The 144179-nt window shown below is 43.5% G+C and overlaps 2 protein-coding genes and 1 pseudogene across 3 annotated transcripts in view; all 3 read left to right on the forward strand.

Moving 5' to 3' along the window:
* Positions 1-2540: 2540 nt before the first annotated feature.
* Positions 2541-117151, forward strand: SUSD6 (sushi domain containing 6). Its single transcript, XM_024218817.2, has 6 exons — positions 2541-2816; positions 47309-47483; positions 106161-106358; positions 108889-109027; positions 110842-111263; positions 112779-117151. The coding sequence occupies exons 2-6, from the start codon at positions 47363-47365 to the stop codon at positions 112802-112804; spliced, it is 906 nt and encodes a 301-aa protein (XP_024074585.2). The 5' UTR covers positions 2541-2816; positions 47309-47362; the 3' UTR covers positions 112805-117151.
* LOC112119945 lies at positions 36229-36296 on the forward strand (annotated as a pseudogene).
* A 25480-nt stretch (positions 117152-142631) lies between the features above and the next one.
* Positions 142632-144179, forward strand: part of SRSF5 (serine and arginine rich splicing factor 5) — a 5167-nt gene continuing 3619 nt past the window's right edge. Inside the window, exons 1-2 of one of the 2 annotated variants that reach the window (XM_024218804.2) lie at positions 142632-142720; positions 143470-143621. In XM_024218804.2, the coding sequence (XP_024074572.1) occupies positions 143496-143621 (126 nt within the window). In that variant the 5' untranslated portion in view covers positions 142632-142720; positions 143470-143495. Of the gene's footprint in view, positions 142776-143469; positions 143622-144179 lie in introns of both variants that reach the window. The other variant, XM_024218803.2, reaches the window with a different exon arrangement.

Raw genomic sequence — 144179 nt, forward strand, 5'->3', positions numbered from 1 at the left:
CCCCAAAACTTCATTCAATTGATGGGAATGTCTCAAGTTCTACAGTAGAACCTCAGCGTTATGAACACCTCGGGAATGGAGGTTGTTGGTAACTGAGCAAAACATTATGATTGTTCTTTCAAAAGTTTACAAATGAACATTGACTTAATAGGGCTTTGAAACTTTACTATGAAGAAAAATGCTGCTTTTCCTTTATATTTTTAGTAGTTTATGTTTAACAGAGTATTGTGCTGCATTTGCTTTATTTAATTTATTTATTTTGGGTTTCTGCTGCTGCCTGATTACGTACTTCCAGTTCCAAATGAGGTGTGTGGTTTACTGGTCAGTTCGTAACTTTGAGGTTCTACTGTATTTTGAGGGCTTAAGTAGCATTGAAGTAATATGTTGGCTTGTGCTGATCCTCAATATAGGGGTGAATTTCATCCTAGATGTATTGTATGAAGTAGATAAATTGCCTTCGCAGTTTAAAAACAAAGAAAAACCCTGAATGAACGGTTTATCACACAAATTGATCACAAATTGGCTGATCATGAACTTTCAGTGGACACATGACATGTCCTGATTGATTCAGTAGGGAAAAGCTCCTTCATTGGACTGACGGATAAGTATTTCTTTATAAGGCATGTACAAGGCTATGGAGAAACCCCACCTGGAATAGTGTGTCCAGTTTTGGGTACCTTTAAGGGGGTGTAAATTATGAAGAAGTTTTGGAAAAGAGCTACTAAATTGATCAGTTATGTAGGTCATATACCAAGTGTGGCTGAGGAAGTCTAGCTCGTACATTACAGAGAAGGTACAGTTTACAAGGGTGGCTAACGCAGTGTGACCAAACCTATACAGGGATTACAAAGACAAGAGTCAGGATCTATTTGAACTAAGCAGCAACAGGGAAATAACCTAAATTTTGTAAGTACATAGACATGTTCTTATTTACAAAGGTGATCACTGTTTGAATTTCTCTGTTCCCAGAATCCACATAACTAGAATTCATGAATAAAAACAGATAGTTACTCTGACAAGACAAGAATCTTGGTTTAAATTCGCTTGGATTTTTGAAGGGGTAGTAAAAAGAACAGGAGTACTTGTGTCACCTTAGAGACTAACAAATTTATTTGAGCATAAGCTTTCGTGGGCTACAGCCCACTTCATCGGATGCATAGACTGGAACATACAGCAAGAAGATATTTATACATACAGAGAACATGAAAAGGTGGAAGTAGCCATACCAACTGTAAGAGGCCAATCAATTGAAATGAAGTGGGCTGTAGCCCACAAAAGCTTATGCTCAAATAAATTTGTTAGTCTCTAAGGTGACACAAGTACTCCTGTTCTTTTTGCGGATACAGACTAACACGGCTACTGCTCTGAAACCTGAAGGGGTAGTATTATTTCTTTTGATGTAGTGTAGGTCCAGATATAACCTTTTGATTAAAATATTTTTTACCAAATCTTATAAGTATAAATGTTTTTGTATAATTTAGGAAGTAAAAAGTCAAGAAAAAATATTTGTCTTGGTTAGCATTTTAAAATAATACTCTGAAGTGTTTTGAAACTGAAATCCTTCAAGGCTGGGTTACAGCAGGAAGAAGTGAAACTGACTAGAACCAGAAAGTAACTGACCAGTTGTAGTTAGGCTTAAACTAAATGCAACCCCCCCTCCCCAACAGCATCCTCCATTTCCACATGTTTAAAATAGGGTTGATGATGCTTTACAGTAGTGGTGTAAGGCTGAATTCATAGGGTATGTCTATTCTGCATGCTATGCCTGGGCTCTAACTCAGGTTTGAGCCCACACCCCACTTCCGTTCACACACAAATTAGTCTGACTGGGCTCAGCAAGCACTCAGCCCTAGGGCCTTGGTGCTTGCTAGGGGGAGGATGGGTAACCAGGATAACAACCTAAGTCCCTCTGTGACTTGGGTCCAAGCTTTGTCATTTTGCAGCATGGATGCAGCTCAAGCCGTGGACCTGTCAAAGGGACTGTGTAGCGCAGCATGGATATGTTTTCACGGCTGTGAAAGTAAACCCAGGTGCAGCCATTGTAAACCTGGCTTTACGATGCAGTGTGGAGTCTCAAGTGCAGGCTTGGAAACATCCAGTCCACAAGCCCGAGTCCCACAGAGCTGGGTTTGCAATGCAGTGTGGCCATACCCGGCCACTGGGGACAGTAGTAGCCTGCTCCTACACTTGGGTAACCCCTGTGCCGCTCCTGTGTGAAGGCGCTGTGCTAAGTGGAGGTTGGGCAATGGCTATTGAGCGGGTATCACCCCTCTGAAGCTGGGGTGCGGAACTGCTGCGCGGGGGGGGGGCGGATTCCCACGTGTCCGCCCGCCCACAGGCGCTGCAGGCCCGGCCCACGCAGTTCCCTGTTCAGCCTTGGCCCTGCCTCTCCGCCGTGTGCCGCTGGGGGTGGGGGGACGGGCCAGGCTCTGCCCCTTTAAGGTTCAGCCCCGCCCCCCTTCTCTCTTCTCCCCGGCCGGCGCTCGCGGGGAGCTAGCGCGAGAGCGCAGGCGGAGACACGCGGGCGGCTGCTGCCGGTGGGGAGAGGGCGGGGGCAGTAGGAGCCTCACGCTCTCGGCGGCTCGCGAGACGCTGGTGCAGACGGGACGTTCCTCTGCTACTTTGTATCCGTTTGCGGCCGCGAATGTTCCATTTCCCGAGCGCTGCGACAGGCTCTGCTCCCCGCCTCCCTCCCAGAGCGAGACAGCCAAGGGCACGCGGGCCTTGCCGCAGCCCAGCCTGCCAGCGCCTCGGAGGCGGGGGGGAGCGAGGGGAGCCGGCTGCCTTCGCCCGGTGACCTGCCACGGAGCTGCTGGGTGAGTTGCCTCCGAGAGGAGGGGGGTGTTCGGTGCCAACCCCGGACAGGCACGTGCGTGGAGCGGGGGTGAGCTCTGCAATCTCGGGGGCGGGCTAGCTGGCTCCCCCTTGCCCGCACGCCCCTCGGCCTTCTGAGCTCGCCGCACGAAAGCACTTTGTTAGGGATCGGGGTCCTTCTTTGGTGCCGGGACCTGTCACTAGCCACTCGGGACCACCCCGCTTCTACGCAGTCCCTGCTCTGATGTGCCAGCCTCAGCTGTCGTTGAAGAGGGAGTGCTGCTGGCTGGAAGGGCGCCTGGGGAACTGCGGCTTAAATGTGCTAGATCTGCTCCCATGGGTACCAAGGGGTGTAACTAGGAGTTGGGCCAGGTGTGGGGAGTACGTGATAGCAGGATCTCTTCCTGAGTTTATTGCGGTTGCATGACTATAACTGAGGATCACATTTGCCCCGTTGGCTGTGAGGTAGGCTCTCGGGGAAAATGGGGAAATCCCATTGCTTGAGTCTTTTAAAACTAGCCTGCACAAAGCGTCTGACAGACCAATCCTACAATGTCCCCTAGGAATGGACTAGATGACCTCATAAATCTTTTCTGTCTCTGACGTCTGTGAAAGAAAAGCTATTTCTTTTATTTTTTTACAGTGGAAACTGGTAGAGAGAGACAGAAAAAGCTCTCTGGCAAAACAAACTTTGTAGGTCTTGGTAGTGTTTAGTTCCTTTGTGTCTCCAGCAGTAGACTGCTTGGGTGATATTTCAGAAATGGTGTATTTCCTGCAAAAAGTTGAAACTCTGTCTCATTGCTGTTTCCTTCTTGAAAATTGTCACTTCTTTTAAAAATTCTTTGCCTTTTGCCCTATTTGAATTTAATATTCTTGCTAACTAGCCACTTCCTCAAAATAAATGCTTGTTTGTATTGGTACTAAATATTAACTTTAGTTCTGTTCTGCCAGTTTCTCTATGTGAGGCTAGATTAGAAATAATTTGTTAAATAGAAAAGGGTGGGAGCAACTAATGAAAAGAACAAGTGAGATCAAAAGTTCATTGCTAGAATAAAAGTGCTTGAGTCTCTCTGCTGCAACAAAACCCCTCTTCCATGAAACTTGACATCAGAATTGTTTGTTAATCATGGAATGCAGACACCATGTTGATCTTGATTCATAACAAGTCAGCCTGCTAGTTGCTAGTTAATACAGTCTGTAATTAATTTACCACGTACAACAGAAACAACTATTGCACTTTCCTTCCCTGCTAAGGGAAACTTAACTGCTGCCTTTGGTTTATCTTCCCTAAAATTTTTGTAGACAGACTTTGGAATGGAGGTCTTCAACTAGTGAGTAATAGAAGAAAATGATTAATGCATTTGTTGACTTTTGCTTAGTTCCATTATGTAATGTTTTAAAAATTAGCACAGCTGTGTAGGTTAAGCAATCTATATTTACTATGCTATATAAATAATTAACAATAATTTTAAGTTTAATTTTCTTACAAGTCAACATCTCTAAAGTTATCCTGTTCAGCCTTTCAGAATCCTTTCTAGTGTGGGGGAGACCTCTTGAATACCTTATCTTGGGCAATAAGATATCGGTACATGTATATAGCAATTTTAAGTCTCATTTCTGTAAATGGTATTCTGTCTTCTGTAGATATTCTTGATGTGCTTTGAGATCTACTGATGGAAAGTGCTATAGAGGAGCTGAGTTATTTATTAATTTAAATGATTTATCTGGTCAAACAGATCTGACAACTTCCACCTCCTTATGTGAAATTTGAGTTCAGTTAGGGTGGGCGCCCAATGGCTTTCTCTAGTATTTATCTGTATTACAGTAGTGCCTAGAGGCCAGGGCATCATCGTTCTAGGCACTATACAAACATATAAAGCAGTGTCAGAGTTTAGGCTTAACGTTTTAGGTGGTGGTTATAATGAATAGGTCACAAGTTTTTAGTTGGTTATAAATATTCCCTAAAGAATTTGTAACAACTATTGCAAGATTGTGTTTGTATATAAGAACCAGTAGGTGGAAAGAAGCTGCAACAAAAGTGAAACTGACTCATATTCAGTATCCGGAGTAAAAGAAATGGAGAAAAGTAAATAACATAAGTAAACAAATGATTGTTATAATATCTCATTATTAGTGACTCCTGGGTTTAAAAATTTTTTTTTTGAATGATAGTGTTCCTTTAAATAGGACTCAACAGATATACGTAGTTTTGAATGGGTTTATTCTTATGGGAGGCTTAATTATTGTGACTGGGTGGCTTTTATTTATAGTGTAGCTTTTATTTGGTGGTGGCATGGGGTGGGAGGTTTCAGAACATTTTCATTCTACATTTCTGACGTGTTTAGAATTCCAAAGACTGGAGAAACTGAGAGGACTTAGCACTTGTCTCATTGTACTTCCTGGTGGCTTTTTGTGTGTGTTCCCATAAATGCTATTGTGTAATAGTGCGTCTCTTGGCAGGAGTCTCTTGTCACAGTAATTCCTACGGGTGTGTGGTTTTTGTTTTGTTTTTTTGGACAGATGCAGTTTGTTCAGGAGAGTTACAGTAAGAACAATAGGGAAAAGCTCTTTATTGCCACTTAAGATTTTTTTTAACTTTTTATTTTTTATTTTTCATGCAGTGAGAATAAGCTCAAAATTTCTGGTTCAGTTCCAAGGTATCTTTACTCTCAGTTGTTCAGCCCGTTTCTCAGGCTGTGCTAAAGACATCAGACACCAGCTTACTGCTTGCATCCTGCGTCAGAACTGGGAGGATGATTACCTTGTCTCCTCTTTAGTAATAAAACCTTTAATACTTGCTTCCTTTCTCCATTGCTAAAGCAGACGTGAAATGGTTATTCTCAGCCAACTGAGGAATTGCCCAGGCAGTGTACAGAAAGGGGAGGGTTTCTCCCTTCAATCCACATCTGTAGCTGGGACTTGTAGTGTGTCTGTGTGCATCAAGAGGTGACAAAACCACTAAGCAGAAGATGATTTACATATTAAACTTCAATTCTCTAAGGTTAAGGGGCATGTAATACAAGCATAAATGTGGTTTTGTGTTAGTGGTTGATGGCTGATCCTTCAGATGACTAGTTTAGAAACAGATTTACAAACAGATTTTTGCCTTTTTTTTCTTTCTTTCCCTTGCCCGCTGTTTCTTCCACTCTCATCTATGCAGAGGTAAAAATTCTTTGTGGCATCATAATTTATGGCTATACATGAGATTAAAGGGACACTGGTAACTTAAAAATCACACTTCTGTTTTTTTTTTAAACCTGATATTGTTACAATTCACGTCAAAGATTACTGTAACTGAAAGTTTGAGTAAAAAATAACTCTGCACTTGACAGCCAGTTTGTTTCCTGTTGTTGCATTAGCCTCTTACACATCAGTAAGGGAGAGAACAACACTTTTTTTAAAAATTGGAAAGTGCAATTTCTAAATCTCCAGAAAATTGTCAGGGGGATTTTTGGGGAAGGAGGTATACCTGAACGCACTTTAAAAATGAGCTACAATTGACTACAATTATATAATACTTCCAACTGAAGAAAACCTGGTTTATGACCAGGAAAATGAGACCTTTATTTAAAAGGCCACTGCCAAAATGAACCTACCCTAGAAAAATTTTTTTTTATACAATTTTTTTTTTAAGTGAATTCAGTGTTGTTGAAAGGTACCGAGCCAGAAGTTTTCTGACCACAGAACAAGTTGCAGCACAAAGTTCCACTGTGACCCCCACCTCCCTTGCGTGTTCATCAGTGCGACTCAGCCCTGGCCTGCGGGGTCACTTCTAGGGAGAGTCTCCATGAGCCATTCAGTTCTTTGTCTCTCTGCTGAGACTGACACAGATGTTGTTTAATGTCAGTTGTGACATGTGATGGTGGCTCAGAACTGGACTAAGACTGATGCCTTATTTCATGTAGGCCATTGAACAGCCAGATAATAGTAACTATTTTGATCACTAGCAGCTTGTCTTGGATTCAGCATGGTGATCTAGAAGTGAAAGGCTCTGTCTCCCATGAGCAATCCAGTCCCAACGTTTAACTGTTTCCCCTAACACTGAGAATCTTTTCAGCTCTCCAAAAAGTAAGATACTATGCTATTAATAGCCTGTTTCTCAGCTGTGTGGTCCACCAACAAACCCAGGGTTCTGTGTGTGTTTGTAGTTGTTCATGTTGCACCATTCCTCCTTAAATCTGTCTAGTTATTTATACTATAGCCATCACTGTGGCCTCTGTGGTTCTTGTGAGAAGGCAGGTGTAGGCTTCTGGCCTGTTCCCTAAACCCAGAAAGGACTGAAGCCATTGCCACCAGGGCCGGCTTCAGGCACCAGCTTGGCAAGCAGGTGCTTGGGGCAGCCGCTCGGGAGAGGGGCGGCTCGTCCAGCTATTCGGCGGCAATTCGGCAGACGGTCCCTCACTCCCACTGGGAGCGAAGGACCTTCTGCCGAATTGCCGCCGCAGATCGCGATCGTGGCTTTTATTTTTATTTTTTTTGGCTGCTTGGGGCAGCCAAAACCCTGGAGCCGGCCCTGATTGCCACAGTTTGCTTCAGGTCTTTTTCTCAGGGCTTTAGCTTTGTTTCTTCCATATACAATTAGAACAGCACATCAGTGGTCCCTTCCCTATAACCCAGGGTCTGCTTCAGGGGCCTATCTATTCCCTGCAGGTATCTACTCTATGGGCCACTTTCCTGAGAGCAATGGCCTGCCACAGGAGCCAACTTGTTTCCTGTAGCTCTTTCCCACTACCCAAGAGTCTACTGCAGGAATTGTCCTACCCCCTCCAGCTTTCTCCCGACTGGCCTACCTGCTGGCTTTTAAATATGTTTCTAGCTGATCAGGCTCAGCTGGGAAAGTAATTGACTGCTCACAGGTGAGGTTGGGTCGAACTCCCCTTAAATGACCAGCCAGCCTGTGACAGCAGGGCATTGACATTTTTTTGTTACTTTTTTTAAAGCCTATATTTAAAGAAAAGCACACCTGTCTCAGTACAGAGAGAAGGGGAAAAAAACAATACGAGCATAATAAAGTGAAGGAAAAAGCTCTATACGGATTCCCATATCTAGCCAAATAAATGCAGTCTGGGTGCTTCGGGTAAGTCATTTAGGAGATCTTTCACACACTGCAGATCCATTTAAAAATTCATGGGTATTGTCAAGGCTGGCCGAATAAATGTTTGTTGTTAATGTCAAGTTCCACTTTTTAAACATAAAGGGTTAAATTCTAGTCTCAATCGTATTCAAATCTTGAAGTAATTCTGGATATAGATTGAATTTATACTAATATAACTGGCAGCTGTACTAGAACTTGTGGTGGGTGAGTAACTCTTAAATATCCCATGTGTTTTTGTTCATTTTTCATTGTGTCTGTTTACGAGGCTTGTAGTATTAGTTCTGATTCTATAGCAACTTCACAGGTAGAATTCCCTTTGACTTCAGTAGGAGACTTGTGCACAGAGCAGCTGAGGAATCATTCTTAAGCAGGGAACAGCTTTGTGAAGTTTACTTTTACAGGAAGTAGACTCAGCTGTGCAGCAAGAAGTGGAACCTGCTAACTTGGTCGCTGTTGATTGCATAAAAGTGAGTAAAAACAGGAAGCCGTTAGTAGTGCTGTTCATCTGCCTTTGTGCTGCACTCCTCAAACAGGATATTTTCACAAACACAAATAGTGCTGTAGTTTCAGAATTAAGCTAGCACTGCTAGTAACAAAAATTGGTTGGCAATAATACTTTAAACATGCTTTGAGTTTTACCTCTTTGCTCCATACCAGACCATGTGTCTTGATGCCCCATGTTGTCTAAAGTGTGAGTTCCAAGGAGGGCCAGATGGTAGCGGAAGCCTAGCCTGCTTAGCTGTAATTAATGGGATTTGTTGTGGCAATGCAGCAGTATTAACGAAGGGGCTCTCTCTGAAAACACATAGACTCAGAAGTTAGATGTGAAATGGCTCATGTCTCTTTGTCCTCCCCGTTTCCTCCTTGCCTGCACCTTTCACTTCACAAGTGTGAAAGATGGGCAGGCTCTGGAAGCAGAGCACGACACTAAGAACCGTATTCACTGCAGAAAGGATCAATGTGTCTCATGCCACTTCAATCATTCCCCAAGGGGGATTTCTATCCTGGAAACCAGCCCATCCAGCAGTAAATCCTCTTCCCTAATGCAAATGTGCATAAGTGGAATGTAGTGGTATTACTTGGCCATCACCTCTCTGACCATAACCTTGTACGCAAGACAAAGCTAATGGGGCACAGTGAAGTGAAATTTGCTTCTGGAAGCACTTTTACATCAGAGGACATCCACTGCAGTCTCCTCTGTTCAGTCTGAGTTCCTTGTGAAGCTCGTAGTTTACATTATCCTTGGCTGCAAACTTGGTAGAAAAAGTCCACTTTTTAAAGAGGCAGTTGGACTTGCAGTGCACCACTTTAATGTAATCCCTAATAAAGGAAGTAGAGACTAACTAGTTTGAGCTCCCCATCTTAAGTTTTATAAAATCCTAATGTGTTTGAGCATCTAAACACTTGCACTGAATCACTTTTTTCTTCCTTGCTTTTGTGTTTTTTAGTTTACAAAACTGCATTTAAACCACTGCAGGAGGACGAGGAAGTGAAATTGAATATAAATAGGAAGCGAGAGTGACCAGATTAGTTTTTGTTTTTGTGTCTCACATATTTTGGGGCTAAGGTAAATAGATGGTGAAAATTTGAACTAGAATATTCTCTCTTGCAATAAGTAACATAGATGTAGGGGATGGCTGCATTGCAGCTGGAAGGTGCGATGCCCATCATGGGTGGATGGACTTGCGCTAGTTCAGCTGGAGCTAGCGTGCTAAAAATAGTCTTGTGGATGTTGCGACGCTGATGGTGGCTTGGGTGGGCCACCCGACATTGGACCCAGCGGTTCAGGCAGGCGTGGATTTGGGTGAGTAGCCTGAGCCAATGCTGTGACAGCCACAGTGTGATTTTTAGTGCACTAGCTTGAACTGAACCAATGTGAGTATATTTGTTGGGAACCCCACCTCCCAGCTACAGTGTAGACATACACAGGACAACAACATAAAAAAAATTAAGGCTATCAGGGATGCACATTGAGGTTCCTACTCTAAGTAAGGGTTATGTCTCTTTCAACAAGATAATTTGTGCTTTGTGATGTGACTTTGAAGGGTTTTAAACTGTTTCACGCTGTCTTGCCATGAAAGCTGTTAGTTTATATGCAGTATTTTAAATGTGCAGATAAATGAAGCATCGGAGCTTTGATTTTTTTTTTCCAAAGTATAGTTTCTGAATTTTTTTCTTTGATTGGTAACTTGCATCTTTGAAAGTCTTTGAAAAATAGGTATTAAATTAAAGCCTGCACTAATGCAGTTATAGTGAGAGAGCTGTCAGAATTTCCATTACTGTGGAACCCACTTAAACAAAATACCTCTTTAAAAAAAAAGTGATTGTTGTATGTCAGATTAGACAAGCACACCAGTACCCTGAAGCTTGCTTAAATGGAAAAACTGGATAAAGAAATGTGTTAGATGTGGCTGTCCAGTAATCCAAAAGGTAAAAAGCAAAAGAAAATTGACGTGCTATGAAAGATACTTAAACTGGCTAGTTAACAATCCGTGCTGCTTCAGGGTATATTGTTTTTTTCCAAAGAAGAGAATCTGCCTCAAAATTTAACACACAGTCTTTCCACACTGTTGCATCACTTCAGGGACAACTCTTTTGTAGACAAAAATACTATTCTTTCTGCAAAGTAGATTGGGATTTTTTTCTTTAAAAGCAGAGAACACAAAGAAATGCCCAAGCACTGCTCTGACATTGGATAAATTCCACACTGATCATAGAGAGTCTATACACTGGCAGATAGAACAATCTGCCACATATAGGACCTTTTCACAAAAGGTATCCAACCAAATGAACCTCAAAGCAGCTGTTCTCTTGTGAGAGGTTGGAAAAAGTGCATAGCGCAAGAGATAAAGGAGAAGGCAAGAGCGTTCGGGAAACTCTAGGACTGCTGCTTCACGATATTGCTGGAACAGCACTGTGGAAGATCTGCGTTGCCAGAAGTTAATGCCTGTGTAATGAGTACAAGGCTACAATGGAGATTACCTCATGGGCTGTGCGCTAGTTTCACTTCAGCAGAGCCTATTAAAAATTGCACGAGCCTCTTAAGTGACCCGCAAAGGCTTTTTAACAGATTAGGGGAAGGGGCTACTTCCTTTGTGCTTGCTCTTGATGAATAAAGGAGACCCTGGTGGCCATAATCTCAGTCACATCAAGTCTGGTGTTCCCCAAATCAGTCCTCAAGCAAAACCAAGTGTCTTGTGTGCTTGAATGTTCCAAAGCATTGGGGTTAAATATGTAGTACCAAAAAAAAGTTTTTAAACCGCCTGAGTAGAAATTCTTCTTCTCCATAGCTCATCTTTCACTTTTGTCTCTTATGATATATCCGTTTCAATAGTTCCCTGTTTGCCATCAGATCTTTCAAGGTAGAGAAGACTTATATTTTGAATGCAAGGTTGTTGTTTTTTGGTTTTGTGTGTTGTGCTCTTTGGGCCTCCTTTATCCATCCTAAAGAAATAAAAAAAATAGGTTTGTGCCTTTTTCTCCTTTTGCAAGTCACTGTTAAACAAATGTCTGTTCCTCTTACTCCTTGTTTTGAAAGAGTATAGATGTTTTGGTGCTGCATGATTAAAAGGTTTCTAAGGTATTTGGATATTTTTTTTTCTTTTTTTCCCCCCTCTTCTTTTTAAAGCAATTGAAATTAATGGAAGTATAGTCCAGCAGTTTTGGGTCAAATTTTCAAGAGCACTTAAGTCCCATTGACTTTTTGGTGGGCCTTAAGTGCTCTTGAAAATTTTAGCTTTCAGTGTCTATTTTGGAGGGAGATTGCAACAGTTTTTGTATCTCAATGATATTTTACAAATCATTAGCCCATAATCTTCCATTTTAATATTTGCTATTTAAATATCTCCATGTACCTCTGGATTTACTCTTCACCCCTCCAGAAAACTTGCTGAGGGAATTTGAAATCGAGGGCTGAATTCTGTGGCACAGGCCTGCATCTAAAATGTACTTCCATAGTTCATGTCCCCCAGTTACTTTATGTAACAATTTCTGCTACTCATTCAGCAATAGGTTCCATTTTATGAAATGTACACTCTTAACCCTTATAAAAACAACAAGGAGTCCTGTGGCACCTAAAAGGCTAACAGATTTATTTGGGCATAAGCTTTCGCGGGTAAAAAACCCCACTTCTGCAGATGCATGGAGTGAAAGTTACAGATGCAGGCATAAATATATTGACACATGAAGAGAAGCATTGGCCTGCTAAACCCAGGGTTGTGAGTTCAATCCTTGAGGGGGCCACTTAGGGATCTGGGGCAAAATCAGTACTTGGTCCTGCTAGTGAAGGCAGGGGGCTGGACTCGATGACCTTTCAAGGTCCCTTCCAGTTCTAGGAGATAGGATATCTCCATTTATTTATTTAAGTGAAGAACCAGTGTGACAGGGCCAATTCAATCAGAGTGGATGTGGTCTTTTGAGGGTTTGTTATTTTGCAGGATGTTTAACCCTTTCTGGCCATGAGTCAATGTCACAGCACATTGCTGAAAAAATTGCTTATGTTCTCATTTTTACAATATAATAAAATAACTGGAATATAAATATTGTACTTCAGTTTCAGTGTATAGTATATTGAGCAGTATAAAAAAGTCATTGTCTGTTTGAAATTTTAGTTTGTACTGACTTCACTAGTGCTTTTTATGTAGCCCGTTGTAAAACGAGGAAAATACATCCACTCATCTAGATATCTCCTGGAAGACCTTTGCATACCCCCCAGGTATGTACGCCTGGTTAAGAACCACTGCTCTAACTTGAGCTTTTAGATCTCTTGTTGGATTCTCCATTGTCTTCTGGTGAGATTTTCAAAAGCACCTGTGTGATTTAGGAACACAGATCCCATGGACTGTCAGTGTGACTTGTGCTTCTAGGTCATGCTGATACTTCTGAATTTTTTTAATATAATTTTAAAAAATATTTTGGAGACAGCTATAACTAGAAGTGGTTCTCAGATAAGAGACATGTTAAGTTTAGAATTCAGTATAGTGGTATCTCCTGCTATGTGTTGGAACATGTAACTGAAAAATGCAGGTATGTGAGTAGATGAAACTTAAACAAAAGTAACTTCCTTCCCTTGTCATCTCCCTCCGCCTGCTGCGGCCAGAGTGAACAACAGAAAGTGAGAGTTCTGAACTTTTAATACCCTTTAAAAGACCACACCAACATAACTAGACCTATGTGCTATGGAAGTTTTATTGTAATTCTTGGCTTTACAGAATGGATGTGCACAAATGTGATCAGACACACTGATATTTTAACTTGCTGCAATTATTGGGGGGTTTTCCTCCCCGCCCCCAAGAGAAAATGCATAGCAGTCAACAGTGGAACCTGAAGCCTAGATATACAATGAGGAACACTTTGAATGTAATTTAACATTTAAAATTAGTCAACTAAACCATCCCTTACCTGTAAGTAAGCCCCTTTGTTTTCAGTTTAAACCAGTTTTTTTACTGAAAAATTCCAGGGTTTTACAAAAAGTATTCTTCAGTTTTTTCTGATTTTTTCACCCTACTTTTGTCATTAAAACAAGTTATTTTTTATATATTTGATTAGAAGAATACAATACATATCAAGCCCCCTCCCAGAGTGCACCCCGCAGCCCCACCCACACCCCAGCTCCCTGCTGGCCCCGCACCAACCGCACTGTAAACTGGACTTTCAGTGCAGATCAGAAATGCCGGTTTATAGAGCTTGCCGGTTGGTGAAGTGCCGGATAAAAGAGCTTTTACTGTAATCGGTTTTTGCACTGATTTTTCACCTGTTTTTGTTATAAAACTAGGCAAATATCTAGATGAGAAAAATCTAGGGAAAAATTAAATAAAATTAAAACAGAGAACAAAGGGCCCTACCTGTAAGCTACATTCCTGGCTGGGAAGGAAGGGAGAAGACTGAAGACGTGCTTAATACAAGGCATTCCAATATAGACTGAAGTGATCCGATTATTTTCCTCTCCATCTTATCTTTTAATAGCTTTGCCTTGTTTTTATCTATTTTTATCATTTCTGCAGATGAACTTGTTGAGGAAGGGGTGTAGGTTGTGCAATCAACCCCTTTCTGCCTCTTTTCCCCCACCTTCATATGTTCCAAGGCCAGAAGGGACCATTGGGATCATCTAGTCTGACGTCCTGTGTGATACATGCCAGAGAACTTCACCACAATAACGCCTAGAGCAGACCTTTTTTAGGAAAACATCTAGTCTTGATTTCATCACTACAACCCTTGGCAAATTGTTCCAATGGTTAATTACTCTGTGTTTAAAAATTAATGCCTTATTTCCAGTCTGAATATATCTAGCTTCAACTTCCAGCCATTGTATCATGTTATACCTTTCTCTGCTAGATTGAAGAGCCCATTATTAAATATTTGTCCCCCATGTAGATACTTAGACTGTAATCAAGTCACCCTTTAACTTTCACTTTAAGCCAAATAGATTGCGCTCTTTGAGTCTATCACTATAAGGCTGGTTTTCTAAGTCTTTGATCAGTCTCATGGCTCTTCCCTGAACCTTCTCCAATTGTGGTCACTAGAACTGGACAGTGTTCAGCAGCAGTTGCACCAGTGCCATATATAGAGGTAAAATCTTTCTACTCCTACTCGAGATTCCCCTGTTTATGCATTCCAAGATAGCATTAGCTCCGTTGGCCACAGCGTCACACTGGGAACTCATGTTCAGCTATTATCCACCACTTCCTCCAAGTTTTTATCCTGGGAAGCAGTGACTCAGAAAGAGTCCCCCATCCCATAAGTATAACCTTTGTTCCTAAAATATACATTTACTTTTAGCCTTATTAAAAAGTGAATTGTTTGCTTGCGCGCAGTTTACTAAATGACTCATATCTCTGAATCTGTCGTCTTCGTTATTTACCATTCCCCCAATCTTTGTGTCATCTGCAATCTTTATTGGTGGTGATTGTATATTTTTTCCCCAAGGTCATTAATAATTTTAAATAGCATAAAGCCGAGAATCTGTGGTACCCGACTGGAAACGCACCTAGTGACATGCTCAATGACAGTTACATGTTTACAGTTACATTTGAGACCTATCAGTTAGCCTGCCTTTAATCCATTTAATATGTGCCATGTTAATTTTATATTCTAGTTTTTTAATCAAAACATTGTGTGGTACCGAGTCAAATGTCTTATGGAAATCCAAGTATATTATGTCAACTCTGTTACCTTTATCAACCAAACTTGTAATCTCATCAAAAAAGATATGAAGTTGGTTTGACAGGATCTATTCTCCTTAAACCCATGTTGGTTTGCATTACTTTCATTACCCTCATTTAATTCTTTATTAATTGAGTCCTGTATCAGCCGCTCCAGTATCTTGGCCGTGATCGATACCAGGCTGACAGGCCTCTAGTTATCCAGGTCATCCCATTTACCCTGTTGTTTTTTTGTTTTTGTTTTTAAATTGGTACGACACTAGCTTTCTTCCAGTCTTTTGGAACTTCCCCAGAATTCCAAGACTTATTGATGATCAATATTAACATCCGATGATGTGGCTGCCACTGCAGAGGTGGTAGGGGTGAGTGGGGAATTCAAGGGCAGTGCTAAACAGGATGGGTAGCTTCCCTCTCACCCCTTTGGCTCAGCTGACACTAAGGGCTGGTCCACACTACCCGCCCAATTCGGCGGGTAGAGAGCAATCTTCTGGGATCGATTTATTGCGTCTCATCTGGACGTGATAGATCGATCCCAGAAGCGCTCCCCCGTCGACTGCGGAACTCCTGCTCGCCGAGAGGAGGAAGCACTGTCGACGGGGGAGCCTGCCTGCGCCGCGTGGACCCGCAGTAAGTAAATTTAGTTCGATCTAGGAAACGTCGACTTTAGCTACGCTATTCTCGTAGCTGAAGTTGCGTTTCCTAGATCGATCCCCCGCCCCAGTGTGGACCTGCCCTTAGAAACCTTTGAAAAACACTGGTAATAATGAATTGAGGAGTACTGCATTTAGTGTGGGTTAAATGATTGGCTAGCTTAATGGCCTAGGTGAAGGCAGTTGTCCCCAGCCTATCATTAAACCCCAGAAAATTCCCAGCCCCAGGGTAACCTGAAAATAAAAACTAGTAGATGGATGTGCGTGTGTGGATTCTTTTTTATTCTCAACTGGTATGTGCATGGCACTTGTAGAGAAGGCATATCTTGTACTTCAGCTATTTATATTGAGTAATTTTTAGCATTCCATTTATCTTTTTTTTGTAATTAGAAGCAATTATTCTAAAATGTTACCGCCTTATAGCTATTTCTCTTCCTCTGGGTGTGTTAATTATGAAGGACAATGGTGTTGAAAACTGGATTTTTCATGTGTGAAAGAGTACATCTCCAGCTCTCCCACCTAAAGTTTTAATCTTTGATCGAAGAGATTCTGAACAATTCCACAACAACTAATTATCTTTCAAATGGAGGATCATGATTTCTAGTAATGGGGAGCAGTTGAACTCTTCAGAAACAAAAAATCCTGTGGGTAATAAGTAAAGAGAAGAGAATACAGGTAAATATGGTACATAAGCAGAAGCATCTCTGAGACTATTCTGTTTGAAGTTTCCTGTAAGGCTCTTTAACCTATGTCTTCAGTAAGTGTTTTATGTCCCAGTCGTCTGCTGTAATTATCAGTTTAAAGCAGGAAAATTTACATTACTTTTAGGTCTCTGTTTTGTGATGTGAAGAAATTGGAGAACCCTATTCTAAATCTGTATAGATGTTTATTTTCATGGCAGCATTCTCTTTCCAAAATGAAATACTGAGCCATGCAGCACATGAGAGGGAATACCAGTGACTATTTTGGGAAGACTTTTAAAACTAATATAAATTAGTCAAAAGAAATTGCCTGTTTGATGCCCAGGTGAGATTTCACCTGCCTGTTTCCATATGCAAAGACTGACTGGCTGGTTAGGTTCTTGGTGTGAGCCCAAAAACCCATAAAAATTCACGTAAATCCCAAGCCAGTCCCTGGTTTGAGGGGGAGGATGTGTGCATATGTAAAGCTGTTTGTTTACTGTATCATGGCCATTGCAGATGTGTATACCCAGTGTAATGGAACTAGTGTAATTTTTACTGATTTTAAGATATTAGATAAATTATTCAATGGTTCTGAACAACTTTTATTATAAAAGGATGTTTTCCCATCGCAAGCAACTTTATGTGAATGAAAGTATTGTGTGCCAGGACTTCTCCTTTCATTAACTGAAACTGTGAGCCTGACACTTCTTTGTGTGCTGCAACTTTCCCTTTTTTGCTGTAACAACCAACTAGATTTACCTATAACATGCGCATGCATGCGCGCGCTCTCTCTCTCTTACAACATACACTTGCTGTTCTGGGAAGTGGATGGGTCTAGGCAACTAGTAATGAGATATAGTGTTGTAGGTTAGAATCCAGCACACATTGATAGTGGCAAAGGTATTGCTCTTCGTGACCTTTTACAAAATGTGTTTGTGAGAAGGTGGGAAGTTGGACTGTAGTGGCAACTAGACACTTGTCCACTTGACTGATCTGTCAAAACTGGTATGTATTTGTCCATCTTGGAGCGTGAGTAAGAAGGCCAAGGGTTGAAGGAGTTATGCAGACTGACCTGTTTCTTCGGGTGAAGTTTGAGGCAAGTGTGTGGGGAAGCCTGCATTGCCTGCTGTACCTGTTCTGTGACGCTTACATTAGCACTAAATTCACTGAACCTCCCATGTGCCTGTGGCCCCCTTCCCCACCCTGCATTCTGTAGGAAGACCCATTGATTTCAATGGAGTTACTCTAGATTTACACCTGTGACTGAGATCAGAATTTGACCCTGAGTTTCCAGTTCATGGAGAGCTGGTGCTGTGATAGATACGTCCTAAATAGAAGATATGCTGATATCCAGTCTTTCAGATGTGTTGGAAATTTGCAACTGTCCCAACTTCCAGAGGAATCTGATACTGATAAAATTATTTTGAATGTTAATTTTATAGTGTTAGTGAAAGATGAGATTGACAGCTTTGGAGAGTGAGGTCATCTGTTGGTCTTCAAAAAATGTAGTGTGTGGGCACCACAAAGGTAAGCATCATTCCGTGCTGCGCTTATTTCATAATTGCTTTCTGTGGCATTCCTTGCACTTTCCTATGGCGCATCTAGTGATGGTTGGAGAATACTGGACTAGATGGACTTCTGGTTTGATCCAGTATTGTAATTCATCTTCACTCACGCATGTATACACACGCTCCACCAATGTGCTTCACCCTGATTTGGAAAGATAGTCTTCAGGGTTGAGAGGGTACTTCAGTTTCCATGGCGCTGCTTTGTTGGTTGTTATGGGAGCACCCACAGTGTGATAAATACTGTCCACAGGAAACGTAAAGTTTCCAATGATAGGCCGGTAATATGAAAGCTAAGAGTGGGGAAAGAGAGAGAACATATATTTTTTTTAAATCTTTGTGTACTTACGAACTATCCACACTCCCGTCCTCCTGAGATCATTGTTAGTAAGTAGATGTCATGGCAGGAGTGGATTTTGAGGTGGTATTTGAGGGATGGGGGAGGTAGGGAGTTGCTTTACAGATCAGTTTAGGGAGGGCGTTCCATGTATGTGGGTGGCTGTGGAGGAAGGGGCAAAAATTGTTGAGGGAGAAGTAGTTAGAGGGCTGGCTAATGCCAGCATCCTTGGTAGAATGGGTAAGAGGAGCAGATAAGTAAAGGGCTGTGAGGGTTGATAAACTTCAATTCGATGCGGTGGCAAGGGGGTCACTGGTGTAGGGATTTGAAGAGGGGGTGACAGAACAGACAAAAAGCTGAACTTAGAAGCTGCATTTTGTTGGGCTGAGGCAGAACGTGCGAGGAAGGCCAGAGAAAAGGAGCTTGCAATAATTGAAGCAGGAGATGACAAAGGCCTGCGCAAGAACTTCAGCAGTGTGTGCAGAAAGTAAAGTTTATATTTTAGAAACGTGTGAAGAAAGAAAATTACAAGTAGAGCTGGTCCAAAAATGGCAACTTTTCCTGCACTGGGGCAGCGGGGGTGTGGATTCACTTGTGCAAAAGCTTTTAATGGAAACTTTTCAGGTTTTTGAAAACATCAGCCATTTCTATTAGCAAGATCTAGACACCTTCTGGATGTGTGGGGTTGGGCAGAGGGTGGGAACAAAAGTGACCCACAGTTTATATGGACCTGCATGACACAGAATGGTGCAGCTAGCAGTAATGGAAAGCTGGACTGAGATCACCTGATCTGGAAATCTTTTCCTTTGGGCAGGTCTGCACTACAAACTTGCACCGATGCAGCTGTGCCACGGTAGTGTTTCTGGTGAAGATGCTCTAAACCGACAGGAGAGAGCTCTCCCATCAACTTAATACCTCCACCTCCGGGAGAGGCGGTAGCTATGTTGCTGGGAGAAGCTCTCCTGCCGACATAGTGCTGGATACTGGGGGGGGGGGGGGGGGGGTTTAACATGGGTATAACTATGTCACTCGGGGTGTGGATTTTTCACACCCCTGAGTGAAGTAGTTATGCTGAAGTAAATGCGTAGTGTAGGACCTAGCCCTTGAAACTTAGATCAGGGCCTATGTCTTGCTGTGTTCAGTGTGTGTCAGGGCAGCTTATTTACTGTGGCATCTTTTGTAGAAGAGATTTATCAGCAAGTTGAGGGACTAGAGATTTTGGGAGGCTTAGTTAACTGGTGAGATTTGTTTAATTTGCCTAATGGTAATTTGTTTAAATTTTGTGAGGTGGTGGACGCCATACAAAATTAACTCTATAAAGGCATGGCCTGTGTGAAACATACATCAGATGGTAACAATTTTCAGTCTACTAAAAATTTTGAGTAAGATTTGAACTGGTGAACTATAGATTAAAGGTAAATTGCAAGGAAATGGATTTGTCCCTTCCCCCCCCCCCCATTTTTATTTTGTGGCTGTGACTTTTCAAGAGTCTGAATAGTGATGAGATTTTTAGGCTTGGTCTACACTAACTCCCCAAATCGAACTAAGGTACGCAACTTCAGCTACGTGAATAACGTAGCTGAAGTTCGAAGTACCTTAGTTCGATCTTACCTCGGTCCACATGCGGCAGGCAGGCTCCCCCGTCGACTCCGCGGTACTCCTCTCGTCTAGCTGGAGTACCGCAGTCGACGGCGAGCACTTCCTGGTTCGACTTATCGCGTCCAGACAAGACGCGATAAGTCGAACCCAGAACTTCGATTGCCAGCCGCCGAACTAGCAGCTGGGTATAGACGTACCCTTAATGTTTGAATTTTTAGCATAAAGAAACCTTATTGTAAATTCTGCTAGTTTTGTATTTGTTCATGGCCTTGTTAGGTGTAGACATAAACAAACAGCTGAACAACTGAGAAGCAAAAGCGTTTTTAGTTGTGGAATGTGGCCAGAATTTGGGCAGAGGTCTAGACTGGCTCTCCAGTGAAATGGCATTGGAAAACTTGTGGATAATCCTATAATAAACCATTTTGTAGCTATAAAATTCATGCTTTGAAAGGTAGGGCTAATTGGGAACTTACTTTCAAGCACCCAAGAGTAATCAGCCAGTCAGGAATTAAGTTTACCAAGTGTTTTTATTTGCTTTCGATTCTGTTGGAAGGGAATGTAAGCCTCGAAGTGGTAATAAAAGTTTATGTAATATATGTGGGTGTTTTTTGCATAGACTAGCTGAGCTATAACTAGACATAGAACTTCTCAGTTGTTTAAATATCAATCCAAAACAAATGCCACAACAGGAATGCAGTGCTGCTTCTCGGCTTTAAAAATTGTAATTCAGTGCTGCTTGTGAAGGAGACTCTAGGAATACATTAGGAAGAGGAGAGAGACCACTCCCTACCTTTTCATTAATTACAAATTCTGTTCACCCAGTGAAGGCCTCTGGAATGAACCATTTATCTGTAAAGGGTGTTCCAGGCTGTACAGGTACAGAATTTGCTATACCAGATGAAATACAGTCTGTCTGCTTTACCTAAAATACAAGTGTGCAATGATGATTTCCCTGAAACAGAAATTATAGGATAAAAGGATATCTTGTTAGGTGTGGATTCTCTGGTATTCAAGTCAAAGAACAAAGATGTGAAATAACTTCAAATCCAGGGATGAATCTCTTTGCTTTCATGAAAGCCCAGTGTGGGAATTCATTGTCCAAAAATCAGAGAACCAGCCACATCCTCTCAAACACTCGACTGTGCAGAACAGAATGGTTTCCTGTCATATGGAACATAATTGGACATTAGCAGGAGTGTGTAAATACTTGTATAGTACCTGCCATCTAAGGATTTCAGATCACTTTACAGACACTCACTACTTAAAACAATAAGGCTCAGACCCTGAGTCCCAACTTGACTCAAGTTTGGATCCTCCGGCCCTCCAGAGTCCTGGGACCGATCCCTGACTTAGCGCAATTGCAATGTAGACAGAATGCGGGTTAGGCAGGTTCAAGCATGGGCTTATGTGGCAGTGTAGACATACTGATAAAGGTCTCCCATCTAAGTACAGACCTGCTGTGACCTTATTTTGGGTTGAGGCCTGACAAGAATTCAGTGCGTGACTGTCTGGATGTGAGGGGAAAAATGTAAAGTGGCCCAAAGGATGTGTGAAGGGTATTTGTGAATTCAGGCAAGTTTAAGTGGATTAGTTGCCCCAGATCCCATACTGTGAAGTGCAGGCTTCCCATTTATTTCCTTAACAGCACTCTGCTCCCCAGAGGGGATTCGTGAGGCTCTGTGTCAGTGTGAGCCATGTGCAGGTTAAAATATGATTACAAGCGGAAAAGTGACTGAAGGAATTTATATTGTGGAGTTCCATGTTTAGGCTTACTCAGTGTCTTCCAGCTCAAATGTTCTCTGTTAAAGTCGAGCTGTGACCTTTCTAACTGTGTCAGTACCACAAACTCATTTCCTTAGGATCTGAAAACACAGCTAAATTCTACCTTTGATGCCTTCACCAGTAATAAAGAATCTGCTTGTATGTGAGAGATCTGAATTTCGTGTAAGATTTACTTTCCAGAGCACTGGTGATTTTCCTTTGTCATGGAAGCTCCTGTTTAAAGCTAACATGCAGCTGTGCATGTGAACCCAGAGTGGGAGAAGGCAAAAAGACTTCAAGTGGGGACCTCTGGACCAATTTTCAGTTTCCATTGGGCTACTGCCACCTCGATTGTATTTCTGTGAAGGGTGGCCAATTTCTCTCTCTCTTCCCCCCCCCCCCCCTTCTGTCTGGGTCAGCATATGTCTTCTCTAACCGAGCTTGCATTGGTGTGAAACAGAGCTCCCCCCAAAAAAATCTGGGGAAAAAAAACCCAACTTGGTTTTCATAAATGTGGTTTGTCATCAAAAGCTTGTTTCTTTAAAGGGTAAAGATGAATGCCTTGTAATTTCAAAATGAGAATATTGACACCTCCTTCCTCAATAAATACTTTTGTGATGAAGTTCTGATGTCAAATTTTTTTTTCCACGTTTGTTTGGGCCCCCCACCCCAAACGGTGTTTGGCTGTGATGCCCCTAATCCTACACAATTGCTGTCTTTCTTCTGTGAGGCAACCCTTCTCACTTCTTGCTGTGCACGCAAGCAGGAACAACCTTGGTAGCATCACAAAACCAAATATCTGGGCAGCACAGAGGAAGGTGGTCCAGATTAAAGCTGCACTCAGTACCCAAGAGTCCTTGTTGAGTGTACTCTTCTGTAAGCAAATGCCTGGCATTGCTAAAATAGTTCATTGGTTACTCTTGGTATGGGAACAACAGGAGGGTTGATCCTTGGACTTTGAAGCATGTGGGCTTCTTGCCCGATCTCTCTTCTGCAAGTATGAAATTAATACAGGGCTAGAAGTTTGTCCTATGTACAAATCTGTCTTGAACGAATACCAGATATGTTAACTAGTGTAAACATTAATGGGAAGAGAGAATGTTTTGATTTTTAACTGCAGCTGCTTAAACAGGGGCTCTTATATTGGGGTATGTGAGAGGCATTGGGGAGGGGGTTGCTAACAGAGGTTCACTTGGCCAGTCCTCTTCTGTTTTACTTACTCTGTCACTTTAGACACCATAGTTGTTCGGAATAGGAATTCCCTCTCTCAGCTTGTGCTGCTGTGAAATCCTACTAATCCTTTTCACCATCACCCTCCTGACTTGGAAAACCAAATTCACGACCTGAGCACTTCAGTTTCACAGAGCAAGTAGGAATTTAAGCTGGGAAGAAATAAATTGACAAATATGGCAAGAAATGCAGGGGGGATTGTTATGAAAAGTGAATGGATTTGCATGTTAATCTTGATAGTTTTTAGAAGCCTTCATAAGTATGAGGAGATCACCACTAACTGTTGGAGTCTCTTCCCTGAGCAAACTGGATTCACTGACATGCACTCACATAAAAATAAATATTTAAGACCAGAAGGGATCGTCCAGGAACTTTTATGCCTACTTCAAGCCTGTATCAAATTCAAGTTCTCTCTCAAGGATGTATCCGTGTTTTGGAATTGGATAGATTCTGCGCTGTTGGCTTCCTTTTAATTTATATCAAGTTTGTATCTGAACTCTCATTTCTAGACTTGCTGCACTGGTTTGATTCTGTGCCTTGCTGTTTTAGGAATTGCAGACCGACTGGAGAGCGGATACGTTTAGTACTTAGCGTTGCAACCATCCAGCTTGTGCCAAACTTTTATTTATTTATTTTTTGTGCTGAACAGTTCCACTGTAATTGGCTAGTAGCAAAACTAGTTGTTCAGTGCAGCAGCATTAAGAGCGCTGTGGGTAAAACAAACCTCGTGTTAGAGCTAATAAAAATTTCTAAATAAGTATTCTGATCCCCCTTACTCTGGCATCATCTCATGAAAAGGGCTCTTAGCTTTACTGCCTTGGCTAGAGGGCTGGCAACATCGGTTCTTCATCAAGCCAGATACTAATTTTGAGGTGGTAGTGCTGGGGTCAGAGGAAAGGGGATTGACATTTCCTTTCATCTTTAGAGAAGTGACCTATTTTGCTTTTAAATTTGAATTAAGTCATCCTCAGAATGTACCATATGGCATTCCTGGTGAAACTAGCAGATGTTTCTCTAACTGTGTGTATTTTATTTATTTATTTTTGCTTTGTTGAATGGCTCTTCTTTGTTTCTTTCCACGTGTCCTGTCTGCAGAGGGCTGTCAGCAACAACAGCTCTGGTATTGTAGGTTATTGGCGTGAATTTCTAAATGTGTATATTAAAATTCATGTTAAACTGGATGAAGGAGCTGCTTGAGATGTGGATCTGAAGCATCCTTTTGAGAGAGTGCAGTAACTGGATCGTAGATTCTGGGTCCAGGCTCCCAATCAAAGATGTTTTCCTTTGCGTGACTGTCTCTGTTGGCCTCTGCAAACTTGGTTTCTTAATATATATCTGAGTCTTCCACCCTCCCCCTGCTTTTTGTGTGTGGTGAATTTAATCTCTTTTCATAGCTCTGCATCACTTTATATTTTGGAGAAATGTTGTTCTGAGGGGGTGGGGATGTTTTTGCACATAAGCAATTGCTTCTTTTTGTATTCACCCTGCCAGTCTAATTGTTTGTTCATTCTGGTATGAACCCATGAGCTGCTGTTCCAGCTTAGTAAGGTAGAGCAGCCATATGATGATAGACTGCTTTAGATAGGCATTCACATAAGAGCCCAAGTACATGCTCCAGCATCATTTAGCAGTCTGCTGTGCAGGAAATAAATGACTGCGACCATAAATTGTTTGTTTGTGTTTTTTAAACGATGCAATATGTAGAGAAAGTGAGGGCAGTGCCCTGTATTAGGAAGGACTCAGCCCTTCATCTTTCTGAGGTACATAAACTGAATTTCATACAGGTTTGAGGAAACCCAGTGGTCCAGGATGTTTTGTTGTTTTTTTTTAAGCATGTGCTAGAGCTGTACATGTACAGCCCTAACGTGTGTAAATCAGAGATTATTTTTGAGCATGCACCACACCAATGACTTGTGCACAGTGCATATTGTATATGTAGCTTGGGTATGCACACCTATAATCAACATATGTCAAGGTGCTTGGTGGCTATGTACAGACACTGGGGAACCCATTGCACTTCCTGCAAATGTAGGGCTTTGGATGGTATCCTCGGCCAAATCTTCCTCTCTCTGCTACAGCTGTGCTAGTTGATTGCTGCCTCCCCCTATCTCAAGGTGGCTGCATTTCAGTGGTAATGTTTGTACATGGAGGGCGGGGGGGGGGGAAGTGTTGCTATTGTACCACTTCATACCTATTAACTTCAGTGGAACCACTCTGCTTTAACAGGCGCTTTTTAAGGTAAAATATTCATGTGCAATAAAGACTGGTTTGATTATTGACTTTAATTATGTCAAAAACCACAGATATTGCTCATTATACAAATATGTACTAGAGCAATGCAGGAGTTGCACTGAGACCCAGCAAGAACAGGACAAGCATAACGTGTTTAAAAAAGAAGAAAAGGAATGTTTACTCATAACTTACCTGATACATACTATTGTGAGGAGGTGCTTCCAAACCAGATCGGTAACTAGACTGGTGGAAAACTTTTATTTCATTTTATTTGATTGACAGTTCATGGCAGAAACTTCTTATTTTTAATCCAGCATTCACTGTTGGTGTATTTGGAAGCTGCAAGTTTCATTCTTTTTGCTACATTTAGATTGTTTGGAAGAAAAGTTATTTTCAAAATACCAGCTAGTGGGATCCTAGAACAATGTGAGACTGGTGGCCTGCAGCCATAATGGAGAAGCACAGCCTGCAGAGTGAGTGTGTGTGCGCCTTGTGTTTTTTAAATCTAAATGATTTGAGTGCCAGTCCTGGTTAGAACCAACCAAAGTTTAATCCAAAAGTATTAATGTGATTTGGGTAGTATGTCCTCTTCCATAGCATCATAATCTTCTCTAAGGAAAAAGTCTAGCCATGTTCAGTGGGAGGAGTGTGTAGAGGAGGTGAAAGAAACACTGGCAGTACTGAGATAATAACATTTATACCATTTTAGATAATAGCACTGGAATGGGTTACCTAGGGAGGTGGTGGAATCTCCTTCCTTGGAAGTTTTTAAGGTCAGGCTTGACAAAACCCTGGCTGGGATGATTTAGTTGGGGGTTGGTCCTGCTTTGAGTAGGGGGTTGGACTGGATGGCCTCCTGAGGTCCCTTCCAACCCTGATATTCTATGATTCTATGAATAGGAATCCCATCCAAAACTGGTGTTCAGAGTTCAGTCCTGAAATGCTCCACTGTGTTCTTACCTGCCCCCAAACGCCTTATCCTTCTTTTATTGTGTTAATATTGGGTCTGGAAAAGGTAGCTACTGGGTCTGAATTTGTTTAATGTGACACTCTGGAATGGGGTGAATGTGTCTGAGGTTCTAGCTGAGGCCATCTAGGTAGGCCAGGCTTCAAGTGTTGTTGCAGCATTCGGGAAGGTGTACACCACTGAATGAGTGGTGTACACACAGGAGAGATGATAATGGAGTGCTGAAAGAGGGTCTGTTTCCATCTTCCCTGCAGTGAAGAGATGTTGTGGGAGGTCACAGCTGATCACACAGGGCTCCGAGAGAGTAGTAGTTTTTCTCAAATCATGTTACAGAAGAAAGTTGTAGTATGTTCTTGCCTTACCATCCTTAGTGAACACCCCCCCCCCCCCATCCCTACGCTAGTTCTGCATGTAAAACTAACTTCCAGGGCTAATCAACTCAATACTTATTCATTTTATCTGCTGTCTGTCTTGTCTGTTTAGATTGTAAATTCGTTGGGACAGAGACTTTCTTTCTAGGTGTTTGTACAGTGCCTAGCCCTTTGAGGCTTCTAGGTGCAATCATCGTACAAAGAAGAATAATCTTGTATGCAGTTTCTTGAACCTAATTCTTGATCAAGCTACTGTAGTTTGTAGCTGGTCCCTAACCCTTACACTAGGCACTTTCCTTGCCTGCCTAATCTACTAATCTATGCCATTTTAAATGGAGATTGTGAGAGACTGAAAACACACCGGACTCTGGAAGAGAGGTGGGCTTGGATGTCTGAATTAATATCCAAGACTTGACTCTGTTTCAGACAGAGCTAAAATTAAATGCTGTCCTCTGTAGAAGAGGGGAAAGCCACACAACTGAAACATTCAAATAACAGTGTTTAAGGACATATTCTCATAGCTGTCAGGGGCCCACAGGGGTATGCTACAAACACAGGAGGAAGTGACAGTCTAATCCTTGTGTTGCCCTTCACAACAAGGGAAAAGCTGTACTGGGAATGTTTTGGGTGCAGGGAGTGCCCGGACAACTTTTTATAGACCAAGAACTTGCATCATTTCCAGTTACAGTTACAGAACTTATATTGCAGAAGTTCCCATTGCGAGCTTGGTGCTTTCAAAAGACATGAACAGAAAGCCCCTTCCCTAGAGAGCTTAAATCTAATTAGATAGAACACACAAGCAGAACTTTTGAGGTCATTCAGATATACGGTACATCTTTAAAATAAGACCAGACTTGCTTCTCATCCCTACATCCTCCACTTCCTCTGTCGAGATGCCCCAGCCAACCTGGTTAGCCGTTGGTGTGTTCAGATGTGCCTTTCTCCCACCCTGCTCACTGAAAGAGCATGTAAAGCTTGAAAATCATGTCCAGTAGAGTGTAAAGGCAGCTCCAGCCAAGATCCCACCTGTGCAAGAGGTGGTTTGTGTTGATGATCCTATCTCTGGAATTCTGTGTGTATATGGTGGGATGGTGGGGGCGGCAAAACAGTGGTCAATCAAAACCCCCTCAAATGAGTGAACTTTTTTTTTTTTTTTTTAAGTCAATCAATAATCTTTGAAGGTACTTTTTAATGTTGGAGGTGCAGGCACATAGCCATCCTGCCCCTGCTGGGTCCTAATGGTGCCTACTGTTTCTTTCCCCTGCTGGGGCAGGGACTTCCCGTGTGACCAGGTGTGTTTTGCTTTGGAAAGCTCCAGAAGATACCATATAATAGGTGAAATCGCATTCTATTGAACTTGCTTTGATCCACCGGAGTGCGCAGCCCTGCCCCCCCCGGAGCACTGCTTTACCGCGTTATATCCGAATTCGTGTTATATCGGGTCGCATTATATTGAGGTAGCGGTGTACGTCCAATTAAGTCTCCTTAAATTGTTAGCTTAAAATAAGAAGTGGATTGTGTGTGTTCTAAACTAGTAGATATAATTTTCTAGTGCTGGAATTGTGCACAGGATCTTGCAAATTGCAGAAAGCCCCATACCCTGCAAACCTTACCATGTATGATCCATGGAGCAATTATTCAATCCGGGGAAGACTTGGAAACCTTGTGGATGAGCTCAGCTTAGGAAGTGTCATGATTTTGCAGAAGGATTTGGGGGAGATGAAGGGCTCTTCCTCACATGCAAAGAGTGAAGCAGTATGTGCAGAGATGGGTATTTAAGATAAGGAGGTGAATGGGGTGGGGAAATGTAAGAGGAAGTGAAAGTAAAAATGTAGGCAGAGGTGGAACATCTGCAAAATATTGAAGGTGAGGACAAAGTGCTGAAAATTGAAGGAGAAGAAAAGCAAGTGAAGGGATTTAGAGGAAAACGGTTGGGGGCAGGGTCTCTCTCTCTCTCTCTCTCAATCAATCTGTATAAAAAGAATTGAATTAAAATGGGGGGAGGGATAGCTCAGTGGCTAGAGCATTGGCCTGCTAAACCCAGGGTTGTGAGTTCAATCCTTGAGGTGGCCACTTAGGGATCTGGGGTAAAATCAGTACTTGGTCCTGCTAGTGAAGGTAGGGGACTGGACTTGATGACCTTTCAGGGTCCCTTCTAGTTCTGTGAGATAGGTATATCTCCATATATTTATTTATTTTATCAGTGATTCTCATTTCACCAATGAAAAGCTGAGTCAAATATTTACTGAACGTTAACCTCAAACTCTGCTTTCTTTAACCTTTTCCTAAGCAGTCTCATGCTATAACTTTTGCCTTTGTGCCAAATACTTTACGTGCTTTGGGGCAGAAAGGGCAAACATGTCCAGAGTTGCCTTTCACATTATTTTTTCAGTTCTCTGAATCCATATATTTAAAGTGAAATCTCAATATATCTATACTTTTTTTTTTTTTTTTTTTTCACATTTTTTTCATGTTAGGAACTATTTGACGTTTTTGAAAACTAACCTTGTCTTGAACTGGAAGAACCTGCTGAAGTGGGATTAGAGGAAATGGTTACAAATCAGATTGTACTTCTGAAATCAGGATTGTTTGCTTGGGTTTTATTTAACTAAGCACACACTAGTCTTCAGCAAGAGTTCATCCTCTGGCACAAATCCAGGGCTTCCCATATGCATCTCTCCCATTGTACAGACTTACATAGCGAATCAGAAAAATTAGTCATAGAAGTATTGACAAGAATATTATGATACGTGTGTCATGGATGGAAAATGTGATAAGAAATGTCATTTCTCCTGAGACGCTTTCACTGGGATGGGGAGGAGGGGAATGGCAGCGGGGGAGACTTGTAGGGTTTTTCTTACACAGCCTGAAAAAGATTCTGTAGCTAAAATGGCATCTGACCTTTATTTCTCTATGTAATAGCCAGCTTGTTCAGTGTAATGCAGACAAAGAAATCTTGCTGAAAGGAGTGGGGCCTTAGTTCCTCCAAGTTAATATACTTCAGTGGCCACATGTAAGCTAATAGAGCTAATCAACCAGTGATGGTGTACACCTACCTTTTTTATTGCCAATATTATACTTCTGGTGAACCCTCTAAAACTCAACACGTGTGAAATTGCAGATTTGCATAAAAGCCTATTCGCTGCTTGTGGTGGAGGATGGAAAATCTGGGCACTGCTGCACACAGAATTAGGATTTTTCCAAGCTGTGATGTTACCAGTTTAAAGACAAACATGAAACAACTTCAGAAATGACTTCCTTAGAAGTCTGCAGTGACCTCTGTGGCTAGATTACCTAGAAATAGGGACTATGGTAATTTATCAACATGTAGTTGCTATGCACTTTTGAAACCACATCTTAACTATATTAACAGCTCTTTTGTTGTACTAGGTGATACCATTCTTACATAGATATCTGTATCAGACTAAATAGTTAGCATTAAGCTTATCAAACTTTAGAAAAGGGTCTCTTTCCAAAATATTCCTTTACATAGATCTAGTGTTAATCATCTGCCTCTTCTGAGACTTTGCTGTGGCTTGTCCAGCAGGTTTGGGGTAGAATTGTCATTCCCTAATGGCTATATTTTACCATTTATACTTGAATATGTCTGAGTAGAAGTTTACAGGCTCTTAATCTTTGAGAAGGCTTTCTTGATTCCTGTGCTGCCCTTTTCCCCAATTCTGGGTTGCTGGCGTGAGTCTGAAAGCAGGATTATTGTGTTTTTCTTTTTAGAAGGTGGGGGTTTTTTTTGTATTGCCACAGTCATCAGCTATTCCTTTATAGAATCATAAAAATGTAGGACTGGAAGGGACTTTGAGAGGTCATCAAATCCAGCCCTCTGCACGGAAGCTGAACCAAGTAAACCTTGAGCATCCCTTCCATATGTTTGTCCAATCTATTCTTAAAAATCTCCAATGATGGGGTTCCACAACCTCCCTTGAAAGCCTGTTCCAGAGTTTAGCTACCCTTATAGTTAGAAAGCTTTCCTAATATCTAGCCTAAATCTCCCTTGCTGCAGATTAAACCCATTATTACTTGCCCTTACCTTCAGTAGACAGAGAACAAATTGATCACAGACCTCTTTATAAGAGCCCTTAACATATTTAAAGACTGTTATCTGATCCCCCTCAGTCGTCTTTTCTCAAGAGTAACATGGCCAGTTTTTTAAGCTCTCCTCAAACCTTTTATCATTTTTGTTGCTCTCCTCTGGCCTTTCTCCAATTTGTCCATATCTTTCCTAAAGTGTGGCGCTTAGAACTGGATGCAGTATTCCAGCTGAGGCCTCACCAGTGCTGAGTAGAGCGGGACAGTTACCTCTTGTCTTACATCCAACACTCCTGTTAATACATACCAGAACGTTAGCCTTTTTTGCAACTGCATCACATTGTTGACTCCTGTTCAGTTTGTGATCCACTGTAGCCCCCAGATCCCTTTCAGCAGTGTTATCACATAGTCAATTATCCCCTATTTTGTAGTTGTGCATTTGCTTTTTTCCTTCCAAAGTGGTGGTGTACTTTACATTTGTCTGTATTGAATTTCATCTTGTTGAATTCAGGCCAGTTCTCCAATTTGTCACGGTCACTTTGAATTCTAATTCTGTCTTCCGAAGTGCTTGCAACTCCTCCTGGCTTGGTGTCATCTGTAAATTTTATAATCATACTCTCTACCCCATTATCCAAGTCATTAATGAAAATATTGACTCATACCAGACCCATGACTGACCCCTCCAGGATCCCACCAGATACACTTGCCCAGTTTGACAACAAACCATTAATAACTATTCTTTGAGTATGGTCTTTCAACTAGTTGTGCACCCACCTTATAGTAATTTCATCTAGACCACATTTCCCTAGTTTTCTTATGAGGCTACGTCTTCACTACCCGCCGATCCGGCGGGTAGCAATCGGTCTATCGGGGATCGACTTACCGCGTCTAGTGAAGACGCGGTAAAATCGATCCCTGATCGCTCTGCCGTCGACTCCGGAAATCCACCTCGGCAAGAGGCGGCAGCGGAGTCGGCGGCAGCGGTCGACTTTCCCGCGTCCTCACTGCCAGGTAAGCCGACCTAAAATACGCAACTTCAGCTACGGTATTCACGTAGCTGAAGTTGCGTATCTTAGGTCGGACCCTGGCTGTAGTGTAGACCCAGCCTGAGACTGTCATATGGGACTGTCAAAATCCTTACAAACAATAAGTTCTATCACATCTACAGCTTCCTCCTATTCACTAGGGCAGTAACCTTGTCACTGTCATGAAAATTTTCTGGTTCAACAGAAGCTTCCGGGGTCAAGTTTTTTGCCCCCCATTCCAGTATATAGTTAAATCAAATTAAAGGGCACAGCAGTGGCCCGACATACTGGTGTGGAACAGAGCAGCTCCGACCTACTGACACCTCCAGGGAACATCTGAAAGTCTTTTTGGATAGTAGCTGTCCTTGGGTATTTACTACAGTATTCCCCCTACTATGGTAATCTGCTAGCACCCATGTTTAGTGACTAGTGAATTCTGTCTTTCCCCGCTACTTTGTATGTCTGCAAAAAGGCAGGCTCTGTGTTTTAAGAATTTGTTTGCTACCGTAAGTCAAATCTTTCTGCTTCCAGACTAATTGTGAAGTTTGACATAAGATTGCAAGGGCAGGTGGGAACACACGCAAGAACAGATTAGCTCATCCCCAAGAACCTCAGCTCACTCTTTCCAAGAGGGAAGAGAAACAGAAGCCATATTCTCCCACCCCCACTGTCATTATGAAGGCACTGTGGGTCTTCCTTTAGCCTTTCTTTAACCCCATTCTGTTAACACTGGCGCTCTTTGTAGGTTAGACTCTCCCCCATCCCACTACCCCCAAAAAGGAAAAAAAACCTATCATGTTATTGTGATAATGCCCTAAATTCCACCCTCCATTCCAGCTGCAAGCTCCAGCACTGGAACATTGTTAGCATGCCCTGATTCTTAGCCATCTTAGTCCTTTGCTGTGTCCAGTAGTTGGTTGCATATTCTCTAGATACATTCTCGTTCCCCTCAGAAAATATCTCTTGTTTCGGTAGCATCAAACCTTTTGTTCAACTCTGGATTAAAGAATGAATAATCTGTTAATTTTAGGTGGCGTCCTGAATTAATGTTTTCTGAGCTGAGACTACCCTGCATTTTGTCAGCTGTAGTATTTGGGCTGTTTGCGCTCCCATATAAATTGACTGTAACCTGCTATGGTTAGGAGCGATGTGTTGGGGGTTTATTTATTGTATTTATTGTGGGACCAGTCACTCTGGAGCACAAAGCTGAGAAGTCACTGATTCTTTCTTTTTCCCACTCCCCCCGCCCCCCCATAATTGAGTTTTTATTATGGTATTCCCACGTTTTGGGTTTTTTTGTGATGGTATCCCATAGTGCATTTATAGAGCTCCATACATCTGGCAAGTTGATTATATGAGTGGTAAAGTGCATAGAAAGCTTCCAGATTTGGAGAATTTGTGCAGCTTGCAGCTGATTGTGCTGGCATTGGGGACCTCCAGCCTCGCTTCTTTCCTCATTGCAGATTGGAATGTCTGCACTTCAGCAAAGAGGTACAACTAAACACGCTCTTGTTGCTGAAATTAAAAAGGTACCTTTAATTTTAAAGGGCCCGCATCCCAAAGGCCTTTTAAACCAGTAATCGGATTCCTTTGGAATAATACATATTGCATTATTTATTTTTAAGATTGACTGAATTTTGCTATTCATTAAGCAACAGTAGCCAAGCTTCTTCCAGCTCTGCTAGTGTATATTTCTTCTGACCTATAATGCCCTGTTTCACTGCAGCAGGATGTGTGGGAGTGCTCTTTGTTGAGTTGCTGCTAAACTGTTGGGCCATCTGCAGCTATAATATTGACAGTGTTTAAACAGTTCTTTACTGAATATGTTAAAAAGACCATGGCTACAGCATGTCTAATTGTTCTCATCAACACAGGCATCACAAGACCATGGTTTAACAGGGTTAGCTGGTTCTCAACACTGTTTAAACATCAATTTCTTGGCGCCTGTCTATGCTGAAATACAATTGCAAGAGTCCCAGTAAGAACACTGTTGTCCCTTGACAAAGTTAAGCATTGTCCTGTTTTGTAGTGGATACAGGACTGGGACTAGGCTAAATCCTTGGACAGCCCTAATTATGCTGCATGGCAAGATGGAACCATGCTTTTATTGGGTCAAACAATAACCATATTCTAACGGGCTTCTTTGACATACATAGTTGCTTGTGAGGTAGTTTTATGAAATGAGCAGCTACACCCTAGAGAGTAGGCTGAGGCCACCAAAGTAGTCTTAATTTCATATCCAAGTGTATGCACTGTAGTTTGCAAATGTGCAGAGCTAGCATGTTAGCTGACTGGCATGTAGAGAATTGTGAATAGAATGCATTAGGTTTTTTAAATACTCTCCATACTTCCAGCTTGCCCTTCAAAATTAGGTGTATGATTCAAAAGCAATAGAAAATACCAACTGTCCTTCAGTGCCATTTCTCTTGAATTTGTCTCAATGAAGGGGTAAGTGATTGGGGGAGGTATCAGGGCAGAGGCTGCAGAAGTGTATTATCAAAGGCCATGGTATTGCTATGAAAGAAATGGTTGTTAATCAGAGGTGGAGATCCTGTTACGTGTGTGTGTGTGTGTGTGTGTGTGAGAACACACAGCTAAATATGCTTTTCTTCATCCCCTTTAGTTTACCTAGTGGGGCTGTTTGTTGTGCAATATTGCCCTAGCTGGGGGGAACCCAAATCTCTTGCATTGCTGAAAGTAAAATACAGAATAAATGACTACTTTTTCTCTTGAACAATGGGCCTTAAAGTGGGAGGGTCACAAGGAAGATATGTTGCTATCTGAAGGCCACTTCGGCTCAGGTATGAAAGTTAAACAGTAACATCTGTCTGCCAAGAATAAGCACTCTTATCAGGTAGGCGGGTGAAGTGAATCAAGGTGGTTTGGCTGTATGGTAAACAAAACTTTCCAAAATCCTGTCCACCTTGAAAGGAACTGTCATTTGAAGACTAGGTTATAACAAATGTTAAGCCCTTTGCCCTTGTTAAAAATGTTTGCCTTTACTGTTGGGTGGCGTGTTTTGAATAAGAGCTTTCCAATTGCTGCCTAAACTGCTTTAGAGCTACAGATGGTAGCGGTTCTTCCATATTTGCATGTGTGTGTGTTTTTAGTTGACTCTTAGGCGGATGAGGGTAACTTAAGCCAGTAATACTTTGAATAAAGACTCATGTGGTGTGGCTTTCTGGAGGCTCTGTGTAAGGTTGCCTTCAAATGGTAGGGATAAGAGGCTGAACTTTCTTTTTGTGTGAAAGAAGCCTATGTGCAGCCATTCCTCTCTCCAACAAAAGATAGTTTTTGCTTTGCAATTGTTCCGTTTCTCTTGAGCACCTGACCAAATAGCACTTTAGTGTCACCGCTCTGCAGTGACGTAAGTCAGTCTGCTGCTGCTTTCTCTTCCTCCCCACCTCAAATATCCGTTATGCTGGGTGTATTTTAGGACTTGAGACTGAGGGGCTAGCCATGCAAATGTGTTTGACTGATTAATTCCAGGCCAGTGGCTTTTTCAGTACATATATGAACTAGAAAACCGCCTGTCCATTATGATTCACTTTTAATTGCCTGAACTTGGAAGAAATGCCTATTGGGAACGTTGGAGGATTGAGGAGATTTTAGCAAATGGATTTAATCTGTTGTCTTCCAGTAAATCACCTAGTCTAAAGATGCAATAAGTTAGCTGTTTTGGTAAAAGAGGAGGATTTTTGTCTTTAAAAATAAAGCCCTGAGTTGCATATCAAATTCACAAATTGAAGAAAGTAATAATGGAATTGGGTAAGTGCCTTTGAAGAACTGATTCTGTGTTTTAAAAACTGGTTTTCATGATAATTGATAACTCCTTTAAGTCATGGAGCATTTCAGCAAACATTAACTTCCCATATGCAGTGGAACCTGTTTGTCATAGTGACTTTTACAGTGCCTTATGACAAACAAAACCAACAAAAAGCCCACAATCCACTCGCAGGTTCCACAAGAAAATAGAGTGGGCCATTAGACTTATAATCCTGGTCAAAATTTGGTAAATGATGCTGGTTCATATTTTTCAGTATAACTTGTTTGGGTGTTCAGATATTCATAGCTCATCAGTGTAACATAGGTGGGACAAAACCTACCTCTAGCCTGCCTTTAATACTCCACTCTTGCAATAGTGACCATAGTAATTTGTAACTCCATACTCAGTCTCTCCTAAACATGCTGCTGTTTGGAGTACAGTGTGACCAGCCAGAGATGGGAATGGAAGACCTATTAAAAACAAAATAAATTAGCCTGCTGTATACAAGTAGTGATCCTCTAATTTCAGTAGCCTTTATACAATTAATCATTGCACTGTGAGGAAGGAACCTAGTCTCTAAGGGCATGTTTACATTGCAGCTGGGAGCAAGCCTCCCAGTCCCAGTCCAGACTCTAACTAGCATGCTAATAATAGCTGTGTAGACACTGCGGCTCTGGCAAGCCAGCCAAGGCCAAGCCGCTCGATCCCCTACACTTGAACTTGGGTGTCCAGCCTGAGTCTCCACCAGAGCTGCAGCATCCACACTATTATTTTTTTTTAGCACTCTAGCTCAAGCTCCACTAGCATGAGTCTGTCTGCCCAGCTGGGAAGCTTGCTTCAGCTGCGGTGTAGTCATACCCTAAAAGGTAAGGGACTGCTTTAGGATACCTGCCTAAGAAGGGAGCAAGGCATGTGCAGATGCCTTGCTCTGGTTTCTCTTCAGATCATATAAATCTTTCGCCTTTTACTAAAGATTTCCGTGGAGAGGAACATTTATACATTTCTACCCACTTCCTCCCCTCCCCCCCGTTCTTTTTGCCTCTTTTTAACAGGGATTGCAGGCTTTGTTCACTTCCTATTGAGCTAAGACGTGTCAGCTCTACCTGGTGAAAGTTCTCTTGCTCTTCTGCTTCCTGGTTTCCTCTAATGTGAGCGGGGGAGTGCTGAGGAGGGGGAGAAGAGATTCTTGATATATAATAGACACAAACACACATTCTGTTAACACTGAGTATGAGAGCTATTGTGGTGCCATACAGTTTGCAATGGGTTTTTGCAGGTCCTGGAAAGCACACAAACAACTTTCCCCTTTTTGCCAGTATTTCAGGTACTGTATACCTGGAAAGTAACCTGGATGCTTGACAGCCAGCTTCCCAGGGAATTGGAGAGTTGGTGTTGCTGAAGAAATGTGTATTACCATACTACATTACAACTTACAGGAATGCTACCACATTCTGTTGCTGTAGAACATAGCACTATAGAAACGGGGGGAGTACCAGATGTATTGGGATGGACATGGGACAAGTTTTGCCCAAGTATGGTATGTTGGGCAGCTCTGAAACAGTTAAATGGCCTGCATACATGAGCAGTACGTTCCACTGAAAAACATGCCTTGCCATTGAACCAGCTTTTTAGTGTGTGGTGACAGGAAAGCCCCACCTTTAGCTAGCTGCTCTTAGCAATATTCAGGAAGTTTGGCCTATGCTATTCTCATATCTATTGTCTTTTGTGTTTTTGCATTAAAAGGGAAATCCAATCTTGTGTAATATTTCTGTGGAGGATCAGGACAGTCTGAGTCAACCTGGCTGTGTGCTCTTAAGCAATCTTGTGAGAAAGCAAAACAGAAATAGGAGTTTCAATAGTCCCTGCTTTCTGAACTCTCATGTCTCTCCCTGATCTTCTGAAAGATCTCTGGGACTGAATAATTCAGAGTTCTTGAGCTGCATGCAGAGTAGCCTCTTGTGGCTACGAAAAGGTGAGAGACGTACTCCAGGAATAAGCGGTGCACACTTGATGAATGCACATTTGAAAGAGGGCAGCTGGAAATGTTGCTGTTTCCTGTAATGGTGTTACTACTTGTCCTCCTTTGATGTGACCTTCTACTAAAATCCTTGCTATGCAATAATATAGTGGGGCACAGAGGAACAAACAAAAAAGCGATTGTGTCCATCTCTTCTCTGGTGTGGCCTGTTTCCTCTCATTCTGTTCTGGGTTTTCCGTCTCCATTTCCTCCCCTGTTTGGAAGGTAGGGCAGTGAGAATTTGACCCAACTTAAAGGCTATACCTAGCTTGTAGTGTAGGGGTGAGAGTCCCAGCTCACATAGATCTACTCATACTAGCTCTCATCTGAGTTTGCATGCTAAAAATAGTCGTGTAGCCAGGATAGCCTGGGCAGCGGCAGCATGGGCTGGTTGTCTGAGTTACATACCCACAGGGTTTGCGTCGATTTGTACTTGGGGCAGCTATCCTGTGCCACCGCTTGGTGCTGCCCATGCTGCTGCAGCTACAGTACTATTTGTAACGTGCTAGTGCGAGTTTGTCTCCGAAAGCTCGGACTCGCACTCCTAACTCCTAGTATAGAGGTAGCCACACTTGCGGGTCTATTTAGAGGAGAGTTTCAGGTAATTGTTTGCAACTTCACAGTGGGTCCTCCCTGAATAGTCACTGACTTTTCATCTTTCTGGAGGAGCTGTACCAGTTTAACAAATTGAGACCTGTGGTGGTTCAGCCAGGGCCTCCCTGTCTCCTGTTCAGATCTCTTCTCCAACCTGCAGCGGTGACTGGCCTGCTCTAAAGCACAGCCTCCTCTCTGCAAGATCTGTGTTGGGAGCATCTCAAGCCTCAGTCAGTCATGCATGCGCTAATCACCGTGGATTTGGAGCACAACAGGGCCCAGCACAGGGTCTTATCATTAAGGAAGGAAGGGACAGTCCCAGTCACCAAAGCCTGAAGTACCAGTACAGGTTTGCAAAACAACAGGTAGGAACCACTGGATTAACAAATATTACCAGCCAGTGCACTTCTGGTGCCCAGAGCTCCTTTTAAAATGCTTGCCTAGCTGTTCAGTGTGTGGTTTTTCTTTTTTTAAATTGCAGTATGTAGTTTACATAGAAGCCCAACAGTTGGGCATCTTTGTCTGGCTTCAAGAGAGTTGAGGAATAATTTTCCTCCTATGACTCAGACTGCTCTGCAGCTGTGGTGCACACATGGGTTTTTTTCTTCCTCTTTTAGGTACATACCTTCTTTTTATGTCTTGTGTTCATTCTGAAGCTCTTCTTCCCACTAGCTTGACAATTACATTTCATAGTGTCTGTGAAGGGATTTTCCTTTTAAACTTCTTCTACATGGCACAATTCTTTAAGCAAGTGAAAGGCGAGATTGAGCATAAAACTGCTGAGAGCTCTTTTCAGATGCAAAATGAAGTTATTGATTAAGGGCTTTTACCTTTTGAACTCCCGGGATGCTCTTGTTCCTCTTTCTGACATGTCTTTTTGGATGTTGGATGGGCAAGGAGAAAGTGAGGGAGTTCCAAGCCTGATCAAAATTAAGCTGATTGTTTGACCTGAGACTAAATGGTGTCTTCTATCCTATCAGCTGAGATCCGCTGAGACCCCTGAGCTGACTGTTCTTCATTTTTGTGTGCCTAGTGCTGGAGGTTCTCTGTGGAAGGCACTTACCTTTGGAGCTTACTCCCTGCATATCTAACAGATGCACACCTGCCTCAGCAGAATGTTATTGATTGCAGGTACAAGGGTGTTAAGAGGTTATGGTTTTTATAGTCTTAGTCACAAATGCCTTGAATGACAATGCAAAGTTCAGTTTTCCCTTTTAAATTGCTACACTGACAAAACAGCAAATTGACTATGTCCAACAAAGCCAAATGTACCAGATACTGCTATCATCACTCTTTATCACTATGTAGCTTTTATAGAGATTTGTGCATGCTAATAAACTGAAATACATTGAGTCATGAGACATGTACATGTTCTAGCAGCAGCAAAGAGAGGACAGTGCCAGGCAGCTTGTTGCAAAATACAAGCCTTCATGAAATACTGTTGTGTTTTTAGGTTTTTGTGTTTTCTATTGATATTAAAAAAAAAAAAAAAAAAAAAAAAAGTTTTTGTTAAAACATTTCCATGCAGTGTTAGAATCCTAAACCAAGCTACATGGTCTCGTGTTTGAGAACCAGAAAGTGAAACTCATTTTCTCTTTTGCAAGTCATTTAACTTGGTCAATAAAACTAGATGATGAAAAACTGGATGTTTGAAAATTGCTTTTTCTGACCATTGAAGGTGATGGAATGTGAAAGAACTGATTCCTGTGCTAAGAATTTCCCTTTTTTAAATTGGGTTTGAAATATTTGATTTTTGAACATACTGTGTGAGCCTTCCCTAAAAACTCTCTCTCCTCATATTAACTTAACTACTCTTTGAAACATTTTCTCTCACCCTTCAAAAAGTGAAGGTCTGGATGTTTTCATGTCTGGAAATCGGAACAGCAGTCCTTAAACTCACTTTGTACTTAAAACTGTTGCTTTCAGTTGTACCTTTACTATATCTATAAAGGAATGCCATCCTCTTTTCTGGGTATGACTGATAACTAGTCAGATGGCAAACTAGTTGTATGGGAAGCTTTGATAACAAAAGGATTTCCCAGTTGGGCACCCTCTTCTAGCTATAATACTGCAGTACTGTGAAAGGATATTCCAGCCAGATGCATAGCATGTGGATGCTTTTAGCCATCTAAGTTGAAACACAAGTACAAAGTTTAAAGAGTGGGGAAGAGCATATTTAAAAGTTCATCTCATAAAGCCAGCCTTCATTGCACATAGACTTTGTGGTTTCGTTTCCTGAAACTGAAATCAGCACAGCTGTATAAACTGGAAGAGCAGTCTGGGTAGGTGTATGCAAATCAGCAAGCCAATCCAAAATTGCTTCAGAATCTGTTTCCTATTAGTAAGTACCTTCTCATGCTTGTATAGGCTTTCAAGAGGTTCTCTAGCTTTTCTCATTGACTTTTCTTCATTTTCCTTCCCTGAAACCCTCTCAGTTAGATTGTGATTTTTGTTGTTGTTTTTAGGTCTTATTATTTTTGGAAAGTGCTCGGGAACATTTTGTGCATATGGCCCTCTGCAAATGTACTGTTGGATTGATTAGGCTGAAAATATGAAACCTAGCCTCTCTGATGCAGTGTGTGTGTGTGGGGGGGGGGGGGAATGCTGAAACAATAGTTTCCAAAGGGAATTTTCTTCAAAATCATCTTTTAAAAGAAATCAACTGGAGAGGACTGCAACAATATTCTGTATTGCTTCTTCTATCTCTAAATTAAGCCCCCACATGATTTCATACTTTTACTTACATTGCTGCTCAATATATTAAATAAGATGATTCTAGGAAACCTTTCTTAATTCTCCAAAAGTTGGTGGCTGTTCATTAGTGGGTATAATGATCACTTAGTGTAGTGTTCTTGTAATTGTTTTTGTAATTCTGCAGTGATTAAAGGTTTCTTTTTATGAATACAATCATCTATATCTCCGTATCTATTGCTCATAACTTTTTTTCCTTCCTCTCATCACTAATACTTGTAAGACCACTTGCAACAGGACCCTGTTGGCTGTAACTTGGCACTCAAATCCTGTGAAATTACTCTTGAAGATTAGCTGCTTGTAGTACCAGACAAAGCTTTTCCTTTCTAGTGCAATGCTTTACAAATACCTGTAACTATTTTAGTAACTCCATTCAGTGATTAGGGAGGCTGTAGGTATGTCTACAGCCACTCTGCGCTGTAGCACTGTAGTGTAGATGCTTCCAACGTGGACAGAAGTGGGTTTTCCTTCGATGTAGGTAATCCACCTCTGAGAGGCGATCGCTAGGTCAATGGAAAAATCCTTCTGTTGACCCAGCCATGACTACTCTGGGAGTTAGGTTTCAGAGTAGCAGCCGTGTTAGTCTGTATCGGCAAAAAGAACAGGAGTACTTGTGGCACCTTAGAGACTAACAAATTTATTAGAGCATAAGCTTTCGTGGGCTACAACCCACTTCCGTACCTGTGGTGCTCGGGGTGTGACATTTTTCACAGCCCTGAGCAACAATGCCAGGTTGACCTAAGTTTTAGGTATAGACCAGGCTTGTGTCTCAATGGGGACTGCCATCTGAATTGAATTAACATTGTAGTTGGTGGTAGGGTAGGAAGGAGGCTGTGCCTCATGAAGCAGTTTAGGATTGAGAAAATCCGTGTTCTGTTACAAACTAGTGAAAAATCAAGCTATTTTAAAGCTGTTTTAAGGTAACTATTGGTTTAATTCTTACTGTGGTTAATTGAACAGTTTTAAAGCAACTGTTGAATTATCTGAAGAACTTTTAAAAATAGAATTATTTTTAAAGCTTTCAGTTACATTAAATTTGCTTAAGCTATTAATTTTATTTGTTTATTTTTTGTGGTTAAATTATCTTAAGCAGCTTTGAAGCAGGTTTCCTTCCTCTTCCCCCACCCCCCCCCCCCCCCCCCCAAATCCCCAACACACTCCTAATGGGAGTTGAATTTTTTTTTCAGTCACCATCTGCCTCATGAGGATGCTGAGATGACTTGTGTTTTGCTGATAAATTCTTATTTTGGGTACTTATTTTTAAAATAGCTCGGTTCATGTTCTTTTTAACCACCACATCTCGTTACAACCTTCTGTACCACATTTCAGTTTGCTCTAGGTGTCACCTGCAATGTGGCCATAAGGCAAAAAGGGTCTTTCGGGTTGTTTTTTCCCCATAAGGACTGTTGTGCACACCCAGAATTCATACATCAGAAACACTCTCCACTTTGTGCCTTCAAGATATGATTATGTTATAAATATTCCTTTGAAGGAGGCTAACTGGTTAAATTAGAGAATTCTGATGTGTGTGACGATGTTGTTCGTTTTATCCATATGAGTCTCACATGTGGTATTGAAAAGTGGGCATTCCAGACACACCAAGTGCTTCTCCAATCAAACATTAAGATGGAATTAAGGTTTAAGACTCAGTCCATTTCCAGTGTTCCAAAAACAGTGATGTAGAATATATCCCTATTAGACAGCCCAAGCAACCAGGAAGTCTCAAACTCCTCCTTCCCTCCTGTCCTCAGAGCATCAGAACTACTTGCATCTGCTTGAGTCCTTTTATCATGACCTATGATCACATGGCAATTCAAAGAGCACTTCCCAAGAGACCCAGGAGTACTGCCTTTGTGAAGTGGTGAGACTAGCAAATGATTCAGAGAGCTGGGAAAGCACGTAAAGGGAGATGACAGTTTAGGGGGTGAGGGAGAAGAGTTGGTATCTTCCAAAGCTTTGGAGGAGAAAAGGCATAAGCCCCGAATGAACCAGCAATTATCTCAGAAAAGCTTTTGCCACATGTGGAGTGTATACGCCAGTGGAAATAGCTTAATAAATTTTTAAGAGCAGGAACCATGTTCTCCCCAGTTTCAGTGGAATTAAGTGCCTACACTGGGGCTCATTGTAGCAACCACTACTACACTATCAGAGCAGCTGACTCATTTCGATTTCAGTTCATTTAGAAGTGTGTGCATGTATGTGCAGGTGAGATTTTAGTGCTGGCCAATGGGATGCTGCTTGAGACTCCAGCATATTCAGTCATGCACTGCGAATGATCATATGATGGCTGGTATGGAACTATAACCAGGAAGTGGCAGAGATTATTTTTTTTTTTTTCCCCTTTCTGGATGCATAGCATTCCTTGCAAGGGTGTGTAGATGTTGATTTCATAACTGTGGAAGACAGATTCCTATTTTATGGTCCATTTTCTGTAACTGTTTCTCTTTCAAGAGGCATATTAAGAAGCCTATATAAAGAGTTGCTGTATTGTACATTTCAAATGTAAATGGTCTGATTAAAGAGGCACAGCCCACAGCTGTACAGATTTACCATTTGTTTGTTTGGTTTTTTTAAAGAACTGGCTAATTGTGAGCAACAATAGCATTTAGAGTTATGTATTTGCTCAACAACCCTGAAATGTTTACTGGGTGTTCAGGGTGTGAGGCTTATTTAGAGCCATTTTTTCACTTCCTGCTTATTTTTTTTCTTACAACTCTTCCTCCAACCAACATATTCATACAGTAAACATCATCCCAATAACCAAATTAGCATACAGTATTCATAAATCAGAGCAGCACCAGATTGTGATGCTTCCTGGAAGTACCCAGGGTTGAGACACACCTCACTACCACCTGCCCTTAGTGTGAGGAAGCCTTGTCTGTACCTTACAGGACTGGAGGTTGGCTCCCTGACTCCACTAGCCACATGCAACACAAGTACTCCCCTCTCAGCCTACACAGGCTCCTGCAGGCAGCAAGAGGCACACCCCAAGCCTTCCCTGCATTTATAGTGTGTCCAGCCCCGGGTCCACTAGACGCTTCCAGAATTCCCAGATTCTCTGCTCCCAGTGAAACACACCTGATCACCATATTCCCCTCAGATCACCACTTTGCACAACACTTAAGATTTGTTTGTAGTAAAAACAAGTAGTTTATTTAACAAAGCACCAAGATTCAAGTGATAGCAATAGAAATATTTGAAAACAACTAATTGTATGCAAAACAAAATCATAACTAGGACCTAGACTTAGTTAACTTCTTTAGACAGAAAATGTCTTGTTTTGCTCACCCAAACTTTTTCTTCCAGTCCTTAACAATCAGGTTGGCTGCGACACTTGGTTCATAAGACAAGAATGCCAGCAGCTTGTCCCCTAGATCAGGGGTTCTCAAACTTCATTGCACCGCAATCCCCGTCTGACAACAAAAATTACTACTCAGCCCCAGGAAGTAGGGACTGAAACCGGAGCCCTCTTGCCCAGGGCTGAAGCCCTCAGGCTTCGGCCCCAGTCTCCAGCAAGTCTAAGCCAGCCCTGGCGACCCCAATAAAATGAAGTCGTGACCCACTTTGGGGTCCTGACCCACAGTTTCAGAACTGCTGCCCTAGATGAAGGATGCAGGGTGTTTCTCTGCCTCTAGTTACAGTTCCAACATTCCACTGTTTTTATTCCGAAACAGCACACCTCCTGCTGCTTGTTTTTTCATGTGGAAAATTTCCCCTGTAGCTTTCGCAATCTTTTGATTAGCATTTTGCTCAGTTTGTAAATAAGCAGCCATTGTGAAGCACACAATACTCAATTTACATATAGCCAGACAGATAAGCGCTTTCTTCCTAAAAGCAATTTATTTATCCTCTTTTGGAGACCAGCCCCAATTCACAGGCCATAAGAACGTAGTTTTCAGTGTGTGTGTGTGTGTGTGTGTGTATATACATATCCATACATACATTTCACATTGATTATGATCACCGCTGTGACATAGGCTTTCAGCAGAGACCTTACATCCCGCCCTTTGGGGAACTAGTATATAGATACCAGATCCAGGAGATCCCAGTACAGGTCTGTCTCATCTTACGCGGGGGTTCCGTTCCGCGGTTAGCGTGTAAAGCGAAAACCGCGTATAGCCAAAACCCCATTGAGTTCAATGGTGGGCGAAATCGCCTGCACTACAGGTATAGTATTAAAACTGTTTTTCTTTTTTTTGTTTTGTTTTTGCCGACTGCGTAAAGTTGAAATCGCGCATGTTAAATGCGCATAAGATGCGACAGACCTGTAACCCTTATGCACCACTGCGCCCCCTGCCAGTTGGCACCAAGATGTCCCTGTGTCACACAGATACTTCTTCAAATTTTCAGCACTCGTATGAGACTTCTCATCAAAAAGTGATGACAATAAACTGTAGTGCCTGACGGTGGGAGAAAGGAGAAGTGCAGCATTGTGCTATGTAGCAGCCTGTCACCAGATCAGCAATAGGCAGTAACAAACACATCCAGGAGTTTTTTTTCTTTTTTCTTTTTTACCATTTTGGAAACACTTGTATAGCTCATCATGCCAGTACAATCTCATTGAGTTGGGAAAAATTGTAATGCTTCATCTTGATGTAAGCAGAAAGGATACTTGGCTCAAGATGAAGCATTGCATGCTGGAGTCTGTAGTTTAGCTCAGAACAATGGCTCATGGAAGAATGAAACTGACTATAGGCCATATGGTAGAGAGTAGCGTATATTTAGGCCTCCTTCTTTAATATAACTCTCTAAAATCCTGTACAGTAGATCTGGCTGTGTTGGGGACGAACACATTTGTTGTCTGGTTTCTGTTCTTCTTTGTTTAGTGTGTCTCAGCTTTCTGCCTCAGTAAAGATTTTCACTCTAAATGTGGTCTAATCTTCACTTTAAAAATTTTTACCGGTAACTGGCAGCAACTATCTTCTTAATCCTTCTTTTGCACTATGGAAAGAATGAGTTGAGTGAACAAAGCGTCATAAACCCATTCTTATGCTGCAAGTGTGACATGGTGGTTACACCCCCACAGGTTTATTCTCATGGTTCTTATGGCACAGACAAATATTCTCAGGCTAGCAGCCTTCCCTCCAGAGATGCTCCAAGCCGCTTTTTAATGTGGTGGTTTAAATGCTGTCTTAAGCCCATGCTTGAGTTATGTGACTGAAAGCTCAACTAATGTCCCTCCAGATTTCTCAAGTGATCCCCAAGTTTATCATTTCCCTTCATTTAACAACTTCTTTGTTGTATTTTGTCTGTGGCAGAATAAAAAACTGAAGACAGGATAAAACAAACTTCAGTTTCTGGCAGTGTTTATTTGCTGTGTTACTAACTTAGTATCATAGATCTTGGAGACAGCCAAATTTATTACCACATGCCTAATGCCAAGTTTTAAAAATCTTATACTTTTATTTTCTTTTCTTTCCTCAACCTCAAAACATAAAAAGGATTTTTCCTTTAATGAAGACTAGTCAACCTGAAAAATCCAAATTCTGAAGCTGAGCGGTTTTGCATAAGCAAAAAAACTCCTACAATGAGAACATCCACTGAACTGAAAAATCATAGCAAAAGAGTTTTTTTTCCCCCCAAATTTTAAAATTCCTCTGAGTTGAGACCAGGCAAGAATTTATCCCCAAAAGAGAATCTCTCTCTGAAAGTCTTAAGTACGTGGAAGAATAGAGGGGCTATAGTGAGTGTCCGCATAACCTTGACTATAGCATTAGCTACCTGGCAAAAAATGTAAAATATATATTATAATAGTTAAGCAGTAACTGGGATTATAACTCTGAATTCCCTTAAGGGGATTTTTTTAGAGACGCAATCTGAGTGGTGTATTAATAACTCTAAATTTACATAAACTGTAGTAAATCTTGTGATCTCTGCAGTCATGCCTATACAGCCGTTCCTTTCACATAAATGGGGCTTTGACTTGTGCTTCCTCGGTTCCCTACTGATTTTTGCCATCAGGGCAGTTCTTGTTAATCTGGTTTATGTTTTGAGTGTGGAAAAAGGTGACAAACTCTTGGCTGAATTCACAGGTATGATGATATCACATCCTTGAGTTTAATTGGCTGCACTCTGTAATCCACAGGTGTGATGTTTTGACCTCAGTGTCTATTTGACAATCCTCCTTAAGGTAGTCTTTAAGTGTGTGCGCGTGTGTGTGCTGTTGCTTGTTAGGCTAGTTGTGTGTCTCCAAGTAGCTAAGGAAGCATTTGATTTATTTATCCTAGCTGTCTAGTAGTCAGACTGCTGTTTCTTTGAGACATTCTTAAAATCAGCGGCTGTCTAGCAAAACTGGTTTATCTGAAATCTGTTTTAAGCAACATCTCCAGATGCTGCAATCAGTCTGGTTATCTTAAAAGAAAGAGAGAAAACGTAAGCACTGTTTTTGTTGCCTCATCTAAAGTATGAGTGGATTAGAGCCAAAAAAAGCTCTGGCCTAGATACTCTAGCCTTTTGACACTTCCCATGGAAATCTCTCTGCAATCTCCACCACTACCCCCACTAAAATGTGGATTAATTCACGATTGGATTCCTAAACATTAAAACAAGCAGCAACTTTTGCTTGTTTCTCTTTGATTCCCTTCCCCTCTAATTGTATAGAGATCCGTCTTCCTCACTTACATTTTTCTTCTGTTCTTGTGTTGTAGATTGGATCACTCTCAGACGACCAGAACTCTTTTAAAATATTTTGGGTGGATAAGATGTGCCATGGAATGGTAGCACCAAAGAGCAACACAGCATCACCACTTGCCTTGACTGGTCATGGATTATTTCTTCCGTTAATTATCTTCAGTTCTTTCATCTTGGAGGGACTGACCTCAGGTAAGTAAAACCTTTATAGTACCTACTTACTGTGTGTGAAGGTAGATGCATTTTAAAATACACAAGTGGCAAATTTTCACCAACATAGTGTTAGGCAAAACACAAGAGACCACTGCTCTTAGTATATAGAGATCTTCTTATAGGCTCCATTCCCCTTCTGTTTGTGATTGTGCTTTTTTCGCTATCATAGATGATCATATAACACCTGTGTGGCAGCTACAGCAACTGCTTACATGGAAAAATACTACTGGGAAGAGCCTTAATTTATTTTTAGTGCTGCAAATGTGATTTTAAAATCTGGAAACAAAATAGAGAGCCAGCACTAAATGACCAGGAAATGCTCTACAGACCGTAGTTTGGGATCTCTTGTTTGGTAACTTCTGACATGTCACTTGACCTGCTGTTAACCACTTTCCAGCTTTCTCCCATTCATCTCCTCTCTCTTCGTGTGTCTTGTTACTTCTTTATGCTCTTCTGACAGAAGAGTGTGGTGAGAGGTGCAAACATGGACAAAACTGGTTGATGGAGAAAGTGCCAAATAATGCATCACTTCCTACACTTGAGGGTAGAATTTGTATAGGAAATGCACAAATAAAACACACGCACAGACACTTATATACATACACATTATTTATATATATGTATATATACACACACACGTGCGCACACACACACACCCCACCGCTCACTGATCAATTACCATTGTATTGCATTTACATATATATTTATAAAGTGCATGTTGAAAGCTAATAACCTCTCTCTATTACTAGCCTTCTTGAGATGCTTTTTGATATGCACCACAGTGTACATCTGCAGTGGTGACCACTAGAATGAGAAATATTGGGAAGGGGGGAGAGGAGGGCGTTCTTCTTCCTGCACAGTGATCTTAAATAAGACTTATTACAAAAAAGAAAATGTGTTGACTTCTAGTAATTGCTGCTGTGTATGGCAGTAACTTACTGCTGGAAATGAAGTATAAATTCCAAATAAGTCTTAAGCCTAATTATTATCATTTATATTCTAGTAGCACCCAGTATGTACTAGAAGCCATACATCCCTGCACTGAAAAGGTTACAGTTTTAAAGACTAAAAACCTGGGTTGGGATGTGGGGGAAGGGATGCAGCATACAAGCAAAGTAGTGTAGGTAGTGGCTGGTGCTAGTCTTATTAGTGGTTCCTGTTTTTAAAAAGAGCGACTATTTAGTTTCTCTAGATTTGGGGAAAGGACACTGTGGAGTAGCGGTCGGCACAAGGAGGGGTTGAAAGTCAAATGGAGTGGAGAAGGAAGGGAACAAGGAGGGTGAATGAGGTCTTGAGTTCAGTAGCTGGAGACAGGAGGATATAAGAATTGCAAATAAAAGTTAAAATCAGCAAAATGTGAAGGTTGGAAGCTCAATTCTGGGGCAGGGACTGTCCTTCCCTCTGTCTGTCCAGTGCCTAGCACAATGGGAAGCTTCTAGGTACTAGAAATGCTAATTATACGGGGTGCCCAGTTGCTTCTGGAGGTGGATTTGGATAGAAAAGCTCATTGATGCTGGGAGCTACTGACCAATGAGGAGCTGCTCTTGGTGGTGCATCTGGCCCTTTCTGGTGGAGAGGGAGCTGCTGGGATCGAGAGAGAAACAGGAATGGTTGACCACTATCTAAGTTAAAATCTGCAGTTGGAGATGGAAAAGACCTTTTTAAAATCATAATCCAGGGGTAGGCAACATATGGCACGTGTGCCGAAGGCGTCACGCGAGCTGATTTTCAGTGGCACTCACACTGCCCAGGTCCTGGCCACCGGTCCGGGGGCTCTGCATTTTAATTTAATTTTAAATGACGCTTCTTAAACATTTTTAAAACCTTATTTACTTTACATACAACAATAGTTTAGTTATATATTATAGACTTATAAAAAGAGACCTTCTAAAAACATTACAATGTATGACTGGCACGCGAAACCTTCAATTAGAGTGAATAAATGAAGACTCGGCACACCACTTCTGAAAGGCTGCTGCCCCTTGTCATAATCCATCTCTTTTTCCAGCCCCTCTACTCTCAGTAATAACCCAGCATAGACTCTGTAGCCACCAGCCTGTGATCTGGGACTGAAACTCCACCATCCCTGAAACTCCAATTACATACTGAAACATTTGTAATCGAGACTGTAATCTGTATGTAAATACCACTGCTGTACAGGGCTGTTGAAAGGGAAAAGTCATCCACGACACTGTTCAGCTTTTAGAGTGTTATTTTTCAGAGATATCTAGTTGTGTGTTACACACAACAGCACTAGAGCATTCAACTGCCATGTCAGAAAAGCCTAGAGTTGTGCTGGATTGTTTCCCTTCTTCCACCCAGTACTCTGGATTAGTCTACAACAATTACCTTCAGTCCCAGATGGATTCATTTTTGCCCAGGTATGAAATGGGGAGAAAACAAACTGTGAAGAGGTTTTTTTTGGTCAAGATAGGTTTGTATTTCCTATGGGAGGAAAAGAATCTCGTGTTTGGGGAGTGAGTGTTTCCAAGTACAGATGCTTTGTTGCAGTAGTTCTTGGTTGAGATCTTGGTGTCAGATTTAAAAGATAGTTGCTAGGTGGAGAAGGCAATGTGGCACATAACCAAGGGGGTGCACCTGCAGCAGCTTGTCAGTTGAGAGTCACGCTAGTGAGTGAGTCAGCCAAGGAGCTGAGATCCAGAGGTATAAACCGTGAACACAGGCAAATCGGTTGGAAAATCATCTCTTCCTCCCCCGCCCCTTTTTCAAACTCCTAGTTCACGTAAATGCTCTGGAGGGACATGGGTGTGTGTCATGGCATAAGCTCTTGCTTCGTAAAGACTCCTGTGTTAAGACTGTCTTGAATGCAGAGCTACAGCCACGTGTCGCAGCTGCTACAAACGGTACAAGAATTGCCTTGGTTGTCTTGTTAGAAATGTAAAAACAATAGGCTTCTTTCTGGTCCGAGAGATAGAAGGTAAAGGCTGTGGCTAGTGCAGTATTAAATGTAATAAATTTATATAGGACTGTGTAATGTGTATAATAATGTAGAGATTTGCTTTGTATAAGTTATAACCTATATTACTTCAGCAGCCTGTAGGTTAGATATTCATATCTAGACAAGCACTCATTTTCCTTGCCATGTGGGTAGATGCAGAGGACAGACCCATTTCCAGTCAGCTGGTGTCTGGTCTCTGCTTTGTGTGTTAAATGGATTTTATTCATGTATGGATTTTAAGAAAAATCCTCAGTACTCTGTCTCAAGCAATCTCTCCTAATATCCTTGATGTGCTTCAAGGTGAAGGTGCTAAGTTGCTTAGTGACTGAGGATGTTGCAGTGTTTGGGGAAAGCAGCTTTGAACTTGCAGAGCTTTCAGTCAAGTGAAATTCAACTCCAGCAATACCCTTAATGTATAAAACAGTACAACTTGGTGCTGGCTGATTGAGCATGTTTCTCCAAATTCACTGGCTTCCAATCTATCAGAAGAGGAGGATTAAGTGGGTCTTCTGATCTTCAGAAATATCTATCGTACTTCACAGCTCCATGTCTTTGGCTTTGAGGGAAGAAGAGTGGACTCCTAAGGATACTCTTTGGAGTTATAACAGAGAGAGTCTGTCCTTTTCTGCTCTTTTTGTATCTGCGCTCATACTAGCAAGTTTTCAAAGTCTCAGTGAGAGAAGGTGGTGGAGGTTGGAGACAGAAATAGCATTCTGAAAATAGGGGCCAGAAATGTTGCAGTTGAATTCCTGTCCTACCTGATTCCATTTCCTTGTAGGATGCCTCTGGAGCGTGGCCAAGATATTCTGTGTGTGTGTCATTGACTAGTCACTAGTGAAATACGCACTGTATAACAAGCTACTTGTTTTTAAGATCACCACTTACGATGGTACGTTCAGGCTGAGACGCCTAAGAACTGAGGAGATCCCATTCCTGTACATCGCTTCTGATGCAAACATGGCAAATGTGATGTTTGCTGTGCTAAGGCCCATTCAATGCTAAGGTTACTCCATGCAGAGGCTCTTGGATACTGCTGAGTGATGTTTGCATCCCATGGAACAGCTAGCCCACTATTCCTGCTCTGTCTTGTGAGAACACATCCAAGGCACTGAGGGATTCTGCCTGCTTTATATACACTCCAGAGGAATAGCAAGCAGAGGATTGCTTTGCTTCTATAATTATGCTAGATTAAAACATGACGTTCATGCAGGTGTGGGTGAATTATTTAGTGATCGTGATAGCACTGGCTAGCCAGACAAGTGATTGGGCTGATTTTGTAGTTACCTAAAATCCAAAGAAGAGGGGATACAGCACCTTGGAAAGAGAAGGAAAATTGGCAATGGGAAAAGAAGCAGAGGAAGAGAGGGGAGTGGGTGGTCCATGGGGCGTCTAATGAAGGAGAGCACACACATTGGAAATATAATGCAGAGGATTAGAATGTATAACAATGGATCCACTGATCACGCGCACGATGGTAACAGTGCCAGTGTTTATAGTGGCTTAGTTTATGTGGAAACTGGTCCATATGGAACCAGAACTAGACCACTCAAACATACTTTTGGTGATGAATCAAGCAAGACTTTGATTTTATTAAAATGCTGTTAAACTGAACCAGCCACAAAATTTGCTGGGTCTTGCACATTCAAATTGGAAGACTTAATAAAACCATGATAGCAGTCCTTTATTAAACCTCCCTGGGTCCTTTATGGGCTTCACGTATGTGAACTGATCTGTAATTCTTGCCCCATTCTAATGAGAAATTAGGAGTGCCTAAGTGCCAAGGTTCCTAACTCTGCCATTGACTTGCTGTACAACCTTGGACAATCACGAACACTCTGTGTCTCAGTTCTAAAATCTGTTAAATGGTGAAAGACCTTCCTTTGCCTAATTTGGGGAGTGAGACCAATTTAGTTTTTTTGTGAAGCACTTTAAGATCTTCAGATGAAAAGTGCTGTAGTAGTACAAATGTTAACTTGTGAGTGACTCAGAATAAATAGTGTATCAGAACATAAAGAAATTAGTGGTCTCTAGGGTGGCATGATCCTTTTTACTCTTTTTTGTATCCAGCATGCTCAGGCTGCTGCAACAGACCTCTGGTGGGAGACCCCTGAAATTGGACTGGCAGCAGCCTGAATTCCTTCCTTAACATCAGTAAACAAGGTTGTCCCTTGCTCCTCACTTTGCCTGTTCAGGGAAGAGGAGGCAAATGATGTCGTCTCTGAGACAGACGGTCTGTACTTGCCAAGAGTATGTTATGGGGTGGGTGTGTGTGTGTGTGTGTGTGTGTGTGTATATGTATATGTATATGTATATGTATATTCTATGACAGACCTGCGGGTGTATATATAGGTGTGTGTATGTATGTATGTATGTATATATACATATAAAAATAAAACCCAAAACCCTTCAGCAGGAAAACCAGAATTTCTAAAAGTTGTGAAACTTGAACTGTATACACACAATCTGTGGCAAGACTGTGCCAATTAGGAAACCTAATTTAGATTAGTAAAGAGAACTGAAGGATAATAAGAAAATGATAAACCGTAACTATAAATTAGCCTTTAGAATTAAGTGTCGAATTCTGACTCACTCCTGAGGAACCTGCCACTGTCTTCTCAATTGGGGTCTTCCTTTTCTGGTCTCTTGAGGCTTTGGCTTTTGCTATATGACCACTATTGCCCTGTTCCAAAATAAAAAAATTCTAAATTCAGATGAAACTATTAGGAACGTTAGTGACAGTATGTCTTGTGTTGTGAACCAGTCCCCTCTGGGGTGTGAGGGGTGACCTTCACAATGAAGGCTTCACTGATTTGTAGCTGATCTTTAAGGACTGTCAGTATGCAGCTGTTTTTGGCAGAAGAAGGGAAAACAATGCCGTGAGGCTGCACAGAAGATGGGGGTATGTGAGTGCTAAGGACAAGGCGAGGCAAAAAAACCTTTATTTCCTTTAATCTAAGCAAGAAGGGCAAATTGCCAGAGGTGCCAGATTTGTAGATTAACTGTGGGTTGTTAGTGGTTGTTGCATTTCTTTACTGGGGATCAGAACTGGTCTTTCTGGTTGAACCTTTCCCTCATGCAAATTACAGAAGGTTTATTATTATGGCAAGTAGAAGACAGATTTTTGACATAATCCCTTCCCCCACCAAACTCTCATTAAAACTTGAGCCACTCTGCCTGAAATTTCTCCTGATTCTTCATATCTAGGGTCCAAAAAGGTGGTCTTATTGCCCATCCTGCTGTAGTCTTCAGGGAGAAGGAGTGGGAAGGAGGGGAACATGGAATGGGTACCTCAAATTCTTAAGTTTGACTTAATAAGATATTTAAATTCTTGCCCCCAAGGTACTTGAGTCATCAATGTGCTTAGAATTGGCTCCGCTCTAACAGCTGGCCATACCTGTGCTGGCTGAGGATCCTGCCTTTCTACGCTCATTAGCTCAATGAGAGATCAGGACCAGCTGAGCCAGCCTGTTAGGGCTCATGAAATCTAGAAACTGGTACTTTAGAGGGAGGCATGAAGACTTGCATGTCCATTTTTTGTCCAGGTTTTCTTGTGCGAAGATGGCAAATCAGAATTGCATTTTCCTTGATGTTCTTTGCAGACTAGGTTGAAGACACACACTCATCTCCCTTGTAAACTTTTTATGCAGAGTAATCCTGGCGCTTGGCCCCGACACTCTCTGTTAATTATTGAGCATTGCAGTTTGAAAACATTCTCAAGTTTTGGTTTTGTTTCATAGATTCATAGATTCTAGGACTGGAAGAGACCTCGAGAGGTCATCGAGTCCAGTCCCCTGCCCGCATGGCAGGACCAAATACTGTCTAGACCATCCCTGATAGACATTTATCTAACCTACTCTTAAATATCTCCAGAGATGGAGATTCCACAACCTCCCTAGGCAATTTATTCCAGTATTTAACCACCCTGACAGTTAGGAACTTTTTCCTAATGTCCAACCTAGACCTCCCTTGCTGCAGTTTAAGCCCATTGCTTCTTGTTCTATCCGTAGAGGCTAAGGTGAACAAGTTTTCTCCCTCCTCCTTATGACACCCTTTTAGATACCTGAAAACTGCTATCATGTCCCCTCTCAGTCTTCTCTTTTCCAAACTAAACAAACCCAATGCTTTCAGCCTTCCTTCATAGGTCATGTTCTCAAGACCGTTAATCATTCTTGTTGCTCTTCTCTGGACCCTTTCCAATTTCTCCACATCTTTCTTGAAATGTGGTGCCCAGAACTGGACACAATACTCCAGCTGAGGCCTAACCAGAGCAGAGTAGAGCGGAAGAATGACTTCTCGTGTCTTGCTCACAACAAACCTGTTAATACATCCCAGAATCATGTTTGCTTTTTTTGCAACAGCATCACACTGTTGACTCATATTTAGCTTGTGGTCCACTATAACCCCTAGATCCCTTTCTGCCGTACTCCTTCCTAGACAGTCTCTTCCCATTCTGTATGTGTGAAACTGATTTTTTCTTCCTAAGTGGAGCACTTAGCATTTGTCTTTGTTAAACTTCATCCTGTTTAACTCAGACCATTTCTCCAATTTGTCCAGATCATTTTGAATTATGACCCTGTCCTCCAAAGCAGTTGCAATCCCTCCCAGTTTGGTATCATCCGCAAACTTAATAAGCGTACTTTCTATGCCAATATCTAAGTCGTTAATGAAGATATTGAACAGAGCCGGTCCCAAAACAGACCCCTGCGGAACCCCACTCATTATGCCTTTCCAGCAGGATTGGGAACCATTAATAACAACTCTCTGAGTACGGTTATCCAGCCAGTTATGCACCCACCTTATAGTAGCCCCATCTAAATTGTATTTGCCTAGTTTATCGATAAGAATATCATGCGAGACCGTATCAAATGCCTTACTAAAGTCTAGGTATACCACATCCACAGCTTCTCCCTTATCCACAAGACTAGTTATCCTATCGAAGAAAGCTATCAGATTGGTTTGACACGATTTGTTCTTTACAAATCCATGCTGGCTGTTCCCTATCACCTTACCACCTTCCAAGTTTTTGCAGATGATTTCCTTAATTACTTGCTCCATTATCTTCCCCGGCACAGAAGTTAAACTAACTGGTCTGTAGTTTCCTGGGTTGTTTTTATTTCCCTTTTTATAGATGGGCACTATATTTGCCCTTTTTCCAGTCTTCTGGAATCTCTCCCGTCTCCCATGATTTTCCAAAGATAATAGCTAGAGGCTCAGATACCTCCTCTATTAGCTCCTTGAGTATTCTAGGATGCATTTCATCAGGCCCTAGTGACTTGCAGGCATCTAACTTTTCTAAGTGATTTTTAACTTGTTCTTTTTTAATTTTATCTTCTAAACCTACCCCCTTCCCATTAGCATTCACTATGTTAGGCATTCCTTCAGACTTCTCGGTGAAGACCGAAACAAAGAAGTCATTAAGCATCTCTGCCATTTCCAAGTTTCCTGTTACTGTTTCTCCCTCCTCACTGAGCAGTGGGCCTACCCTGTCCTTGGTCTTCCTACCACCTGAGCTGGAACAAGAGCTGTACCAGGGGAAAGAATTGTGCCCAGGCCTGGAAGGTGTCCAGTCTGAGAAAAACTTACTGAAGCATCTCTGAGGGTGAGATTATCTGTATTTAATTTGATTAGACATAGATTTGCGCATTTTATTTTCTTTTGCTTGGTGACTTACTTTGTTCTGTCTGTTACTATTTGGAACCACTTAAATCCTACTGTCTGTATTTAATAAAATCACTTTTTATTTAGTAATTTACTCAGAGTATGTATTAATACCTGGGGGAGCAAACAACTGTGCATATCTCTCTATCAGTGTTATAGAGGGTGAACAATTTATGAGTTTGCCCTGCATAAGCTTTATGCAAGGTAAAACGGATTTATTTGGGTTTAGACCCCATTGGGAGTTGGGCATCTGAGTGCTAAAGACAAGCACATTTCTGGGAGCTGTTTTCAGGTAAACTTGCAGCTTTGGGACAAGTGATTCAGACCCTGGGTCTGTGTTGGAGAGGATGGGAGTGTCTAATTCAGCAAGACAGGGTGCTGGAGTCCTGAGCTGGCAGGGAAAACAGAAGCAAGGGTAGTCTTTGCACATCAGGTGGCAGCTCCCAAGGGGGTTTCTGTGATCCAACCCGTCACACCTATGTTTCAAGTAGGATAGATTTTCCAAAATTTTGGCCTTTCTTCCCAGTTACCTGACCTATTCTTCCTCTTCCCCACTCCTCCTCCCTCCCCTGATCTCTTCAAGCCCTCTTAGGGTGGGTTAAGCACTAGCAGCACTTCTAGTTGCTAGTGATCCCCAACTGTACAGTGTGGCTGTCTCAGTTGGGGAGAAACATTTGGATCAGAAGATCAAGACTTAGCCTGTGTCTGCACTAGGAAAATTGAAACCTAATGCTAAAGGCTGTAGTGTAATCAAGGTTCAAGTATTTTTACCATAAGTATCAATCTCTCTCTCTCAAAAAAACAAGAAAAACCTGGGCGAGCTTTCAGACTTCCTTTACGATCAGCATTTCCCCTCAGGCAACTGAGCCTCTGGTTCCACATGGGGCTGGGTTGTATCTGGAGAATGAACGAATTGCAACTTCAAGCACTGAAAGGGAAGTGAGTCACACCTGTAGGTACAGCAGCATGTTAGAGCGCTGGATAGAGTAACTGTAGGGTACACTCCTTGGATCACACTGAAATCTGTTGTATCTAAGCAGAAAGAGAATACCTGGGCTGTGCAATCTCTGTTTGTTGGAACAGTTAGGTACTGTTAGAATGTTCGGAACCATTAGGGGAGGGATAGATAATAAGATGAAAAAAATATCAGAATGCCATTATACAGTACGCCCTCACCTTGAACACTGTGTGCATTTCTGGTCACCCTATCTCAAAAAAGCTATATTAGATTTGGAAAAAGTACAGAGATTGGCAACAAAAATGATTAGAGGTATGGAACACCTTCCATATGAGGTGAGATTAAAAAGACTGGTACTATTTAGCTTGGAAAAGAGACTACTAAGGAGGGATGTGATAGAGGTCTATAAAATCATGCGTGGTGTGGAGAAAGTAAATAAGGAAGTGTTATTTACTCCTCATAACACAAGAACCAGGGGTCACCCAATGAAATTAATAGGCAGCAGGTTTAAAACAAACAAAAGGAAGTATTTCTTCACACAACACACAGTCAGTCTGTGAAACTTGATACCAGGGGATGTTGTGAAGACCAAAACTGTAACAGGGTTCAGAAAAGAATTAAATCAGTTCTTAGAGGACAGGTCCTTTACCATCTTGGCTAATAGCCATTGAGGGACACGACCTCGTGCTCCAGGTGTCCCTAAGCCTCTGATTTCCAGAAGCTGGGACCGGATGACGGGATGGATCTTTCGATTAAATTGCCTTGTTCTGTTTGCTCCTTCTGAAGCATCTTGCACTGTCAGAAGACCGGATACAGGGCTAGATGGACCATTGGTCTGACCTAGTATGGCCGTTCTTATGTTCTTTGTGTGAGGGAAGGAGGAGGGTGAGTGTGTTGGAGGCACAGAGCTGAAGAAAGAGCGAGAGAATGCTTTGTCACAGAGCTAACTGTGCTGCCAGCATTTGAGGAAGTTTTCACTTGTACCCGAGTGTTTTTTCTATATATGGGAGCTGCCAACAGGAAGTGCTTCAATGCTATGTACGTGCATGACTCCCTTCTTTGCAGTCGAGATGTTCATGGAAGCAAAGGAATGCTGCATTTGTTTGTTTGTGTGGACTGTAGGACAAGGTCTGGAGGGAGTAGAAGCTGGGGAATGAAGCAGTACAGTAACCAAGGAGCCTTCTTTAATCTTTCATGCTTTGTTTCCTATACTTATCCAGGCTTCTTATTTCAGTGGGGCAAATCTTTACTCCCTACTTGAGAGCAGAATCGAGGACTAATCTCTGCAGCATTGCTGCTGCTTGTTGATGCTTGTCTTTGTATCTGATCCTGTTTTTGTTTCACCTTTTCAAGGAAAAAGGGATCACCACCCTGTTTAGGCCCCAAAATGCCTTTTTATTTTATTTTTTAAAAGGAAGATAAATGCCATTGCTGGAGGATGCTTTTGTGTCATCACAACCCAAAGATAGGGCTGGGAATGTGGTGCTGCTGGCACATATATATGAGGCCAGACACTGGAAAACCAGGGACTGCTGCTGTTTCAGTGTGAAGCTGCATTGGCAGGATCCTGTGGAAAAGGTTGCATGGTGTCTTGCACAGTTCTCATGAAGGCTATTGTTTTTCATTGGCACCAGTTTCTCTCCTCTCTGTCTTCCTCATGCCCCCTTTACCACCTGTGCTAAAGAAACAAATTAAGATTATAATACGTAGCCACAGTATTGAATCCATTACTTGGACAATTTTTGCATTTTTTCCATCAACTTCCACTGGCAAAGGTGTCACATTGCTTTAGCCATGGGTAAAAATTTTCTGGGTTACATGAAAGCAGATTATTTAAAAGAGGGTCAAAAATAGGACCAAGAATAGATAGTCTTCTGCAGCATTAGCTATAGAGATTCACAGCTATAATATGGCCGTAAAATAAAACTGAAGACACATTTGGAGTTGTAGGGAGAGGAGAGAATGGAATGAAGTTGCAGGAGGGAAACTGGAAAGATAAGATGCTAGGATGGGCAGAAGAAGGGAGGGGGAGAGGAGTATGTGGAGGCAGAACGTAAAAGAAGGTTTAGATTTAGAGTTGCAAAAAGGACCCAATGGTTTGACAAACTAATTAATGGCTCAAAGGGTGAGTAGTGAAATAAAAGGGGTGTTTAAGTATCCAAGCAGAGGGGTAGAATGGGAGGGATAAGAATAACATGATGCTCTTGGAAGAACTTTAACACTTGGTTCTTTAATGGTTAGGTAAGGTTGCATTAATATGGGGGAAGAGGGGGAGGATTACTTCGTTACAGCATCATACTTAGGAGAGCTCACTGTCTCTGCTGCAGCTGCAATTACCAACACCTCTGTTGTTAAGAGTATCGTAGGGATTTTTAAAGTCGATTTGAGGCCTGATGGTTCATAGCACGTTGTGGAATTAAGGGAGACTCCTGAGGGATGGAAGCTTTTTATCAGTAAGCAGCAGGGTATGGTGGGAATACTGATGACTGGAGCATCTGCTGTCAGCTGCCTTTGTAAGTGCCTTGAAATCATTGGTGTAGATCAGATAGGGGGAGGGTTTGAAATGCATGGCCATGAAATGAAGGGGGTGGAGAGGAATTGTGAGTAGAAGTTATTGCTACATTTGGAGGGATGCTCTCTACTTTTCCGAGAGGTTTCTAATTTTTTTTCTTGCTCGTATTAAAAGTTTTGAAAATAGCTTTCTGACCTGCTTTTTTGCGTCTCTTTTCCATTTGACCTCCGTTGTGGCTTTGTCTGCGTTGGGGAGTTTTTCAAAATAAATAAGGAAAGAATATAAAATTCCCACTGGTCCAGTGGGAACCTTTAGTGTAGACAAGTTAAAACTGTCAATGTAATGGTCTGAAAACTCCACCAGCCACTGTAACCTTGTCAAAACTAAGGCTTCTGCTAATGCTAAATTTCCTCAGCAGAGACAAGATCTGTATGGGTTTGCAGTGGAGAAGGTTCTTTCCTAATACTTTTTCCCTCACCTTATTGCAACACAAACTGTAGCTGACTACTTTCCTGGGCGCCAGCGCCACCAAAGATGTGAGCCAGGAGAATTGTGTTATCTGCTGCAGAGGGAGTTTGGTGTGTTATGCCACAAAGATGGCTGTTGCTTACTCTCTTAGCTGCTCCTAAGAGGAAACTTAACTCTAGCTCTGGGAAAACTGTCCACCAGATTGTAAACTTTAAATAGTTCGTATTTTAGGCCCAGTGTACATCAAGAAGAAAACTGCTTCTGAAAACTGCTAGTGCTGTTCAGAGGCTGTTTTTGCTGAGCCATGTGCTGACGTATTTCAGACACTTCTTCCTTCTCTATTTGGGATGGATGTGGAGAGCTTAGACCTGACATTTGACAGTCCCAATGACTAGTGCAATATTTCTTCCTCTTTCTGTTGACACTCTGGCTTCCCTACGGAAAGTAACTCGGCACTTTTTACAAAGCTGTGGAATGTATTTTTCTGTTGGCTGGTTTGGTCTCAGAGTAGCAGCCTTGGGGCATGAGACAGCAATACTGAAATCTGAAGCATATTCCAAGCATTCAAAAGTTGGCTTAATGATGAGATTTTTAAAATGTTGGGTTTTTTATTTGCCTGGTGGTTTTGGAGCCTAGCATATGTGTTTTCAAGTTTTTATAAAAAAAAAAAAGGAAAAGAAAAAAAAATAAAAAAAAAAAAAAAAAAAAAAAAAGCTGACATGATTCCAGGAGCTTGGGCTTTAAGAAAAACACTAAATAGTGCAAGACTCTCAATGAAATTGTGAGAGTTGGCAACACTGATCTCCTATCATTGTCCATGCTTCTGCTGGAGGCTGGTCCTTGCCAATACAGCTCCTTCATACTCTGGGCTAATGGCATTCTTACTGTGCTGTAGAGGTACTGACATGATAGCAAAATCCAACACTTCCCTAAGGCTTCAGCCAAGTCTTTGTGCTGGATCCCCTTTTTCTTATTTACAGATGCATCTCTAGTGCTTGCTCCTACTGTCATCTTGGGATGTTTTGAGTTTTGGAGCTGTACCAGAGGGATGGACTATCCACCTTCAAAAAGTTGGTCTCCATTCCCCACCTCTTCCAAAAGTGAAAAATGCTTAGAGTGCTGTGTATGCAAGGCTCTCTTGGCACTGGGCCGGTAATAAATAGTATCCTAATAGATGGAGCACAAGAAGAGATAGTAGTTGGTGTCTGATTTCAGAGTAGCAGCCGTGTTAGTCTGTATCCGCAAAAAGAACAGGAGTACTTGTGGCACCTTAGAGACTAACAAATTTATTTGAGCATAAGCTTTCGTGGGCTAAAACCCACTTCATCGGATGCATGCAGTGGAAAATACACTAGGAAGAGCTCGCTCTCTCTCTCTCTCACCCACCCACCCACCCACCAATGGGTGTTACCATACACACTATAATGAGAGTGCAGGAGAGAAAAACAACTTTTTGTAGTGGTAATCAAAATGGCCCATTTCCAGCAATTGACAAGAAGGTGTGAGGAACCGTAGGAGGGGAAAATGAATATGGGGAAATAGTTTTACTTTGTGTAATGATCCATCCACTCCCAGTCTTTAATCGAGCATAATTTAATGGTGTCCAGTTTGCAAATTAATTCCAATTCAGCAGTCTCTCGTTGGAGTCTTTTTGAAGTTTTTTTTTGTTGTAATATTGCGACTTTTAGGTCTGTAATCGAGTGACCAGGGAGACTGAAGTGCTCTCCAACTGGTGTTTGAATGTTATACTTCTTGACGTCTGATTTGTGTCCATTTATTCTTTTACGTAGAGACTGTCCAGTTTGGCCAATGTACCTGGCAGAGGGGCATTGCTGGCACATGATGGCATAATCACATTGGTAGATGTGCAGGTGAACGAGCCTCTGATAATGTGGCTGATGTGATTAGGTCCTACGATGTTATCCCTTGAATAGATATGTGGACAGAGTTGGCAAGAATTATAACATTCAAAAACCAGGTAAACAGCAGGTCCTCCAAGCTTCTGTGCTGGGACATGTGCTGTTCACAGTTCACTCCCTCTTCCAGATAAGTATTGAACATTTTGAAGTGGCAAAGTCTGCAGATTTTACAGAATAATTCAAGATAGTGAAGTCCAAAGCTGACTGCAAAGAGTTACAGGGGGAAATCTCACAAAACTGAATGCTGGGGCAACAAAATGGCAGATGAAATTCTACATTCATAAATGCAAAGTCATGCGCACTGGAAAAAATAATCTGTTACAGATATATAATTATGGGTTCTAAATTAGTTACCAATCAAGAAGGAGATCTGGAAGACCCTGTGGATAGTTCTCTGAAAACTTCACCTCGCTGTGCAGCAGTAGTCAAAAAGGCTGAGAATGTTAGGAACTATTTGGAAAGGGGTAGAAAAGACAGAAAATTTAATGCCACTATATAAATCCATGATGCATCCAGACCTTGGAACTGTGTCCAGTTCTGCTCACCCCATCTCTAAAAAGACATAATGAAACTGGAAAAGCTTCGTTGCCCTTTTCTGAAAATGAACAGCAAGCGAAGGGAACAGCATCCATATGAGGAGAGATTAAAAAGATTAGGGCTGGATCCTCTTAGAAAAGAAACAACGGAGAGGGCAGTATGATGTCAATAAAATCCATGGTCTGGAAAGCAGAATAGAGAAGTGTTTACCTTTCCCACAATACAAAAAGTCAAGGGTCACCCTGTTAAATTAATAGGCAGCAGGTTTACTAAAACACAAGGAAGTATTTTTTTCACACCACGCCTGTGGAACTCATTGCCCTACGATGTTGTGGTGGCCAAAAGTATAACTTTTGCTTAAAAAAAGAACTAGATGAGTTCATGGCAGAGGGTCCATCAGTGGCGGCTGTTCTGTACACTTCCCCTGAAGTTCTGGCACTGGCCACTGTCAGGGACAGGATACTGGGCTAGATGGGCCACTGATCTGGCCCATTATGGCAGTTATGTTCTTCATTATGAGCCATATCAGCTGAGAGGAAGAACTGAGTCAGTAAAATGTGAATGATAAATGAGTTCCAATTAAGAAAACCTGACTAGATGCCCAAAAAGCATCTTTTTGATTGAGGAAGAAGGCTGTGCCAGTTAAGAAACCAACCCGGTTTAGAGGGGAAGTGAAAGCAGCCATAATATACATATAAATTTTTTTTTAAATGTAAGAAAGGGGAAGTTGCTAGTAATGAATATAAATCCAGAAGGTAGGAATTTTAGAAAATTGATAGGGGAAGCAAAAAGGAGAAGGGAGAAATCTGTGCTCAGCAGAGTTAAGGACAATGAGAAGGCATTTTAAAAATACATTAGGAACAAAAAGCAATCCCGACAATGGTATTGGTCTGTTACTAGATGGAAATGGTAGAATTATCAATAATAATGCAGAAAAAGCAGAAGTGTTCAATAAATATTTTTATTCTGTATTTGGGTAAGATAGCAAACATGACACTGTCTCATCGTATGGTGATAACACTCTTTCCATTCCACTATCCTCTCTGGAGGATGTTAAACAGAAGCTACTCAAATTAGATATTTTTAAATCAGCAGGTCAAGATAACTTGCATCCAGAGTTTTGAAGGAGCTGACTGAGGAGTTTGCTGACTCATTAATGGTGACTTTCAGTAAGTCTTGGAACACTGGGGAAGACTGGAAGAAAGCTAATGTTGTGCCAGTTTTTAAAAAGAGTAAATGGGATGACGGGTAATTATAGCTCTGTCACCCTGAGATCAATCACAGGCAAGATAATGGAACAGCTGATACACGATTCATTAATGAAGAATTAAAGGAGGGTAATATAATTAATGCAAATCAACATAGTTTTATGGAAAATAGATCCTGTCAAGCTAACTTGACATCTTTTTGTGATGAGATTATAAGTGTGGTTGATAAAGGTAATAGTGTTGATGTAATATACTTGGACTTCTGTAAAGCATTTGACTTGATACCACACAACATTTTGATTAAAAAACAAAAAAAACCTAGAACAAGATAAAATTAGTATTGCACACATTAAATGAATTAAAGGCTGGCTAACTGATAGGTCTCAGAATGTAATTGTAAACAGGGAATCATTATCAAGTTTCCAGTGAGGTCCCGCAGGAATCTCTGCTTGGCCCTATGCTATTTAACACTTTTATCTGTGATCTGGAAGAAAACCTAAAATCATCATTGATAAAGTTTGCAGATAACCCAAAAATTTGGGGAGTAGTAAATAATGAAGAGGACAGGGAACTGATTCGGAGGGAACTGGGTGCAAGCAAACATGCATTTTAATGCAGCTAAATGTAAATGTGTACACCTAGGAACAAAGAAGGCAGGCCATACTTACAGGATGAGGGACTCCATCCTGGAAAGCAGTGACTCTGAAAGAGATTTGGGGTTGTGGTGGATAATCAGCTCAACATGAGCTCCCAATGTGGTGGTGTGGCCAAAAGAGCTAACGCGATCCTGGGATGCATTAATGGGAATCTCAAATAGGGGTAGAGAGGTTATTTTATCTCTCTATTTGGCATTGGCATGACTGCTGCTGGAATATTGTGTCCAGTTCTGGGGCCCACAATTCAAGAAGGATGTTGATTAATTGGAGAGGGTTCAGAGAAGAGCCATGAGAATAATTAAAGGATTGGAAAACACGCCTTATAGTGACAGATTCAAAGAGCTCAATCTGTTTAGTTTAACAAAAAGAAGGGTAAGGATGTACATGGGGAACAAATATTATTAAATATTTGTTCCCCATGTACATAGACAATCATAGATATTAATTAGTCTATGTACATGGGGAACAAATATTTAATAATATTTATTCCCCATGTACATAGACAATCATAGATATTGATTAGTCTATGTACATGGGGAACAAATATTTAATAATGGGCTTATTTAATAATGATCCTCTGGTATGTGAGGACCAGATCAGAGGCCCAAAGTGGATAAGAGTGATCTTCAAAAGGATGGGTGTGCATCAGCTGTTACGAACTTTTGACCATGATGTGGCATTACACCCCATATTCTTCATAGTAATATTATCATGATATGATTATGGCATAACTGATGTATTTTGTGTAAGATAGGTCATCAAAAAGGTTATGATTCAATGAATATGATTATCCTAGTTATATGCACATATCATTTTGGTATCTGAAGTTCGAAATATTGTCTATGCATCTATTACAAATGTGTTTACACCTGGGGAAAGCCCACTAGGCAGAATGCAATCAGTCATGATGGCTGTCTGGGAAGGGCCATTAGGGAGGACAGTGGGTCTTAAAAGATGCTAATCTCCCACCAGGGAGTCTTCCTGAGGACGATACAAACAGCCTTATGGCTTCTGTGTCCCTACAGGGGCATGTGACCAAGTCACCTGATACTGGACTCCATCTTGGAGTACCGGTGTTTTTTTTCCACTGACTGGGCGTGGGAACCAAGAGGAGAGACAGTTCCCACCATATGCAAAAGCTATTTAAGACTAAAGGAGAAGGGCTGAACCCAGGCTAGAGGGATTTCTAGCCTGTGAAAAGAATACCTGGGGTTTTAAGCTGCAAGCAAGTGCAGCTTGTCCTCAAGAATCTCTGCAAACTGCCTAAAACAATTAGGGTGAGAATTTGCTACTCATATCCAATCTCTTTAATATATTAAACTTAGATTGTGTTTTGTTTATTTGCTAGGTAATCTGCTTTGATCTGTTTGCTATCCCTTATCACTTAAAAGCTATCTTTTGAAGTTAATAAACGTGTTTTTGTTTTGTCTAAAACCAGTGTGTGGAAAATAACTGGGGGCAGAAAGCTGTTGTATATCTCTCTCCACATTGAGGGAGCGGTGAATTTTATGAGCTTATGCTGTACAGTTCCCTGTGCAGCGCAAGAGGGTATAATTGTGGGTTTACACTCCAGAGGGGGGTGCGTGCCTTAGGAACTGGGAGGTGCCTTAGCTGAGCCTTCCCGTGCAGAGCTGCTCTCTGCCTCTGTGTGTAGCTGCAGCTGGATGTGTCCCTACCTGTGTGTATGCTGGAAGGGGCTTGAGGGCCTGTCACAGCAGTACAGTGTAAAGGGAGCCCAGGCTGGTGAGTCAGGTGGGCTCAGTGGTACCCCAGTTTCAGGTGGCACCCAGCAAGGAACCAGTCACACATGGAATAAATCCCTTGGTGAGGTTTGAAGGACTGTTCACTGGCCAAAGCCCGTGTTGGAGTCGGGATGATCTCTGGTAAATTTATTAGCATATACATAGGTTCTCTTATTGTTTGTAATGTTTTCTGCAATGCTTTTACCTTAATCTATGTCCTGTGTTTAGAAGGAGCTTTGTGGCAGCCTATAACTGTGGCAATTGCACAGTTTATAGCCTTTGAAGGGTAAGCAAAAGCAGAGCAGGCCGCCTTCGGCAGTCTGTCTTTGCTGGGGAATTCACCTGGAGGTAGGCAAGAGAGATGATGGCTGGGGAGCAGAAAGCTTGAGAGCGAGTGCCCTGGCTGGACCAGGAGAGGGAAAGCGGTGCAATTCCCCTGAACTGTGATACATCTTCAACCAAAGGAGACTACACTGTGGCTGGACGTTCTTCCAGATGCTTTCTTCTGCCCAACAGCATCATCTCTGTCTTGCTCGGATTCAGCTTCATCTAGCTGTTCTTCATCCACAAGCTGATTTCCGTACATTGGGTCATCTTGGTGGTAGTGGTACCATCGTATGTGGTGAAGGATAGGCAGAGCTGTGTCATCTGCATACTGATGGCACTTGAATCCATGCCATCTTGCCAGTTCACCTAGGCTGCACATAGATGTAGAATAAGATCAGAGAGAGAATTGATCTTTATGGACTCTACTAATTCAGGGTCTAGTGGAGGAGGTGCAGTTTCCCATCACAACTTGTTGGGTGCATCCTTCCAGGAAAGACTTAAACCATTTTAGCATTTACCTCAGGACACCTGCCATCTCTTTCAGGTGAGACAGCAGTATCTCAAGATTGGCAGCACTGAATGCTACAGAGAGATCCAGGAGGAGGAGTGTAGCTGTCTGCCTTCCATCTGCTGACAGCAGGAGAGGGTCCATCAGTGCCACTAAAGTGGTTTTCATCCACTGAAGTTTTTAATTAGCTGCTCTCAAATGTAGAAGTTGCATTTCCTGACTCTCCTTAGTGAGTGTAGTTCTGATGGCAGGTCCCTGGAGAGTGAACTGCGGCTACTTATTTTGTGAAGAAACAGAGCTTCAGAGCTTCCTGCTAATATCCCATTTTACATGAATTGCATCTAATGCAGCCTCCTTTTTGTAGGGGCCAGGAGCCTCCCTCTGTACCAATGGTAATACAGAATGGCCTCCTCTCTGGCCTTGGCTACACTGGCGCTGTACAGCGCTGCAACTTGCTGCTCTCAGGGATGTGAAAACGCCGTGCCCCCCCACCCCCCGAGTGCAGCGCTGTAAAGCGCCAGTATAATCAGCGCCTGCAGCGCTGCACGCTTGCTCGCAGCGCTGCAAGCTACTCCCCTCGGAGAGGTGGAGTACATACAGCGCTGCGAGAGAGCTCTCGCAGCACTGGCAGCGCGACTACACTTGTGCTTCACAGCGCTGCCGCGGCAGCGCTGTGAATTCCCAAGTGTAGCCAAGGCTTCTCACTGTATGCTGACACACTGTCTTGCTGAAAGAGTAGGAGTTGAAGGACTCCTCAAGCAGCAAACAATGCTGCAGTGATCAAACTTACATCTAATGTTAAATGGCTCCTTTGTGTGAATCCTCTGTTTACGGCTGCTGCTCCGGCAAAAGGATCTTTTCTTTATCCGTTAGTTACAGCCAGTCTGCGACAGTGAAGTGGAAAACACTATGAACGCAGCAGTATTCCTGAACTGGATACAGTAGCTTGGACTGTAGCGTACTCTTCCAGTTAATGTGTGCGTTCACCTGTTTAAATGTGTAAAACCTTAACCTGTTTACACTTGAGTGAAGACTGAACTGAGCCATCGTGTGTGCGGTCTCACTTGTTCTGTGAAAAATTTAATTAGATTTTGAGAAATAACTAAATGGTAAGCAGCTGGAAACATGTTACAGAAAATCTTTAACTGTATTTGGTACAGTGATCACCATTACAAAGTCAGTATTTGCCATCAGTTGCCTCACAGTGGTATCAGAGGGGGGGGGAAACCTAGAACAACTACAACCAAATTCTTGTTTTTTAATCCGTACTCTTCTGTATCTGATTCTCTTATGTTGACTTTTCAAACGACTTGCCACAGTTCTGTAACTGTATTCTGCTTCCACGTTAGCAAGAGAGGGGAAGCTTTTTTGCTTTGTCTTCACAAGCATTGCCCAAACCACACTCTCTCATTCTGAGTCTATTTGAAAGAACAATTCCCATGCCCACCGCTGCCTTTTCCCTAGCTGCTCACCACACATGTATTCATCACCTTGGAAAAAGCCTCTTTCCACCCGCATTTATCAGACGCGTTGGATAGCAGCTGTCGATCCTGTTGAGTGTGACGCCAGCGAGATGGCTTTGGGGGAGGAGAGGTACAAAAAGCCCTGCTTAAATCATATGTGTTAGGGCACAGCTGGAGCTTCTGTCTCCCAGCTCCTTGCCATTTGTCCTCTGGTGCTGTGGCTGAAATGACATTAGCATTTCAAAAGGGGGATTACCACAGCCCCCAAGTTCTAAGAGGGAGGTGTTTGGGCTGTTAGCCATAAAGCAGGTTTTCTATTATCAATATTGCTGATTTACATAGGTAGCAGATGTAGAGAGTTGGTGGAGGAGGCCACATCATGTTGAAAACACTCTCTTTTGTTGAAGAAAGTTTTATTTATAGGACTAAAAATTTAAGCACTTAAACATGAAGTTGTTGTCTATTTTATTGTACTGATTTAGAATGGGTGACAATTACCTACTGGAGAAGTTCAATTAAAGGGGCCAAATCCTATTCAAGGGAGGCATCCTTAAATCATGCCAATGTGAATAATTTTGGAGAATTTCAGGTTAATCATTTTATATTTCTTTGTTTTTACACCTCAAACAATTAAAGTAGAACGGTTTGGTGTTTTCTCTTTAGAGTCTACCGTCCTGTTTATCATGCACTAGCAAAATGGTGTTTGCATCCAAACACATTGTTTCTCCTGACACACTTCAGAATTTCAGGAAAATGTTTCTGTTCAGCTTGGGTCTTGTAACAACCCTTCTTTTAAAAAAAATCACCTGACTCTTGGGGTCTAAAACTACCTGAGCACATCTTACTCTGAATTTTTAATCAGAACTCATTAAGGTCCTTGGTAGGGCACTAGACAGTTTTCCTCTTTTATGACCAAGGAGCCCAAAATGTTTTCTTAATTTCAGCCTTGTATTAGGGACTTGTGCACACTGGGCTCTCTGTCCAGAATTTCTCACAGTTGTTACTAACATTTTGACCCCATCAGTGGTAGCAATAGCCGGAAGCTCTAGTGCTTACATAGCTCTAGGGAGCTTCTGATATTCTAACCACTGTGTCGTCTAGCTCCGCTTTGATTGAGCATAGTCGGATGTCATAGTGCCTAAGATGCTGTTGGCTGCCACAAGCTGTCTGCACTAGTACTGCTACCACTGATGGGTTTGAACGGGTGGTGGCAATGAGGGGAAATTTTAGCAAAATATCCTGATGTCCATACATCTAAAAGAACTGTCTGCAGATCTTTCTCCTCTTATGCGCCCATAATGCTTTTTTCCTGCTGTGCATATGACCGTGTCCTCTTGTGCAGGCACTAAAGAGGAACTTGCAAGAATCATGGTGAGGTAAAAATGGAGCTGATTTGTAATAAGGGTTTGATACTGCAGGAGCTGCTATGGAAGCATCTTAGAACATTGATATATAACCTAGTTACTGAGAGAGACTGTGTAACTTTTATTGCAATCTATACTATACACCATAATGCTTGAATTCAGTGTGGGCTGTGGGAAGAACACACAGGGAAGTACTGTAATACAATGGCTTTCCAGATAAGAACATATAGGCACATACCAGAAAGACAATGGGCAAGCTGTTGGCTTTGAGAATGCTGTCTCCAAAAGATTGCAAAACTTGTGTTGCCGTAGTGAAGAGCCTGGAAATCAAAAGGAAACTATAGAATAAAAAAGTCTTTTGGGGGTGCAGGAGAAGGGAGGTCTCACTGGTCAGCAGCTCTCTAGGGTGACCGACTGAAGCAGACCAGACTCTTCCACAGAACCTAAGTTAATCGAGACTTCCCAAATCCAGGGAACGGTAAGCCATAGGAAAGAATGAGATACATGTAAGTCTGTGTTTGTTGCTGTTTTCTCTTAAATGATTTTGTTCTAAGTAACTAATACTCTGCTTTAAGGAGGCTGTTTGATCACTGTATTAAGCACTGTCACCACCCAAGAGGGAACAGAATTGCAGGGTCCAGACCTAAGTCAGACCTGCTGAGGTGATCACAGGAGGTACACAGAGGACTGCTACCCAGGGCCCAGTTTGAGAGTGGGAGAACTGTGGGATTCCATCCCAAGGGAAGTGATGGCCTGAAATTTAGAGGGTCAAAGGTGCATTTTGCCTGGTTACGGAGACACCCTGGTGCCTTAAGTGCTAAGTCAGAAATGTTCTCTCAAATATCTCTACTACCTCTATACAAAAATTAAGCAGAAAGCAGAGTTGCAGGAAGGGTGGCGGTATTTGCTAAAAAGGGGTAGAGTAGAACCTCAGATTATGGACACCTCAGGAATGGAGATTGTCCATAACTCTGAACAAGACATTATGGACTTCAGCCACTTGGGGGAGGGTCAGGGCTTCAAGCGGGGAGGCGGGGTAGGGAGGTTAGGGCTTTTGACCACAGGGAGCATCAGGGCTTTAGATCTGGCGGGAGTGCTGGGGCTCAGGGCTTGAGCCCCGCGACTCCGCTTCCAGTTTCAGGCTTGCGGGGGGGCTCGGGGCTTCAGTCCCATTGTTCCATTCCTGGCTTCTGCCTCGTGGAGGTTGCCAGGGCTCCCCATGGCTCCCCTCCTGGTTTCAGCCGGGGAGGGAGAGCACCAGGGCTGAAACCAGCACTCCCCTCCTAGCTAGAGCCCCTATGCCCCCCACAGGGCTGGAGCCCCAAGCCCCTGTGCTCCTGAGGGTCAGAAGCCAACAACTGCCCCGCCCAGAGCCCTGACACACACACACCCCCCCATGGCTACAGCCCTAACCCTACAGGCTGAAGCCCTGAGCCCCAGGGCTAAAGCCCCCAGGCAGTAAAGTTTGTGTTCGCGCGCAGGGGATTACTTCCAGTCCAGAGGGTGTCTGGTTGACTGGTAAGTTTGTAACTCTGGTGTTCAGAGTTCAGACCATGTCACCTCTCTTGTTGCATCTCTGCATGGGCTACTCCTTCTCTGTTGTATCAAACATAATCTACTTGTCTTCACAGTCAGAGGTTCTACTGTACATGCTTACCCAGCAGATATTGGACTATTTCTACCAATCTTGTGTAAGTGTTCTCATTTGTTTTCTACGAGTCTAATACTGTGACCAGTCACATTTATGTGACTGTAAAAATATTGTGACAGGACAGGGATGGCGCCAGCTTCACACCCACAAATTGAACTGGACTGAAGACTGGATTTTCCATGCTATAGATGGGGAAAACCCAGCTGCCTTGGCTTTGGTTCTTGCACACTCAGCTTTCTACAGAGCTGTGATGGATGGAGAGCTCTGGATGCAAAATCTGCATGTCACTAGGCTCACATTGTTTGTCCTTTTGTTGATTTGGTTTTGTGTCTTATGCAGCAAGTGTGCCAGCTGAGACTACTATGGAAATTTGGCTGCTGTCTCGCCAAGAAGCTAAGGCTGAAATAGTTTGTTTACCATTGCGCCTGAATAAGGCTTCTGGAAAACAAACAAAATTCACTGGCATTCTTTTTCCTACTTGTCTTTGGTGACAAAGATGGAATGAGAGGAAATATTAAACTCCACTAGTGAGGAGGAGTGTTGGGGAGATGCTAAAACCATAAACAAGGTGCAACAGACTTGCTTTCTTTGTTTCCCAGAATTGAAGAAACAAGAAGCAGCCATTGTGGCTTCTGAGAGATTGCCCAAAGTTGAGTTTTAAGAAATTAATTCATCTTGTTTGGTTGCCTCCTTTTCTACTTTCAGGAAATTGATATACACTTAACGTTGGCAGGGGGAGGATAAAGGCAGCAAAAAGTAGAATGAGTTTCCTATCTCTCCACACAGCTAAAACTGTCATTCAGGCCATCGTCCTCTCACATCTCAGTTACTGCGGCATTCTTTCCTCTGGCCTAGACAAATGCAGTCTTGCCCCCCTCATATCTATTCAGAATGCTGCTGCGAAGATCATTTGTCTAGCCTGTCGCTTTGACCATGTCACCTCTCTTGTTGCATCTCTGCATGGGCTACTCCTTCTCTGTTGCATCAAACATAAGCTACTTGTCTTCACAGTCAATTCCCCCTTCTACATAATATTTCTCATTCGTTATCAGTGTCTGCTCTTGCTTCTGATCAGCCCATGATTCCAGCCGCCAGGGCTCACTGGTTAAATTTTCAAATAAGCGCCATCATGCTTTCTCCCCTTTGCTACCTCTCACACTTGGGAGAAACTCCCTGTAAACAGCTGCAAAACTAATTCATAGTCCTATTTCAAATCCCTCCTTAAAATTCTCCTTTATATGCCTACGAAAAGCTTGACAACAGTTGGGCTGCTGGTGTGTTGAGACCACTACTTATCATGCTAATTGTTTCTTTGTGCTACCCCGTATCCGTCTGTCGTCTCTTGTTGTACACTTAGATTGTAAACTGCTTGGGGCAGTGACCGTTTTTATTCTGTTTGTACTTCACCTAGTACAGTCGGGTACTGGGGCTCCTAGGTGCTACAACAATACAGATAATTAAAAATAATTTAAAAAAAAACAACTAGGAGTACGTGTGACACCTTAGAGACTAACAAATTTGTTTGGGCATAAGCTTTCATGGGCTAAAACCCACTTCATCGGATGGGTTTTAGCCCACGAAAGCTTATGCCCAAATAAATTTCTTATTCTCTAAGATGCCACAAGTACTCCTTGTTGTTTTTGCTGATGCAGACTAACACAGCTACCCCTCTGAAACCTGTTAAAAATAATAGTTAACACTGGCCAAAAGAGTCAGGGGAATTGAAGGCATCTATAAAATTGCTGGGGTGAGGGGAAAGGAAAACCACTAGAGAGAAATTTAATTTTCTTCCTCCCTGCTCTTGTAAATTTAATTAAATTACTCAAATATCTGGTACCAAACTCCTTCTTTAAAAAAAAAAAAAAAAAAAATTTTTGAACAAGACAAATCAGTTTGAACAGCTATAAAGTAAGGAAGACCCTGAAAAAATAATGTAAAAAATGGGTAAGAGAAAACTTAAACTAATGCACCCAATTTAGCTGGTGCAAACTAATTATAAGATATGAAGGGAATTTAATTGTTATGCTACTAATACATTTGAAAAATCATGGGCTAGTAGGCACTGACTCAAATTGCAGGAAAGAAATTGTGGTTTTGACTTTCAAACGAGACTTCATACTAGGATCATCCTTCTAGCTTCTGTCGGTGTAAAATAGGAAGACCTATTGAGAGAAAATTGCTAACTGTTTAGAGGGTAGTGAAACCGTTAGTACTAAGCAGCAAGAGTTTATTAGAAGAAAATTGTCAGAACTAAACATATATGATAAAACTTGACAGAGTGCTTGTTTTGATAGAACCACAAAATGTAATAGCATTGGATTCCGATAAATCATTTGATATGTCTCAATTTTACGATACTTCAATTAATTTAAATTGACTTAACACGGCCACATAGATTGAAAGTTGTCTGATTAATCACACTGCCATTTACCATTATCCTTTATCTACTTCAATTTAGGAAAGGTGTCTAGTGGAATAGCTGTGATGTCTGGATTTAATTAACATCAAGTAAAATTTGCAAAAGCATCTTGTCTCATTGGAACTAAATGGGGTTTAGGCTCCTAAGTCACTCTGGCACTTTTGAAAATGTTGCCCATCATCTTTCATGGTCTAAAAGAGCGAGTAAGCATCACATAGAGGAAATGTGCAGATAATAATGGATTGGGATGAGTTGCAAATACCAGTGAAGGCAGAGAAATAATACAAAGGGACCTGAACAGTGTAGAAAAATAGACAGAAAATCAAATGACTCAAATGTAAAGAAAATGAAAGCATCTCAGAGGAAGAATAATCCAGACTTCAGAGGAGAAACTTGGAATGCCTTCGTTCTGAAAGAGATTTAAGGATTATCATGGGCTGTGAATGAGCCATGAGTTTGCAATGCAGTAAAGCAGTAGAAAAGGCCAGTGCAATTTTGGTCTAAATGTGGAGACATCACTTCATGAAACAAGGAAGTGGTGAGAGATGTACCCTATTGCTATGATTCTAATGTAGTGGTCTATCACTGTTCATGTAGTCATGGATATTCACTAGAAGCATCTGGGTTCCCTTAAATGTTTCCCTTTATTCCAAAAGATCCCAAACTTCCCCGCTCCAAAATCATAATAAAATAGAAGTGGGTGGTCCAGTTAAACAGCTCAAACCGGGGAGGGGTGTGTGTGTGGCTGGGAGAGGTAGAGGTTGGACCAAGCTGCTGGCAGCACAGGGATATAGGGACTGGAATGTCACCTGGATAGCCAGTGTTCCCTCCTGAGGATACAGCTTCTCTAGGATTATACAATTTGATCCATTTCTGGAAGCACTTGCCATTCTCTGGGCAGAATTGCAAGAGGTGCTATAAACCTGTGACTTTCTTGAGCTGCCTGCAGAAGACTTAGTCTGATCATTAACATTGTCAAGAGAGACTCTGTTTACCCCTCCCAAAGGGAAGAGAATGAAAAAGAGGATGCTGCTGCTTGTCTGGGCTGCAGGAGCTCACTTTTCAGGGACCCACATCTTGGCTACCATAACTGTGAATAGTGTAATAAGCACAAATCCTTTTTTGATGTCCATGATACATTTTTCCTTCAGTCTCTAGTACCTAGCTAGTTAACAGTTGCAGTAAGAACAGCGACATGTTTACAAATATATGGCAATGACTTTTGGAGAGCACTGCATAAGATATTGCAGCATTGGTTGTCTTTGTTCCAGTGATATGATTACAGTTCTCATGGGCACTTCCATTACCAAACCCCCTTTTAATCCTAAATCAAAATACAAAGAAGTGTAAGAGGTTATGGGAGTGAGGTGAAATGCTGTTGATTATTCTCATCCAAGACTTATCAGTGGGACAAAATATCCCCAGTATTCTGTTTAATACACTGCAAATCTTGTCTTATTGTGGCTAGTGAAGTGAAGATTTATAAAGCCATGCAACAAGAGTAACTACTAGATCGTGCTCATAGCGCACTTTTTGTACAACCATCCTGCCTGTTTCTGTCAGACACTGAAAGTCAGTTTTCACTATAACAAACCTTTGTCTGTGCAGGTATTTAGCACTGCAGTTCCCTCTGCGGTTTTACTTCTAGACAGGAACTTATTTGGGTCGAGCCTTCATTTTTCATGAGAATTTCCAGGTTACGTTCCCTTTGCCACAAGCCCTTGTTAATAGACTGCCTTTATACTACTCGCTTGAAGCTATGTTGTAGCAAGGATTAATATGTCCCAGTCCTCCTCCAGTGTGTTTGTTTGATCCCTCAGAATACAGCACTATGGGAAATGCCTTTTCTGCTTTCTGTGATGTCTAGACTGTAAATCTGTTGTTGGTGACTAGGTGCGACAGCATGCTGGGATAATAGCTATAGTTCAGAGGTCCCCAGAGTGCATGCTGACAGCCCATGTAGTGCTGGCTGGTCACATGGTGGTGACAGCTCCTCCTCATTTTAGGCTGCTAAATAGCTTTAAAATATACCTAAAAATAAATTGCCTTCACTTTTTCCCAAAATAAGCAATTCTTGTAGTAGCCACTGGTGTTATGGATGGCAAAAAGGAGAGGCTAAGGTCTGTGTGATCCATGAGAACTTCTCTTTATTGAAGTGCCTGGGAACTGAAGGCTTTTGATACCTCTGAAAATCAGGTCCTTTATGTTTGGGAGGGGTAGAAGGAATGGAAAAGAAGCGTAATTTCCAGAGCATTGATCATGGAGGAATGAGCATGGTGACTGATTTTAATTTACAATTACAGGGAGTAAAATAGAGAATAAAGAAAAATAACTTCCAAATAAAGTGGCTGCAGCAGTACCTCATGCTGCTTTCTGAAGAGGTCTAGGATCTCAGCTCTTCCTGTGTTTGGAAGCATGTCATAGAAGTGATCCATCTGAGGGACGGAGTAAAGGAGACAAAGAACCAAAATGGCAGTGGCAGCTTTGGTGTACAATAACTTGTTGGAGTGATTAGCCGTTGAGAATTTGCTTAAGCTCTGCTGCTGTTTTTTGTGCGTAGTAGGAAGGTAGCTCGTCTACTTTATATAAAACAATCCACACACACATCTGTGTTTTTGTTTAAAAAAAAAAAAAAAAGAGCCAACCGATGTACTGACCTCTTTAATAATAATAATAATAATAATTAATAATTTTAAAAAAATCCAGTATCCTAATCCCAGTGGCCTTTCCTGGTTCTCTGGAGGTCTTTGTCCTCTGTTCTCAGAGTGCCAACAAAAGGGCAAGGAGGAGGGTGATACAGAAGCGTGGGTCCAGCACTTCTCATAAAGAACAGAGGGCTTTGTTGTCTGAAGACTCACTTGTTAATTGCTTAAATGTGGACTGTTTCTCCATTCTCAGTGTGAGTGGCCTTTTTATTTGGTAGGGAGTGGGGAGAGATTATTCAATTAAACCGTTTGCTGCTCTCATTAACCCTTGTACACAAAGATTGGAGCTCTTCTTCAGTCACCCCAACCCTCTCTTGTGGCCCTAGTGGCTCTCCATTAATGGGCAATTTGATAGTTTGCAACAGATGTCTGCAGTCAAACCAGAGCGGTGACAGTAGAACAGTGGAGGACCCTCACAATAGCTCCCCATTTCAAGTTTTAGTAGCCTAGTCACGGGATGGGGTTCATGGGGATAAACCACCCGTGTTAACTTGACTACATGCCAACTTTGTTCTTTACCCGTCCTTACAGAAATACAACAGTTTGTTTGGATTTCCCTCTTTGGCTAATGGTTTGAATTCAATAATAATAATAATAATTAATAAATAATCCCTTTCTAATATCTGGTAGGTTATTTCAAAGGAAAAAATAATTTTAAATATAAGCAATCTCTTCTTGGGTGTCCAGCTTTCTTTCAAGGGAGAGGGGTTTGCATGTTACAATGAGGTGTGTAAAGGGGGGAATGGTGTCAGTCAGGTGGCTAAAACTTGGGTTTTGGACTCAGGAAACCTGTTCTGAGGTCTGCCACTAGGGTGACCAGACAGCAAATGTGAAAAATCGGGACAGGGGTTGGGGGTAATAGGAGCCTATATAAGAAAAAAAACCCAAAATCAGGACTGTCCCTATAAAATCGGGACATCTGGTCACCCTATCTGCCACTGACTTTGACCACAGGCAACTCCCCTTCAGTAAAATGGGGATAATCTACCTCACTGAGGTCCTAAGACTTTAAAATGTGAATTTGCTGAAATACCTCAAAATCCCTGGGTAGGAAGTACAAAGATTTTCAGTTGAGGTTTTGAGGAGGAGTCTTGTATTTTTGATCTCTGAGGAGAGGAGGACCAGATTATAAGAGCCTTAGATCTTTTGTAACCTTTGAAGGCTACTGAAGGTACATGTAGGGAATGTCGTCACAGCTTGAGGGTGTAGGATTGAACTTTACTTGGTAGTGACCTAATCAGTGGGCAGTTGCCCAGGACAAACTGATTGGTTTTAAATTAGGTCCTTGGTATTCCGCTAATACTTTTTCATTTCTGTGTTTATCAGAGGGTCTCAAGTTGCTTTGGAAATAGATTCACAGCCCCCCTCATTTATTCACTTTACAGATGGGGGAACTGGAATCCGGTTAAATGATGCACCTAAGGTTGTGGTGCCAAGAGGAGAACCCAGAAACCCTGATTAGAACTGAGCTCATAACTTACTTGGTTTGAACCGGGAGTGGGGTGGGGAGGATGGGACTGATTTTTTTTCCCCTCAGTTTTTCTTGTCGAAATGAAAAACCAAAAATGCTTCATTTGGGTTGAACAAAATGTTTTGAAATGACATTTTGAAACAAAACCACTTTCTTTTTAAACACGTCAAAATTGTTCGTTTTGACTTTGGGGGAAAAAACAAAAACAAAAAACCTTCACTTTTTATTTGGCCGAAACTATTCACCAAATTGGACCCAAATACATAAATAGTTTGTCACCCTGAAACTGCGTTTTTCTTCAAACTTACTATTCAATCAAAAAAATTACTGTAATCCCAACACCTAATTCTGTGTGTCCTTAAAACTTGAGATGGGATTTTTGCTGAATCCAACCACTTTTTTTTTTTTTAAATAGTCTTTACTACTACAGAGTATGGATGACGTGGCCCCTTCAAAGAGATTCTTTCTGGTTATGTCTGGGAACAGAAGGAGAGAGGCAGAATAAAAGATGGCCAGCAGCTATCTGATATGATCTCCACTGTAAAACTGACAGTAACGTTTTGTGAATGCTGGCATCAGCTGTAAGAGTTAGTAGTCAGGTACTTGTGACAAAGATGCCAGGAGAAAATTCTAGAAGACTCAGTACTGTAGAGGACATATCTAATGAAGGAGATGGACTGTCTCTTATGAGCAAGTACACTATTGCTGAAATATAGGAAGCTGTTGCCAGAAACAGGAATGAGAGGTTGTGGTAGAATTCCTGCTTTTTCTGTTGGTAATCCTGTGTTATCCCTCCCAAAGAAGACTCCACAGTCTCCTGCTATTGCCTCTTGGAAAGCCTAGTAAGCATCTATTACTACTGCTTCCCGTAAGGGCCTCCAGGTGAGACTCTCATTGTACAGGAACTGAGATTAAAAAAAAAAAAAAAAAAAAAAGTCCATAAGAATGAGTAAGAAATCCCCTTTTCTAGAGAGAAGATGCTGCCCATGTCCCTTTTAGGTCATGGTGATTTTGGTACCAGATGAATGAACTGTCTGTTGTTGACCTGCATATTTTCTGGTTTCTTATACTGGTCAGTTCATGTTTGAGACACCACATATTCCCAATGAACTTGACCCATCTCTACAGGTTTAACTAGTAACCTTTGGGCATTGGACTTTGTACCTCTATCTGCATAGCTGCCCCAATAAAACATAAGAACGGCCGTACTGGGTCAGACCAAAGGTCCATCTAGCCCAGTATCCTGCCTACCAACAGTGGCCAATGCTAGGTGCCCCAGGGGGAGTGAACCTAACAGGTAATGATCAAGTGATCTTTCTCCTGCCATCCATCTCCACCCTCTGACAGACAGAGGCTAGGGACACCATTCCTTACCCATCCTGGCTAATAGCCATTAATGACTTAATCTCCATGAATTTATCCAGTTCTCTTTTAAACGCTGTTATAGTCCTAGTCTTCACAACCTCCTCAGGCAAGGAGTTCCACAAGTTGACTGTGCTCTGTGTGAAGAAGAACTTGCTTTTATTTGTTAACCTGTTAATCTTTCAGATTGTATGTACCTATTCTCTGAGATCAGGTTTATAGGAGTGGTAAAAGGGATTAGTTACAAAGGTTGGTATGATAAATGTTCTCACGGGTTTTTTCTGGGACAGTGGCTTAACGTCAGGAGGTTAACCTCATCGGTGGTTGCCCATCATCTTTCATAGTGCTAACCCTCTTTCAGAAATAGTCTCTGGTCTCATTAGATGTGAGATACCTATCTATCATGCTATTTAAATGCTGTTCTCAAAGAAATTGTATAAGTATTCTATAATGTTTCCATGTGCATTTCCCTGGAGAGCAGTCACTCCACTATTTATAACCTGGTTCCTTTGTGTCTTGCACTTTCATAGCATGAGAAGTTGCAGTAATTGGAATGAGAATCTAAAATGTGTTGAGCAGGGCAAATTGGTCTGGAAAGCACTAGAGAAACCTTCATCCTTCTCTCAGGAAACTGATATGAGGTATGTCAGGGCATTGCTACGGAACCCATCTGATGGATGTTGCTGCCAGGAGCAAAATAGGGACTGCAGTAAGAACATAAGAATGGCCATACTGCGTCAGACCAAAGGTCCATCTAGCCCAGTAGCCTGTCTTTTGACAGTGGCCAATGCCAGGTGCTCCAGAGGGAATGAACAGAACACGTAACCATCAAGTGATCCATCCCCTGTCGCCCATTCCCAGCTTCTGGCGAACAGAGGCTAGGGACACTATCCCTGTCCCAGCCCTGGCTTATAACCATTGATGGACCTATCCTCCATGAACTTACCTAGTTCTGGACAAGCAGGGAGATGGAGATGAACCTGAAGAAATAATCTAGTGGGTCTAGACCCAAGCTTAGTAGTTCTAGGCAACATACATCACTAGCTCTACCATGGCCCAGGGTGCATTGCTGTGGCATGTGGCTGGTGGTGGCTAGGAAACGACAAGGGAACATAGTATACAGTCTCCCTTTTTTAAAAGCCTTCTCTAATGGAGACCATTTTACTGGGTGTGGTGGGGGAAGCTCTGCAGTTTCAATGCCAGTTTAGTGGATCTTGTGGTAATAAGAGAGAGTACTAGCATACACAAGCCAGGCTCCAGCAGTTGGACCCATTTTTATCACTGTCAATTGGACTTGCTTTCAGAAGACTTAACTGACATGGTGGTCAAATAGGTCCAGCTGCTGGAGCTAGTCCACATGAAGGCTCCCACTGGTGTTATCAGCAGTTCTGCTGAACTGGCATTAAAGCTGGTGGGAACTGGGGACTTCCCTTATACACATAAGGGAAATTTACACACACAATGTTTGGGGAGTATTTCCTTTGAAATTCAGGCATAGTGATGCTGACTGTTTCTTCCCCAGAGAACATCTGAAATGTTCTGTGCATGAGCAGTTTTTATAGATTGCTTTTTTTTTTTTTCCCCTTTACACATTTTTGGAAGCTAGCTGTAATTTCATTTGCATAATCAGAACTTGTAATTTCTCTCAAACTCCTGGCTGCTGTTGCTAAATGTTTCCCTTAAAAGTTTGAGTCAGAAGGAGATTATGAAATCTATTGTCTGCTTGAGTGAAAGTCAGAGTGGCTGCAGTATGGAGATGTGTTCATGTGTGTGCTGACTGGGGAGTGGGTGGGAATTACCATGTTCTAGGAAATGGCCAAGCTGGAAAAACAATCCTTTCCTTTTTTAAAATAACAACATTGTCTCTTAAAATTCTCCATTCGTCCGTCTCTCTCTCTTTTTTTCCTCCACCCTGGTTCTCAGAATACCATAGAATCAGATTTTTATGAAGGCATCTTTCATGCTCAGATGTCCTTGAAAATAATCACATGACCCTGATAGTACTGGCTACCTGCAACTCCCATTTGAAGCTGATCACAGCTGAGAGGGTTCAGCATCTCTCAAGATCAGGCTCTCAGTATTAGTTGTACATTGCCCAGAATGATGTTCTTGCTCTGTTATTTAAAACTGCACTTATATGACCGATGCAAGTCAACCAATGCACAAATAAAGACATAAACAAGGGACCCTGGCAGAGAAAGATATGATGTTAAGCATTAAACAAAATTTAGTGAAATATTACAGCTAGTGTATAAAACCAACTCTTGACCTTGTACAATGGATGCCCTGTATCATGTTAAAACTAGGTCATAGCATTGACAGGTGGTAATCCAGCCACGCTCACCTCTTCTTCTGATGAAGTTCTGATTATGCAAATGAAAGCTTTAGGTGAGTCCCAGAACTGGAAAAACCAACATAAACAGGAATAACAAAATAGAGGAATCATTTTATAGTTACGCTTCCCATTTGGGGGGGAGGGGGGTGGCACACAACACTTAGGTGGCCAAATTATTATCAGGTGTTAAATCCATTGATGCCAGTAAAATTATTAATGTTGTGATTTCAGTCTCTCAGGAATAGGACTAATGCACTGAAACACCAACCGACAGATTGTCAGAGCTTCATAGCAATTTACACTAGCTTAAGTTCTGTCCAGCGCAGGATTCATCGTGCCAGCCACACTCCAAAAGCCACAGGAAAAGAGCAGAAGCAGGCAAACAGTGGCAACTTTCACAAATTGTTAATGTATTTTGGTATCTAATTTGATTTAAAACAAATGTATGCATTTCCAAAGGTGCTAAAGAATATAAATATTTGACATGCAACACATGCTTGTATTTCTTCTTGTGTAAAAACATTAAGGTAGGGTAGATGAAAACTGAAGCTTAGGATTCTTGCGGTTCTGGTTCTTTTCTATGGATTTTGTTTTGAAAATAGTATACCATGGTGTGTGGTTTTGTTTTTGTTTGTTTTTAATAAAATCCCTCTTCCTGATGAACAAAAGGAATGACAATCCATCTCTTGTCACTGTTTTTTGAGATTTAGATGTGATTACAGACAAGTTTATCTCTTCCTGCAGGTCACGTCACCGCCAACCTTTTTATTATGTACTTTGCAACTAGGTATTTTGACTTTCTTATCTCTGGCTCAAACCAATACTTACAGTAAACATGTCCAAGAGCAAGTGGAGTTTTAAAGAACAATAAAATATTTTTTCACCATATACTTCGAGGTTACTTTTACTGCCAGCCAGGGTCTTGAAACTGGTGGTATAGCTTGGGGTTAACTACCAGCAATGTGCAAAGGTTTTGCAAAATTTGACCTTTTCACTTGTACGTTTACTTACCTCAAAAACAACTTAATGTAGAATGAGTCACTTTTTAAAATAAGAAGCAAGAAAAACAATCATGGTAATTGTCCCAGTCTTCCCACTATCCGGTAGGAATGCACACCCAAAATGCCCATATCCGTACATGTAATAGGCAGATCTATAGAGCTTTTTTTATTTGAACAAGGCAAAAATATAAAATAAGCTTCTGTGCCAGCAAGCTAATAAATTCACAGCTCATTAGTGAGTTCATGACCCAGCACGATGAACACCTTATAGGTATCCTTTTGGATCCCAAAGTGACCTCATATCCTTCTTTTATATGGCAAGGGAGGTTATTAGCAATGTTTAGATAACGAAGTCCAGATGAGTGAGCCAGTGAACAGGTTCAGAAGTGGCTTGGTAAAAGTCTGAGATGCCACCAGGAAACGATAGAAGTGGGCACAATTTGCAAGGTGGTCCATCGTTTGCGACTGGTGTCCACAGTCACATTGTGCATTCTTTCATCTTCAAAGTTATAAAACATGGCAGCATCTGCAGTGTGATGTTCTGAAACAGTTCAACGTGGACCATTGTTTCTGGGGTAGGTTGAAGCCTGCAAGTTCTTTAGTGGGTCAGCAATCAGGTGTTTATGTGGGATGTGAGCATTGTCATTTCTGTTGTGCCTCAGGATTGAATGAGGATGCTTTAAGAGCTTTAGCCTGATCCCAGAAAGGCTTACAAGATTTCAGGCATGTCTTCATAAAATTCTGGAGGTCCTCATGAATTGGTATGTTCAAGGTTGCCATGATTTGATTGAACTCATGAGGGTGGCGGAGGATGTCTCTCCCTCCCTCCCTGGATTTTGGGTGGAGGGGTGTGTGCACCGGAGTGGACAACTATTGAATGGGTGTTGATTTTAATGTTCCAGTTAGTGTTCTCATTGTGGAATTAAGCTCCATGTCCAGAGATTTGGTACGTGATCTATCCACCAGACTGATACCCAGTATTCAGTGATCAAGTATACCAGTGCTAGAGTCGCTGATCTCACATGAAGAGCTGAAATATTCCATGTTGACAACCTCTGTTCCTCCCCATCCAGATTTGAGCCCTTCAGTGCTTCTGCATATAGCCACACTGTTACATTTGAAAAAAAAAATTTCAGCAGAAAGATTAGGATTTGAATGATGCAGGTTGAATTTTGAGCAGAAATAGTGGAAGATTATTTACATTTTATTTTTGTTTCAGAAATGGTCTTATTTTTCATGTTAAAAATACATTAGTCATGAACCTTAAATTCTTAGAGTAGTTTAGAGGCTTGCGCCATTATGCAATATTTTGTCCTCTGGGAGAACTGTGGCACAAGACACTGGAGCACAATGTCAATTGTATGTCACATTCCTTTTGTATTGCCCAGGACAGCTTGGCATACTGTAGTTGTTCCTGTGAGGATTGCCCTCAATACTAGTAGAGATGAAGTATTTACTGGTTACTGCTAGAAGACATAACTCCGGTAATAATAATGACAAGATGCCAAGTAGAACGAGTGACCAAGCGTGTGTGAGATTAACTGCTTAAGGATCATTTCGGACAAGACTGAGGTAATGTTGGTAGGATGGGAGATGTTACTAAAAGTCTGCCATATTATTGCCACCCTTGAGGTGAGGGAAAGAAACTATGGCTTGCCCCCACAGGTTTGCAATTTGAGGTGGTTGTTAGATCCAGGACTGCTCTTGGTTGCTCAGGCAGTAGCTGATTGCCTAACTGTTTCTTTCAGGTGTGAACCTTAGTTTCTTTTGTCAGTTCAAGATTAGATTAGATGTAATCGGATCTACCTGGAGCTCTATATTGAATTTCCAAATGATCTCAAGCTAGCACAAAATGTGGTTGCCCGCTTAATGAGCAGAGTGCCGCACACAAAACTAGTGCTCTATAATCTCCCACTGTTACCCCATAATTTGGACCTAAGGCACTCCAATACTAGTTTGCCTGTAACTGTAAATGAACCTCAATTTACTCTGCTCTTTTTTTTCCCTCCAGTTTTTCTCTGCAAGTCTCTATCAAGGTATTTTACGGTTTTTCAAAACAGCTAAAAGCAAAATCTCCCATTACACCACTGGCTGACTTCCAGCTTCCAGGTGGAATCCAAGGGATTGGTTATAACCTAAAGTGCTTAAATGGTTTGGGATCTGGTTACCAGGGTGACTTCTGTCTCCCACTGTGATGATAGCATAATTTTGGTCAGCTGAGAGATGCCCCACTAAAATGGAGGAGGATGCTGACCTGACTCACCCTGAGAGGTACTTGATTTTGGAACACTCACCTACCTTGGTCTGCCACAGTAAGGATTTGTTAACCACCTGGGCACTTACTTGGAGGAGCTGTGGGGCTGGAAGCTCACCAGGGGTTTCATGTTCATGACGACAGGCGTGTTTTAAGTGGTGGTTGCAGGTGTTACGTCTTGTCTGAAATATTGTTTGTTCTTAGTTATTTGAACTGCTTGAAGTCATGAGTAGGCACTTGAAAAACAGAAATAAAACAATGTAAAGGAAAATGTAGAATAACGGGGAGCGAATTGTATGTATATAGTTATAGTTTTTACAAGAAATCCCTAGAAATAGGGCTCCTTTTATGTACCACATATTTAGGGATTATAAAAAGTTGCTATGTGTCCAGTATCCTTGCAGTACTGACACCGTTTGGTCCAACAGCAGACTCGCCTACATCGCTGGTGAGGTAGAGAATCTATTGTGGTTTATAAGACAAAGCAGTAGCAGCATACTCTCCCTTGATTTCTTAACCCTTGTCAGTCACTTCTCAGCCTCTTGCTCCACCAATTGATTACCTTAGTGGGATGTTCTTCGGGTATGTCTACACTGAGATTAAAAAATCCACAGCACCGAGTCTGAGCCTGGCTCAATTGACTCGGGCTTGCAGGGGTAAAAATAGCAGTGTAGGCATTCAGGCCCGGATAGAACCTGGGTTCCGAGACCCTCGCTGGGCCTCAGCACCCAGGCCCAAACACCTACCCTGCAGTTTTATAGCTCTGCAAGCTCAAGTGAGCTGACCCGGGCTAGTCGCAGCCCTCCCACGGAGTGTTCATTGCAGTGCAGACGTACCCTTTATGGCTGACCTCACTTTTCCCAGCAGAACTCTTCCACCCATTCTAGACCCTAAGTGACTGAAGAAATTCAACTTTTTTCATTGAGTTCCTGTTGAGTTCTCTATTGAGTTCAAAGTAAACTATATCAGCATTGATTCTATCACCCATAAATTTAGCCAATTGTTGTTAAAGGGCAAGAGTAAACTATTGTTACACATGCTTCTAAATCACATAGCACTGTAATTAGACTTTCTCATGTGTAAGGGCATGTCTACATTTGCCATTTAAAGCGCAAAAACCACGGGAACATCTACACTTGCCAATGGCTTTTTGCAGTGAAACTCCGAAGTTTCACTGCAAACAGAAAACCGCCTCCACGAGAGGCATACAGTACTTACCACTGATCCTTTTGCGGTGATGTGCAAGTGGAGACACGTTCTTCCTGTGTAAACAGCTTTTAGTCTCCTGACGATATCCCACATTGCCTAGGGTGACCTCTCTGGCCAGTGGCTCTGCTGCTCTGACACCAGGTAAACAGACGTCCGCCCCTTCCCCTGTAAAGCCCCAGGAACTTTGAAACTCCCTTTCCTGTTTTGTTTGCAAGTGCTCATCTGGCCAAGTGACCATGGCTGCTCCACAGAGCAAACAATCCCCTGTTTGTACCCTGCAGTCAACCCCCTTTCTTTCCCACAAGACATATCACCAAAATGGAGAGAACTACACTGTGGGATAGCTGCCCTTAGTGCACTGCCAGCAATAGGTTTACATTTGCAGCACTTCCATCTGACTCCTGTGGAAGTAAGTGAGTACACAAACCAGAGCTTTTCTTTCACTGGTTCCCTATCACCGGTGAAACTGACAGCGCAAAAACTCTGCAAGTGTAGCCATAGCCTAAGAAACATCCCTGCTGGGAAGAGCATAATTCTCCAACCACTCGTTGTCCTTAACAGCCTCTGACTTGAGAGGCGGACTTCAAGTGGATTCAGCATCACCTTTCCCTTTTGTTAGGAAAATGCCTTTCCAAAAAAGCCACATCTTGCAACATAACCTCAAGAGAGTAAGAGTGAGTCACTCTCAGCCTGATCTCTTGTGGGAGCAGATTCACAGGCTCATGCCCGTTACTGAGAATACTTCAGTCTCTAGACTCGGCAGTGTCCCCTGAACTCTTTCTGATGAAGTGACCAGACTGAATGCAGATTCTGTGCCAGACTGCGTAAAGAGGTGGTTTGAATGGTGGGGGTACTCTGAAACCCTTTGGGAAGAGGGTGCAGGAGTTAATGGCTATACAGGTCTGTCACATCTTACGCGCATTTAACATGCGCGAATTCAGCTTTACGCGGTCAGCAAAAAAACAAAGAGAGAGAAAAATAACAATTTAAATACTGTTCCTGTAGTGTGGGTGATTCCGCCCGCCATTATACTCAATGTAATTTTGACTATACGTGGTTTTCGCTTTACCCGCTGACCACAGAACGTAACCCCAGCGTAAGATGAGACAGACCTGTACCAAACTTTGGTTCCAAAAGGTCTGAATTTGTTTGTTAAAACCCACCAGAACATTTGCTTTTAAGGAGTTACTAGTCCTGGTGGTAAATGGTTGAACATTTGAATGGACAAGCCCCCTTACAAGTTTTTTTTTAAATAAATAAAGGAAAGAAATCTACCCAGCTGTTAAGCTGTCAGTCTTGCAATTACTACGAGCTAAGACAAAGATCAGGATATAAGTAGACGGTCTGAATGAATACGGTTTCCCCACTGCTGGTAAGTATTGCTGGGCTTACTCTGTTCGACTCCTCCCATGGAAGCTGTCATTAAACCAGCTGCAGAAAGAAATTTCTATAATCGGGGCTTTGACTTCTTAGGGTGGCATTTCAGGGTAGATGGAAAATAAAGACACTTGAGCAGACTGCGAACTAACACCATATTGTAAATGCCATTGCTACAACTGGCCCAGACAATTTCCAAATTAGTACTTTTCATGTAGGCTGAGTCAGCATAGCCAACAGCTGCTGTTGCAGAAGGGATGAAAAATGAATTGGCTCAATCTCTCTGCAAAAGGCCGTTAGTAAATGAGAAAATTCTATGATCGGGTTTAAGAGTCTTCTCGTGCACAAGTATGAAGGGTTCATTTGGTTTCTCTCTGAACTCCGGTGCCCTAAAATACTTAATACACTACATATGTTAATTAATCCACACAACCTCTCTGTGAGATAGGTATCACCTTCCTTGTATAGGTGCAGCAACAAAGACCTAGAAATGTTAAGTAACTTGTACAGGGTCACATAGCAAATCAGAGGTAGAGCTGGGATTAGAACAGACGAGTGAGGTGGACTCTCGTATAGCAAGGACTAAGGTCATTTGCTTTATGGTTCAATGGCAACGGCTTGAATTACACTCAGCAGTGAAGAGAGAGATGTAAGTGTCCAACTAGTATAATATTCACACTGCTCTTGATGTTACCAGGCAGGCATTCTGCACCAGCCAAAGCTTGAGTGAGTTTCACAGGTAGCACCATGGTAGAGCTCTGGAGTTCACAAACCCCAGAACAATTGTGGTGAGGTCTGCACTAGAGAGCAATGGTCATTCCCACCATACTAAACATAAATGTTGTGTAGGAGGGTCCCTTTTGGACCTCTGACAATCATGAGGAGCCAGGCATCCAAATTGCACATGTCCTTCAGTCAGCCCTTCAGTCAGCCCCACCATCCTCTGAAGATGCTTTCCTTAAGCCGGCCAACCTTACAACTTTTACCTGTACTGAGTCTTGGCCACCTACTGCTCATCTAAATCCTATCCATTGGGCTCTGGGAAAGTAGATTAGGGTGTCGGTTACAGCAGAAAAGAACCTGGATGACAAGCAGCCATATGGCCTCCAAGTGCGCAGGAGTGGTTACAGATCAGAACCCCATGGAACACCGTATCTTGCAGAAGTGCAGTTGCCCCCACACCAGTTTCTGGAGCTTCCTTAAGCAGATAGACCAGAGCCAGTGGAACAAAAGCACTTATTCCAGTTGGGATTTAGACTAGTCAACTCAACCTAATGGTCAGCAGTATCAAAATCTGCTGACAGATATAAAAGCATCAGTATGGACACCTGATCTTTCTCCATTGCTAGACTTTCAGCATTCATTATTGTTTCTGCATATTTGTCTTGAACAAGCATCTAGCTTCCTCTGATCATGATGTTAGGCCTGAGGATACTTGGAGTTAAAAAAGAGAATGCTGTGTTGTTACTATACTCAGACCGAACATCAGGCTGGAAAAGGATTAAGGGAATGATGTGGCTAACATGCAAGTAATCTCTGAGTTAGTTTTGTGGGGGATTCTTCACAGGAGGAGGGGGGGGAAAGCCCCTAGGAAGATACGGAGTTGAAGTTCAAAATCAGTATGGGGGGGGAGGAAACAGGACTTTGTTGAAGGGCAAGTGCCCTGCTCAGGAATTCCCCACAGAATTGTCCCCACAATTTAGGCCCTGTGAGTTCCCAGTTCATCTGTGCTCAAAAAATTACCTGCTGTTCATGATAAGTTGTTCCCCCTTATCGCTGCTCAGCTGGTGCTGAAAACAGTGACATTACTAATGCAAAGAGCACAAAACAGTTCAGCACACCTCTTGTAATGGCAATTCAGAGGCAAAGTTACCCCAGGCCTTAGTCATGCCTTTTGTGACTGTGTGGTCCGCTCTAGCAGCTAAACTATTAATACCTACTGGGCAAGGAGTTGGGTGACTCGCTGCCTACAGGTAATTTTCTAGTGTAGCAGATTCTTGGTGTCCAAAGCCCCAGCTTGCTTTCAGTAGTGACTTCTAGACTAGAGTGAGTAGCAATAGCTGTGAGCTTCCTTTGCTATATGTAAGGGCTGGGTGTTTAGTAAAGGAAACTGTGAAAACTTGCCCATGAAGCCAAACTCACCTTCTTCCTAGGGGTTGGGGAGACACGCTAAGCTTGTGTGCTCTTTGAGGACTGTGTAGGGACTACCCATTCGTAGTGACTGGCTATGCACACTTGACAAAGGCAGGTTCTTGTGATAAAGTGAAATTGGCAGTTTTGTAGCAGTGGTGCCCACCACATCTCTTACGCTGTCCTGGTGCTGGAGACTCGGGGGCCAGTCAGCCTGCCTTGGTCACAGAGCCAGAGCATGCCACATGGTTAGGCCACTGGCTTTCATATCTTTGCACATGATAGTACCTTTCCTCTGAAGATCTCTAAGCCCTTTGCCAGACATTAATGTGACTGAAAACTCCCTGTGAAACTGCCAGGATTATCAGCTCATCTCTGTTGAAAGGCCTCCCGTTTTTTGTTTTATTATTTATTTTACTATGGTACCCAGAGGCCCCAATCAGGGTTGGGGCCCTAGGAACTATACAAACACATAGAGGCACAGTCTCTGCCCCACAAATCTTAGTCTAACAATCATGGCAGTTGCTTGACTTAGGGCCTGTCAACCCAAGCAAGTTGTAACTTTATGGCGGGAATCATGTTAGCATTATAGTATCCTGACCATGTAGGAACCATGGTCCGGTCATGCCTTTCCATGGCTGTCAGGGCCAGCTCTGGCTTTTTTGCCGCCCCAGGCAAAAAAGCCTCCCGCTGCCCCACACCGGGGAGCGCGGCAGGGGAGGGCGGCGAGCACAGCCGCGGGCCCGCTCTCCCCGGCCGGCCGGAGCGTCGGGGGGAGGGCGGCCAGGCGCCCCAACAGCCCCAGTATGTTTCAAACAAAACAAAAAAACCAACCCTGAGCGCCGCCCCCCTCCAGGTGCTGCCCCAAGCACATGCTTGGTAGGCTGGTGCCTGGAGCCGGCCCTGATGGCTGTAACAGAGTTTGGAAACCTGATTATAAAACTGTTTGCTCTCCTTTATAGAGGCAAGACCAAACAGTACTATGGTACTGCTTGGGTCACTGCTGTATTATAACATGATCCCTCATCATACAGACCTTCCTTTGCAGGCTGGCTTTTATGTCAGGCCTGGAACTCCTGAGTATTCATTTGTGTGAGATTTTTTCTTTTAATAAAAAGGAGTGGTTTGGGAGCTGTTTGTTTTTACAGTATATTATTCCTTCCCATTCCACACGATGGAGTGGGAGGGGGAATTCCCAAAGGCACGCGTAACTCCCATTGATAGTCCAGTGAGCGAGGTGTCCAACTGCCATTTGTCTCTCTCAAAATCTCCCCCATAGTCTGTAAAACTTCATTTTGAAATGAATAAAGTTGTTGTAGCAATCCAGAAGCACAACTAGCCACCTGCCTGTGATTGTTATGCATTTTGACTTCTGAGGAATGGAAATAAAATTCAGCTTTAGAAACAGGAACCTGGGGCCCTACGACTGGCTGAAGCTGATGGTTTTTGTTTTTCTTTCAGCAGAGTAATACACCACTGGAAAAAATAATTCAAATGGGAAAGAAACAATATCCATAATTATAGTGGCAATAGCAGGCTTCCTCCATGGTTGACTAATCATGGCAGAGTGTTAATAAGCATAGTGGTTTTTTTTTTTTTTTTTTTTCTAGTGTTGCAGCATGTTAATTAAGTTAATTTAGCTCTGTGCTTCTACTGAGTCACCAGCTGGTGACTGCATTGGTGGAAAACTGCAATTAGTCTTTATTTTTTCCCTTTTTTCTTGTTCTTTAAAAATTCTTTGGCATGTATGGAATGTCTGAGAGTGGGTCCATTACTGTACACAGCGTAAGTACTTGTGTCTAATTATATAAATGCACAGCTATATGATTATATATGCAAATCTCCTTTCTTCGGTTTCATCTCATTTGCCCACATTAATGCATGGAAAAATTAAGCCTCCTCTTCAAAATGTTTTCTTGGTAGGGAAACTGTAATTTCCCAATAAAGTTTCCAGTCCTGCTCCTGTTGATTTTAAGTTGTCATTGACTTCACTAGGAGCAGGACTTGGCTCAAATAAGGACAGAGAGCTGGTTTCCATTGGACTTTGTCTTCCATGCCATACATTGTAATCCAAAGGAGGTTACATTTTGGGATTGATTTATTTTTTAAAGGCCCCTCTGTTTTATGGGTAGAGTATGTTGGAACTCTGCGTGTTCACATTGAGTCCTTTTTGTTTTTGTCATTTGCCTCTTGCAAATAAAATATAAAGAGGTTCTTTAACCCCCGTTGTGGGGACTGGCACTGGTGGTAGCAGCTGTCTTCTTTGACTTGCCCTTCTGGGAGATGAGCCATCTGCTCGTGTACTAGAGAAACCTGAACTGCTGAAGAGAAGATGGCCAGGTGACTCTTCCCACCCCCCAAAATAATCTTATTGCAATAAATCTGAGGAAGGTTTGGACTTCAGATGATTTCACTGCTACCATTTGAACTCTGGCTTCAACTAAAAGCATTTACATAGCATGCTCAAGCAGCTTGCTGTTGTTGGAAACAAAATGGTCAGTCATCAGGAGCAGGTACCTGATGCAGTTTAAATAACTTTAGACATTTCAGATGCTGCTGCCGACTTTCTATTCATTTATTTTAAATAACCTAGGTTAGCAAAGTTGGAGGCAACATGTATCGTAAGGGGGGAATGAAAGAGAATATACAGTATATTTTATTCTTTCTAGCCAGAGACTGCATTTCATTGGAGACAGATGTGTGTGTTGAGGGTTGCAGGACAGTACAATTTACCACCACCTTGTGGAATGGCATGTGTCAGAGCCAACCCTTCTGGGAAAAGAGGATAAACCTGTGTTCTGATGTCACTACTGGAGGAGAACCCTTTGCATGGTGGGCTGTAATCACATCAGCCAAAAATGTGTTTAAAATGTTGGGTGCCAACATGTACACCACCCAAAAGTCAGGTAGTTGGTGTCTAACTCTTACCCCTGACATCTTGAGAGATTTGAGAGTCTAAAGTAGGTGAGCCTTTGTTAGTATAGGACCGCTACATGAGCAATCATAGTTCCCTTTTGAATACTTAATGAGCCATTTCCTAATCTAATATTGGACACTAATCTAGGTATTTGTAATAGTAAAAACGATAGAGCTGACTTGCACCCCCACCCACCCCCAAAAAGGGGGCTGTAGTAGGAGGCCACCACACTTAAAAGCTAGAAGGGCACAGCTGGGCAAATGCCTATTGCTGGAAGTTTCAAGCTATTAGGACCCTAAAAAACAGGCACGGGACTATGTGACCTGCTGTGGTGGCCATTTCTATGCCTAACAATTCATGCATCCCCAGCCCTATCCCTTGTCATTGCTTTGAGTCAGGTGGGTGGGAAGGTGATGGGGGCCCATCTGGGTGCCATTTCCCTGCAAGCCAGAAGCATGGGGAATAGTTTCCCATGAGGCAATGGGAAGTGTTAGTTTGGTACAGCTGGCATAAAGAGGGCTGTTGATTTCAGACACAACTCCCCACTCAGTCAAACAGCTTCCTGAGGGAGGAATTCCTGAAACGGCAGCTTTGCTTTGCTTTGCTTTTTGTGGGTTGATGGTGTGTTGCAGGTGTGGAGTGAGACATGCAATTGTTTAACACTGAGGACAGATGATGTCTGGTCCTCTTCACTCATAATCTCCCTCTCGGCAAAATAATTTTGTAACCAAACACAAGTGTTGCCTGAGGAAGGAAGGAAGGAAATGTGTGGGTTATGGAAGGCCCTGTATTGTTTAAGCAGAGTCCTGACTACAAGATCTTTGGAATTTTTGTTGTGTAATCACTGTTTCAGATGGCTTAATTGGTGATAGCTGCAATGCTGGCCTTCCCACAGACATGTTTCCAGTCAGTGGTATAGCAGAAGGCTTTGACTGTAGGAGCCCTTTAAAGGCTTAGTGATATAGTAATTGGAGTGTATATCTTTACCAAGACAGTAACAGCTGACTAGCCAAACCCTCTGGGCACGTGATGTTCTCATGAGAAAAGGAGCTAGGCTAGACAATGGATTTCCTGGCGACCAGCTGGGAAGGGTTATATAATAAAAGCTTTCAGTGCTGAAAATGGCATTTGGATTCATTCATTCTGTACCAGTGCTTTAGGTTCCCTTGTTGTGAGACAGAGCATATTTTAGTGCTGGGTGGGGAGCTTTCCCTTGTGAATGTGTGGTCTAGGCGATCAATTTCTGCAGAATTTAAAATTAAAAAAAAATCTAGCCCTTATGAGAACTTTTCAAATGTCGTATCAAATGTAAACTAATACAGTGTTGTCTGACTGCAGACTCAGGGAGACATCTCTGGTGTTTTTGCTGCTGCTCATAGCTTTGCCAAGCAGCACAGAGTGAAATCAATGTTCTGGTCCGTTTTCCTGCTGCTATTCAGAACCCTAAAGGCAGTAGTGACACTGTTAAATGATCATGTGAAGTTTATGCTGCTCTGCTTTGGAAATCTCTGGGTACCAGAGGCAGCCACTGGGATATGTTCAGTAAGGAGTAGGGACCCTAAAAGGAAGCTGAGGTAGGGGTAAACTAGCAAAGTCCTCTTGTTCTCTTACCTGCTCCCAACTACACTCTGAAAACAACCAGGAGGCGAGGGAATGGGTGTAAGAGTGGAGACCTGCCCCCCCTCTTGGACAGAACTGTGGAGGAGAGAGAAAAGACGCATGCTCCTTCTTCCCTCAGCTGAACCGGGGGCAGGATCTCTAAACATATCAGTCACTTGCTAACCATCTGGCTGGTACCTTTTGGGAAATCTTCCAGAGCCTAGAATTTCTACTTTTTGAAAAAGCTCCTACGTAAAATAAATAGGCACAGAATTCTGATTTTTGCCACTCAGCTTGTGTGAGCCATGTCGGGGTCCCTGCCGGCTGCAGACACCATTTTCAGCACCATGTCAATTGGCATGGCAGCCTCTCTGCTTGGGCTCTGAACATGACTAACGGTTTAGCTCGGTGGTTCTCAACCTGTTTACCTGTGTTATGTGGGCTGCAGGTTGAGAACCACAGCGTTCCCCCTACCCCCCCGCCCAGAGACCCCTCCATAGAGGGGGCAAAGAGTGGAGCCAGGCAGCCAAACCAGGGACCCTGTAGCGCAGGGCTGGACCCTGCCAGCCAGACCCCGTTGCGCAGGGCCAGGCAGCCAGACCTAGACCCAGACCCTGAGCGTGCAGGGTCTGGCCAAGAGCGGAGCCCCACCTAAAATTTGGGGGTGCTGCAGCACCCTGGCAAACCCCTAGTTCCCAGTGCTCCCCACCTCCTCACTGCCCAGAGCGCGCCCCCTCCCAAGCTGCCCAGAGACCCACTCTCCCACCTCCTGTCCCCCTGCAGCGTTCACCAGCCCCATGCTGGCAGGAGTGCTCCTGCAGGCTGCCTTACGCTGTCTCCCTCTCAGCCAGCCCCGCCCCCTGCCAGACCAGAGTGGCAAATTTTGAATTTTTTTACACACACCTGGGCCTCAGCTGTGTGCTAATTGGTCCGCATGCGGGCTGCGGGTTGAGAAGTGCTGGTCTAGCTGAACCAGTGTTAACAAGGGTGTGAAACTTCTCTCAAATGTGTTTAGCTTAGAGGAGAGGTGAAATTTTCAAAAATGCTAGGGTACTTGGGGACTTTCAAAAACGTTACTGAAGACCACTGTAGGCTTCCACAGCGTCCTGCTTCATTCAGGTGACCCTGATATGGACAGACTCATTGTCCTGCTTCCTTTTGTTATGAAGGTCAAAAAGCCCCAGCGGCTGAGGACAAGCCTCTGAAAGATGTCCCTAGTTGCTATATTTATCTTGTATAAATCTTTAGATGTTTTACATTTCTCAGCCAGGGCTGTGGCCAGTAACATAAGCATAAGTGACCATGTTGCTGGAAAGCAGAGATCCAAGCTGAGCTGCTCCTGGCTACATCAAAATATGCTGGAGGAAAACTCAGGAGAGCAGATAGGCAAAAATAGTGGCTAAGACCTGGGCGGGGGACGCCAACTAAACCCTACCATGTGCCAGGAGGTGTAAAAGGGAATAGTGACTATATTGCAAGGGTAAACATCCCTCTAGAGACTATTCCACAAGCACTTACAGTAAAAGAGAGCCAGTACAGAAGAAGAAAATAAAATGGATCAAGGAGAAATTTCTCCAGAGGTGATGTTTCCAAGAGATCTGTTCGCATCACAAAACAGACATGACCCCTAGTACAGCTGGGTGGTAGACTGTCCTCCTTTGTAAAGAAATGGTTGCCCACCAGATTGAGCAAATGGGTTAGCATGAGACACGTACTCAGCAGACTTTACCAGAATAATAATAGAGGTCTAGATAATACTTGGTCCTGCCATGAGTGCAGAGGACAGGACTAGATGACCTCTCGAAGTCCCTTCCAGTCCTATGATTCTATGAATACACAGGACTAGCTATTTCTTGTAAAGCAGCACTACTGTATTTTTCATGCTGATAAAGGCAGTTCTTGGGGGCAAATTCAGGGTTTGTCTCAAGTCGGTTGCAGATCCTCTAAATCAGGAGAGGAGGTAACACAGTTCTTGGGGGCAGAGGGCCGCGGTTCCCCATTCCTGGCCAATGGGAGCTGCAAGGGGGAGGTGCCTGGAGGCGAGGGCAGCGCACGGAGTCCTCTGTCCCGTCTCCCCCCCCCCGGACACACACACACACCCCAGGGGCCGCAGGGACGTGGTGCCGGCTGCTTCTGGGAGCAGCATGGGGCCTGCGACGCCACGGGGGTGGCAATCCCGCAGGCTGGATCCAAAGCCCTGAGGGGCCAGATCCAGCCCGCGGGCCATAGTTTGCCCACCCCTGGGCTAAACTGTTTTCCCTCCCAGTCTACAAACTGCTGATAATCACCTGTGAGTCTTGCTGTGCTGAAGCATAGGAAAATGTAACTGTGCTTAGCCCAAAATTTCCTTTCTCGTAAGCTGTACACAAGCCAACCTAGGTGAGAGAAGGCTTGTGGTTTGGTAGGTAAGAGAATAACACATTGCATATGCTCTTCAGGAGGCATAATTAGTCGTTCATGTTATGCTCATAAGAATGTATTTGGTTAGAAGGGGACACAGTTTTCACCATAGCTGTGTAAATGCTAAACTGGCAGCAGAATTGTATCTCTGAGTCAGTGACTGATGGAATTGAGTTCTACACCCACTGCTGCAACAAGCAGGCTATAGGATCTATGGACCTGGCCAGCTGAGGAAAGGAAACTTTAGGTTAAGCATGTATAAATTTTCCTAATACACATTGTGAAAGGAACATAAGACTTTGACCTTGGTGCCTTTCTAGCATCACTTATGGCGTCACTATTGGGCAATAAGATAAATGTCTATTGGTTTTATAATCCTATGACAAGCTGCTAATATTAGCCTTCATCTAGTTATGTGGATTTAAGTGTTTAGTTTGTTCTTTCATCCTGCGTCTAAGTGGATTGTGCTACACTCCTTCATTGCCACAGCAGATTCCTTATCTGTTTGTATTGTGACTGAGTGGCTAATTGTGGAGGTTTATTTCTGTCAGGTTCAAGTACTCTATTAGTTTTTGGTTATGATCCTAAAACCTATACTTTATGTAAATCCACATTGTGGTAGAGACTCTGCTTGTCTCTATTTGTTCTTTGGTATCTAAGGGCATTGGAGAATCCAATCTTTTGGGAGTCATTCTTCTGTTGTGGAAGTCTGTCTGTTTTGCTATCCAGTGTGCTTGTGTGGGTTTCTTGGATTATTTCTAATGGTCTGTGTTGTAATGTGACTTTGCCACTTCGTGGGATGATCTACATTTCATAGCAAAATAAAGAGAAACTGTGTGCTTCATACTCCTATAAGGAGTGACTGGGTTTTTAATGCTTTATTCGTTCACTAAGTGGCAACTCCAAGGTCCACTAACCAGATTGTATACTCAGTTGGGGAAAAAGTTATGAAATTCTCTAATTGCCAGTCATAGCTATAATCTCTCTTCTATTACATATAAATCATGCTTCATGATGACGGGGCTCCTAAAATAAGGAAGAATTACCTCACCCACTGCTGAGAGGTCACTGTGGGGTGGAACAGGGCAGCTGTAGTAGGTATCCCCCTGTAACAGAAAGTGCCATGGGATCTTTAATGACCACACATGATCTGGGCTTATGTTTTACAACTCATCACAAACTCTTTACAGCACCATCTTTGATCAGAGTTCAGAACTTGAGCATATTCCCAGGCTAGCAAAGGCCAAGGAACACCTATATAGCACTTAGGTAACCACACTACCTGACTTTACACATCTTTGATCAGCTCCAGAGGAAACCACATCTAGCCCCTCTTAGCTGGAAGGATGTCTGGCTATGAGTTTGGTGGAAAGAAGTAAATGGAGAAGACAACAGCAGTCTTGCTGGGGGTAGGGGTCTAGGAGGCTCATTTTGTGGTAGCTTTTCTTGTCCACATGATAGAAGATTTCCTACTCTTTTGTCCTGTTTACAACTATTTAAAGGACCATTACAAATTTATTCAAAGAACGTTACAACTTGGACATGAAAGTGGTTAGTTCCCTTCTAAGGAGAGCAGAGTTCTCTTGGGAACATCTACTGATAACATGGGGTTAGCAGCAGTTTTCTGTGTCCCATTGGTTATTGAGAAGGGGAAATGTGTTATAAAGCAAGGAAAGACTTTTGTCACTTTTTATTTTACAAAGTGAAACCAAACATCCTACTTGTCTTGCATTTAGAATGACAATGAATAAAAATGTCTGACACCTTTAGAACTACCCTAGTAGAAATCCTGATACATAGGGCTGGTCTACACTAGAGGGGAGATACGTCGACAGCTGAAGTTGCGTATCTTAGATCGACTTACCTCCCATTCTCACGGTGCGGGATCGATGGCCGCGGCTCCCCCGTCGACTCCGCTTCCGCCTCTTGCCCTGGTGGAGTTCCGGAGTCGACGGGAAGCGCGTTCGGGGATCGATTTTATCACGTCTAGACGAGATGTGATAAATCGATCCCTGATAGATCGATCGCTAACCGGCGGGTAGTGTGGACGTACCCATAGATTAAACCTGCCCATCAATCTGGAGATGGCAATTCTCTCCTGCTGGGCTGATTTCAATGATACTCAAATGCTTGGCTTTCTTACCTTGTGATTCTTCCCTCTTTTCTCTCCCTCCCTCCCTCCCCGGCTGAGAACAACCTCTCCGAAGAGCCGTGTAAACCTAAATATCTGACCTTGGCCCCTTGCACCACTAGGCTGTGTTCAAAATTCTTACCCTAATAAGAGAATCTTAAAAGCAAGCTGTGCAAAGGGGATAGGCATAGCTTTCCAAATAGCTTTTACTCACCCAGGGCTGTAATATCCCCTTGGGAAGCTTGAAATTGCGATTACCTAGATTTATTTTATTTCCCTCCATTGCTTGGCACAATGCTGTAAGTGTCTCATCAACACGAGCTCTGTGCGCTGTTCACACTTTTAGGAACAAGAGTTAAACCATTTTGGAGGGGGATGAGGCAAGAAATACATAGGAATTCTGTTAAGGTTTCAGATGCATAAAAAAGCCAGTGAAAATGTGTGTGTGCCATTTATCTTGTAGAGATGGCTACCAGCTCCCCCCTGGTTTTAGGTTGCTTAACACTTTCCATTATAAAGAATTCCTGTGACATTTTTGAGACGGTGTGCAGCAAGCCTTTGCAATTTGGCAGGAAGTAAGCCTGAGGGCCAGAGAAGGGCCTTTTCTTTGGCTGATGAAATTCTGTTCAGGTTTGACAGAGAGAAATAACTTTGGAAAAATCACCATTTCCCTTCTGTAGTTTGTGTCCATGGGGAACATGTTGGCAACATGCCACATTGAAGGTGAGCATTCTAATGTAAGGCTGTGCCCCCACACTGCACTAAGCCCAGCAGCGGAGAATGTCTCTCTGGAAAGAGAATTAGGCCAAACTCCTCCTGACCACTGTATTCCAGACACCGCACATGGTCTCAGTGGCCCATTCCCCTCTCTGGGGCACTACATGGAGAAGGAATTTCACACACACCCATACACTCTCACATCTACATACCTCCCAGGGAAAGGGGAAGAGAGTCAAGCTGGGCTCTCCCCTGACCAAGTCTTCCTTCTGGATTCAGCACATAGCCCCAGTGGCCCACCTGGAAACCCACCCCTCTGGTGACACCACATAGGGAAGAAGGTCCCCTAGATATTCAAGGGAGGAGTGGGAAGATACTGGGATGGGTTCCCTCAGTCCTGTAGCTCAAGGAGTGCTATGGTGCTGAATTGGGGTTCAGACCTTGCTTCTGATGCACGATGAGGATGGTATTAGTTGCACAAAATGAAAATTTTTTTTTTTTCCTTTTTAAGACCTAATGAGTTGCATACAAAAAACTCAAAAACATTATTTAGGGTGCAAAATCAAGCACTCAAAAGCTAGGAAGTTCCAGAATTTAGATAAGTCATTAAATGGAAAGCTTGGCTTATAGCCACGTTCTTCATTTTCTGGGTACAATCTTGAGACACCCAGTGCCTGGTTTGCCGAGGTACTTAGCACTCAGCTGCCATTAAAGTCATTGGGAGCTGTGCATGCTTGACCCCTGTAGCATTAAGGCTGTGTGGGCTGGAAGAAGGGGCACAGGGTTGGGAGGTGCTTAGCTCTAATTCTGCCTCTGCTGCTGAGTCACCATTTGGCCTTAGGCATGTCTCTCTGTGTCTGTTTCCTGGGGTATAAAATGCAGATGGAAATACTCTTACCTCACAGTGGAGATGAATTATTAATATTTGTGAGGCACTCAGATCCCATGGCAATAAGCGCCCTAGAAAAGTCAATGAGGAAATGACTAATTCTGTAATCATTGCATTGTATGCAATAAACAAGGCAGGGATCGCTGAATGATGAGGATAACCATGTTCAACTGCTTCATTCCGTGAGCATCATCCATCTTTTGCACTGAATGAGGCCACGGGTTTCTGGAGGGAAAACAACATGTGATCATGTAATTGAAGACTGTTCATTCTGATTCATACACACAAGGAGGCTGAATTAAGGTTGCTTAGGTAACCTAAATTCTGGTATTTGCAAGCTTTCAACTGCTTGAGTGTAACCTAACATTTTTAAAGTAAAGCTTTTTGTATGTAATTTATATAGCATCACTGGTGTACATACCGGTAGCCCTTACAATAGAGAGCATACCAAACAAAGAAATGCAACCCTACTCAGTAGGGCTTCTGATATAAAAGGCATGCATGAATACAGTGCAAAAGAATGGAGACTAGAAGAAACTCATAGATGCTTGTGTAGTGAGGGTACCTCTACATTGGAATAAAAGACCCATGGAACGGCTGCGGCCGGCTGGGTCAACTGACTTAGGCACACGGAGCTCAGGCTCCAAGGCTAAAAATTGCACTGTAGACGCTCGGGCTTGGAGCCCGGACTTTGGGACTCCCCCTCCCCCCCCCCCCCATGGGTTCCCGGAGCTTGGGTTCCAGCCTGAGCCCAAATGTCTACAAAGCAATTTTACAGCCCCTCAACCCAAGCTGGCTGACCAAGGGTTTTTAGTTCCCATAGAGATGTACACTTAGTGCAGGGGTGGACAAACTTCTTGGCCTGAGGGCCACATCTGGGAATAGAAATTGTATGGCGAACCATGAATGCTCACAAATTTGGGGTTGGTGTGCGAGAGGGGGTGAGGGCTCTGGGCTGGGATCGAGGGGTTTGAAGAGTGGGAGGGGGATCGGGGCAGGGGTGCAGGAATGGGTGCAGGCTCTGGCTGGAGGTGTGGGGCTGGGGATAAGGGGTTTGGGGTGCAGGAGGGTGCTCTGGGCTGGGTTTGAGGGGTTCAGAGGGCAGGAGGCGGATTAGGGTTGGGGCATGGGGAGAGGCTCAGGGGTGCAGGCTCTGAGCGGCGCTTACCTCAAGTGGCTCCCGGAAGCAGTGGCATGTCCCTTCTCCGGCTCCTACCCGGAGGCGCAGCCAGGCAGCTCTGCACACTACCCCATCCACAGCCACCGCCCCTGCAGCTCCCATTGGAGCACCGGAGGGGGCCACTGGAGCACGTAGGAGCCGGAGCGGGGCCATGCGGCTGCTTCTGGGAGCCACATGGTGTGCCCCCCCAACCCTGCGCCCCGGCTGGAGCGGGGCAAGCCCCAGACCCCGCTCCCCAGCGGGAGCTCGTGGGCCGGCTTAAAACAGTTCACGGGCCAAATCCGGCCCGTGAGCTGTAGTTTGCCCACCCCTGCCTTAGTGGTTAGAGTCCACATGAAAACTGCTTAACCATTACTTGCATCTGATGAAGTGGGCATTCGCCCACGAAAGCTTATGCTCCAATACTTCTGTTAGTCTTAAAGGTGCCACAGGACCCTCTGTTGCTTTTTACAGATTCAGACTAACACAGCTACCCTCTGATACTTAACCAGGGGTAGGCAACCTATGGCACGTATGCCAAAGGCGGCATACGAGCTGATTTTCAGTGGCACTCACACTGCCCAGGTCCTGGCCACAGGTCCTGGGGGCTCTGCATTTTAATTTAATTTTAAATGAAGCTTCTTAAACATTTTAAAAATCTTATTTACTTTACATACAACAATAGTTTAGTTATATATTATAGACTTATAGAAAGAGACCTTCTAAAAACGTTTAAATGTATTACTGGCACGCGAAACCTTAAATTAGAGTGAATAAATGAAGACTCAGCACACCACTTCTGAAAGGCTGCTGACCCCTGGCTTAACGATACCTTACTTCTGTCACCCTGGGTTGTATTGAGCTGGTTGCTTCTCAGCAGTATGTTCCAATAGCAGGTTTCTGGACCTATCAGTTTAAACTTTCATTTAAAGGGGGGAGGGGGAATCTTTGTTGGGACACTACTTAGAATGTGACCCACTGCAGTCCCGAGTATGCAGACAGACATGATGAAATAGCTCGTTGGGCTAGATGCTTAAATTGCCTCCCTCTGTAAATGAAGCAGGCCCTAAACTCGGCAGAACCACTGTGATGGTGCTGTGCAGGGGAAGGGTCAGGCCGCTTGAGGGGACTCCACATAGAAGAGTCTGGTGTGGCTAGGGCAGTGCAGAGCAGTGGCTGTTGCACTTGCTATTAAGTGACTCTATACATCCCCTGTGTAGTGGGTGTACAAGTGTTTTGCCGTCTGCTCCCAAATTTCAGGGTTATAGCTATAGCACACCGTACTACTGGACTGGAGGGAGGATTCCTTCTTCCCATACTCCCCCTCTCCTCCTTAGGTCCTCTGTACAAAGCATCTGGTCCTAAGAGATATGACCTGCCCTCCCTCATCTCACTGTGGAGTGTAAACTGTCACTTTCCAAGTTAAGTCAGGATTAACTATTTCATTGGTGATCATTTTAAGTAATACCATCCAGTTACCCTGGGATCATGGGTGAAACTATAGCACCATCACTCCTCTGCATGTGTCAGAAGATGTGTACATCAGAGATTACAAGAGAGGGTGTGGGTAACCCATTGTGGTAAAAAGTAAAAGACTTGAATTTATTCAGGCCCCAAAGTGTTTTATTAAATATGAACAAGCTTCCTCACTAGGATTGAGATGTTGATCTGGATTTAAAGGGAGAAGTGATGGACTCTTCTCTCCTGCACTCAGTGTTTGAATAATGGAAGAATATTCGCTTCAGTTTGATATGTTTTTCACTGTCCAGGTTACTGGAGGAGGAACACCTTCAGAATAGGACAGGTTCCTCAGTTGATAAGTGGTGGTAGTGGAGAGCCTATCGGAGACTCTGCATGCTGCCAGCAATAACAGCAAGCTGCCAGAGGAGATGAAATCATAAGCAGCAAAGATCCTGTTTTCATGCCAATTTCCACATTTTCTATGTTTTCCCCTTCTGTGGCTATTGATTATACTGGCAGAAATGTAGCAGAACTGTCTTCGGTTTTCCACGAGGCCTTGATATGCATTTGCCCCTTCTAAATAGACAAGTTACCATGTTGTCAGTATGCTGCCCACTATGCACCTCCTTGTGAGGAACAGTGCTGCAACTGCTCGGCCTCAGTTTTCGCCAACAAGGTTTTCAGGGAGCTCTGATGGCTTCCGGCAGAGCCTTCTGGACAGGTTACTACAAAAACACACACACAAACTCTCTCTCTCTTTCTCTTTTAGCAGGGTCCAAAGTCAGTACAAAAACAAACACAAAATAAGAATCTTTCTGCCAGCTGGGCTTAGCTCTGAGGCTATTTCATCTGTCTGCCCTCCTTTCTCTTAGCTGGGCTCAGGTATTAGACCCTGCTTTTCCCCTCAAATGGGGCAACTGTTTTATCTGAGGCAAAGGTCCCCAACCTGGGCATTGCTCATGTCAAATAAGATGTCTTCAAGTCACCAGGGCCTGATGAAATACATCCTAGAATACTCAAGTAGCTGACTGAGGAGATATCTGAGCTATTAGCGACTATTTTCTAAAACGAATGGAAGACGGGAGAGATTCCAGAGGACTGGAAAAGGGCAAATATAGTGCCCATCTATAAAAAGGGAAATAAGGACAACCCGGGGAATTACAGACCAGTCAGTGTAACTTCAGTACCCTGAAAGATAATAGAGCAAATAATTAAGCAATCAGTTTGCAAACACCAAGAAGATAAAGTGATAAGTAACAGCATGGATTTGTCAAAAACAAATCTTGTCAAACCAATCTAATAGCTTTCTTTGATAGGGTAACAAACCTGGTGGAGGGGGAAGTGGTAGATATGGTATGATCTTGATTTTAGTAAGGCTTTTGATACGGTCTTGCATGCCATTCTCATAAACTAGGGAAATCCAACCTAGATGGAGCTACTATAGGGTGGATGAATAACTGGTGGGAAAACTGTTCCCAGAGAGTAGTTGTCAGTGGTTCACAGTCATGCTGGAAGGGCATAAAGAGTGGGGTCCTGCCGGGATCAGTTATGGGTCTGGTTCTGTTCAATATCTTCCTCCATGATTTAGATAATGGCATAGAGAGTACACTTATAAAGTTTGCAGAGGGGTTGCAAGTGCTTTGGAGGATAGGATTAAAATTCAAAATGATCTGGACAAACTGGAGAAATGGTCTGAAGTAAATAGGATGAAACTCAATAAGGACAAATGCAAAGTACTCCACTTAGGAAGAAACAATCAGTTGCACACATACAAAATTGGAAATGACTGCCTAGGAAGGAGTACGGCAGAAAGGGATCTCGGGGTCATAGTGCATTACAAGCTAAATGAGTCAACAGTGTTAACACTGTTGCGAAAAAAGCAAACATCATTCTGGAATGTATTAGCAAGAGTATTGTAAGCAAGATAGAAGTAATTCTTCCGCTCTACCCTGCACTGATTAGGCCTCAACTGGAGTATTGTGTCCAGTTCTGGGCGCCACATTTCAGGAAAGATGTGGACAAATTGGAGAAAGTCCAGAGAAGAGCAACAAAAATGAATAAAGGTCTAGAAAACATGACTTATGAGGGACGATTGAAAAAATTGGGTTTGTTTAGTCTGGAGAAGAGAAGACGAGAGAGGACTTAAAAGATTGTTATAAAAAGGAGGGAGAAAAATTGTTCTAGTTAACCTTTGAGGATAGGACAAGCAGCAATGGGCTTAAATTGCAGCAAGGGTTGGACATTAGGAAAAACTTCCGAACTGTCAGGGTGGTTAAGCACTGGAATTAATTGCCTAGGGAGGTTGTGGAATCTCCTAAGAGTAGGTTAGACAAACACTTGTCAGGGATGGTCTAATACTTAGTCCTGCCATGAGTGTGGGGGCTGGACTAGATGACCTTTCGAGGTCTCTTCCAGTCCTATGATTCTATAATTCATTTGAGTGGGAGGAAACCATGTTCCCTCTCCATATCAAGTTGTGCAGGCTGACTAAGCCGCCTAGACCTTAGAGAAGAAATTCAATAATGAAGTGACCGCGTGGGGAGACCTAAGATAAGGGTTTTATGGGCCTGTCTAGAGAGGTGTCCACACTTAAAGCAATTTACAAGTGGCACTGCTATGGATGTCTCTTAGGGTATGTCTACACTGAAGAGAGAGGGGGAAAAAACCCACGGCAGCGTGTCTGCACCCAAATTTCAGTGTAGATGTTCCTGCTTGGACTGGAGCCGAGGCTTTGAAACCCAGCAAGGAGGGAGTGGGTCTCAGAGACCAGGCTCCAGCCTGAATGGGAACATCTACATTTATTTTGCCCTGTAACATGAGCTCTCAGAGCCCAAGTTAGTTGACCCATGGGTTTTTGGTTTTTTGCTGTGTAGACATGCTCTACTTACCTTGTTTTTTAAGTCTTTCTTTGACCCTTCCTCAACTTGGTGGCTAACTTATAGTATTGGAATAAAACCTAGCATTCAGCAACTGCACTAGATTTGGTAGGGGTGAAACCCAGGTAGTGGATTGTCGTTGTATTATGGTGTTTCTTCCCATTTCTAGTAACAAAATACTTCTCAGAAGCCAGCAGGAGGAACTACAAGCATGCGCCACATTTTCAGTTGATTTTTGCAGTACTTGCACAATTGGAGTCTTCCTCTATGCAACATCTTCATGATGGGTTCTCTCCTTTCCCCTTTTCCTCCAGTTTGCCCCCGTCCACCGGAGCCTGAGAATGGAGGCTACAAATGCCATCCAACTCCTTGCAGTGACCCTCTGACATCCGACAGCGTCATAGAGTATGTATGTGATGAAGGCTACATGCTAAAGGGAGATTACAAATACTTGACGTGCAAGAATGGAGAATGGAATCCAGCCATGGAAATTAGCTGTAGGCTAAGCCAAGGTGAGTAATGCATTACAGCAAGTAAGGAAGGTAGCTTGCATTTTAGACTGTCTTCTCTATTACTTATTATGTATTTTAATATTTGATATCTATATTGCGGTAGTGCCTAAAGAATACAACAAGGTTGGGCCCCTTATGCTAGGTGCTGTACAAACAAAATCAATGGTAATCCCAGCTCACAGTGTAAAAGACACACACCACCTCTCCTACGTTCTTCCTGTCAAAGTCCAGCCCATGTCCTTTGAAGATGTGCTTCTGGATGCAGATCTCCATCACGGTTTGAGTGGAGGCTCCCGTATTAGCCTGCTGAGATAACCGATTCCATCTTGCCGTATTAGAGATAAGGGGGCAGTAAGCTGCTCTAGCGTGTGCACTTTCAGCGCTGTCCCTCTGGCTCCTAGCTGACAATACATCACCCACCTTGTATCTCTAATATCCTGTGGACCAACAGGGCTACAACAACACTGCAGGCAATACCTTCCTCATCTGAGCAAACTTTGTGCACCTTGATCTCTGTGTGTGTGTGTGTGTGTGTGTGTTCACCAGTGCTTTCTAACACTCATTTTTGGAGGGGCTGATTTATTTGCTTTTGGAGCTTGCAGTCTGCTGCAGAGCTCCACCGTGCTGTTTGTTTGGCCTGGCCTGATGGATGTTGCTGATAGATGATTTCTGTTTTCTTTCTTTCCAAATGGAAATTGACAGCTTTTGTTTTGTGGGGCTCTCCCAAGCTGGACAGGAATTCCTCCCCCATGACAGGAAAGTAAAGCGGTCTGCAGAAAAATGTTTGTTCTACAGCTGTAATTTTATTTTCCATGGGATTTCTGGTTTTAAAAAACATGCATACCCAATAAAAGCTGGTTGGGGGAGGAGTCCTTGTGAGCCCATATACTGGTGGAATGACTCAGCAGCAACAGTTGGAGTCAAATCTTTTCCTCAGGGATTAGTGTTTATAACATTTTGCTTTCTGGTTTAACTTAATCAGAAAGCAAACAGAAAAGCACCCCTTCTTGGATTCACCCAAGCTCTATGGCCACTAGAACCTACTATACTATTCCCAAAGATGCCCTTTTCCCTCCTGGCCACTTTGCAGCCCTTAGTCTGAGTCTCTGTGCCAGGGGAGTGGAAAGTGGAATTCACCTGTGACCAGATAGCGCTTTCAGGTTCTCTGAGTTCAGCGTGGGATTGTAAGAATTCCTCTTTTCTTTCCTATCCCACTTCCTCTCCCAGTCCATGAAAGAAAACCCTTCACCGTGGCAACTAGCCAGGCTTGGACAGCATTCCTGCGTGATGGCATTTTACCCTCTCCAGGACTGCAAGTAGCAATGCGAATGGCAGTGACTATGTGGCTTTTCTCTAGTATCACTAGGGATGGGTTAATACCACACATGGCCTGGGTTGACCAGAAACAAAGGGCCTCAAGACACTGGTGGAAGGTAGTGAAAAAAACAGTGATAAATTAGGAAACTGTGTTCAGACTATGGGCTTCAAAGCAAATGATCACATCTTAATCCATCTCCGGGTTTCATACCGCTTCACAGAAAATGCAGCCATATAGGAACGTGGTGTGAAGGTCTTGTCTACACTAAGTACCTATTGCTGGGTGTGACCCTAGAGGGCATAGTGAATTGCAGCAAAATGGAAGTTTAGCTTAACTGGGGTTCAGTTAAATGGGGATGTCCTGTATATGAAGCATGTAAGAGCATTGGCCGGTGGACCTACGAGCATTGCGGGGAGGGTTAGTATAGAAGACTTTAGTCATCACTTAGATGGGCTAGGGCAGTGTTTCCCAATGGGAGCTGCGGGAAGCAGCGCAGGCCTGGAGCAGCAAACCGCGGCCAGTGGGAGCCGCAATCGGCTGGACCTGCGGATGCGGCAGGTAAACAAACCGGCCCGGCCCGCCAGGGGCTTTCCCTACACAAGTGGCGTCCCAAGTTTGGGAAACACTGGGCTAGGGGATAGAAGCAACAGACAGGCAGTTACACCATGTAGAGGGGGAGAAGACCTCTTAGGCTGTCTTAGTTCATCTCCCTGCCAGTACAGGATTATTCCCTACTACATGTTTGTTAGGTTATGTCGACACTAGCGCTTACTGTGGGACCGACTTAAGCGCCAGTGTAGAGAGCACTATGTTGGCTTCTCCCATCAGCATAGCTACCGCTGCCCAGCTCCCTTGTCACGTTTTACCTGTGCCAAGCCATGGGGGTTCCACTACTTTCCTTGGGGCAGACTCTTCCATTGGCTAAGAATTCCTATTAACATGGAGCTTTTCCTGCTGTTCAGCCTAAAACACCCTTCTGTTACGCTAAACAATTCTTTTCCTTCCTTATTGTCATCAAGCCTCTTTGTAGTTGTCAGTCAAACTAAATGTATGCGTTTAACTCATTCTCCTAAATCCGCCTCCCTCCCCCCCTTCTATTGCTCTTCCCTGAGACTCCCTCCATTTTTCAGAGGCCCCTTGTATGTACCTTGTTCTCATGATGCCTGTTCTTAGGCATGAACCATTTAATTTCTGTTTCTTTTGGTTTTATAGATAAAGATTCGCCCCCAACAATCGGGGTGCCCACCCTCTCCATAGTGGCCTCCACAGCAAGTTCAGTAGCTCTGATCCTTCTCTTAGTTGTACTGTTCGTTTTGCTGCAGCCAAAGCTGAAGTCTTTTCATCACAGCAGGTAAGCTCAGTGGGAGGAAAGTTTCAACAGAGGGCAGGGGCTCGGGGATGTAATATGTATTTACATGTGCAGTCCACAAGGGTGTTGGGTTTGTCTCCCCTTTCTGTCATCTCAACCCCATCACTCTTCTTTCCTTTCTCTGTCCCGTTCTTCTGTTTTTCTCTTATTTCCTTTTTTCATCCTTTTCTGCTTTTCTTCATCACTCTTTCTTCAAGTCTGTTGCTTTGTTGGTCTGCTGGGTTTCGGTCTAATTTCCTCATGTCGTGATGAGCAGGGTCTGGTTTTAATGGCCATAACTTCTCATCCCTTTCCTTTAAATAAATTTACTGCTGGCAAAAGAAGCCATCGGGTTGATGACCCAAGAAAAGACATTCTATTCTCATCTAAAGAATATATTTGCTACTGGCAGTCTTATCACAAGCTTCCACTGCCCTGCCAATGTACCTCAGCCCTTATCTGAAGAGAGTTTAGTCTCCAGATCTTGTCAGTCTGTGGTCTGTCCACTAAGACTGCCAACAACGGGAGGAATCAGTCAGCACTAATGTGTGCTGCTATTTTTTTGTGATGTGAACGTAGTTTATTGGAAGCTGGGCCTAACCTCCGAAAATTCACTTCCCGTAGGACAGCACACTGAATGGAGTTGAGGAAAGGGCGATCCCCTGCTCTATTTAAACCGTGGGCCTCACAAACTCAGGACATAGTGGAACTGTGATTTCACACACACCCCACCCCCATGCACTCATTACTTTTAGATGCCCCACTTACATGTCTCCAGTGATGAGGCACAGGCAGTATTATGGATGGGAAGAGTTCTGTGGATGCACAGTGTGTCCATGGGCTTCAGGGAATACAGCATCTGTGCACTGTGAAGCACTGTGCCCAGCACTTGTGAACCACTCCTTTTGGAGATCCCCTGAACTCGGGTACAGCAACGGTATCGGGCGGTGCTCTGCTTCTCATTTTCTGTGGCTACTGTTCTCCCATTCCACCTGATGAGCTATTTGCTATTCTATTTCTGTGCTTCTTAATTTTAAATGTAAGATGTTATCCAAACCCTATTGGACTGTCCTCTACTTCAGCCTCCTTCCTTTTCCAGTGTTGGATGATTACCAAGGTAAGAGCCTGTGTATTTACGTCTGCCCCTTCCCCTGCCAGTCCCCAGCTCATTCAAGAGATCCCTCAGCTGCTTCTGTGGCTGTGAATTGTGCTGATATCGCTAAATAAAGGTACTGACCAGCCAGAGTAAATTGGTTATTCAGGAGCCTCTGACGTATGTGCACATCTCTGATTATCCCTGCGGGGCGGGCCGGGGGGAAATAAAAAAAAGTACAGGACGTTTGCCCTCCTGACCTGGGAAAAGACAGCTGTACATGGAGGTGGGGAGGGTCCCACATTTCAACTTCTCTGTTGCCAGAGGTGTGTACTATGCTTTGCTGCCCTTCTTCCAGGTGGGTACAGATTTGTCTTCTGAACCAGTCACTTCTGCTCCTTAAACAGCTGGTGGGGTGGCTGTTGAGCAGTAGGGCATTGTCTCATTTGAGGGCAGAGTTCTGGAGCATGCCCATCTCTTCTGCGGTGCCAGCCACTGTAACAGGAGGAGAACTAGTGTGTGGTCACCTGCATGGCAGTACAAGGAGGTAATTGCTTTTAATGGGATGTTGGTAAAATTCAATACTACTCCTCCTAAACAGGTCACTGTTGAGTGGTGAGACTGGGATAAGGAAAGGTTACTTCATGGCTCGGTGCGGGGCTCACAGACACACAGAGCCATCAGTCTGTGAATATGCTCTAAATTAGCTTTTTCCTCTTTCAAGACGTGATCAAGGTGTATCTGGGGATCAGGTCTCCATGATGGTGGATGGTGTCCAGGTGGCCTTGCCGTCCTATGAAGAAGCAGTCTATGGCAGCGCAGGGAACTGCATTCCGCCCTCAGATTCACGGGTACAGATTGTGCTGTCAGAGGGAGCTGGGCAGAGTGGAACAAGTGAGATGCAGCAGCAGGAGCAAGGGGCTCGGGACTGCTTTGTTGGAGAGGACGAGGCCCCAGGACGCTCTGGACTGTGTGAAGCCAGTGGCTCTCAACGCTCTGAAACTGTTCTTGTACACCAGGCCACCACCTCTTCCTGGGTAGCTGGCATGGCAAGCAGTAGACCTGTGCACAGAGATGCTCAAGACTCAGAAAGCAGTGATATACAAAGCCTTTTATCACTTACTTCCTCGGAGGAATACACAGACGGTACGTGATATGAACAGGGAAAACTGAATGAGACACTAATGTGAATAAGAATAGTCGCTGCCGTGCAGCTAGCTAGGATGAGAATTACAAGGGCCATTGATTCTTGTGCTTCAGGGCACAAGTTGGTCACCAACTGAGTGTCAAAGAAATTTCCCTGCCTCCACTGTACAGCGTTACATAATTAGGTGCATTCCGGGGGCTCTACGTCTTCCTCCAAAGCATCCAGCATTGGCCAGCATCAAAGGCAAGATGCCAGACTAGAAGGTCTGTTCTGCTCTGGTGCTTCTTCTGGTCTTTATCAAGTCATTTGCAAAGAACTTTCTCCCCACCCCCAGCAGTGCCATGAAAACGCAGGGCAGTCCTATTTAGGGACAACCACTTGTTGGAGGGGGGTACTCTTTTGAAAATGAGCACTTTGCACTTCTGAGGCTCCTCCATTTGGGACACGGTAACTGATAAGGCAAGGGACTGGCTAGCATAGTGCTTAAAGCACTACAGACCCAGAGCACAAGTCTAGTTTGAAGTCCTAAGAGGAATGAGTTGTGGTGGTCTTGTGCTTCAGTCTCGTAGTGGACAAGAGTCCACATAACACGGACCAGCCCTCTGAGTTCTCTGGACTCTGTGGAAGGAAAGGCCTTACAAGGACAGAGCTGATGTGGAGACTCAACAAAGCTTTGCTTCTGTAGAGGTTAGACCCGCTAGGTCAAGAATCGTAGATGGTTTGTAGAACTTTATTTTCCATTGCTGCAAGCCCTATAACCGTCAGTAACATGACTTGGAACCCTACTCAACAATAAAACCCCAAAGGTTATTTCCCCTACAGGGAGAGAGATACCAAAATTCCAAAATATGGGAGGAAAACCTCAAATGTGGGTAGCAGAGTTGAGGGATAGTGTTGCCAAAAGCTGATCCAGTGGGCCTTTCAGACTCTGCAGAAATAGGTGGACGGTCCATGTGTTCCGCAGTGTCTAGCGCTGCTTTTAAATCACTGTTTAAGGCACCTCTTAGCAGGGCAGATTGCTATAAGCCAGAAGCTGGGAATGGGTGACGGGATGGATCACTTGATGATTGCCTGTTCTCTTCATTCCCTCTGGGGCACCTGGCATTGGCCACTGTCGGAAGACAGGATACTGGGCTAGATGGACCTTTGGTCTGACCCAGTATGACTGTTCTTATGTTCTAAGGAAGACTAGCCAAAAGGTGAGCTTACTGTGTCAAGGTCATGCTGGAGCTACCTAACTCCCACCTACATGGGAGCTTGCACTGGCTGTAGTTAAAGGTTAACTTGCCACAGGACTATTTGCAGTCATCTGCTGCTGCTAGAAGGCGTGGGGAGAAGTGATGCCTGGTGTCAGAGGGGGAAAGCTGCCCTACTGTTGTAAGAGGTTGTGTCTGTCTGTATTGGGATGTGGGAGGGACTGTAACATACCTCGTCTGTGCACTTTGCTGCCACCTGTTAGAAGCTCCGTGGAATGACCCATGTCAAGTCTGACCTTTTTTTCTTTTCCCTCCCAGATATTCCATTGTTGAAGGAAGCATGAGGCCTGCTGCACTTGTTTAGCCTTCTCCCTCTTGGTTTCCCCTCTTCTTCCTTGGGATACAAGCATTCTGTGCAGCCTTCCCCACCTTCACGAGCTGGGCCCTGGATACCTCCAAGCAGAGACCCTTCAGCTGAAGATCCAAAGGATTTTGCCAGGTTGTCTCCTCGATGCGCCATTCGGGTTGGTGCGGTGTCGGCCTTCCCATTCCATCTGCATTAGGGGCTTGAGTAATGTAATGGATTTGAGCTCCTCCCTCTTCTTCCCTCCCCGTGCCAGATGTTTGACTGCAGCCTCTGGAGGGCTGCTATTTACTTGTGCCTTTCTCCTTCTCACACCGGCTTGTCGCAGCTTCTCACAGGCCTCGCTAGCTCTTCAGCAGCCCAGAGAGCAGGGACCAAGAACTGCTTGCTCATTGGGTGCAGATATAGTTTATATAAAGATCTTTCTTCCAGTATCCTCTTGGTGACTAGGACAGGACAGAACTCTCCAAGAGGGCTGAACCTGAGCTTGGGAAAAGTTCCAATATGGGTAATTTACACTATCCAGCAGTGCTCATAGTTTTTAAAAATAAAGTGGTATGTTCTGTAACTTAAATGCATATTAACAATTAGGCATCACTGAGTATTGTAAAGGCAGAGAAGTCTGAGGTCTTTTACAAGATTTTTGGAAACACCTGACGATTTTTTCTTCCTCCCCTTCATGCCTTCTTTGTTATCCCCGTATCTTCCCCACAAAATATACATACACCCTTGATGTAGCAGAGTAACAGTCTCTCTGCAAGATTCCATTCCAAAAAATTCCACTGCCTCGTTCTTTCATTGACCTCACAGTCCACTCAGTTTTTGTGTTTCCTGAAGTCTAGGGCTGTCTCTACTCTGAGAAATTTTACCAGTTCCTTCCAGTGCTGGTCTATCACAGGGGCAGCTCCTGGTGCTAAACTCTAAGAGAATTTCTGCAAAAGGCTAGTTGTAGACAAGGCCGAGAAGAAAAAAAAACGTACAGTACAACCCTGATTATCTGATGTCCAGTTAACCAAGCCTATGTTAACTGCAGGTTAGTCACGTTCTGCTGACACAGTGTGCCATGATTGTGGTCCAGTTTATCCAAAGGCCTGTTCTTTTGCAGGTGTCTGACACTTTTTTAAAATATCAGTTTTCCTGCATAACTGCTTGGGTTTGCCTGCCACCAACAACTTTTAACTTGACATGACAGTAAAAATGGAAAAGTCATTTAGAAACATTGTCCCTTACTCCCTCAATTTTCCAGGAAACGTAAGGGCTTTTTAATGTGTTATCTGGATTCATTGGCCCTTTTTTATGTTTACAATTTTGTCCGCAGAAATATTAACATTGTCAGCTAATACTGGGGTTTTTGGTTAGCATCACCAATTAGCTGGCAAGAGATACCATAACACATGGTACTCAAATACAGCATTCTGCTTTCTAAATAGTTGCAGCATGTCTTCATAACCTTAAATGGAAAGAGTTGTGCTGCTGTTTTATCCTAATGGGACCGCTTGGTGCATTTGGAGCTGCTCCCACATGTGGGCCTCTTCTTCACGGGGAGGGGGAACAATGTGTTTGCTAAAACCCCTTCTGAAGAGTGGAGTTGACACAGTTTGGTTGTGTGGCCATTATGGAGACAGCAGAGCAGTTTTTAAACAGTTACCTGGAGCAGGACCCTCCCCAGTCCGGAGCATGAGTTTTAATGACTCTCTTGGCAGAGCTGTCTTAAAATAAGCCTAGGAATACATTCCTGGTCCCTTGTGTATGTAGGGCCTGGTGTGACATACTGGAGGTTGTTACATATGTCGTTTCCTGCATGAATGATCCTGCACAAGGGACAGCTGTGTCCCATGGCCAAATGCATGTTTGGGGCTGCTTGGTGGATTTAAAGGAGTTAAGCAGGGAGGACAAGGGAACAGTTTCCCTGGAGTTGGTTCCAGCAGCAGTGCTTGGCCCATCAAAAAAAGGTCTATGCAGCTCATTAGTTGGACTAAGGCAAAAGGGGCTGGGGATGGAGGTGTGCGTGCTCACCCCAGTACCCTAGTCAGGTGGTCAACCAGCAGTTGCCCCAAAGGGAAGCCGGTAAATTTGTATTTGAAATGGAGGGAACAATGAGATGTGGCTTTACTCAGCAAGCTGTGACTTCTGGGTGAATACCTCAGCCCCCCTTTCTCTCCCCTTTATAATTGTACTCCCTACTCAGAGCAGTGATTATATTAGAATACTTTAAAATGGATTATTGCTGCAGTAACTGAGGTTAGGCTCCAGCTGCAGTGGGCAGGGATTGGCTGCAATGTATAGCCAGCAACCTGCCTCCCCTGCTCATTAAATTCCCTAATGCATTTGCCTGTTAATTCCCAGGACAGCTGTAACAGTGGATGTGTATATGGGGAACAGCTCTATTTCCCCCATCCCGTGTATCTCGTAAATTAAGTTACAAGAATTGTTTTAAAGAGACACTGTCAAGTTAAAAATAGTATATTTTAAACAAACTTCTTTACCTATTACAGCACCCTAGGTTACTGCAAGAATTTGACAAATCCAACTTTCACTATCCTTGGTGGTTTTGTTTGTCTCAGTTTGGACAATAAAAAACAAACTTGTTTCATTTCCAGCTCAATGGTGCTGCAGTATTTGGCTTTCAGACAGTGCAGGCATAAGTGTATTAGTTTGTAAACTGTTTCCATTGGAATTTAAAAAAACATCAGCATGGAAATATTTCTACTGTTAGTTTTAAAATTGTTCTTCTACAAAATCCCATGTTTGAAGTAAGTGTCCCTATAACCTGGTCTCTCACTTCTTATCAAAGTGCAAACACTGACCTTGTTTTCTTCTCTTCAAACAAATACAAAATAGAATGAATTGCTCTCTAATTAGCTTAAGGTTCCCTGGTAACCAAAGCTGACACCCAGCAGCCTGGGTGCAAAGGCCAGGTGCCACACTTTTCAGCTGACAGAAGAGCATTCTCTTAATGGAGCTGGAATTTGATCCCAGGGCCTGACCTTGCTTTGAATGCTGAAACTGACAGTCCTGCACCTAACAAAGCGCATAGTGGCTGTGTCCACTAACCCCCACTCACAATAGTGTGGTTAGCCACCAGTCTGAGAGAAATAATCAATTGGAGAAAAACAACAGAAGAAGGGGACCTTAATTTTGTTTTATAGAGTCCCTCAGAGTTTCTTTCCTGGGAGGAAGGGATGTGGGGAGAGGGAAAAGATGTGGCTGTAATCAGCAGAAATAGACAATCATTGTCTCTTAGATTTTAAGAGGATAAAACAGCAGCTACTGATACTGGAGCATGGCTTTTCGTGGGAGGATCTAATTGTACCCTGCTGGCTGGTAATCTCTGATGCCCCTAGATGCCTTGGTGGTTGCAGAAAACCAACGTGCCACTTTCTTCTGTGGAAACATCCATGCAGACTAGAGACATTAGATCCGATGCAAGCCGGAACAAGCAGAAACAGCTTTTGGGTTCTCGTTTCACCTTCCCAAGCATTCTGTTTACTTTCATATAAAATGAGATCGAATGAGGAGGGAAAAAACCTGTTTGAAAACTTATCTGCTGGACTTCTAAAAGAAAAAAACAACCCTTTTTCTTTCTCTTTACTGAGCAACATGTGGACCATTACCTTCATACCTTTAAAGTCTTAGGGAGACTTGAAGGGGCAGGAATCAATTTCTGGGAAGGGAAGAGAGCTAGAAAGATAAGTGAGATGCTGCACACTCAGAACTCCCATATTAGTCAATGGAAGCAAGAACTGCAGAATTCAGCCTTAAAGAACCCTTGCTTATGAGCTCTCCCATAACTTGATAGCATTAAGTTGGAGTGAAGAATACAACGTTTCTTGCTGGAATCATAGACCAGAGTAGTCAAAAGGAGACAGTCCCCCTATAGCATTCCCAACATGATGCAGTTTTGTGTTGTCTTACACATGCTGTACCCTGAAATGCTTAACAAGAACATTCAAATGATTTCATTATACATGAAAATTAAAAATAACTAGCACTTATAAGGAGGTACAAAACATAAAGGGACACTGTCGGGAGAAATTTACAAAACACTGCGTGCAAAAGAAATTCTTCCATGATTTCCTTTCTATTCCAATTGAAAAGTGTTTTTTCAAACAAGGATATTCCTCTGCCGTGTTTGCAATCCAACTATTACAGTACCAGGCTAGTGAAACTGACTACAAATGAAAGTGAACTGGATTGGTCTCTTCTCAGTGCCCAAATGATAGAGTGCAGCGTGAATTAAAAGCAAATTTTAATCATGTCAGTGTTGGGATAATATAAAGGGATTAGTAACAGGTAAGGGAACTTTGGTGGTTTGTGTTTGTTTTTTGTTTTTTAAAAATAACTAAGGGCCTCACTCCACTGCGGGTGGAAGGAGCAGGGTTCGGCAGCGTTCTTCTCCTTTGTAGGACTGCTGCACAATTAGAGCTCTGTGGCTCTGGGATGGAGCAGAGCCAGAGGATTCCCATCCTTTTAAACCAACAGCAAACTTGCAACATAAAATTACTCTGTGAGCATCATCTTACGTACTTCCCCTTGGAAGTGAACTCTCTCAGGATTTCCCCATTTAACAATTTGACAACTTAGCAGGATTTTTATGCCTCTGGAGGTGTGACTTGCCCTGACAGCACATGGAGTAATTTGGGAGAGTGAGAAATATTGACATTATTCCAGAAGGAAGTACAAGACTCCCCAAGAGTGGAGAATTTGGGTTGACTTGAATTGGGACTCAGTGAGCGCAGCAAGTTCTGCTGTAGGACATAAGCTGGGCTGGGAGATCATTGCTGTGAGTACAGAAGACAGAGCACCTAGGGGTGAGTGAGTGAGTAGGAGCTGTTATTAAAAGCTCCGGCAAGCCCTGTAGGTGGCTCAAACTATTGAGTGCAAATGCGTATAATGGTGAGCCCATAAGGAAGGGTTCACTGTGCCTAGATGATCGGATACTAAAAACCAACGATTCCGCCATGTAAAAATGTGCAGACGCAGCAATTTTCAGATTTCCTTGCTGATCTGTTTACAACATGTCATGTTAAACTAATTTTTCAAATTAGCTTTTATTTTTGGACAGCAATTGTTTTATTAATATTCTTCACTTCACACAGCCTGAACAGCAGAACTAGTATAATCTGTTTCACTTCCTGGTTCTCAGACACTAGCACAGTAAATTTCATCCTGCAAAGAAGGAACTGCCAATTAAATTTGATGAAAACATTTGTTCACAGAAACTTGTAGTTAAGAAGCTTCAGTTCTCTCTGTAAAAGGCCCTGGAAGCATAGAGAGGCTGCCTAAGCCTGGCTTCATTTGAGGGAGTGTTTTTATATTGGAAATGAATCTTCTGCCAACATTTCAGAACCTTGTGAAAAAAACAAAACAAACCCCAAGAATGATTGTCCTGCTCTCACCCCTCCCAGGACAAAGCATGCGAGTCTCCCAGACCTCTCTTCAGAGAGCTCTGTCCTACATACTGCTTCTAACTTGGCCTTCTGGATAACTTTAAGAGGTTACATGTGGTTGCACCAGAGTGGATGTGTCTGAATTAAATTGATGCACTTCTATTTTAACATATGCTTTTTGCTTCTATCCAAGGGTGAGCCAAGGAGAAGGGCAGGGCCAACCCCAGCATTTCTGCCGCCCCAAGCAAAAAAAAAAAAAAAAAAAAAGCCGCAATTGGCAGCAGCAATTGGAGGGGAAAAAAAAGCCGCGATCGGCGGCGGCAGTTCAGCGGCAGGTCCTTCGCTCCTAGAGGGAGTGAGGGACCTGCCGCCCCCGAATTGCTGCAGGTGCCGCCCCTCTCCCTTGACCGCCCCAAGCACCTGCTTGTTAAGCTGGTGCCTGGAGCCGGCCCTAGAGAGGGGCAATCTAATTCTGCTGAAAAGTAATGCTTTATTTTTGATTCTCAACCTTACATAAGAGTTCAAACCAAACACAAAGCTGAACTGTCTGTGGAGCAGACACTGTGTGATGCATTGGGCACACTGCAGGTAGTTACAGATAGGGAAGCTTGGTTGCCTTCAATGCATTAATTTGTTTTCTGGTTTTTATCTGAGTTACACCACTATGGAATTGTTTGCGGAATGGTACTCCTAGATGTGGGATTTTAAAACAAATGAAATGTAATTGTGCAGGATGTCACTCAATCAGTTTTATTTTTGCTTTATTTTATATATATTTTCTGGTCTCCTGTACATTGCAGTGGGTGTGAAGATAGTGTTTTAATATTTGTACAAAGTTTAATTTAATTTTAATTGTTCTATGTATATAACTGCATTTCTAAATTAAAAAAGTTCTTTTGAAGTGAATGTCTAACCTCTTGCGTGTGCTTTTTTTTTTTTAAAAATGCTATCCTTTGGCCTCATGCTGTTGGGTTGGAGTGGAGAGACCAACCAGCAGGTTATTTGATAATACTCTACACTTCTTTAGCACTTTCCATCGGGGATGTCAAAGCTTGTTGCAGACAACGAATGAAGCCTTATCGCACCTGGGAGCTAAGGGGGTTCTGTCTCCATATTACATATGAGCAGACTGCACAGTCACCTTTTCCATGCATACAATTAGTAGGGCTCAGTCTTTCTCCTACGTAATACATAAGGGGTGGAAGGTGAATGGGCAAAGTGACTCTGGAAAGATGGTGGGTGAAGGAGTAGGAGGAAGGAAAATTCCAAGATGGGTGAGGTGTTCATTGAATGGTTGGGCGGACCTGCCAGTGAAACAACTGTTGGTATTGAGTGGACTTGGTTTGGGAGAGAGATAATGAAGACTACTGAGCTTGCCTGGTATAAATTAGCTTTAGCCTAAGAAGAAGTTGAGAGATCTTGATCCCAGTACCGGATTCTCTTAATCTCCTGACAAATTGGATGGGGCCTAGATTTCCTGAGACAAACTCTGGGGCCATTTTCTGGCGCCGTTCTTATATATACCCATCCCTATTTGCTTTCCACATATGGTGTAGAGCTCTGACCCTGCATGAGGATGCCCCGCTCTAGTCCCAGCTGATTTACTAACTTGCTGCATGATCTTGAACAGTGGGTGTCCAACTTTTTTACTGGCGACCCCTTTCACACAGCAAGCCATTGAGTGCGACCCCCTCCCCAATAAATTAAACACTCTTTTTAATATATTTAACACCATTATAAATGTTGGAGGCAAAGCAGGGTTTGGGGTGGAGGCTGACAGCTCGCGACCCCCCATGTAATAACCTCCCGACCCCTTGAGGGGTCCCGACCCCCAGCTCAAGAACCCCGATCTTGAACAAGGCACTTTGCTGCCCTCTACTATTAATTGCTGTAGCATCATACGTGTTCATGCAATTAACTGTGTAGGCACACGGCTAGGAGCCTAGTGAGCTTCTATGTCCTAAATTAGCAGATCAGAACCCATTAAAAACTGTGGTACAAGAGCAGGCAGCAGTGACAAACCAGCAATGGAGGGAAGATGCTTGGTGTGATTGGCTGCCTTTTCCAAGATACAGAGGGCAACACGAAAGGCCCTAATCCACGAATGGGGAAAAGAGAAAAGGGGAGATGGGCAGAGTGCTGTTCGTGAAGTAGGACTGGAAGAAAGCCAGGTGAGATGTAAGCAGGTTGGAGTGGGTCAGAGTTTGGGGGATGAGGTGCTTGCACATGGCGTAAGGGGACAAGAAGTATTTGAGGGTGGTGGGGTGTTTCGAGTGGCAGCAGAGTGGTTTATTTTAAAGTTGTTTCTCTAGTGCCTAGCATGGGAGCTAGACCCTCTAGGCACTACTGGAGTGCAAAGAGCAGTAATTGCTGCAAGGTTTCGATAGACTGGAGTGGGGAGAGTTGAGAGGAGGGGGTTACAATAAACAAGAAGAGAGATGAAGGGTTAGCAGTTGGGATGAAGGAAAGAGAGGATGTTAGCACCAACGTAGGAAGAGAGGATTTGGAGGGGAAGGATAAAGAAGAGCAGAAGGAACGACAAGGTTGCAAATCTCAGGGTCAGGGAAAGTCTAAGGGTCATGGACAATGGTGGGTTTGGTAGTGAGAAGCAGGAGGGACGAGAGAATTTCTGGAGGAAAGGTAAGCTCATCTGCTGAGATCCTGAATTGGAGATAGCAGTGGGACAACAGGAGGAGGTATTGGAGAGGCATTCTGAAACGCAGGCAGAATACTAGGGGATATGCAGATCTGAGTCCCAGAGTAAGGACTGGGGGTGTGACACCCTGTCTTAGGGCATGTTGCCCCTTTAAGACAGGTTGCAGGACCAGCTCTGCCCTGTTCTGGGTAGAAACTAAGAACAGACGGATTCTGGGACTTGTGGCCCAGAAGGGCCATGAGAGTTGGAGACTGTCCAGGAATGCTGGGAAGGAAGCCAGCTGTATATAAGCTCTCTGCCTGCAGTCCAGGCATTTGGGGAAGGAATGGTCTCTCTCCATCTTGACCTGCACTGAGAGACAGCTAGAGAATGGAAGGCTGGAAAGGGAGTCATTTTGAAACTGTTGGCGTGGGGAGCCCCTGAACAGGGTGACTTGAGCAACTGGTGCAGGCAATTGCTTGCTTCCTTCAGGGCCACAACTTCAGCACAGGGGGGAGAGAAGCTCTTCTCCACTCCCCTGGACTGAGAAACCAAAAGCCTATGGACCCTCCACAGACTGGGGTTTTGTGGGCTCCTCTTCCACATGTTTGTCCTTGAAATTTTGTTACCCAAGAGAGGGAGGAGTTTCTGGTTTAGCTGAAGGGGCTACCAGCAAGGGGAAATTGAGGCAGTGAGCACAGTCTCATGGTAATCCAGGTAAGACTCACTCACAGGTGCTTGGCTGAACTTCCCTGAAATCTCCAAAATGATTCAACCATCCCAAACCAAAAAATGAGACTTGAAACCATACCGGATACATACCCAAGCTGAACTTTGCTGGGCAGCTGTCTGTCTGGCCAGTGGAGTCTCTGTTGGCCAGAGTAAGGTTTGGGATTTCTCAATCCTGCAAATATTAATCATGTTTCCAGGAATCGCGATCCTTGCCTCAGTAACCTATATTATGGGAGTCTGAGGTCTTGCATCCTTTGATCTATGCTAAAATACAAGACAGACATGAGGAGGGGGAAAACATTCAGAAACCACAAAGAAATGGAGACCATCAAAGGTTTTGGCTTTGTGACATTCCCCAGGGTACAATCTGGACTGTTGAACAGCTGTATCTCCTTAAGTCTCTGGCCTGGGGGGGTGCCTTTTATGCTGCTTTGCTGTCAGAACAGCCACTCTTGGCCTGCTCACGCAGCCTTCAGCATGCAGATTCACTCCCAGATAAATTCATGAGCACTCTGACCAGCCACTCATGAATTACATACAGGGTGACACCTGCAAAGTCCTAGTCCCAGTCTTGTCCCCCCAAAATATGCATCTTGTACTGCTCAGTTCTGAACAGTACAAGCTCATACAGTCCATCATTTCATCAAAGGAAAATGATAATGCACTGACTTTGTTATCCCAAATGGAGTTTCCCCACACACTCTAATCCAAACACACTGGTTAAAATAAAATAATAATGTAAGTTTATTCACTACAGAGAGAGAGGTTTTTAAGTGATGATGCATAAAACTCAGGATTGGTTACAAAAGAAAATAAGAGTAAAACGCAAGCTAATACTTACTTTTAACAAGCTACGTGAACGTAAAAGCAAAAGGTTTGGTCTCCGCACATGCTGTTGTAAATTTCACAAGCTGGGTCTCCTGTCAGCCCGAGACCCCTCCCCCTTAGTTGAGCCATTCAGGTATTCATTGATGTCATGAGCAGGAGATGGGAGGAGGAAAGAGGAGTGAAGTCAAGTGTTTTCCTCCCTTCTTTATAATTCAATTTCTTGTGCTAGAAACATACTTGCTGAGTCATGGTGACACACAGTCCATTGTGGATGTGAGGTTTGAACTGTCCCTGTGATGAAATATAAATATTTTTGTTTACACTTTCCCGTTGCTGGAGAATGGCCGCTTAAGTGGTGATAGCTCTTTAATACCTGGCTGTGGTGCTACTGTGTCTTTGTCTTTGAAAAACTGGTTTGGGCCTGTTTGTCTTAACCTTGGAGCATGTTATAATGACACACAGTGTATAATCTTATAACTTCACATGCAATGTTGATACACACATTTTACCAGGGCAATAATGTTCAGCAGATTATGATATTTCAATGATCCCTCACAAGACATACTTTGTACAAAATTTATCATAGTCTTGTAAAAGTGGTGAACAAAATGGTATAGCTTATCACAGGTTTCAGTTCCCAAACTTATCTAGCCTGTTGTGGTGGTGCCTTAGGAAAGCTCTATAACCTGCTTATCTTCCCTCCTGTCAATGGGCTCCTATTTTCAGAGGGCAATTGGGGTAATTTGTTGCTTTGTACTGACATGGTGGGATGTGGTAACTTTTCTGCTGGGTCTTCGAGTGTGAGGAATTTCTGAGTATGGGGGATTGTTGGCTATATTAGCAGTTATTGTGGGAGGGTTTCACGTGGGCCAATATGTCAGACTCATGGTGCATACTTAAATGCATACTCCAGGGTGCCTTTTTTTTAAAGAAAGCTGATCAGTAGCACAACATTCAGGGGAAGAAGATTAGGGATTATTTTAGCCAGATCATCTTGTTCAATCCAGACACTAAGACTTTTTCATAATTTTCTATAGAGTGATAACTTTTGTCATGGATTTTTCTGCATCCCAAATTCCAGCATAGGAAGAAGGGTTAAGTGGGAAGAAGAGGTGACATCTCTGCTTATTTACCACAATGCATTTTCCATTCATCCTCAAACATAACTTCCGGACACCACATTGATGCTGTAACACTTGATGTTCTGACATAGCGGATCCTTCCCCCAGTCCCACGGCATCTGTGGGCATTCCTGTGTCAGACAGGCGGGTGGGGTTGATGCCTTCTGGGAACAGATTTGTATAGCCCTGTGTTTTGCACTGGGCTATGGCTGCTTGCTGCTGGCAGCAGCTCTTGCAGCCAGAAATATGTATCATTATTCTGCAGCTTTTATCTGCTAAATGTATCGGAAACAATTTGTCATTTTGGGTTTGTGCCTGTAGCAAGTGAGAGCCATGTGCAGAAAAGCTTGACTAAGCTGGGCTGCAGCGGGGAGGGAAAAGTCTGCAGTACTAGGCACCTCAAGAGCCAATGCTCAAAAGGAGTTCAGTTTGCAGAAGCAGCCAGACAAAAATGCCCCTGCCATGCAACTGGTTTGAGGAAACCTGCTCAAAAGAGGGAACAGACATACGCAAACAAGACACCCTCCTAAGTTCACCCAGCGTTAAGCCAGGCATTTCAGTGTACTGCCCAAACCCTGGGGAGGACGTTCTGGTGTGTGTGGATTATCCATGAATACAAAACCACCAGTACATCAACTCCATCGTAACAGTGCGTGAATCCTGTAACAAGTCCACATCAGCACCAGCTTTGCTGAGCGCAGCAACCCGATTGTGCCTTCCAATAGGATTTCAGCTCCCTCCCACCAGTTTGCCCTCCAATAGGTCACAGTTTTCCCACTCCTTGGCATCTCTTGTGAATCCTCAATTCCCTTGCAGCCTCTGACCCACCTTTGGGGCTTCCCCAGGATATGAAAACAACCCCCACCCCCATACTGGTATGTTAATTGGGGCTAATGGTTTTGTGTTAGAGGGCATTGAGCACAGGGCTTGCTTTATGTTAGGAAGAGTGTCTGTTAATGGAAACCTTCCAGGGCAATGCCCTGGGAAGCAGCAGAAGGAATTATCACTAGAGCATGGTGGTGGCTCTGTCACTGGAAGGCATCATCACTGACCATTGTTAGCTGGCAATTGTATGCAGCAAAATGTGCTGTCACACATTAATGCGGTCTCTCTCTGCCCGGGGCACCATCCAGGACTCTTCAACTCTGTCCCATTTCATTCTGGAACAACAGTGACTAGCTCAAGCCATGTTCCTGAGGTTTCAAAAGCCCAAACCTGACAACACGCCATGAGCCCAAAGAGAGGACAGTGGAGCTGAAGAGCCCAGACAACATCACAGTCTACACAGGAGCCCAGCAAAGGGCCCCAGGGCATGAAAGACCAGGCCTTCAGCCACTCTGACAAGCCACCGGAGCCTGGGCCATGAAGAGCCCAGGCTGTCCATCATCACAAAGCACAGGATCCTCAGAGTTGCAGGCCTGAAGCTGCATTCACAACAAAACCCAGGATCTAAGGGCACGAAGGGCCCAGGTTCCCTCCACCATGGCAATGTGGCACAAAGACTCAGGGTTTCCTAGTTCTCCCCTGTCTGTACCAATCTGTTGCCACTTGTCTTCTACGTAGATCATAAGCGCTTTGGGGCAGGGACTGTCTTGTTCTATGTTCGTACAGCGCGGTTCCCAGAGCTGGCATTCCATCCAGTGTGAAAAGCCTTAACCCCCCTCAAGTTCCCTCCCGCCCTCCCCTGCTGACCCTGTTACGCCGCCTGGTAATCTCTCATGCACGCTCCCTGGTGGTGGGACGAGGGCCGCTGCTGGCGCAGTGCAGAGTGGCCAGGCCAAGCAGGATGGTGAAGGGGAAGCTCACCAGCCTGCTCTGTTCTTCTCAGCCCTGCTTGGCAAGCTGTGTTTCCATGGCAACTGGGAGGACAAGGTTCCCAGCTCATAAATCTGAAGTGACTGTGTGGGTGACCTGCCTGGTGTGAGAGACATGCTCTTCCTGTCCCTGAGCTGGCCGATGGGAGCCGGGGTGACCATGCAAAGGGAGGGCGCCACGCTGCATAGGCCGTAAATCCGGAGGCCCTGAACGAGGGCAGGTCATTTTAGGCAACAATTCAAGCAGCTGCCTGAGAGCCAGGCAGACCTTGTGCTGGACGAGAGACTCGCCAGCCAGCTGGAAGTGACATGCGAAGGGCAATGGGGCAGTCTCAGAGCACCAGCAGGTGAGCAGCCTTGGGAGCAGGTTATGGCTGTGAGGAGGACATGGTGCAAATTGGCGCAGAGCAGTCACTTCATGGGTCACTGGGAGAGGAAGCTCTGCAGCAAAGGAGCTCTCGGCAGCGTTTCACCCGCCGCTGTCACTAACTCTATATGCTGTAATTGGGGTTATATACCTATATCACTTCCATTGGAGTCAGTTACCTGTAAATGCACCTTTAGTGTCAGTGTGGGACAGCAAAGGGCTCCAAAGGAAGGATGTGGGGCAGAGGTAAAGGACTGGGCATAATGGGCTGGCTTTCAATGCTTGACTTTCTTTCATGTGTAAATTGCAGTCTGTGAAACTGACTGCATAGCGGGAGCTGGGCTGAGGAGAAGCCACGGGTTCCAGCAGAGGCGCTCAGTCATGCACAGCCAGCTTTTCCAGTTCCCCTCTGTATGCTTCTTAATCAGGCCGCACACATGGGCTGGGCCTGAAAGGCAGCTCTTCCCTTAAAGGAGCTCAGCTCCCTGCCTATTTTTAGAGCCGTTTGTTTGTGTAAAGTCTTAACAAAATAATACAGGTAAACCCTGATCATTTAAATCACTCAGAGGTCAGACATGAATGCTCCATGCTCAGGGAAACAAACCTCTGATTTCACAGCCCTCTCAGACAATGGGAGTTTGGTTACTCAGGGTTTGCCTGCCCTAACTAACAATATGACATGGACCAAAACCAGGACACTTGAATTTGGGAGATGAGAATAAAAGGGGTTAGGGGTGGGGGTGGTTTTCAGTTCTAATTCCTAGAGCTCATCCTGTCCCTATGGTTTGGGTTTTGTTTTGGTTCTCAAACTGGAGGAATACACATCTCAGCTGTGGTTCTGGTGTGACAGCAGTCTTGCAAAAAAAAAAAAAAAAAAAAAAAAAAAAAAACCACAAAAGAGAAAGAAAATGGAGCCTCAGGAAGAGCTGGAGCCTCTAGAGAGCCATCCAGGAGCGCTGAACCAAACAGCCTGGATCTTCCCACTTGCAGCATTTTGATAGCAAAATTAAGAGTTTCCCAAAATGGTATAAAATGTAGCAATTGCTGAATGTGGGCATCTGGGCAGTGCCAACATTTGGTGCTAGGACACCAGTATGAATTTTCCCCTCTCCCACTTCAATAAGGATCAAACCTTCTCATCACTTGTTGACTAGTTGGGGCGTGAGTTTATCATCACAGTCCTGGTTCTGATGGCCTGGGGTTTACCATACAAAATCCACCACCACAGTTGTCCCCCTTGCTGGCAGTCTTGGCAGAGAGGCCAAGGACTGAATGGGCCACAGTGACTGAACCAATTTCTCCCTTCCTCACGTAGACCTTGTCTTCCCCTCCCCCACACCCCCCACAGTTTACCACCTCTTTTGTGCATTGAGAGTCATTTTAAAAGCTTCATTTGCTTTTGAAGAGGCAAATCAGTCACATCTCACCAATCATAGTTGAAAAATTATGTTCAGATCATGATGCATTACCCCCAGCCATGGTGCACTGTGAGGGGAATGCCAGTATCTGTCGGGATGTTATCCCACTGGATAATATTGATGGCCAGGGTTACCTCACCTCTAGTGCTAATAATTTATCTTTGTTTTGCATTTCTAGTGATAATTAAAAACCATCACAATAAAAATTTTGATGACTGCAGACAGATCAGCTTCCCCAACACTGTCCTGTGCCTTGGCCACGTCTGCTGTGCTCAACCATGCCCTGGCAAGGGCACCAGGAGGACAAGCAGATTGTAGTAAAGTGCTCATGATAGGGTTAACTGGGCTACTCAGCATAATATGGGATTGATCCATGCTCCACTTCTCCCTTACTACATGTTTAATCAGTGGAAGTTTTCCTGTTGTGATGCAGTTAAATCAAGTAGTGAGTTATCAGCCTGCAGTCCAGTGCATAGACTTATTTTTGTTGCACTGAGCAGTCCTCTTACAAAAACGATAGTTCAATTTCCAGATCTGTTTGGTCTTTGGCCTCTTTGCTGAGACACACCCACACCCACACCCTCCTCCCCAGCTTATTCATTTCCAGATGTTAACTATTGACCTGGGGTGTGTTAACTGTTGTACTGGTGACCGAGAGGTAAATGGTTCTAGCTCATTACCACTCACTTAAATCACCTACTCCTCCTTATCATGCATAATAAATCCAGACCTGAAGGTATATTATCTATTACTACTGTACCGTGAGATGATTATTGAAAATATCTGATAATTGAATGCCTAATTATATTAGCCAAAATGTCTTGTGAAATATGACTCATTAGCCCAGAGGCTTAGGCATCACCACCCATGCTATGCAAGGGAAGGTGGAAGGGCTAGCAAATGTGAAAAAGCAGGGGGTGGAGGCAGCCTAGAGAAGGGTAGATTATTAACCAGAATGTACTTCCTTGGAAATCAGTGCAAGAAAGTTAAAAGCAGGCTGCATAGGACACACTATTACTGAAGAGCACTGTTACCGGAAGGACTTTCACTTCACTGCCATTCTGAATTAAAGTCATTAAGCCATTCTAATCAGGACCAGGAGTTACCAGCAGATGTTTCTGAGGTCTCCCCAACTTTAATGATGCTAGTAGTCCCCCATTTAGTGATTCTGTTTATACTGTGTTGGTTAAGAATAGAAAATCCTCTGACAGAGAAGCCACTGTGATTGAATAGCACCATCTCGTGTTCAAAAGGAATGTTGTCTACAGAAAGTGAAGAATGGGAGGGATTTGTTTACAATTTTGATTGGCAAGTCAGGTGACCAATGATAAGTTCATTTCACAGCTCAGCAGAACAGGAGTTTGGGAGGCCAAAGTGTAGCTTAGGCAAAAGCATAGCCCACAGAGTAATACAGAACACAACAGTCATGTCCCAGTCTCATTTTAAGTGTGGAGATGGGGTCAATGGAGCTACCAGAACCAGTTTCAGCCTGAAATCCTTAATGTTCACCTAAACTGAAGCAGTGCAAGCTGGCACCGGCAGCCTTGTAGGTCTTGTCTCAGTATTATTAAAGATGAGGGTGGCTGCAAACTGCTCCGTAGGTGAATTTTACGTAAATTAAGTGCAGCTCCTCTTGGTAAATGGCTGTGGTGGTTTTATGGGGGCAGTGTTTGGGCATCCCTGCTTTTAAGGTTCTGAGATGACCTTGCCCCAAATGGGCTGCACAGGATTATCAATGGCTGGCTGTAAAACAAAACAAAACAAAAAAATCTGCTTTGTATGAGAGAACAGATGCAGGAGAGGGACCTAGGTTGCAGCACAGAGCTGTCATCCGCGCACACAGCAGATCTGGTGGCTTTATCATAGAGATTTGTGTCAGACATTACAGGAAATGGGGAACAGTGTGACAAAACCATGACTTCAGATGACTAGATTATTAGATAAACCATACCCAAGTGGAGAGCTGAGGCAAGAACCCTGTGTCTGTAGTTCCATAGCCTCCGCCTCAACCACGTAATTTAATGAAAAACGTACCTAGTGTTCTTTCATCTGTACATCTCAAAAGGGCTGGTCTACACTACGACTTTAATTCGGATTTAGCTGCGTTAATCCGAATTAATCCTTAACCCATCCACACAACGGAGCCAGTTACTTCGAATTAAAGGGCGCTTAAAATCGATTTCTGTACTCCACCCCGACGAGCGGAGTAGCACCAAAATCGATTGTGTAAATTCGAATTAGGGGTAGTGTGGCCGCACACCACCGAATTAATGTGGTTAAAATTAATGGGGTAGTGTGGCCGCACACCACCGAATTAATGTGGTTAAAAACCGAATTAATGTGCTTAGTGTGGCCGCGCACAATCGAATTTATACAATCTGTTTCCCAAATTCGAATTATCTAAATTCGAATTAATCTCGTAGTGTAGACGTACCCAAAGAGGAGTCCGCATTAGCCCCATTAAACTTGGTCTAATAAAGTATAAAGATTTGAAGTCATCTGTATCAAAGCACTATGCCCCAGTGGCTGAGATATGGGTTACACAGGTCAGAGCTCTGTTCCCAGTAGTGCCACAAATTTCACCTTTGCAAATTGCTTAAACACTGTGTTAATCGATTAAAAATGAAACTATGCAAAATCTCCCCTAGACGAAGAAGGCTTTTTGGCAGGGACTGACGGAGAAATTGTTTGAATACTAAACCAAAGTAACAGACAAATTAAAAAAAAAAAAAAAGTTCTTCTATTCCTGACATTGAAAACTGCCTCTCACAAAACCTAATGACAAAAATTATCTAGTTTTATATGTTGTCATGTAATGTTTGGGGATTTTTTTTGGTTGGGCAGATCAAGGGCTACAACAAAATGTTAGACACTCCAAAAATCAGCCTTTCAATATCAAAAAGAATGTATTAAATATAATCAAAATTTCTGGAAAACAACTTTAACTCTGCTCCCATGGGAAGGGAAAAATGTGATAGAAGGAGGAAGTGATAGAAGTGTGGCATCTCTATGGGAGCAGAATTAAGATTCTAATGTTAATGAGCCGTACAAAGCAGGCACAAGGAGTGCTGAGCATCTGGCTGTGTGTTCCAAATACATTGTTGGCATAACACACTACACAAGTGTTGAAAAGGGGTAAAGGGAACCAAAGACCTTGTGTCTATCAAAAACAGATACTTCAAGCATTTGCCCAAAATAGGGCTTCACATGAGCTGTCTAGCCTAAACATTCTTAACATTAAAGGGCAAAACAATAGAAGACAGTTGGCAGTTTTTCAATGAGACATTATTAAGGGCACAAGAGCAAACTATCCCACTGCATAGGAAAGATAGGAAGTATGGCAAGAGGCCACCTTGGCTTAAAAATCAAAAAAGAGTCCTACAAAAACTGGAAACTAGGTCAAATTACAAAGGATGAATATAAACAAATAACACAGGTATGTAGGGACAAAATTAGAAAGGCCAAGGCACAAAATGAGATCAAACTAACTGGAGACATAAAAGGGTAACAAGAAAACATTCTACAAATATATTAGAAGCAAGAGGAAGACCAAGGACAGGGTAGAATGGGGGGGGGGGAGAGAAGGGGGAAATAATAACAGAAAATGTGGAAATGGCAGAGGTGCTTAATGACTTCTTTGTTTCAGTTTTCACCAAGAAGGTTGATGGTGATTGGACATCTAATGTAGTGAATGCCAGTGAAAATGAGGTACAATCAGAAGAGGCTAAAATAGGGAAAGAACAAGTTAAAAATTACTTGAACAAATTAGATGTCTTCAAGTCACCAGGGCCTGATGAAATGCATCCTAGAATACTTAAGGAGCTGACTGAGGAGATATCTAAGCCATTAGCGATTATCTTTGAGAAGTCATGGAAGATGGGAGAGATTCCAGAAGCCTGGAAAAGGGCAAATATAGTTCCCATCTATAAAAAGGGAAATAAGGACAACCCAGGGAATTACAGACCAGTCTGTATTCAGAAAGATAATGGAACAAATAATTAAACAATCAATTTGCAAACATCCAGAAGATAATAAGGCGATAAGTAACAGTCAGCATGGATTTGTCAAAAACAAATCATGTCAAACCAACCTGATGGTTTTCTTTGACAGGGTAACAAGCCTTGTGGATAGGGGGAAGCGGTAGATGTGGTATGATTTTGATTTTAGTAAGGCTTTTGATACTGTCCCGCATGGCCTTACCATAAATAAAGTAGGGAAATGCAATCGAGCTGGAGCTACTATACGGTGGGGGCAAAACTAGTTGGAAAACCGTTCCTGGAGAGTATTTATCAGTGGTTCACAGTCAGGCTGGAAGGGCATAAGGAGTGGAGTCCTGCAGGGATCAGTTCTGGGTCCGGTTCTGTTCAATATCTTCATCAATGATTTAGATAATGGCATACAGAGTACACTTATAAAGTTTGTGGACAATACCAAGCTGGGAGGCATTGCAAGTGCTCTGCAGGATAGGATTAACATTCAAAATGATCTGGACAAACTGGAGAAATGGTCTGAAGCAAATAGGAAGAAATTCAATAAGAACAAATGCAAAGTACTCCATTTAGGAAGGAACAATCAGTTGCACACATACCAAATGGGAAATGACTGCCTAGGAAGGAGTACTGTGGAAAGGGATCTGGGGGTCATAGTGGACCACAAGCTAAATATGAGTCAACAGTGTAATGCTGTTGCAAAAAAAGCAAACATCCTTCTGGGATGTATTAGCAGGAGTGTTGTAAGCAAGACACGAGAAGTAATTCTTCCGCTCTACACCATGCTGATTAGGCCTCGACTGGAGTATTGTGTCCAGTTTTGGGTGCCACATTTCAGGAAGGATGTGGACAAATTGGAGAGAATCCAGAGAAGAGCGACAAAAATGATTAAAGGTCTAGAAAACATGACCTATAAGGGAAGATTGAAAAAATTGGGTTTGTTTAGTCTGGAAAAGAGAAGACTGAGACAGGACATGATAACATTTTTCAAGTATGTAAAATGTTGTTACAAGGAGAAAGAAGAAACATTTTTTCCCCTTAACCTCTGAGAATAGGACAAGAAGCAATGGGCTTAAATTGCAGCAGGGGAGGTTTAGGTTGGACATCAGGAAAAACTTCCTAACTGTCAGGGTGGTTAAGCACTGGAATAAATTGCCTAGGGAGGTTGTAGAATCTCCATCATTGGAGATTTTTAAGAGGAGGTTAGACAAACACCTGTCAGGAATGGTCTAGATCAGTGGTTCTTAACCTGGGGTGCATGCACCCCCTGGGGGTGTGAGATGCCCTTTCTGGGGGTGCAAGACATGCCAGATTTTTTTAGAAGGTAAATCATTGAAAACACAAATTAAGCACAGGCACGTAAGTACAACTACTTTGTTTCATCAAACCTATGTATTTATTAATATACATTTTTAACGATTACTGTAATATACAAACAAAAAATATATCTAGGGTTAAGGGGCGTGAGAACATATTTTTTAGGTTTAAGGGGTGCGAGAACATATTTTGAGAACCAAAGGGGTGCAGGCTGCAGTAAAGGTTAAGAACCACTGGTCTAGATAATTAGTCCTGCCACGAGTGCAGGGGACTGGACTAGATGACCTCACGAGGTCCCTTCCAGTTCTATGATTCTATGTCTAGACCCATCCCACAGGGTCCTAGACCCTGAGCTCCATCCTGTGCCCGGAAGCCTACACAGCAATGAAACAATCCCGCAGCTGAGTCCCGCAAGCCCAAGTTGGCTAGCACAGACCAGCCGTATGTGTCTAATTCCTGTGTAGACGTACCCTCCATTGCTATTGTGGGGAGACTTTGCAGGTACTAGCAATGGTGGAAGTACAAGAGTAGAGTCATTAGCTGCTAGTATTTTAACCACTGTGACCTCTAACCCAGTTCAAAGAATTTCTAGAAGACACAACTGTTAAAATATCAGTAGCTATAGGGTAAACTAGATCTCCCATCTTGACCCCTGCTAAGCTCAGTGGAGCTGTAGTGATGATAGCAACAGTGGGAAATCCTAAGAAAAGAGTCCCATGGAAACAAGACTTGTGAAATCCCTTGGGGCATTTGAGCCAACTCATAAAACTTGTTCATCTGGGTTTGGGGAAGGAGATTCTCAGCAGAGAGCCCTCATTTCTGGAACTTGCTTCCTTGCTTGGGCCTTGGCTACACTGGCAATTCACAGCGCTGCACTTGCTGCGCTCAGGGGTGTGAAAAAACACCCCCCCTGAGCGCAGCGAGTGCAGCGCTGTAAAGCGCCAGTGTAATCAGCGCCTGCAGCGCTGCACGCTCCCTCGCAGCGCTGCAAGCTATTCCCCTCAGAGAGGTGGAGTACTTGCAGCGCTGCGAGAGAGCTCTCGCAGCGCTGGTGGCGCGATTACACTCGCGCTTCACAGCGCTGCCGCGGCAGCACTGTGAATCCGCAAGTGTAGCCAAGGCCTCAGTCTGACAAGGAGTTGTCTTAGTATTGTTGACTTTTGCCATGTAGTTGTAGCTGTGTTGGTCTCAGGATATTAGAGAGACAAGATGGGTGAGGTAATATATTTTTTTTTTATTGGATTAACTTCTGTTGGTGAAAGCCCTCTTTGAAGAAGAGCTCTGTGAAGCTCGAAAGCTTGTCTCTCTCACCAACAGAAATTGGTCCTATAAAAGATATTACCTCACCTACCTTGTTATTGACTTTGACAGTTCATCTAGTGCAGGGGTGGGCAAACTTTTTGGCCTGAGGGCTGCATCGGGTTTTGTAAATTGTATGGAGGGCCGGTTAGGAGAGGGGGTCATGGCCCGGCTCCCACCTCCTATCTGCCCCCCCCCCCTGTTCCTCCCCCGACTACCCCGACCCCTATCCACCACCCCGAACTCCCCTGCCCTCTATCCAACCCCCCCTGCTCCGTGCCCCCTTACCGCACTGCCTGGAGCATCGGTGGCTGGGGCTGGGTCACACCACCGCCACCACGCAGCACAGAGCACTGGGTCAGACCGGGCTCTGCAGCTGCACTGCCCCAGGAGCTAGCAGAGCATTGTGCCGGCGGCGGAGCGAGCGAGCTGAGGCAGCGGGGAAGGGGCCAGGGGCTAGCCTCCCGGGCCAGGAGCTTGGGGGCCGGGCAGGATGGTCCCGCAGGCCGGATGTGGCCCGCGGGCTGAATTTTGCCCACCTCTGATCTAGTGTATAGTTTGTGTCAGTAACTTACATATGACAATGTGCCCAGTGAATGCCAGAGCTGTGCAATATATAGTGCAAAAATAAATACATTATTTTGCTGCTGTGAGCAATTACCTGTACTGCCCTGTATGGCAGAACCAGCCCTGCCCTATTTGTTTTGCCAGACAACTCTGAGCCATTCTTTACAAGAAGAAGATATAAACTCATCAGACAGGGACTAGCAAGTCTTTTGGGCAACTTTTGCTACTGCCTCTTAATTTTGAGCAGCCAAAATTCTAATTTTTTTATGTTTATTTTCAAAAAATCTATATATCAAAAAAATTTAGCTGTTAGAATCCATAACCCTAAATAACTCTTATGTGTGACCTGCAAAAGATTGTTAAAGAATTGAACTTGTCTTTTTGTTGTTTCGGTTTTTTTGCTGCTTTATTTTGAAGGCATGAAAACATTGTTTTTAAAAATGTTTTCTTTCTGCTTATCTTCTACCTTAGAAATATCAGGAATGTAAGGTCTGCCTTTGTTAGGGTGACCAGATGTCCCAATTTTATAGGGACAGTCCCGATTTTGGGGTCTTTTTCTTATATAGAACAGGAGTACTTGTGGCACCTTAGGGCTGGTCTATACTTAGCCGCTAGTTCGGCGGCTGGAAATCGAACTTCCTGGTTCGATTTATCGCGTCTGGTCTGGACGCGATAAATCGAACCAGGAAGTGCTCGCCGTCGACTGCGGTACTCCAGCTCAATGAGAGGAGTACCGCGGAGTCGACGGGGAGCCTGCCTGCCGCATGTGGACCGCGCCTGAACCGCGGTAAGTTCGAAGTAAGGTATGTCGAATTCAGCTACGTTATTCACGTAGCTGAATTTGCGTACCTTACTTCGACTTGGGGGGTAAATGTAGACCAAGCCTTAGAGACTAACAAATTTATTTGAGCATAAGCTTTCGTGGGCTACAGCCTACTTCATTGGATGCATGTAGTGGAAAATACAGTAGGAAGATTATATATATATATACACAGAGAACATGAAACAATGGGTGTTACTATACATCCTAAAAGGAGAGTGATCAGTTAAGGTGAGCTTTTATCAGCAGGAGAGAAAAAAACTGTTTGTAGTGGTAATGAAAATGGCCCATTTCTTTCTTATATAGGTTCCTATTACCTCCCACCCTGTGTCCCGATTTTTCACATTTGCTGTCTGGTCACCCTAGCCCAGGGGTCGGCAACCTTTCAGAAGTGGTGTGCCGAGTCTTCATTTATTTACTCTAATTTAAGGTTTCACGTGCCAGTAATACATTTTAACCTTTTTAGAAGGTCTCTTTCTATAAGTCTATAATATATAACTGAACTACTGTTGTTTGTAAAGTAAATAAGGTTTTTAAAAATGTTTAAGAAGCTTCATTTAAAATTAAATTAAAATGCAGAGCCCTTCGGACCGGTGGCCAGGACCCGGGCAGTCTGAGTACCACTGAAAATCAGCTTGCGTACCGCCTTCGGCACACGTGCCATAGGTTGCCTACCCCTGTCCTAGCCTTTGTGCCTCACAACATGTTAATTGTGAGCTCTTAAAAGAGTAACGTTGCTGAAGCTTTAACAAAAGGACCCTTTACGCATTAGCAATTTAATCTTAATTAGCCATTGAAGTTAAATACATTTAAACAAAACAGAGTCTTAAATAGCTGGATGAAATACATTCCCCTCTCATTAACACAGCTTCCACTCTCTTGGTCCTTATCATGGCCTCATTTCACTTATTCTCCAGTTAGTCTTGCAAGGTAGACCATAGTAAATTTCTTATCTCTCTATATATCCTCCTGCATACTAGATACCATAGTATCTGAGTGCCTTGCAATCACTAATGGATTTTATCCTCACAACACCCAGGTCTCTTGAGTCCCAGTTCAATTATTTAACCACAGTACCGTCCTCCCTTCCCCGAATGTAAAAATAAACAGGAAAAATCACCCTCCCAACCCAAATCACTTTCCCCCCCTTTACAGGCCACCTTTTAAAGAAATGCAGTAATCCTCTAAAATGCTCCAGCTTACCCAAGTTTACTACTGTATGTTAAACGATTAATATGGATTCCCATAGTTTTTTACTAGGGGAAGCTATTCTTCCCCATGTTAAGTAGTGTCCCAGTGCCTAGTGACATAGTTCATATTTTTATCTTACAGATGACTGAGGGTAGGGTTCATGAATCTCTAACTAGAGAAGGAGCCCATTTTTATACCTACGTTAGCAGCACAGTACAGACTGGCAGTTTTGTCAGATCTGCCTGGTAACGTATTCAAAGTTTTCCCTCAAGAAAAGCAGTCAAAGCTGGTAGGCAGTTTACCTGGAAACACAGATGGTGAGGGTGGGGGTGGGACTGAGGGGGACAATATCAATGTGTGATAAATGAAGGAGGGGTAGCTCCCTTTTATGGACAACCAGCCAGCCAGTTAGCTATAAAATCCCTGTTAGTAGCTGTTCTCTACTTGCTTTACCTGTAAAGGGTTAAAAAGTCCATAGGTAAAAGGAAGGGAGTGGGCACTTGACCAAAAGAGCCAATGGGAAGGCAGAACTTTTTAAAATTGGGAAAAAACTTCCCCTTTGTCCGTCTATGGTGTTCTCCCAGAGAGCAGAGACAGGGCTGGAACTATGCTGTAAAAAGCTTTGGGCCAAAATCATCAGATCATACCTAGAAACTACTCATTTGAAACCCCAGATATGTAAGTAGATCAGGAAATATCTAGGAAGACATGATTGGGTTTATTTCTTTTATTTCTTTATGGCTCGTGGACTCCCCTGTGCTAACCCCAGATGCTTTTGTTTTGCTTGTAACCTTTAAGCTGGACCTCAAGAGAGCTATCTTGATGCTTAATCCTTGTAGTTGTATTTTTTTTTTAAATCTAGCAAAAAGCCTAAGTTCCAAATGTATTTTCTTTCTTCTTGTTTTTAATAAAATTTACTTTTAAGAACAGGATTGGATTTTTGTGTCCTAAGAGGTTTGTGCATATGTTGTTTAATTAGCTGGTGGCAACAGCTGATTTCCTTTGTTTTCTTTCTCAGCTCTTCCCCGGAGGGTGGGGCGAAAGGGCTTGAGGATACCCCACAGGAAGGAACTCCCAAGTGCGCCTTCCTGGGTTTTCAAAGGGGTTTTGCACTTGGGTGGTGGCAGCATCTACCCATCCAAGGTCAGGAAAAAGCTGTAACCTTGGGAGTTTAATACAAGCCTGGAGTGGCCAGTTAATTTTTAGAATCCTTGCAGGCCCCCACCTTCTGCACTTGAAGTGCCAGAGTGGGAAATCAGCCTTGATACCATGTATTCAAAGCAAACTAGTATTTATTTTTGTATATAAATAGCGCTGTACTGTTCTTAAATCTAAAATCCAGACAGACTTGGGGAAGATCATAGAATAACATTATCAGAGGCTGGAGAGACTCACCCTCCTACACTCCAAACTCCTCATCCCCAGCTCCACCCCAGAGCCCACACCACCAGCAAGAGCCCTCACCCCCTCCCATACCCCAACCCCAATTTTGTGAGCATTCATGGCCCACCATACAATTTCTATTCCCAGATGCGGCCCTCAGGCCAAAAAGTTTGCCCACACCTGGGCACCTGTATCTGCCCTACACTCAAACACGAAGACTACTCTATAGAAAGACCACCATTTCTATTTCATTTTACAACCTGTTCGCACTTATGCACACGATGCCATCTAACACTATACATTCACTTACCATTCATTAATCCCACAGATCACACTCATCTCCAACCTAATGGCTGACAATCCTCATGGCAACAAGACCCCTGTACTCTGCTACTGATAATACCTATGCACCAGTTCTGAAATAAGGCATACTGAATCTCTCAGGGTACACATGCACCTTTGCTTTGATCACACACTTGGATGTTAGCCCCCCAGATTGCCTTTCATAGCTCTGCCAAGCTGCTTCACAAATCCCTACACTAGTGGTTTTCAAACTGTGGGTCGGGACCCCAAAGTGGGTTGTGACTGTTTTAATGGGGTTCCCAGGGCTGATGTTACACCCTAATGCATTAGATTTGCTGGTCTCAGGGGCAGAGGCTGACGCCCGAGCCCTATTGCCCAAGGCCAAAGCCCGAGCCCCACCATCTGGGGCCAGGGCCGAAGCCCTCATTGGCAAAGCTCAGGTTATAGGCCCCTGCCTGGGGCTGAAGCCCTTGTTCTTCGGCTTTGGCCCCCCCTGCCTGGGGTTGTGTGACTCACGCTTCCCCCCCCCCCCCCCCCCCCCCGGGTCGTAAGGCTTGGGCAGGCTCAGGCATCTGTTCCCCCTCTTGGGATCATGTAGTAATTTTTGCTGTCAGAAGGGGGTTGCAGTGCAATGAAGTTTGAGAACCCCTGACACCATTCAGTATAGCTACACCTAATACAGTGAATTCAGCTGGAATGCATGCAAATAATTCCCTGTGGCATTGCCAGCTTCAGGAGGGCAGATTTAGGGTTGCATGGGTATGCACCATAATTCTTCATTTCTTGGTTTTCAGAAGTTTGAGTTTTGCTGACCTCGACATTCTGGAAAGGCACAAGACACCACTGGGTAACCTTAGCTCTACATTAACAAAGTTTTTTATCAGTGAATAGCTTATTCCTATATATTTACCAAAATAAACATTTCTGATTCTAAACACTTTTATACTGATATTACTACATCCACATTTAAGGGCTGTATTGTTTTAAATATATCCATTCTAAACCAATGTAGTTATACCAGTCCAAAACTGTGTGTAGACCAGCTCTAAGACACAATTCCATGCTGCTCAGACTGTGTAGGAAATTGCATCTTGAATTTTTTTGGAATACAAAACCTTGGGTGTTGGAGGTTACAGATAAGAATAGACACCACTCTCTCCCCCGATACGCAAATAATTCTGCTTTGCTAACATTTGTATGGTAACTGTTTTGTTAGTCCAACTGGTTTAAAAATGGTTCTTGTAATCATAACGACAGTTTAAACACAGTTTGTCTGGGCTGTGTAGTAGAAGCATAATCACTTTAGTACCGTGTTTAACGTTTCCCAAAATTAGCACACAAAACTACCGACAGTTAAGGTTGTGGCAGGACATACTCTATCCACCCAAAACCTTAAAAGCATGGAATTTAGGGCCTATCTACACTTGAAATGCTACAGTGGTGCAGCTGGAGCTACAGTGCTGTAGCACCTTAGTATAGACACTACCTACATCAATGAGAGGGGTTCTCCCATCAGTGTAGGTAATCCACCTCCCTGAGAGGTGGTAGCTAGGTCAATGGAAAAATTGTTCCATCAACCTAGCGTTCACTGTCTACACTGGATCTTACGTTGGATTTATGATGTCACTCAGGGGTATGGATTTTTCACACCCCTGAAAGACAGTTAGGTGGATCTAATTTTCTAGTGTAGACTCTAAGTTGTTAAAGGGAAAGATTTACGCATTCCTTTCCACCTTCACTGCTATTACACCTTTCAGAGTGGTAGCCGTGTTAGTCTGTATCAGCAAAAAGAACGAGGAGTACTTGTGGCACCTTAGAGACTAACAAATTTATTTGAGCATAAGCATCCGATGAAGTGGGTTTTAGCCCACGAAAGCTTATGCTCAAATAAATTTGTTAGTCTCTAAGGTGCCACAAGTACTCCTCGTTCTTTTTACTGTTACACTGTTGATAATGCTGTCCCAACAGTCCCTTTGCTTCCTTCTCCGATACCAAAAAGCATTATGTACCCCCAACTTCATCAAACTTGTAGTCCAACACAAAACCTTAACAGTGACCTCATATGCTTATCAACTATCACACATTCCATGCCTTTGGGAAGTTATTCTCCATTAACGCTGCTGAGGTCACTATTATTATGGGTTGGGTTAAACCTCATTGAAATTTGTGTGAATGAACCTCCACTGAAGACAACTGTCAGAGACAATTAAGGAACCAGGAGGTTGCCAAAGTAGCATGCACTAAGCAAGGTTGGCTTGTTTTTATGAAGTTGGGTGGTAGTTTTCATGCAGTTGCGCTCTCAGGTTTTTTTCCGCTTGTCTCTGGAGCTGCTCTCTTTTTTCTTAGACTATGCTCCCTATTACGGTTTTGCCCTAGACAAGTTTGATTAAGCTCATGTTAGTTTCTCATTTGATCTCCACCTGGCAGCGAATTTCTCATCAAATTAAAATCTAGAAGTTTAGCTTGATGCACATTTTTTCTATGATGGCTAAAGAGTTATAAATGTTCTGCAGACAAACACTATCAATGTATATCTAACTTACCATAAATCCACACAGGGAGTAGCAATGTGGATAAAGGACAAGTGCAGAGGGTTTTAGATTTCTTGCAGAATGAATAAAAAAATGGGAAATCCAGTAAAAAATTGCCAGGATTGATTCTTAAACACTTGTTGTATCAATTCGTTTTTCATCAAATATCATGAAAAATTCACAGAGCGTGGAAAGGTTATATTCTGTGTTTTAATTTTTGCCATTTCAGTGAGACTTTTAAAACATGAACTTCATTATTGCTCTCACCAGTGGAGGTACACCAATGGTAACAATAGAGGAGTCTAGTACACAGAGGTTAGGGAAAAGAGACAAAATATGAATAGAGGAAAACAGGAATGCGGAAATAAAGGTATGGAGAAACAAAGAAAAGAGAGTAATGTGAAGAGACAGGAAAAAATGGAGTAATGAAGAAAAAAACACCACTCATTATTGAAGGGAATTCAAACACATTTCTGCTTCTGTTTCCAACACCATCAAAAAGCAGTGAGTTCTGCCTAACATGTCCACGGAGTCTTAGTTTTTACTCCTATCTTTCAAGGTTTATCCAAGAGTTAAAGGGCCCATCCCATCATGGTAGTCTCATATTTATTTTAGCTTCTCACATCCCCTCAGCAAGAACCTGCTCCCCTCTCCCACAATTATTTCAGTCCAAATTAGAGGAAATGACTAAACTGCATTATTTTTGTAACTTCCAGATTTCTTCCACTTGTAGAAATCTTCCAGATTTCTCCTTGGACCCAGTAGGCCATTTGTTATCTTGACTGCAGTCTTCATCTGGAACCAAACTACAAAAAAATAACCCTAGGCCAAATTAATCTCTAAAATCAATGGAGCTAAACCAGGGCTGAAGTTGGCCTATGTCTTTACTTTGTCACTATTTGCTTGGTTCTGAATTAAGGTTAATTATTTAGATCTCTAGTCTATTTTTAATTTAGTGTGGGCAAGAGCACATTGCTTTTCAGTTCCTGCAAGCCTTTGCTCACTCCTGTCGCTGTCCTGAACATGAGATGCTCAACAGAGGTGCAGTTCTTAATTTGTTATATCATCAGAAGATGAGATAGCAAGACGGGTTAACAAAATATTGGGCTATTGGCTTAGCACCTTATTTCAGATTCAGTTACGCTGCTGTGCTAGGAAGCATGATGAAAACAAAGTTGTTTGTATTCCACCGCAGCCCCAAGATGGCTTCCCGGCGGATGCAATGTTTAACCCATTTTATTCCAGACTTTATTCTCTCAGGCCAGTTTTTTACAGCCTTTTCTCTCTCGCACAGACAGCTTCAAGTTACTGTTGATGTTTGTAAAGGATCTTGCGAAACAAACGCTCTTTTTAAAGAGCTGGCTGGTCCTGACTTTTGTATGCTAGAACAACGCTGGATTTGATGAGCTGGTCAGAGGCAGATTCAGCACCATGCTGCAATGAACAGACGTTCGTCCAATAAAAGATATGACCAGTCCCACCTCGCCCCCCTAATCTCTCTCCTCCGCCGTCAGCGGGGCCAGCCCGTAGGCAGGAAGTTTGGGAGCGGGGAAATGTCCCAAAGGGAGGGCCCAGGGCAGCCTGAAGGTTTCCCCGCCCGCTAGGAAGCTGGAAAAGGGGGAGATTTTCGCCTGACTCATGTGCCAAGCGTGCAGGGAAGCCTGGGCCCGCTTTACGGGGGTGCTACCGCGCTATGTATGCGGAGGCCGCGCTGGAATTGCTGGGCCCCCGCCAAGATCCAGGGGCCTCTCCCAGGCCAGCCCGCAGGCTCCTCCGGGCCCTGGAGTTAGTCACTGTGACCCAGCAACTGCCGCGGGACCCGCGCAGGGCCGGCGGTGCAAATAAAGAAATGGGGGAACTGGATGTGCGCGGCCCGAGTTGATTTCCACGGGCCTGGCGGCGCCCCACGACTGTTCCGGGCCCAGCGCCTCAGCCCCCGGACTCACAGGCAGGGCCGCGCCGGGCCCGACTCGCGAGACTCAGGGGCGCCTGGACAAGCCCCGCCTACCCGGTGACCTAGATTCTCTCTGCCGAGAAGGACGCCACCCCCGGTCGCCTCTCCACCCATGGGGGAGCCGGAGATGGGTCACGTGGTGCCAACGTCACGTGCTAGCAGCCTCCATTTTGTGGCGCAGCTACGCAGCGGACTCGCCAGTCGGGAGCTAGACGCCATAGAGGAAGGATCGAGCAAGTAGGTTACTGATTATCCTACTCGCGCGCCCGTCTGGCCTCGGCACGCACCGCAGGTTGGTGAGGGGCTAGCGGGCCCCGCTACGGATAGGAGAATGGGGAGTTGAGACTGGAAACTGCGTGGAACGGGGAAGCCCTAGGCGGGGAAGAGGCGCGCTACTGGGGAAGGCAGTCTCCGGTCTGGGGGAGTGAAGGGGGGCAAGGGCATGGTGCTGCTGTCGCGTCCTCGCTGGTGTTTAATTCCCGCTGCTGGGAGGTGGGTGCCAATCTCAGGGCGGGGGTGCTGATCGTTGCTGTTCTTTTTGGGCGTGGGTCGGGCGGCCATTTTGTGGAATGGAAATGGCAGCGTCTACTGCTTTCTTCTCCAACTCCGGAGCTGTGCGCGCATGCGCGGGTCGCTGAGCTCCGCAGAAAAGTCACCAGGGGGTGGGGCAGGAGCGCGCATGGCTCGTTCCGATTGGTGTAGGGGAGGGGTGGTGTCTTACTTGGCTCTTTCCCATTGGGGCTGAGCGGGAGGGGTGGGGCTGGCTGCTCGGATGTTCTCGGACTTTCTAGACTGCGGCACAGGGCTGGCCTCTGCGGCTGCGCAGTGAGGGTGGGGTGGGCGTTGCGGCTCTTGAGGCGGGGCGCGGCGGGGGAGAGGCGGACAAAAGCTGACTGAGGTGGGGGGGGGGTCATGGGGTGCCTGATCCCCGCACCCGCTGCAGTTCTGCCCTGGCGCGGCTAATGGTCTCCTTCCTTCTCTTACAGTTGATTTAATCGTGACTAACGACACCATGAGCGGCTGCCGCGTATTCATCGGGAGGCTGAACCCTGCAGCCAGGGAGAAGGACGTGGAGAGATTCTTCAAGGGATACGGACGCATCCGGGACATAGATCTGAAAAGGGGCTTCGGATTTGTGGTAAGAGCTGTTGCAGCAAAACTCCCCTCCCTGCAGAGGCTGCTCGTGCCTTCAGCAGCTTGTAATAATGTCTCTGAAATACACTGGATCTACCTGGTAAGTGAGAGTGAAATAGGCAGATTCATTGTTTGGATAAGGAGTGACCTAATTTAAGTCTGTTTGCTTTCCAGCAAGTAGTTGAAGCATATTTCTAGTCCAATAAAACGCATTTTTGCTGCCCCCCCCCCCTTTTTTTTTTAAATTGGGATGGCTGGAAGTTGGGGTATGGGTAACAGATTTTGCTTGTCTGTGATGAGAGTTTATGGTGCAATACAAACATGCTGGAATGCAGCCTGTAAGCTTCCACTTCCAGTAATTTTTTTTGTCTAAAAAGTTAACATTTTTACTAGTAATGCAATATGTCTAATCATTTTTGCTGTAGTTTGAATACATTTAAAGCACTACAGTGGTTCAGTGAAGATACCACCTATGCCAACTGCAGGGCTTCTGTCAGTGTAGGTAATCCACCTCCCTAAAAGGTGGTAGGTCAGTCAGTCTCCTGTCAGCCTAGCCCTGCCT

The sequence above is a fragment of the Terrapene carolina genome, unplaced genomic scaffold, assembly GCF_002925995.2.
Source record: "Terrapene carolina triunguis isolate 2854851 unplaced genomic scaffold, T_m_triunguis-2.0 Scaffold96, whole genome shotgun sequence".
NCBI lineage: Eukaryota > Metazoa > Chordata > Testudines > Emydidae > Terrapene > Terrapene triunguis.

Bases quoted from the DNA above. Each gene is read 5' to 3' on its own strand.
- SUSD6 (XM_024218817.2), top strand. From the start codon at position 47,363: ATGTGCCATGGAATGGTAGCACCAAAGAGCAACACAGCATCACCACTT. The intron at 106,359-108,888 runs GTGAGTAATGCA...TTGGTTTTATAG, and splicing joins TAGCTGTAGGCTAAGCCAAG to ATAAAGATTCGCCCCCAACA. The intron at 109,028-110,841 runs GTAAGCTCAGTG...TCCTCTTTCAAG, and splicing joins AAGTCTTTTCATCACAGCAG to ACGTGATCAAGGTGTATCTG.